General features: G+C 37.7%; 4 protein-coding genes across 7 annotated transcripts in view; 3 read left to right on the forward strand and 1 right to left on the reverse strand.

The window, feature by feature from the left end:
• dla (deltaA) overlaps positions 1–6,779 on the reverse strand; it is a 10,531-nt gene extending 3,752 nt beyond the window's left edge. The window contains exons 1-8 of the mRNA XM_032563379.1: positions 5,220–6,779; positions 4,824–5,126; positions 4,536–4,596; positions 4,199–4,456; positions 2,764–2,824; positions 2,548–2,678; positions 511–680; positions 129–345 (exon numbers count right to left, since the gene is read on the reverse strand). Of these exons, the coding sequence (XP_032419270.1) occupies positions 129–345; positions 511–680; positions 2,548–2,678; positions 2,764–2,824; positions 4,199–4,456; positions 4,536–4,596; positions 4,824–5,126; positions 5,220–5,288 (1,270 nt within the window). The 5' untranslated portion in view covers positions 5,289–6,779. The remainder of the gene's footprint in view (positions 1–128; positions 346–510; positions 681–2,547; positions 2,679–2,763; positions 2,825–4,198; positions 4,457–4,535; positions 4,597–4,823; positions 5,127–5,219) is intronic.
• Positions 6,780–29,046: 22,267 nt separating this feature from the next.
• Positions 29,047–33,064, forward strand: LOC116720261 (rho-related GTP-binding protein RhoU-like). 2 transcript variants are annotated; one of them, XM_032563411.1, is made up of 4 exons: positions 29,047–29,465; positions 29,634–29,692; positions 29,811–29,840; positions 32,489–33,064. In XM_032563411.1, exons 1-4 carry the CDS (start codon positions 29,195–29,197, stop codon positions 32,975–32,977), a joined length of 849 nt encoding a protein of 282 aa, XP_032419302.1. In that variant the 5' UTR covers positions 29,047–29,194; the 3' UTR covers positions 32,978–33,064. The 2 variants fall into 2 exon arrangements, with proteins under 2 accessions (XP_032419302.1, XP_032419303.1); XM_032563412.1 differs by lacking the exon at positions 29,811–29,840.
• Positions 33,065–35,695: 2,631 nt separating this feature from the next.
• On the forward strand, positions 35,696–51,718 carry arhgap19 (Rho GTPase activating protein 19). The gene is made up of 12 exons (XM_032563393.1): positions 35,696–35,766; positions 36,956–37,215; positions 38,202–38,282; positions 40,897–41,106; positions 41,761–41,987; positions 42,686–42,772; positions 43,551–43,616; positions 44,121–44,327; positions 46,301–46,405; positions 47,395–47,487; positions 47,613–47,714; positions 49,058–51,718. Exons 1-12 carry the CDS (start codon positions 35,723–35,725, stop codon positions 49,112–49,114), a joined length of 1,539 nt encoding a protein of 512 aa, XP_032419284.1. The 5' UTR covers positions 35,696–35,722; the 3' UTR covers positions 49,115–51,718.
• A 3,510-nt stretch (positions 51,719–55,228) lies between these two features.
• Positions 55,229–116,545, forward strand: LOC116720221 (slit homolog 1 protein-like). 3 transcript variants are annotated; one of them, XR_004339353.1, is made up of 38 exons: positions 55,229–55,866; positions 66,160–66,231; positions 68,372–68,443; positions 68,554–68,625; positions 81,751–81,822; positions 81,900–81,971; positions 83,111–83,182; positions 83,266–83,429; positions 84,480–84,627; positions 84,928–84,999; positions 86,203–86,274; positions 87,476–87,547; positions 88,742–88,885; positions 89,719–89,882; positions 91,176–91,425; positions 92,042–92,116; positions 93,061–93,204; positions 94,785–94,928; positions 95,010–95,176; positions 96,696–96,834; positions 97,674–97,742; positions 98,389–98,460; positions 99,691–99,762; positions 99,964–100,035; positions 100,962–101,125; positions 103,960–104,084; positions 105,212–105,306; positions 106,612–106,751; positions 106,867–106,960; positions 107,646–107,783; positions 108,778–109,006; positions 109,108–109,238; positions 112,732–112,886; positions 112,988–113,199; positions 114,017–114,141; positions 114,912–115,120; positions 116,048–116,380; positions 116,453–116,545. XR_004339353.1 is itself a non-coding variant. In XM_032563354.1 (38 exons), exons 1-38 carry the CDS (start codon positions 55,670–55,672, stop codon positions 116,308–116,310), a joined length of 4,668 nt encoding a protein of 1,555 aa, XP_032419245.1. In that variant the 5' UTR covers positions 55,230–55,669; the 3' UTR covers positions 116,311–116,519. The 3 variants fall into 3 exon arrangements, 2 of the variants coding, with proteins under 2 accessions (XP_032419243.1, XP_032419245.1); XM_032563354.1 differs by having other exon boundaries at positions 55,230–55,866; positions 91,176–91,199; positions 91,281–91,425; positions 116,048–116,519; XM_032563352.1 differs by having other exon boundaries at positions 116,048–116,519.
• The last annotated feature ends 27,634 nt before the right edge of the window (positions 116,546–144,179 follow it).

The following is a 144,179-nucleotide window of genomic DNA, read 5'->3' on the forward strand; positions in this document are numbered from 1 at the left end:
CCACAACAGTAAAATTTGTGTGCTTTTTCTTTTTTTACATTAGTGGAACCCCGATAAAGTCTTGCAGACATTTGCAAAGCAGAGCTTTGCAGCAGAACATAAACTCCTCGGGTCGCAGCGTCTCTTACCGTTGGAGCAGGGACTGGAGGTGCAGTGGTCAATCTTTTTCTCACAGTTGAATCCTGCGTATCCAGTGGGGCACTGGCAGAAATAGCCTCCATCAGGGTTGTCGGCGCAGCGGCCTCCGTTGGAGCAAGGCCCATCCGCACACGTCATGGCACTTAACTCGCAGTTGTTGCCATAGAAACCATGAGGGCAACTGCACTTATATGTGTTTTCTGAATCCTGAGTGGGGGGAATAATAATCACACCGGGTTGACGTCAAGATTTTTCTCGCTGCTGCATCTGCAGCTATACATCAGATATTTTTTTAGAGGCTTCTTTGGTTTCGTCTGAATAAGTGGAGCAGGTGCCAGGCTAGATTTAGACGTTCATTTTTTCCACACTTACAGTGCAGCTTCCCCCGTTGCGGCAGGGGTTTCCAGCACATTCGTTGACCTTGATCTCACAGCTGGCCCCAGTGAAGCCGGGCCTGCAGGAACAGGTGTAGCTGCCCTGGCCGGTGTTGCTGCATGTGGCTCCATTCATGCACGGCTTGTGATGAGTGCAGTAGTTCAGATCTGGAAGGACGCAGCAGAACATGTGGATTAGGCTCAGTGCAACACATGGCACAACCAAAGTGTCAGAATGCCTTTTGTCTTCCACTACATTTCACCAAATCTCTGGCTCCCCATCTCTGCCGCTTATCTTCACGCTTTGGTTGTTTTTTTTGTTTCAACCATAACAGTTATGGGTTTTATTCTGGTGTTTTGTGATACTATTGTGATAAAAGTGACAAAAATAACTATTTATTACTCTGTTTTTTAGGTAACCGTAAGGCTGTTTCTACATGTCGCAGCAATTATAACCCCACAAACACAAATGATGCTCTTGAAACACATTCCCATTTGTATGTGTTTCTTTAGGACACCAGTCATATAAAAAGTGTAATTTTTAGTCACTAAACTGCACATATGTGTTCAGATTTATTTATGTTTATCGATACTCCCAATTAAAAACAGAGGAGAAAATAGTAAAACTAACAATCTAAGCATTACAGTCAGGTCTGGGGAATTTTCAACATAATTAATACTTATCATGATAACCTATTTGAGATGCAACAATGTGATATTAATATCTGTATCGGTTCCAATATTTTTAAAAAATCTAGATCAGGTGTCATTGGCAATGTGCAGATCTACTCGGTATAATTCTATACTAGCTTGGCAACACGTTGTTTTTTAAACTTACCTTACATTATATTTAGCATTCCGAATTGCACTTTCTGAAAATGTTTACAGGTTTGTTGCGGTTTATTTTACATGTTTGACTGAGGTAGTCGACCTATTGCTGTCAGTTTCAGTTTCTTTATTATTTATTTTACACTGCATTCCAAAAAAACTAAAGCTTACTACACAGGTGTCAAACTCCAGTCCTCGAGGGCCGCTGTCCTGCAGTTTTTAGATGTGCCACTGGTACAAAACACTGGAATGAAATGGCTTAATTACCTCCTCCTTGTGTAGATCAGTTCTCCAGAGCCTTAATGACCTAATTATTCTATTCAGGTGTGGTGCAGCAGAGGCACATCTAAAAGTTGCAGGACAGCGGCCCTTGAGGACTGGAGTTCGACACCCCTGGCTTACTACATTCTGGTTTAGTTTTTAGTGCAAATATGTTAGCACACTTGAACTAAGATGAAAGTAACTTACAGCTAACCTTTCAAGAAGACATAAGAGCTTGTTTAGAGTCAATAATTTCTTCATATTGATGAAAACGTTCTAGATCCATTGGCAGATTATTTCACTTATAATAAGATATTTTTCCCATGTCATGAGGAAAATATTCTGTCAATAAAACAAGTACTTTTTCATCAATATAAAGTAATTATTGACTCTAAACAAGCTTATATCTTGCTGAAAAGTTACTTATAAGTTAGTTTTGTGTCATTTTAAGTGTACTAAGATATTTGCACTAGAAACTACACCAAATTACTTGGTAAGTCTTTGTGTTTTTGCAGTGCACTCCTTGTTCTTATAATCTTGTGATGCTATTGGTGCAATTAAATGTGCTGCACTGGTGCAGAGTTATCAAATAATTGTGTTAAAAAAAATTCAACGTTTAAAGTCAGTTGAACATTGTTTTTCTGTGTAAGATCGATACAAAACCTCAGATATCGGTATCAGTATCGGACATCAAAGTGGTGGATTGGTGCATCCCTAGTCACAATAAATGATTAAACTGATATCTGATCAGATTTTTAGGGAGGAACCAAATCATTTGTTGCAAACTCTGAATAAAGTTCAAACTTCTCCTGGTCTAAGAGTCCAAATCAATCCCAAAGTGCCAGAACCTCTAAAACCCAACAAGCAGTCCCATTTTCCCCCTGTCCTCTGTCTGCCGTCCCTCCTCTCTCGTCACCGTGGCGCTCTCAGGAGACCCGGTCCTCACCTTGGTTACAGAAAAGCCCGCCCCAGCCCTCCTGACAGTTGCACTGCCAGGGCTGCTGGCAGGTCCCGTGGAGGCAGCCCGGGTAGCGAATGCACTCGTCGCAGTAGCGCCCCTTGAATCCCACTCTGCACCTGTTGTCGTCCAATTAAGAGGGAGCGCACCGATCAGTCCACTCGTGTTACTCCGCTGCTGTTTCAGTAATAAAAGGAGACTTACTTGCACTCGCCAGGTTTCTCGCAGAAGCCGTGCTCCTCGTCGCATCCCGGCAGACAAATTGCTGCGCAGCAAGAGAAAATGAAAGTCGCACTTAGAGGAATGTGCGAACGGAAACGCAGGTTTATCACTGATTTTCATTTTTGGAGATTTAAAAGCTAAACTTGTATCTAAAACAAAGTGATGAGTTGCCCCTACACTGCAAAAACACAAAATCTTACCAAGTTTTTGGTCTAGATTATCGTACAAATATCTTAACAGACTTTAAATAAGTCAATACAAACTTACAAGTAACTTTACAGTGAAATATGGGAGCCTGTTTTAAGTAAATAATCCATTAATGTTGATTTTAAAAAGTATTTTTACTAATTTTTTATCAATATTAAGTAATTATTTATTTAAAACAAGAACATTTATATTGGCGAAAACTTATTTGTAAATTAGTTTAGTCTTATTTCAAGTGTACTACAAAATTGTGTTAGTAATTAGACCAAAAATACTTGGTAAGATTTTGTGTTTTTTGCAGTGTAAACTGTTTCTTCAAACTTAGTGTCCTTAATCTCGTCCCTAAAACTTTCTGTTCAACATACTGCAGAGACAAAGAGTCTGTGTGAGAGTGTGTGTACCCCAAAGTGCACACACTCTCACACAGACCCCCACAGCCACCCCACCACCCTCCCTTTTTTCTTCTCCTCCTTTGCTGCAGGTCAAAACTCTTTTATTCATTCTCCCTGCACACACACACACACACGCACACACACACACACACTCACCCACCCACACACCACACACACACCCTCACACACTCTCCTTAATGTCTCAGAGTCTCAGATTGGGGCAGATAAGAGTGGACAGCTGGCGAGTGTGTTGCCAGTGCTCGACAGCTGCCCCATTGTTTCCTCTCTGCCGGCAGCTGCCCACTTCAAACAATACCTCCCCCGCCTCAGCCAATCAGCGTCCGGCCCACTCCGGCAGCAGCCAATCGGAAGGCAGCATGTAAATTTATGGCACGCGTGAGATTATTCCAAAAAACTTTCCTTAGAATAAATCAAGTAGTCGTGTGTGTGGGTGTGTGTGTGTGTGTGTGTGTGTGTGTAGGGAGAAGCAGGGGGCCGGGGGACGCGTGGTGTTTACCCACAAGATCCCTTCTAACGGCACTTAGACCCTCTGACTACAAACCAGACATTTTTTAATATTTTGTAATACCATAATTTAGTTCTAAATCAAATATCGTCATTTTTAAATGTAATTTTTTTTTTTAAGTGAATTTTTGGCAATAAAGAAAACCATTTTTGGAAAATTAGGAAGGTGATGGTCGTTTTTAGGTATCGTGTCAAAAGCGTTACGATAACGTCCACATCTGTATTATACTCTTTTTAAAAGTCATATTTGATGCCTCCTCCACCTCATTCCAGTAATAAAAGTTTCTTAAACTCACGCTCCGTGCAGTATTGGCCCTTCCAGCCGGCGTCACACACGATCTCCCCCCGTTCTCCGCAGGTAAAGTGCCCAAACGCGTCGTCTCTGGGCCGGCAGAACACCGAGCAGCCGTCCCCGTAGTAGTGCTCGTCGCACACAAAGCGGTACGAGTACTTTAGCTCGGTCCGGCCTGCGGTGTGCAGGTCCTGGGACCAGTCATCTCCCACCGTCAGATGCCTCTGGGTGGTCATTGTGCTGATGACGCGCTCTGGATTCTCTAAAAAACAACATAATAAAAAGGATGTAACAAAAAGCAGGTGAGTGCCTGAGCTGGAGAGGGAGGATTTGGTTCCTACCTGTGGAGAGGTCGTCTTTGGAGTCGGTGTGTAACGCTTCGATGATCAGGGAGAAGGTCCCCTGGGAACACAAATGGCTTGGTGAGACAGGTGGCCAGCGGAAGCGTGGTGAAAACACCAAGCAGCTAAAAAACCCCAAGGCGACACTCTCTGCTCTGAAAGCTGCTGAAACTAAACACCCCTGCCCTCAACTTCATGCGCGCTCAGCCGTCGCGCTCACTTTTACGCACAGAGATTCAATTAAAATGGCGCGAATCGCATTGTTTTCGAGAGTGAATCGGAATTTACCGGCCACGTGAAGCCGAAGTTTATCCTGACCGGGTTGGTGAACGCGCTCTCCGGGATGACGTCGGGGACCTGGAAGGAGTTGGAGCCCAGGACGGGCGTCACGGCGCCGCCGTACGTGCACGGCGGCTCCGGCGTGGCGTTGGGCTGGTAGTGCTTGAGGCAGATCCTGAAGAAAGTCTTACATTCGCACTGCTGCTGGAAGGAGGAGGTCAGGCCTCCTTTGCAGCAGTTCTTGTTCCCCTGAGCCCCCTTCTTGTTTAGAAACTCCTGCAGCTTCAGCTCAAAAACTCCCGAACAGAACCCCTGGGAAGGAAATAAACTCGTTATCGTCACTCACTAGTGGATGGAGGGGATAAATCATGTGTTAATGTTGGAGGTAAAGATTTGAAGACCAACCTGGCACAACAACATGAACATGACGGTGAGAGTCAGCAGAATAACGCGTCCCATGTTTAATAAATACATAATAAATAAGGAATAAATAAAGTAAAACGTATGGGGACTTGTTGGCTCCCTGTTCAGTCCCCTTGAGGAAGATGCATTGAGCTCGTTTGTGTTGTCTCAGTCAACCGCTGTCGCTGCTCGCCCCGCTGCTGGGATTCATCTCCCGAGGAACCAAAGAGGATAAATCCCAAAACCGAACTTGAAGGAAAAACAAACTGAACTTGTGGGAGTTTATAGCGCAGATTTTAAAAAAAGAAAAGGAAACCAAAACTCCTCTGGTCCGATATAATGCGTAAATCCAGTGCGTAATGGTGATGATAGTTACTGGTCCATGCTTCCCTCAGCCTCCCTCCCAGTGTGTTTTGTCACGGTGAACTGCGCGTCTGTCTCCGGCCGAGGCCGCCTGCAGCCTGTTTTATACGGCACTGACACATGCTATGGTAATAACATGCAAATGGGCCCCTCCTCCTCCTGCTCTTCTTGCCCGACCCTTACCTCCCACTGAGCAGTCTGGACTGAAAAGAAGTCCAAACCAGCTTCAAGATGTTTACTATTGTAAAATCCTCCAAAGGTAAAAAAAAGAAATAAACAGATTTACTCGTTAAATAAATAGACATCTGCGTAAAAAATAGGCGTCAACGTGCAGTTTCTATCTAAAAATCACTCATTAAATCTCTACTTTCAGTGTATATTTATATTTTAAGTTAACTAGAAGACGCTGTTCAATATAAACAGATTAAAATTCCGTTACAGAATCAGTAAATATTATAAAAACACCACCCGTCTGCTTAATGACTCCCACTGTTTACATCTTCACTCTGCAGTATGAATTCCTGCTACATAGTTCAGAGGTTGAATGGGGATTTAAAATCAGGTTCAGTTCAACTTTCCGGGATATTTGGGATAAAATTCCCCCCCGTTCCCTCGGTCTGTACCCCCCGCCCACCATAAAAAGACGACAGGGGGGTAAAAGTGGCTGCACACGTGGTGGATGGCACGTGGTCGCATTGATCCGCCCAGCTGTTGCCTCGCTGCACAAGCGCCTTTGTTTGAAGAGCGCTGATTTCTAAAGTTTCCCATCACACAAAAAAGGAAGGAAAACCGTTTCTTGATCAAACCCTGACTCAGTTAGGGCAGGCTAATTGTTTTTATCCCCCCTCCCTCTTTCTCCATCTCAGCTTCTTCTTCTTCGGGATAAACAAGCTCTAAATTTTGCTAGTGGGAAGAATTTCACGCTTTGAAAATGACTAAAGAAAGCATTCCTCGGCAGAGAGCTAAACGACCTGAGGGACGTTTGTCCTCCACTTCTGTTTTCCTCAAAGTTTCTCACCAAAACTGACGTGCGGGCGCACTTGAGTCGCTCGCGCTGCCAACATGAGGGCAGAGGTGGGCAGAGTACCAAAATATTACGTAAGTGTAGTACTACTTCGATATATTTGTACTCAAGTAAAAGTAACAAGTTACCCAGAAATTACTCTAGTAAGAATAAAAAAGTATTTGGTAAAAAATCTACTCAAGTACTCAAATTATCAATCATTTAATTTTTCAAAACTACATCATCAGACGGAACAAAATATAAAGTTATGTGAATTGTTTTTGGTATTTTAAGGACCAAAATGACAATAATTCATATAAGTAACAAAATCTGGTGAAATAAAAAAAATTCCAATCAGTTTATTCACTAATAAACTTTAACAAAACTGCAGGTGTGTGTCATGAAGTGGTGCGGTGAGGGTTGGTGAGGCAGACGCAGCGGACCCAGGTATGATGAATAATGATGTTTTTAATGATGAAGCACAGTCCAAACAACGAGCAGCAGGCACATGGAAACACTGACGACGAATAAGCTAAACATTGACGAGGAACAAGGAACACAGGTGGAGTTAAATACACGGGAGGGTAATCACAGAAACGAGACACACCTGGGAAGAATCAAGGGGAGGACAGGACAACGAAGAGACTTAAGGACACAGAAAACTCTAAATAAACACAGAAAAACACAGATCCTGACAGTAACCCCCCCTCAAGGGCGGCTACCAGATGCCCACAAAACAAAAACACAACAAGGGTGGGCGGAGGGGCGCTGGACGGGGGGCCAGAGTCCAGAAAAAACAAAAAATAACCCACAGGGTAGTTTTTTGTTGTTTGCCTCCGCCCTTTGCCACTGGGCGGAAGCAAAGGAGGCGGGAACCACGGAGGTGGTCCGGCGGTGGTCCGGCGGTCGTCCGCGGCGCTGGAGGCGGGAACCCCGGAGGCGGGAACCACGCTGCGCTGGAGGCGGGAACCCAGGAGGCGGTCCAGCGGCCGTCCGCGGCGCTGGAGGCGGGAACCCCGGAGGCGGTCCGGTGGTCGCCCGCGGCGCTGGAGGCAGCGACGAGGAGTTCCCGGGCCGCCCACAGTCGGTGACGAGGAGCACCCAGAGGCAGGGTCACAGGTGGAGCGCACAGAGTCGGTGTCTCGGGTGGAGCGCAGAGGGTCTGGGTCGGAACGCAGGGGGTCTGGGTCTCTGGAGGAACGGATAGGGTCTGGGTCTCGGGAGGAACGCAGGGGGTCTGGGTCTCGGGAGGAACGCAGGGGGTCTGGGTCTCGGGAGGAACGCAGGGAGTCTCGGGAGGAACGCAGGGAGTCTCGGGAGGAACGCAGGGAGTCTCTGGAGGAAGTCCAAGGCGAAGCCTCGGAACCGGCTGCGGAGGAGAGCCGGGGCGGAGCCTCGGGGCCGGCTGCGGAGGAGAGCCGGGGCGGAGCCTCGGGGCCGGCTGCGGAGGAGAGCCGGGGCGAAGCCTCGGGGCCGGCTGCGGAGGAGAGCCGGGGCGAAGCCTGGGAACCGGCTGCGGAGGCGAGCCGGGGCGAAGCCTGGGAACCGGCTGCGGAGGCGAGCCGGGGCGAAGCCTGGGAACCGGCTGCGGCTCCGGAAAGCGATGAGGGGCCGGGTGCACCGGCGGCTCACGTCGCTGTCTCCGACCGGGCAGCGGAGGTGGCGCCTCCGGAAAGCGACAAGGGGCCGGGTCTGCCGGCGGCTCACGTCGCTGTCTCCGGGCAGACAGCGGAGGAGGTGTTTCCGGAAAACGACGAGGGGCCGGCTCCACCGGCGGCTCAGGTCGCTGGCTTCCCGGACGGAGGTATCGACGGGGGCCATATCCGGGCGGTGCCAACACCAGTCTTGTTCCCCGGAAAAGCTCCCGCTGCAGGTCGGCGAGAGCTTCAGCCAGCGCCCTGTCCTCCCTGCCGGACCTCCGCCTCGGGCCGCTCTGCCCTTTAGGAGGTAACCTCACTCCAGCTGGGTCCATCATAGCAGCCTCACCGATCGGTATGGTCGGGTCCTTCTGTCATGAAGTGGTGCGGTGAGGGTTGGTGAGGCAGACGCAGCGGACCCAGGTATGATGAATAATGATGTTTTTAATGATGAAGCACAGTCCAAACAACGAGCAGCAGGCACATGGAAACACTGACGACGAATAAGCTAAACATTGACGAGGAACAAGGAACACAGGTGGAGTTAAATACACGGGAGGGTAATCACAGAAACGAGACACACCTGGGAAGAATCAAGGGGAGGACAGGACAACGAAGAGACTTAAGGACACAGAAAACTCTAAATAAACACAGAAAAACACGGATCCTGACTGTGTGTCTCTGTCTCTGTTGAATCTTTGGCTAAAACATGTTTATTTTTTATTCAGTGGGGAGAAAATCCTGAAATTTTACTTAAGAGTATAAATACTTCATCGTAAAAGTAAAAAGTACAGCTAAAGTACCCCTAACCCGTTTTTCAAAAGTTACTCAAGTGAATGTAACTAGTTACTAGCTAACTCTGCATTTACTCAATGAATACTGAATGAAAAACAAACATGTTTTAACCAAAAATCCACCAGACACAGGCACACACCTGTGGGTTTTGTTAAAGTTTTATAGGTTTTTTATTGAAAGAAAGTGATTTGGAAATTTTTTTATTTTGCCTGTTTTTTAAAAAATGTATTTATTTATATGAATTATTGTCATTTTAGTCCTTAAAATACCACATTTTCCACTCAATTTTACTTTATGGTCCGTCTGATTGTGTAATTTTTAAATATTAAATGATTGATAATTTGATCAGTTTCTCAGTACTTGAGTAAACTTTTTACCAAATACTGTTTTACTCTTCCTTTACTAATTTCTTGGAGTGCTTACTTTTTACTTTTACTTGAATAAAAATGTGCGCTACTCTAAGTTGAGTGCAAACAAAAAGTACAGCGCAGTAAAAATACTCCTAAAAGTAATTTTTAAAAAAAATAATAAGTTACTCAAGTGAATGCAACTGAGTAAATGTAACTAGTTACTGCCCCGCCCTGCATGAGGGAGAAGTTTGGTCATTGTGTGGGGCAGCTCGCTGCTCCCTCTGTCCTCAGCTGTATGGTAATTCAGGAAACACCTGCTCTGCTCTCCCTCAGAAACAGCATCTCGGCTGCGCGCGCCGCCACCCCCCGCACCAGCGCGCGCTCACACGCTTTCATGTCACACCAAACAGAGCAACCTCCTTTATGCAGCTTTGTTCGTCTATCATCTTTAAATACTGACGGGAAACTGCGTGGACAGAAGATTAAGACCAAGCTTTTGTTAAGCCAAGTCGTGTTTGTGTCGTGAAAGTGACGTGGGCTCGCGCACATTCGCGCGTGGCACCGTGTTAACACGCAGGAAGGTGGGGGGCTGGGGATTAATTAGGTCGTTCATTAGGTGGTTTTTCTGCTGTACAATAATTTCTCTCCTCAGGTTGCTTAGGTTGAATATGTAGCAGCCAGTCTGCTGCAAATTCAAAACTGCAAAAACACAAAATCTTACCAAGTATTTTCAGTCTATTCTAGTGCAAATATCTTAGTAGAAATAAGACAAAAATAACTTATAATTAACCTTCCAGCAAGAAATGGGAAACACAGGAAAATGTCTTGTTTGAAGTGAACGAATCTGGCAGTGGAGCAAATATTTTTTCATCAGTTTGAAGGAATGTCTCACTTAAAGTCCTGCCGTACTTAAAAGTTACTCGTCTTCTCTTATTTCAAGTGTACTAATGTATTTGCACTAAAACGTAGATAGAAAATACTTGGCAAGATGTTGTGAAAAAAATACATAAAACCCAAAGCAGCAAAAGTACACTGCAAAAACACAAAATCTTATCAAGTATTTTTGGTTTAATTTGTTGAGCAAGTATATTACATTTAAAATAATACCAAATTAACTTACAAGAAGCTTTTTAGCAAAATATATGGGCTTGTTTGAAGTATATAATTCAGTAATATTGATGAAAAAGTTCCAGTTTTTCATTTAAAAAAAACACTAGTTATAATTTACCGTATTTTCCGCACTATAAGGCGCACCACATGATAAGGCGCACTCTTGGCTTTTGAGAAAATTGAAGGTTTTTAGGTGCGCCTTATAGTGTGGAAAATACGGTAACTTATAATATGGGGAAAATGTATTCTTATAAGTTAATAATCTGCCAATATACCTAGAACTTTTTCATCAAAATTAAGGAATTATTGGCTTAAAACAAGCTCCTAATGTCTTGCTGAAATGTTACTTGTAGGGCAGTTTTGTCTTATTTTAAGTGGACTAAGATATTTGCACTAGAGACTAAACCATAAATACAGATGTCACCAGAGATCAACCTGCCATTCCCACCAAACAAAATCAAACAAAATTGATGTAAATTAATTTTGCTACATTTGTGCAGCTACAATGTTTGAAGCACAGTTGACTTTTTGATTTTGTAAATGTTTGGGTAGGGATGCTTAACCTTCGGAAACATTTATTAATGTCTTTAAAGTGTTTGCAGCACAAACATATTAAGGCAGTAATAAAAATAAATTATGAGAATAAAGCCGAAATAATTTGAGAATAAAGTTGTAGTGTTACGAGAATTAAGTCATATTATGACTTTATTCTCATTTTATAGCACAATCAATTAATTATGTTACCTTCAGTTGTATATATACACACACACACACACACACACACACACACACACACAGAGGTTTGAGTGTGAGGAGCAGAGGGAGCATGCTGTGTAATGCTTTTTTTGATATGTATATCAAATATGACTTAAAAGGAAATGAACTTTGTAATTCAATGCCTTGAATTTGGGCCTCTATCATTTTAAAAACACCTGAAACTCCGTCTTCAGGAAGTCATCACAACATGGCTCCTCTATTAACCCTTTAACAACTTTTTGGTTTTTTTACCGTTTCACTGAGAAGCTCAGCAGATGTGCAGTTCTACCAGGTGTTTGCTAATCGCTCCTGGCTAGTCTGAAGGAGCGGAGTGGGGAAATCACAGAAGCTAAGAAACCTGGAAACTGCAGCTCTGAGGAGGAGCTGCATCTCAAAGGCGGGGCTAGGTCCACCCAGGCGTTTTTCACAGCTCAATGGTTGCCATGGAGATTAACGGTTTCTCAAACATGCATGAAATAATCAAAGTGAGGTATTGTATTTACACTTAGAAACATGAAAGTCTTTATTATTATTATGTTTTGTTGGTGAGATGTCTGTCTGAAATAAATTATCATCAACTTCAGATATGTTTTTATGAGGAAATAACTTTATAACGTGATGTAAAACTAAAAAAAGTGGATTTTACACAATACTGTCTCTGTGTGTGTAAATGAATGAAATAAACAAATTAATAAATCAAAATTCTACTGTATAGCCATACAGACAATAAGAACAGACATTATGACAAATGAATAAATAAAACAAAAAACTCTCCTGCTGCTTCCAAACAAAGAGGGAAAGTTGCAGCCAGGTGTTGATAATTAAATGCACTTTATTGATTGGCTGATCATCACCCGTTGGTAATTTGCTGTTCTGGAGCGTTCTGGTGAGTGTTAACACAAAGCCAAGATGGAAGGACATCAGCAGTGACCTCAGAGAGGCAGATCATTCTTACCCTCCATCTAGGGAAGCGGGTTCACCCCAACGTCAGACCGTGAAAATTTCAGAAAAACTCCTGAACACCAGAGATCGCTGTGTTAGACTCTGTAGGTCTCAGTTAGCTTACTGGGTGTCAAAGGTCAGCAGCTCAAATGCCTCACATGTCAGGCCAGGAGGTCGGACTATACTCTTCCTCAGGACCGGCTCCTGAAAAAGAGAAAAACTTCAAATTTTAAAAATAAACTTTAAAAATCTATAACAGAGAATGAATTAATGGAATGGCTAAATCTATATTCGAACTCTATTATCATTTATTTTTTAATTATTTGTGTTTTTAATTTAGTTTTGGTATTTGTTTGGTATTGCTGAAATTGTGCAGTAACAATTTATGTCCTTTCTTATTGTTTAACTGTTGAAGTGGTGGATTTTAATTTTGTGTTTGAACAGATAAGTTCCAGACTAAACCAAAAAGTTTCATGTTTTTAATTTTCTTCCATGTGTTAAATGTCCCCTGCATGAAACTGAAAGTGGAACATCTTCTGACTTTCCTTGAATAATGGCTTTGTTCATGTCACTCCACCATAATAATATAAATAATTATAGAATGAGCAACTAGAAATTGTCATGTTGAGCAACTTGGCAGTTCTCTGATGACGGCTCTTCTTGCTCACTGCAAAGACACAAAATCTTACCAGATATTTTTGGTCTGTAGACTAATTACTTTGCAATAAATTAGCAAATGCACCTGGGTCTATTTTCTACACAAATGTCAATATAAAATTGCACATATATACATCTTTAAAGAGCCTCGGTGAAAACGTGTTTATACATTTTTAACTCTGGTTCAAAAAAAACGAATTGAAAATCGATCAATTCCTGCATTGATCGTTGAGATGGGACTGTCAGACAGCTAACCCAAGACACAATCAGATGACTTAATTATCCCGTGAAAATTACTCAAAAATAGTCGAAATAGCTTGGATGTATTTTTTCTCTCTTTCTGTCTTACTGAAAGTTTCTGTTTATGTTTTAGAAGGGATGGAAAGAGATGGAAAGCCCATTTTTAACCTGTTTTGCCTTTGCGGTTTGTAATTTAAGGAAAAAGATATAAAACTTCAGATATGTCACTAACGCGATATTAACATACATGGAGAAACCTTACGAAAGCCTCATATTATAGCAGAAAGACTTTCAGTATTCAGTTATGCCGCATGAACCAACCCGTAAATATTGCGAGGAAACGCAAAAGAACAAAAATCCTCCATGTCCTCCAGGGGGCGCCATAAAAAATAGACCAATTAGTGTATTTGCTAATTTATTGCGAGGGAACACAAAACGTAATGCTAGGGAACGCAATATTTGCGGACGCAAAAGAGAAAATGTCCCCATGTCCACTAGGGGGCTCCGTACCGTAATCCAGGATTTAAAATAAAACCAAAATGGGGCTCGCTTTGTAGTCGTTGTCAAACCGGAAGCCTCGGTTTTGCAAAATGTTTTTTCTCCTCTTGAGCTCTGACTGTTTAATTAACCAGGATGCTACAGTAGGGTCCTCCGGTAGTTTAACTCCTGCCAGTAGCTGCGAGTAACAAAAAAATAAAATAAAAAAGGGTGACTCGGGGTCTGGCTATTCATCCATTCTCTCTGCGCTTTAATTTCCATTGATTGAGAATGCCTGGAGGGGGAGAGGCTGCAGAGGGGGAGTCTTCACTGAAGGACCACGACACGCCTTCAGACGCGGACAGACCCTTACAGGCCATCTGCCACTAAACCACTAACTCCCTCCGCTACCCATCCCATATGCGCGACGTTTATTTTCGTGTCTCCCTCCCTCCTTTCGGACCGAAGCGCACGTCTCTATGCGGCCCTGTCCACCGTCTACACTAAACTGGAAGCATGTTTAAGGACCTGTAACGGTATGGGCCCTCCGGGGCCATATGGTGAGGGGCAAGCAGGAAGATTTTTTTTCCTGGTCCCTTAGGAGAAGACACCACATGGTCACTCGTGGGAACGTAAACACAGCGCGCATCACACGATATTGATCATAAGAGGCGTTGATTGGGGAGGGGGAGGGTGAGAGTGCCAAACTGTGGTCATCAATTGACTTTTTTTTTTACCCAATATTGATGCTTTTTTCTTGCGTCCTCCCACAGAATAAAGCTCTCCCACCATGATGCCATCGGCAGAGGTGGGTAGAGAACCCACCAAGAATTGTGCTCAAGTAAAAGTAAAAAACAGCCAAGAAATTACTCAAGAGTAAAAGAATATTGGGTAAAAAACAACAAACAAACAGGTGTGTGTCTGTAGTGAGTTTTTGATTATTTTTCATTCAATGGGTAAAAAAATCCAGAAATTTTACTCAAGTAAAAGTAACAATACTTGATAATATAATTACTGAAGTAAAGGTAAAAAGTACAACATGGTAAAAAAAAATAATAAATTACCCTAAAAGTACATTCTTTTTCAAAAACGTAACCCAAGTGAATGTAATTGAGTAAAAAAAGAGTTAAGGAGTAACTTGAGTTTTGAAAAAATTTACTTTTAGGAGTATTTTTACTATGCTGTATTTTTTTTAACTTTTGCTTGAGTAATTTTATTATGAAGTATTTCTACTCTTGAGTAATATTTACCAATTTTTGTTAAAGTTTCATGAGTTTTTTATTGAAAGAAACTGATTTGGAAACATTCTTTTGCCTGATTTTGTTGTCTTTTGTTATTTATATAAATTATTGTCATTTTTGTCCTTAAAATATCAACATTTCCACTTAACTTTACATTTTTGGTCAATCTGATGATGTAATGTTTAAATATTAAATGATTGATAATTTGATCAGTTACTCAGTAAGTAGACTTCAACGAATACTTATTTGCTCTTACTTGAGTAATTTCTTGGACGGCTACTTTTTACTTTCACTTTAGTAGAAATATGTTGAAGCAGCGCTGCTCTTACTTGAGTACAATACTCTGCCCACCTTTGAGTAAATGTAACTACTCAACTCTGGCCTCCGGTGGAGGGAGCACCAAAGCTTCTGGGCTGAGAATTGGGATGGAGACGCGCCATTTTGCGTCCGTAAAAACAAAATGTTAAACTCATCACTTGCACAACATAACGGTTCCAAAGGACCAGAACAGAACTGCGTGTTGCTTGGCGTGTTTTATCAGCTGAAAACGAAATCAACTGCTTCTTTTGTGTCCAGATCAGATTACTGCGGCCAGCTGCTGCGGGAGCAGGGGCCACGGGCCAGACCCGCGTTTCCCCCTGGGCTCTTCGGGGTTCCGCTGGGGCTCCACGCGCCTTCCCACGACTCCTCACAGCCGCCCAGTGCGGTCCGCCGCCTCATTTGCATACGTTGCTGCTACTGGAGACATGACGTGCATTAAATTTCTGTAAAGAGTGCCCCTGTAATTACGTTGGTGGGCCAGAGACGCCCTTTGCAGTGATGTGTGTGTGTATGGGGGTGGGTTGTGTGTACACGGACACGCGTGCGCAGAGGCACACTGGGGTCCGCAGGGAGGGAGTGGCAAACAGTGAGCTGAGTCGCGTGCCAGTGTTTATGAAAACACATCTGCCGCGCGAGGGGGTGACGCACCGGAGCGCGCGGCCCCAGAGCACGTGGGTCCCTAGGAAGAAAAATCGATAATTCAACAACTGATAATGTGCACAACAAGTTTACCCACAGCAAATATTCCTGTTAGCCCAACGATACGCCAACTGTTATGGTAAAAAGACAGAGGGTCAAATAAACACAGCTCATATAGTCTGATTAAAATAATAATGCTAAATCATTTCCATTCATATAGTGAACTACGAGTTTCAAAGAAAACTGACAACACAGAAAACAAAGAGGCATTAAAAATGTTTCCTTCTATAGTTTATGTACAAAAAATAAAAACAGGATACCATAATTATTCAAGGAGTTATGTTTTCATATTCATGCTTTTATTAGAAGGAACCAGTAAAGCGTCATAAATTTACTAGTGTGCTTTCAGATTGTTAATTAGGCAAATAAATAAGTGAATAAACACAAGTGAAAGAAAACTACACGTAGATATCCCCTTTGTCATAAATACTGTTTTAACCTAACAGGAAGTAATCTGGCTAACGGCTCGATGCTAATGGTTCAAGGCTAACGGCTACGCGTCAAATAAACACAACTCAGTATGATTAAAATAACAATGCTAAACATATAGTCATTTACATTTATTAAGTATTAATCCCCTTTGTCATAAATTATATTTTAACCCGATCGATGTATTATCTGGAAAGCAATCTGGCTAACGGCTTAAGGTTAACGGCTAAGTTAGCTCTAAGGCTAAATCACGATCATCATGCTAGCAGAAAAAAACTAACATTTTAAAGGGTACAGGCATAAAACGGCAGTCAAACACCAGCATCAGAAGCTATAAGTAACACCAATACATTCACATGAGCATAAATACTACTCACATTGTCAAATAATTAACATTATTCGTTTAATTATTAGCATACCAAGTGATCAATTTCCTACCCTCATGATAGAAAGTATTTTCATGGATCAGGGAGTTATTTGTCATTTCAGCTCATGCTAAAATCATGATGTGGAGCAAAATTAGTTACTCTGGTCGCAGTGTAAGCCTTTTATTTTTACAGGAAGCTTATTTTAGCTAGTCCTAGTGGAAGACATAAGGACTCTGAGTAACCACTGTTGGACAGTTTTGTCCCCCCTCATGCATGAAGCTGTTACAAACTAAAGAGCTCCTTCTGTGACAGACTGCTACATCCTTGGTACACAAAGGACTTTATAACCATCAGTGCTCCCAAAGGAGTCAATAAATGTTTACATTCCTGCTGTTATTTGCAGTTTTTCTAATTTCAGATAACAGCCCTACTGTTATTTGCACATCTGAATTGTTTGCACAGTTTTCACTTCTTGTAAATAGTCTGTTGGTGTTTTTTTATGTACGTATTTATACATGCACATGTACATTTTTCTTTCTCTAATTACCGCGCTCAGCTGCATATTTCTAAGTATTCTATTTTTAATAACTGCACAGCGCTATTTTTTCTGTGCAGTCTTGTGTTTTATTTTTGTTTACATTTATATAAATATGCATGCTCCCACTGACCTTAACTTGAATCTTTCACAGCTGCATGTCACCTCCGTGATACAGTAAAGGGTATTTTTGTTTCTATATTACTATATTATTTTGACTTGCCAGAAATCCAATACAAACTTAGTTGGGCAATTTTTAAGAATTTCTTTTGCGTTTTGTCACATTACAGCCACAAGGCTTGCTGTTTTGTTTTTTTGCTGTTTTATTTTCTCTTTTTGGAAATTTATATAATAGACCAACACTAAGTATCTTACATTCAGCTTAGAAATCTCAGCTGAGTTTTCTGTGTTAATGCTGGCATCATTAAGGTCAAAATGACACAATGTCACACCATTAAAGAACTTTGCTTGTTGATGACTTCTTATTCCTGGTGCATCTTACGGTTGGCTCATATGAAACTCGTGTATAGATTCATTTAACACAATGTGATTTATTTCAAGAGTTTATTCCTGTGGAGATTCTGTGGTTTTCAACTTTCTGAAGATGCTGTGACTCTCCAAATCATTACTGACTAAATCCTAAGCTTCTCAACTCGTCCTCCGGACTCTGAGACTTTCCTTTCCAAATAACATGCAAGATGTGCTCAAAAAAGACCAGCTGCAGAAAGAACAACGCAGTCAGAGCAGCATCTAGCCAAAACTGTACAAAATGTAGAAACATTTGTCTGAAAATATGTTTCACCCAAAACATCTCAAATGGCATAGAAATAGCTTCACCTGCTACAAATTTACTACAGGAATGCTATGTTATTGCATTTCAGTTAATAAAATGTTTATTTTCTCATTCACAGAAGGAACTGAATTATTTGTTTACTTGCATCTTTTAATGTGTTTCTATTATAGCATAAAAAGGCTTAAGTGGTTAAATGAAAAATCTGTAGAATGTGCTAATTTAATCTTAAGGATAATTGATAGAATAATCAATTACTAAAATAATAGATTTCTAAAAATTATTTTAAAAACACTTATTCACTAATTAGTATATACAACAAAGATTACAGACTAACAAAAAGTAAAAAGGGGTGTTGATCTACAAAATAAATAACAATGAATAAATAAAATAACCAACCAACAAACAAGTAGGTACATTAAAATGGATACTGTCATGAAGTGGGGGGTGGTGAGAGTGGTGAGGCAGACGCAGCGGACCCAGGTAAGATGAATATGATGATTTTAATTATAAATAAACCCAGCAACAGGTAGTACACACACTGACAACGGATAGACTAGACATAGACGAGGACCCGACGAGGAACAAGGAACACAGGTGGACTTAAATACACGGGAGGGTAATCACAGAGACGAGACACACCTGGGAACAATTAAGGGGAGGACAGGACAACGAAGAGACTTAAGGACACAGAAAACTCTAAATAAACACAGAAAAACACAGATCCTGACAGTACCCCCCCCCCCCCCCCCTCAAGGGCGGCTACCAGACGCCCCCAAAAAAAAAAACCACAACAAGGGTGGGCGGAGGGGCGCTGGATGGGGGGCCAGAGTCCAGAAAAACAAAAAACAACCCACCATTGTGGGCGGAAACACAGGAAGGGCCAAGAGTCCAAAAACAAACAAAAAACTACCCACAGGGTGGGCGGAGGCAAAGGAGGCGGGAACCACGGAGGTGGTCTGGCGGTCGACCGCGGCGCTGGAGGCGGGAACCCCAGAGGCGGGAACCACAGAGGCGGTCCGGCGGCCGTCCGTGGCGCTGGAGGCGGGAACCCCAGAGGCGGGAACCACGGAGGCGGTCCGGCGGCCGTCCGCGGTGCTGGAGGCGGGAACCCCGGAGGCGGGAACCACGGAGGCGGTCGGCGGCCGTCCGCGGCGCTGGAGGCGGGAACCACGGAGGCGGTCGGCGGCCGTCCGCGGCGCTGGAGGTGGCAATGGGGAGTCCCGGGGGCCGCCCACAGACGGCGATGACGAGCCCCTCGAGGCAGGGTCTCTGGTGGAGAACAGGGGGTCTCAGTTGGAACGCGGGGGGTCTGGGTCTCGGGAGGAACGGATAGAACGCTGGGGGTCTCGGTCTCGGGTGGAACACTGGGGGTCTCGGTCTCAGGAGGAACGCAGGGGGTCAGGGTCTCAGGAGGAACGCAGAAGGTCAGAGTCTCGGTAGGAACGCAGGGGGTCTCGGTAAGGACACAGGGGGTCTCGGTCTCGGGTGGAACGCAGAGGGTCAGGGTCTGAACGCAAGGAGTCTGGGTCTCGGAAGGAACACTGGGAGTCTCGGAAGGTGCGCCGGCTGGAACGCCGGCTGATTCGGCCTCGGGTGCGCCGGCTGGAACGCCGGCTGATTCGGCCTCGGGTGCGCCGGCTGGAACGCCGGCTGATTCGGCCTCGGGTGCGCCGGCTGGAGGTGAGCCGGAGCGGAGCCTCGGGGCCGGCTGCGGGGGCGAGCCGCAGCGAAGCCTGGGAACCGGCTGCGGGGGCGAGCCGCAGCGAAGCCTGGGAACCGGCTGCGGGGGCGAGCCGCAGCGAAGCCTGGGAACCGGCTGCGGGGGCGAGCCGGAGCGGAACCTGGGAACCGGCTGCGGGGGCGAGCCGGAGCGGAGCCTGGGAACCGGCAGCGGAGGTGACAGCTCCGGAAGGCGACGAGGGGCCGGATCCACCGGCGGCTCACGTCGCTGTCTCCGGGCTGACCGTGGAGGTGGCGGCTCCGGAAAGCGACGAGGGGCCGGGTCTGCCGGCGGCTCACGTCGCTGTCTCCGGGCAGACAGCGGAGGTGGCGGCTCCGGAAAGCGACGAGGGGCCGGGTCTGCCGGCGGCTCACGTCGCCGTCTCCGGGCTGACAGCGGAGGTGAGGGATCCGGAAGGCGACGAGGGGCCGGGTTCACCGGCGGCTCACGTCGCTGTCTCCGGGCAGACAGCGGAGGTGACAGCTCCGGAAGGCGACGAGGGGCCGGCTCCACCGGCGGCTCACGTCGCTGGCTTCCCGGACGAAGGAATCGACGGGGGCCATATCCGGGGGGTGCTAACACCAGCCTTGTTCCCCGGAAAAGCTCCCGCTGCAGGTCGGCGAGAGCTTCAGCCAGCTCCCTGTCCTCCCTGCCGGACCTCCGCCTCGGGCCGCTCTGCCCTCTAGGAGGCAACCTCGCTCCAGCTGGGTCCATTTTAAAGCGAGCCTCACCGTTCGGTTTGGTCGGGTCCTACTGTCATGAAGTGGGGGGTGGTGAGAGTGGTGAGGCAGACGCAGCGGACCCAGGTAAGATGAATATGATGATTTTAATTATAAATAAACCCAGCAACAGGTAGTACACACACTGACAACGGATAGACTAGACATTGACGTAACATTGACGAGGACCCGACGAGGAACAAGGAACACAGGTGGAGTTAAATACACGGGAGGGTAATCACAGAGACGAGACACACCTGGGAACAATCAAGGGGAGGACAGGACAACGAAGAGACTTAAGGACACAGAAAACTCTAAATAAACACAGAAAAACACAGATCCTGACAGATACATTTAAACAAAGACAAAATACAGAACATAATTAGTAGGTGTCACAACAAAAACCAACAAAATATACTTTTTTCTTTTAAAGTTGGCGGTTATTTTCTAAATTGAATGATTATTTTCCTATTCTCTAATATTGCTAGATTAACCGAGAGTCACAGATATTATGTAGAGGTGGAAAGGAGAGGGAGAGAAAGACAGTAAATAAATGGATAAATAAATAAATAAAAGTATATGTCAGAACAAAGAATAAATAATTAAATAAATAAAGGATAACAAAAAAACATGTTATTATTAGATTGAATGAACAGAAATCAACATGTGAAAAACATCACCCTGTGACTTTTTGAAATTATATAGTCAAATAAATAAGCTCTTTGATTGGATTCTAATTTATTTAGATCCCTATGTATCTTAAACACTTTATTTACTTTTTTCATTGTTGCTTAATCATTAAAAGACAACAGTAAATGGAAGAAGTCCCTCTTCTCCTCTCGTCCCCTGTCCCTATCTCTCCCTCTGTATCTCTCCAGCCTTGAGCATCTGCCCAGAAATGAACAGATGCAGACACCTGCGTTGTGGGCCCACATATGCACACACATCACCCCCTCCCCAAACCTCCTTTTAACTTTCTATGGGACCCAGAGTGGATCACAATGGGGAGCGATCAGCGATCCAGTAACCAAATACTGCCTATCCCCTCAGGACGCTCGCTCTGTTAGAGGCTTTGTCACCAGTTATGTCAATGCGGCCACACCAAACAATCTGCTGTATGACTGCTCATTTGAGATATAACATAATTCAGAGGGCCAGAGGAGGAGGAGGCAGGGGGCCGAGGTGCAAAAAGGGCACTTCAGGACTCCAGTTTGAAGTGGTGGGATTTCTCCAGACCAGTGAGCTCAGGCTTTTTTTCCATTGGGTTGGATTTAGAGTGAGTCAGACCAGATGTCCAGATTATACAAGCAATTAATCAACTTACTATTAATTGTCGATTAATGGTTTATTATTCAAACAAAATTTCAAATCGATTACCAATTAACTACTACTTAGACCACATGTGCCAAACTCAAGGCCCGGGGGCCAAATCTGGCCCGCCGTAGCTTTTTATGTGGCCATCCAGACTCCAAATTACATCAATAAGTCCCTCAAGTTTTTCCACAAATACGCAAAATTCACACAAAATCAAAAAATCCCCAAATTTTTTCTGATTTTACTAACATTTCTTCTCAAAATTGGCCAAAAACATTTAGTTTAACCTTACTTGATGTCAAGTTATATCTGTGACTGATACAGCAATTAATAAAAAGTCAGATTTAACATCATATATTAGCGCAAATATCGTAAAAATTCCTGATAAATATTTCTATATTCATATTTCTGTATTCACCACAAAATCTATAAAAACATAAAAACAAAGTCCGGGTTGGACTGATCAGTGTGAATAGTTGTTCAATATAATTTCACTTTAAGAAACATTTATTGAATGCTGAAACATTTATAAATATTTTAACAATTTAATTTTATCAATATATTCTGGAACAACCGGCCCTTTAAGAACATTAAGATTTTCGATACGGCCCAAAATGAAAAAGAGTTCGACACCTCTGGCTTAGACCTTCTTTCAATGTTGTGGTTTGGCCGCCATCCAGCAGAGGGCGCCGCTGGTCATCCTGAAGGGGAGTCAGAAACAAACATGGCGGCAGTGCCAAAACAGGTACGAGTCCTAACAGTTGCAAACTGCACTATCCGGTTCTAGATAGAAATATGAACACTCGACAAGCTTCTTAACGTTTCGCCGTAGCGCTCATTCAGCCGTGTTGTATGACGGAGTTGCGTTAAGGGCGACGAAGACGAAGACAGAGAAAAATTGTAACATGATGGTTAAAGCGCATCATGGCGAAATTTTAAAACATTCATTGTGTATGAATGCGCCCCTGGGGAATTAAGTATTTCACATATTTTATTTTTTTCATCGTTTATTTTTCTATTTAGCAAACTAAGAGGTTTATAAAACAAAACACAATTTTCTGTTTATGCAGTCAGTATTAAATGCAGCTGACACAAAATAATGGTAACATATAATGTTTGTTTTTTTATTCAGCATGAGAAATTTACCCATGACAAGACCCTCTTGGTACTTAGAGTAAACTCAGGTTTTTAAGAAAAATAATTGTTAGATGATCGAAATGATCAATCAACTTCAGTCAGAGGTGGGTAGGGTACCCAAAAATTGTGCTCAAGTAAGAGTAAGACTACTTCAACATATGTTTACTAAAATAAAAGTAAAAAGTAGCCGTCCAAATTATTCAAGTAAGGGTAAAAAAGTATTTAGTAAAAAAATCTACTCAAGCATATTATAATATTTTAAAATCACCTAATCAGACAGACCAAAATATGAAGCTAAGTGAAAATGTTGCTATTTTAAGGACTAAAATGACAATAATTGATATAAGTAACAAAAAATAACAAAATCAGGCAAATCAGTTTCTTTCTAAATAAAACTTATGAAACTTTAGCATAAACTGCTGATGTGTCTGGCGAATTTTTGGTTAAAACACATTTGTTTTTCATTCAGTGGGTAGAAAATCCAGAAATTTTACTCAAGTAAAAGTAGAAATACTTCATAAAGTAAAAGTAAAAAGTACAGCGTAGTAAAAATACTCCTAAAAGTAGATATTTTTCAAAAAAGTTACTGTAATTGAGTAAATGTAAGTAGTTACTACCCGACTCTGACTTTAGCTTAACTCATTAGTCAGTAATTGGCATCTCTAGTTCTTGTTTTGAATGTTGCTGCGGCGGCAGGTGTTGGCCGAGCTAGCAGGACGAAAAACAGGCTTGTTGGAGCAAGACTAGGTTACACATAAAAAGCCTTTTTTGTTTAAAAAAAAAAAAAAAGCAGGTCCAGCAGCCCACCGGTGCAGCAGCGGCACATAATGGTGCTATAATACCCCCGTGTCCCTATCTCTCAGCTGCTGCTGGACGACAGCGGATCCGCATGCACCTGTTGTGTTCCCCCTCCTGTGTCTGGCATGAGTTAACCTGCTACACCTTAGGAATGCTCCCATCTACAGGCCTGCCTCCCCATCCCAGGAGAGAGCTTTGTCACAGTTGGATGAGGAGAGTGTAAGTGGAGGCGCTGGGGCGGGAGCATGGGAACCGGTGGAAAAGGAGGGGAGCCGAGGCTGCAAAGCCAGTGTCCCTCTCTTGTCCGGAGAGGCCTGTCCTAAATCACTGGCCCCAGGGGGAAGGCTGTCCATTGTGATGAGATGGCCCCTGCAAGCTGGGCTGCCAGCTGCCGCGGCTGCAGTGTCATGCCCCACCCCATCCTCCCGTAAACACACGCACACTTCACCCTTACATCCTCCCCATCTTCAGCGGCATGACAATGCTTTTTGTGGCCTGGCCGCAGGTCGGCGGACAGAATTAAAAAGAATTTGGAGGAGGCTCTCGAGAAAGGCCACGGCGCAGCAACATGTTTTCTGAGCCCACAATAATGATGACAAACTGAAGGCAGAGTTACAGTGCATGACATTTTAACCCAGAGACGAAACAGACCAGCAACAAACCGAATCAAGATCCTCATCCGAGCCTCGTTTCACTCAGATGCGTCAAAACGTCTCACATTCTCTACTTGGAAGTACAGATACTTATCAAAAGTACTCCAGTAAAAGCAAAAGTATAAGTTTACGGAAGAAGATCAGGGCCACTGAAAAAAAATAATTCAGACTTTAATCTCAGACCTCTGAGATTAAAGTCTGAATTATTATTTTTTTCAGTAGTCCTAATTGTATACAGGTTTTACTGTTTTACTCGAGTAAAAGTAAAAAAAATACAAGTTTTGAAATGTACTAAAGCACAAAAGCGTAAAAAGTAATCTTAATTTTCAAGAACATAAAATCAGTTTAGATAATTTAAAAATACTTAAAAAGTTCTAATCACATTATTTTTTATTTTTGTTCACAACATGCTCTGTGTTGGTTCAGATATAACAATACCTTCTAGTTTTTCTTAAAACCGAATCTCAATCAGGATTATGTTGGATAAAACATTGGCACATCCGTCACTACCTGTACTTTGAGAAACAACATGTAAGATTTTTAAAAATAAAGCTGCAGATGGGGAATGTCTGCATCTCCGAATGCATTTCTCTGTTGTTTGCGATGTTACTTAGATTAAAATATAAGGAGCAGGAAGTGAAGGTATTGCTCTTAAAATGCAGGAAATACAAGTAAAAAGTTGTCAGAAAGATAAATACTAAAGTAAAGTACAGATATCTGAAAAATCAACTTGAGTACAGTTACAAAGTACTTTGAATTTTTTACTTTTAAACTGTATTTCACTTTGTAGCCAAGATTTAAAAGGGAAACGCTCAACTGAAAGTTTTATGGTCTCTGAGAAAGCTCTGGAAAACATTTTAAATAACCAAAATAGAAGAAGAAAACAACAGAAACAACAAATAAAATGAACTATAATGTCTCTGTAAACAGAATTTAGTTAGTTGAGACCAATACACCATTTTGAATACTTTTATCATCCAGTTTTTGATAGACAGAGACAAACGATGAGTCGTGCAAATGGAAATTATTGAGAAATTAATTGATTAATGTCTTATGGCGACAGGCCTAGATGGAACGCCATCACCAGTGGGAAAAGGTCTCTTAGTTTGTTTGCAGAGTTTAGTACAAATTATTTCTGGGTTTATTTGTCCTGAACAAGCGTTTAATAAACTGACACAATTCCAGGCTTTAAAAAAACAAAACAAAAACCTTCTCCTCCCCACTACAAGGCCCGGCGTCCCGGCTCCGTAGGAGGATTTTCCCATCCATAGCTGAGGAAGGCGTGCTCCATTGTGCAGCTTCTAATGATGATTGTAATGATAGCTTGTCCATCTTTGATAAGAAACAGCACGCCCCTCATTAAAGGGCCCGGGGCACCGGTTCTCATGGCTTCTGGCCCATTCCAGGAGTTGGACAGCAGGCGAGGGGAGGCGAGACGACACCCGTGGCACACGCCTGTTGACCGAGCCACAAAGCAAAAGCGTGTGATACTCCCCCTCCCGGCGATCCCTATTGTCCTCCCAGCGACAAAACCTCACGCTCCTTTTCCATCCATCCTCCATCGGTTTCACCAATCAGCTGATTCCCCTCAAACCCACCCTGTCTTAAACACACTTATTTGGGTGTAGATTTGGGGGGTTGGGGCTCTAATTCACCGATTCACATGCAGACAGTATTTCTTGGAGGTGCTGGTGGAGGAGGGTGTGGCAGCTGGGTGGGGTTTTTAGGGATGCTGGATGGTGTTGATGGTTGCAGGATGGAGGAGGAGGAAGGGCTGCTGGGGTCAGGCCTGTGTGTCCTGGGAAAGTTGGGTTCTCCATTTAAACCGGCACATGTTGTGGCCTTCTGGTGGTTGTATGAATGTGCCCGGTGACAGATGGCCCCAGCCCATAACTATAGAGCCTGAGAGCCCCTCCCGAGAGGGTGGAGGGTGGGTGGGGGGGAGTGACAGAAAGACTGGGAGAGGGAAAAGACGGCGATAAAGAGAGGGTGAAGGGGAATGAAGCTGATCCCTGCAGAAACAGAGAGGAAAAGCAGAGGGATGCCGTTGTGTGTATTTAATCCCAAACTCTAAATTGAGTTAATGTATTTGCTCACTCCCAGACTCCCTAAAGGTCCTGATTAGGTGTCTAGTTTATCAGACGCTGGTAGCAGGTGGAGGCCAACAGTAGCAGCTTTGTATAAACCAGTGTTTGGGTTTATTTCTGTGCCAGCTCCTGGAGCCAAATGATGTCTCAATCCTTTCACAGGTCTGGCAGAAATGTACTGTTTTCCACTGACTTCTTCTTAATCCTGTTAAGCAGAGATGTCAGCAGCTGGTTAAAGATTATTTTATGCTTCACACAATTTGTTCCTCTGTGTTGTGGGCCATTATGCTGAAAGGGAGCTTTTGGCATACAAAAGTATTCACACCCATTGGACATGAGTTTGGTGGTAACTAGTTACATTTACTCAATTACATTTACTTGAATAACTTTTTGGAAAAAATGTACTTTCAGGAGAATTTTTACTGCGCTGTACTTTTAACTGTTACTCGAGTAATTCTATTATGACGTATCGCTACCCTTATTTGAGCAAAATAAAACAAACAAACATGTTTTAACCAAAAAATCACCAGACACACACTTGCAGTTTTTGTTATTTTTTTATTGAAAGAAACTTATAGGAATTATTGTCATTTTCTTCCTTAATTTCTGCATAATTTTATATTTTGGTCCATCTGTTGATGTAATTTTTTAAAGATTAAATTATTGATAATTTAATCAGTTACTCAGTACTTGAGTAGAGTTTTTACCAAATACTTTTTTACTTTTACTTGAGTAATTTCATGTGTGGTTACTTTTTCTTTTACTTAAGTAAAAATATGTTGAAGTATCACTACTTTTACTTTAATATAATTTTTGGATACTTTACCCACCTCTGCATTGAACCTGATATTTCTAAATTTATCCAGAGTCTTCTGTTCATTTATATATTTTATTTTTTGAAATGCTCACGACACGTCGCTGCTCTGATCTCCTGTAACGTCAGACCAGATTTCTTCCTCTTTTTGTTTTGTTGTGTATCACAGATTTCAAGATAAAAACTCCTCTGCCACATTTATTATCAACTTGGTCTTGTTTTTTTGTTGTTGTTTATTGTTTTTTGCAAAGTTCCACATTTCTAAAAGTAAAAAAAATATAGGGAACCAATTTGGACTTCTTTGTAATGCATCTTGTTTCAATCTCGGACCCAAACAACAAAATGGCTATAAAAATCAAAGATAAGGTATACAATTCAACTTTGTAACTTGCACTTACTCATGTATTTTCTTATTTTCTTTTATTTCTGATTTGTCATTTACACCATGTGTCACATTTGTCAAATTATGCAGATATTTTTCCTTTTATTTATGTTAGTATAAACACATAAAAAATATGCAAACAAACAAATAAGTACATTCCCTTTTTTAAATAAATCATTTATAACCTAAAATGCAGTAACAGCTTTTCTTTAGTGTATGCCTGATCACTTGTAGAAAAGGATGCATCTGCAGCTAAAATACAAATATTCTTCCAACAGCAACATGTGAAACGCTCAGGCCTTTCAATGCAGCTTAGGGCTGATTTGTTGATATTTTAAATCAGTAACTGGCTAGTAAGAGGTGCTTAATAGGAGATTTTTACAAAATTTGAACCAGGTGAAGCCAAATCTTTGCCACATGGGAAGCTCTGGGTAGAACGTATTTACACAAAAAGAAGTTTTTTATAATCTCAAACGCTAAATGAATATTTTTTGTACATTTTTGGTTTAACTTCCTTAACTTGTGAATCTTGTTTTTTCAGAAAATTGCTTTTTTTGAGTCTGTTTACTTTTGTTACTGATTTATCGATTACTAAACTAGTTGATGACTTTTTGATTAATCAATTCATAATCTGATTAATCGTTTCAGCCTTAATTGTTGGGATCTTATGTTATAGACTCTACAACATGCTAATGCTGTTAAGGACTGCTAAAGACATGAGACTATAGTCATATTACACTGTCCAAAAGGTAAATCCATGCCATATTTTTCAGATAATCTAAAAAAATTAGTAAAAAAAACCTAAGAAAGTATAATTTTATTCCCACTTCACAATAATGCACTATTTACTCACATACAATCAGGAGCTGCATATGATCCACAGCTCACCTTAGGAAATCTGATAAAATGACAATTATTTTGGTATTTTACTGCCAATTTTAATATCATATTTTTCTTAGTCAAACTTAATTTAATTTCTTATTTTCTAATTTATCTGTCTATGGTGTCGTAATTTTTGTGAAGGTTGTTGTGAATAAATAAACTTTAGCTTTACAGGACTGGAACTATCCATGACTGTTTAAGTTTGTTGTTGCAGTTCGCGTATTGACCATCAGAGGGCGACAAAACACTTTCTTACCTAAAGTTTTAAAAGGCAGATTGAAAATAAATGTTTTCAAAACTGTGAAAAGTATCTGTTTTTATATTATTTTTTATAACTCATAATCTAGGGAAAAATTTTCCTACGTTTACACACTTTCATATTAATGTAACATATAATAAAATAATAAATAAATGTGAGCAAAGTGAGTTTGAATGTATAAATAATATATTTTTTTAAAGATAGGCAGTGTGTTTGGATCAAAGGATTCCAGTAAGCGGGGTTGGTTTCACTGGGAAGCCCTGGAGTTTCAGATGGTGTTGTGCTCAGTAAGCCTCTTAAGACGCACGACCATGACAGATGTAGAGAATGCCAATCAGCTGCTCCCGCTGCGCAGAGAAACTTCAGTCTGCTTTGCACCACTGACACACTTCACAGTAAACCCGCTTACCGACCTGCTGCTGCCAACTCGAGCGTCATCAGAGATGGAGCGGCGCGTCTACACCGGGTAGTATTTGGGACCAAATCGAGAGAGAGGCATGTTACCCCGCGACGTGGGGAACCAGAAGCCCTGCCGCGTTTCAGAGCCGTTTGACAGTGGAGACCGACCCACGGTCCCGCCGCGGCGCTTCAAGAACCGGGACTTCCCTCAGAGAGCAAAGCGCCGCTGGTCCGGTTCCACTCCTGAGCGCAAAGTGAACTGCGTCCTGGTCGGAGACGGAGCCGTGGGCAAGACCAGCCTCATCGTGAGCTACACCACCAACGGGTATCCCACGGAGTATGTTCCCACGGCGTTTGACAACTTCACCGGTGAGCTCCACTGTCAGCGTGGCGCGGTGTGGGAATTACGCACAGTGTGGGTTGTCTGACCTGCAGAGGTTGATCATTTTTAGCGATGTTTTCTGACGAAGAATCAATTTAAATGTTAAAGTGTGAAACTGGAAAATATTGTTTGGTGTTTTTGGATTTTTATTGCAGTGATGGTTGTGGTTGATGGGAAACCAGTCAGACTGCAGCTGTGTGACACCGCTGGACAGGTGGGTTTGTTTTTGCTTGTTTATAAAATGAACACAGGGCATGTATGGGTTCTCTCTCCAGTGTTTCACAGCTGTAAGTTTAAACTCTGATCATTTCTTCCCTGCGTCGCCATGATAGAAATGGGGCCCAGTTGATGGATCAGTTAATGTAAGTCGTTCCTGATCTCTGTGTTTGGTTCCTCTGTTGGCAGATCGTTTTCTCTCTGCGTTGTTTTCATCTTGCTGTCCTGGTCTGAACCTGTGTGGTAGCTCCGCATCGCCCCCTACAGGATAAAAAGAAAACTCCAGTCTTTCAGTTTTACCCTGTTCATTTCCCTGTAAAACATCCCACAGATACATTAATTTAAGAATCTGCTAAGATGTTTTTAATTAGAAAGATAATAACTTCTTGTTGTGATCATGTTAATTGTACAATTTATTTAATGTTTTTTCTATATACAAAGAGATTTGAGGGGAAAACATGAAGACTTTACAATACAACCTCAAACAGACATTGACAGGATTCAGAAAATCCTCTTGATGTAACATGGTGGTGCCAATATATCCAATAACTATACACATATTGTTTTATTTTACATTTTAATCCATTTTTTTACAATAATGAAAATTTGTCTCAATTACAAGCTTTACTGGACAATAAATTGTCCCAGAAATTATTGCGATAAATGGTAATATTGTCGTTCTGAGACCATTTTCAACTGATATGATAATGGCATAATAATGCAAGAACACCTCACACTGGAACTGGAAGATATGTTAAATTTACTAAATAAAACACAACAAACAAAAATAACAAATGTAAAGGAATAAAAACCACACACAACCAAAACCATAAACAAAACTGATTATGAAGGTTTTAAAGAAAATTGCCCTTCAAAAATGATTTAATAAAAATAAAAATTATCGCACTCATTTTAATATACTATGCAATTAATTGAGTATTTGCCTATTGCTGCAGGCTAAATGTCAGATTTAGCATTGGGCTACTAACCAATATTGCAGTTATTTAGAGCAAAATGAGTACAAAAACCCCTATAAATACTTGGTAAGATTTCAGACAATTTTTTTTGCCAATTTGGTTAACAAATTCTTACCATTGTTGACTTCTGGTCAGGGGCCGAACATAATCATTTCAAGTGCCACAAATGGCCCCCTGGCCACACTTTGGACACCACTGAATTAGATGTAAAATACAGCAGGAAATCAATGCAGCAACCTCATTATCTCTCATTTTGATCAAACATTAATTAGATGATTTATTGAATAATGCACCTTTCCTATTCTCATTTTATTAATGGTCTTTTATCCCTGAGCAGAACTAAACATTAAATTCATTTTATATTTTTTAAGGTTGATCATGTTTTACATTTAGCATGAAAACGCTGACAAAACAAGTTGTTTTAATTGAACTCTAGTCGCCTATCAGCGGAGAAAGGATTTGTTATGTATTGTTTTTCTTTCTGAGAATATTAATTTTCAAGTTTACCCTAAATTTGATTAAGGTTTCTACTTTGACTGGGCCATTCAAACATCTGAACTGCCACTTTAGCTCTTGCTGTACGTTTAATGACCTCCGGCACGAAGGTGAAACTCACAGTTTCAAATCCTTTTCAGCTTCTTGCAGGTTTTCTTTTCTTTACTATAAGACTAAAGGCATCCAAACAAACATACATGGCACACTTTATATTGGTATATATGTTTATATCACATAACATTATATTATTACATTATGTTAGATAATAATCCACTCAAAAACTTTGACATTTTTAGTTGGAACATGACAAAATGTGGCAAAAGTTAAAAATGGGTAAATAATATTTATTTTGAAACACTGAAGTATTCATAACTTCACATAATTTAGTAATAATTGCTGAATTACTAAAGGATAAAAAATAAAGGAACTTCTGAATTTAATTGACTGCATTAGATTTTATTTAGGGGTGTCAGAGTTTTATATGTAAAAAAAACAAGAACAATCCAGTTTACTTCACATTATTATTGTGTCGGTTTGTCATGTTGCATGACTGAAATGTGTGGTTGTAATTTGACACAATCTGCAAGCACTTCAAATATAAGTCACTATTTGAATTTCTAAGTTGTGTAACTGGTGTTTAATAAATGACTGAACATCCAATTTCTGCTGAAAAACCTTAAATATGGAATATTTTCTTACAGAGTCTTTATGTTTAGGTTAATAAATGATTATAATGTGCTACATTTGTTTTATCCTGTCAACATTTACAGCTTATATAGATTACACCACGTGTGAAAATGGAGAAAATAATTGTTTTAGACCAACAGGTTCAAATGAAATCTTGTGCATAGATAAAAATATGCATTTTTAAAAAATAATTAAAGTGGTTCTAGCCAAGGTGGCGCAGTTGGTAGCACTGTTGCCTTGCAGCAAGAAGGTCCTGGGTTCAATTCCCGGCCCGGGGTCTTTCTGCATGTGCATGCTGTGCATGCGTGGGAACTGTCACTGTGTTGCCCTGCGACAGACTGGCGACCTGTCCAGGGTGAACCCCGCCTCTCGCCCAGAACGTTAGCTGGAGATGGGTACCAGCACCTCCCGACCCCTCTAAGGGACAAGTGTGTTAGAAAATGGATGGATGGTTTTAGCCAATAAATCTTACTTAAAAAAACTTCTAAAATGCAGAAGTTCAAATCTTCAGCTGTAGATCTTCCCTAACAAACACAGATTTAAGGTTTTATAGGGGAATTACAGCTTTTTTTAAAGAGGTCTTTAGTAAAAGTTTGATGTGAGACGTCAGTCTCCTCTGTTTTTTCTCCCTGCAGGATGAATTGGAGTGCCTCCGGCCGCTCTGCTACAGAAATGCCGATGTCTTCCTCCTCTGCTACAGCGTGGTGCGCCCCTGCTCCTTCCGAAACCTCACCAACAAATGGGCCCCTGAGATCCAGCAGCTCTGCCCCGGCGTTCCCCTGGTTCTGGTCGGCACCCAGCTGGACCTGAGAGAAGACGTGCAAGTTCTGATCCAGCTGGCACAGAACCAGCAGCGGCCAGTGAGCACCGAGGAAGGCCGCAGGCTGGCACTGGAGCTCGGGGCGGTGGGCTTCACAGAGTGCTCAGCGCTGACCCAGAAGAACCTGAAGGACACGTTTGACTGCGCTATCCTAGCTAGCTTCCAGCAGATAGACAGTAATGTGGTCCAGCAGCAGAAGATGACTCTGAGGAAGAAAACCCCCGATAAGATTAAGAGCTTGTCAGAGGCGTGGTGGAAGAAACTCAACTGTCTGATCGGAGAGGGGAGCTGTGAATTAAAATAAAGAGCTGCAGTTAGACGTTGTTAGCTTTTAATTTAGCCAACAGGGCAGTGAAGGCATCTCACTAAACACAAATCTTAAAAAGTTTTTTTTAAAATCTAGTTTATATTGCAAATATCTCAGTACACTTGAAATAATCCAAAACCAACTAATAAGTAACTTCTTCTATGAACTTGTTTTAAGTCAATAATTCCTTAAAGGGGCAGCATCATCTAAAATCGAAATTTTTTATGTTATAATATTATAATAATATAATAATATGATTCCCTCATCAAAAAAAGACCTGGAAAGTTGTCTTGATTCTTTCCGCATGTTTGAGAAATCCTTTAATCTCCATGGCAACCATTCAGCTGCAAAACGCCTGGGTGGACTTAGCCCCGCCTTCGAGACACAGCTCCTCCTCGGAGCTGCAGTTTCCAAGCTGAGTGATTCCCCCACTCAGCTCCTTCAGACTAGCCAGCAGCAATTAGCAAACACCTGGTGGAACTGCTCATTTACTGAGCTCATTATAGGAGCTACTTCTCAGTGCAATGCTGGTAAAAATATTGCTAAAGGGTTAGTAGAGGAGCCATGTTGTGATGACTTCCTGAAGGAGATTTTAAAGAGACAGAGACCCAATTTCAAAGTGTTAAATTACAAAGCAAAATTTATTTCTAGTCATTTTTGATATATTTGTCATTTTATTCAAGTTAACATAGTTACTTGATTGTGCTATAAAATGGCACTATGTGCCTGGAAAACACATAATTATTTAATATTGATGAAAAAGTACTAGTTGTAAGTGAAATAATCTGCTGAAAAGTTACTTGTAAGTTAGTTTTGTCTTTTTTCAAGTGTAGTCATATTTTGCATGAGAACCTAGATCAAAAATACTTAGAAAGATTGTGTTTTTACAGTGCACTCACACATACCATCCATCCATCCACTATAAAAAAAATATATAATTCATAATTTGTATGTTTTTACATTTGTATGAATTTTAGTCTGCATAAAAGTTAGACTTGAACAAATGCATAGGAAACCTTAACAATAAAATATTTATAATATTTATTAATTTATTTATTGGATATTATTTATTTTTATATCGCCAGCATTGACTGTGGCATTTCTCAGAATTCTTAATAAAAGTTGATTCACTCTGTTCAAAATACAATTTATTTTTCACTTTAATTGAACTTTGAAACAATAAAGGAAAATTCTGAATTTAATTCTTACCGGTTCATTCTGTGCATTTCTGTTGTGACTTCTGCACTTTGTTTCTCATTTGACAAACAAAAGGTTTTAGAGACGTCAATTTATGCTGTTGTTCTCTCCACACACAAAAAGTGTCTCTAACTCAGGGTACAGGTCTCAGAATGAGAGCCAGAGCTTTCCCTGCGCGGTGTTGCTGTGATCTGGAGGAAAGCTTAAGATTACACCATGGCTCGGCTTTGCTCTCCGAGTCAGATTTGGGCTGCAGGAACCTCGTCTAATAGAAGCGGACAGTACCACCTGGGCCAGATTAGACCAGCATATGGAGCCCAATTTCCTCACCACAGAGGCATCACGCCTCCAGGAGAAAGACAAGCTGTTTACTCTACTTTTAGAGATGATGCAGTGATATTCAGAGGTGAATTTTAATGAATTTTAAAAGTGGATTTTCTCTAATTTACATACAGGCTAAAATATTATAAACCAAAAAACATTTAGCAGAAATAGACTGAACTTAAGAGCTTTTTTTTGCGAAAAATAAACAAAGGTGGATAGTAACTATAGATTCAAAGGAGCTCCATTCATAAATATACTAATTGTGTGGTTTCTCTCCAATGTGTGAAGGGACATCTAATTGAATATTAGTGAGGGTGTATGTAGGCATAACAACATTATTTGCTGTGATAACAATAAAATTATGATCTTTAAAAATTCATCACTGTTTTTTAGTAGAACACATATCACTAAACAGTACCCAGTAATTGGATCCAATTTTATTTTCCAATTTACTGAAAAATGTAATTCAGTAAATTGTATATTACTGAATTGTATTCAGTAAAATAATACTGATGATGCTGTCTGAAAGAAAGAGAAAATGTTCAGTGTTAAAAGGAAATATTACAACCATCCTTACAGTCTTGGGAGTTTGAAAACTCCCCAGAGTCCCAAATAAAAACGCAGTTCTTATTTGAATATTTTTTCCACAGTTTGATTCGGTGTATATAATTTAGAACCTGTGTGAACTGTGTAAAATAACCCTCAATAAATTAAAATTTGTGCACCAAATTCTTCTTTTTAAGCTCCACTGAAGTTTTTGTTGTATAGCCATGACTTGCATGTCAACTTTATCGGCTTGCTTGGTCAGTAAGTACGTATTTAGCATTAACAAGTCGTCATACTTATTTGGCAAAATATTGATTTGCATTTTCGCGAATACGTTTGTAAAATGTTATCTGAACTGAAAACATTTCACAATTTGACAGCACTGAAAGCATATCCTGCAAAATAAAGGGAGTCAATGACAAAATGTGATTTGCATAGTTTATTTTGACAATATTTGAAAATAAGGAGCATTAATAATAGTAATAATGCCCGAAATTTTGTGTATATTAACCAGCTTTGTGCTTTTTTACTGACAAACAGTAAATTCAAACAGACCAATCACAGGAAGGTACATGCAAATCAGATTCCCCACGTGCAGCCTACGTTGAAGAACTGACCAATGGCTGTTGAGGTGGGCGGAGCTTTAGGGACAACAGCGCAGGATTCAAACTGAACATGGCTGCGGAGAAATATGTTGATGAAAGTACGCAAAATAGAAGGTAAATCAACAATATTACCGCCATTAGATGTTTGTCAGTTCCAACACTGGAGAAGAGACAACATTTCCGAGGTTTTACGTTGAACGGTAGCTGTTTCTTATGGCAGTTTATTATTTTTTTTGCGCAGTATGTCTTATGATTAGCAATAACAGGTTTCAAGAGAAGCTAACTGCATGACGTTGCTGTTAGCTTGCTAACGTTGACTTTGCCTGACTTTTATCATTAAAACGCGAGATACAGTTTTACGCGAGACCGGATACAGTTTTTGTTTTATTTTAATGTTTACTACTATCAAAATATCTAAATGAGAAAATGCAGGTCTTATCCGTTTTAGGTGACGATGCTGAAGTTAGCATTTGGTACTTCTGTGTGTAAAGGGCAGTATTTTATTTAAGGGGTCCGAAATACATTTTGATAGCGCTACAGTTTTCTATGTAAGATAAATGAAATGACTAAAACAAAATCAAATCATTCCAAACTGAACAAATTCTTCTGAAATACAGTTTCTGATCTGGAATTACAAAATGGTTAAGTAAACCAATAATAGTTTTACTTTCCAGCAGTGGGGAAATTTATGTGTAAATGGCAGCATGCATATTCAAACTAGGGTTATATATAAAAACATAAATAGAACAATCGGAGACTGTACATTCACAGGAAATTTACTGTAAAAAAATAATACAGTGCAGATATATTTTTTTAAAAGTGCAATTGAGTCGGATAATTTGAAAAAATGTACAAGATATTCATCTTTGTTTGTGCATGCAATAAGCAACAGACCATAGGTTAGGTCAGGGTGTCCAAAGTGTGGCCTGGGGGCCGTTTGCGGACCTTTGGATAATTTATGTGTCTCTTGCCTGCAGGTCCAGAATGTTAGAAATTTGCCCCTCCTTTGGGGACTTTTGTTATTTTTTAGCACAAGAATTTCAATGACAAGCTGGAAAACAGGATTCCTAAAGTTGTGTACTTTCAGCTTTAGGATTCTGGTCTATTTTGGGAAATGTTTGGACACCACTGGGTTAGGTAGAATCTTATCCCTGTTTTGTTTCTAGTATGTTTACACTTTCTTTTTGTGAAATTGAAAATGTAAAATACATTTTTTGATTAAGATGTCGCAATCACACACACATCTCATTTTCACCTTCAGTTTATCTTCCTGTCTGATTGTTGTGTGTCTCCTTCTCGGAAGCATGGTGACCCACTGTGATGAGTCGCCCGGCTCCTCTTGTTCTGTCAGACCGCCGGTCATCTTCAACCCAGATTTTTTTGTTGAGAAACTCCGCCACGAGAACCCCGAAGCGTTCCTGGAGCTTGTGCTCAGTAACATAACAAGGCTTATCGACCTTCCTGGGACCGAGTTCGCCCAGCTCCTTGGTGAGGATTGCCCCAAAACCCCAACAAGTGGAAATGGAGGCTTTTTCCGCTCTTTCAACTTCCTTAAGCGAAAAGGTAAAAATCACTCACGTCACATGGTCATGATGACTCTCTTTAATCAATCAACTAAATAGTTGATTGATTAAAGTGAAAAAAATAATGGATATGGAATGAGTTCTAAAAAACTGAATGTATTAGATTTTTAGATTTTTTTTAAGCTTTAGAAGTTGTGCACAAACTTGGATATAATTTAAATGGTTGGTTTGAAATCTTTATCTGAGTAAAACCGGAAATTTAAATGTTAGCTTTCAACTTTTTTGTTGAGAAATTCAACAAAAAAAAATCATTTTTTGCTAACATTAAACTTCACAGCACTTCATTGCCCCCCTTTAAAGAACAACACATTTTATATTTATTTATGTTTCACTTTGAGTCTGCTAAGCTGCATTTTTAACCTGTTCTGCATTTTATTTAAAGATGCAACTGAAGTGAATTTAAAACATCACACTTGCTGCATTTCTTTTGACTCTAAATGCGCAAATTACAGAAATAAATCAGCTTAATAGAAACGTACTAATTTAGAAAAAACTTAGGTAGGATGCGGTGATTTAAAAAAGAAATTTTTTTTCCAGCCGTATTGAAATTAGTGGATTTTGCAAAACTGCAATAGAAATGATTTTTTCACATCACATAAGTCATGTGATCATAACTGGATGTTACCACTGGCGGAAAAGGTGAAGAAAAAGACAACAGGAAGTGTTTGGAGGATTGTGGCACATCATGTTTTATTTTTAAGACTCATCACATGAACAAACTTATTCATTTGTGATGTTAATTTATTTTCTTTCTTGTTTTTTCAATATTAATGGAATAAAGACAAAGTTTTTCACACTGGATGTGTTGCAATTCAAAATACAGTACAACACAAAATGACATTCTTTATTTAACATGAAAGCATTATCAGACATAATCTGAAATGCTAATGTTATGTTTTCATAAAATAATTACTAAATTAGAACTTTGACTGTGTGATTAATTCATGGGTCTCCATGCTTTAACAGATAAAGCCGTCGTCTTTGGAACCACACTGACTGAGAGCTGCATCGCACAGATCTATCAGCTTATTGAGTTCCTCAGCAAAAGTAAGACATCATAAAACTCTGCTAGTTCTTTCATCCCAGCTTTGGACAACTTCATCTTTCTCTGGAGTGAAAAATGACTTCAAAACAGATAAATACAAAGGAGCTTTTTTATTGGTTTGATAATTTGTGTTCTTACGTACGTTCACCAATAAGCAGTTAGTGATGAGATTATGGATCTTGGTGGTGAAGTTGGGAATTGGCATGCGGTCTAAATGTTTCACTGCAAATGTTTTTTTTATCCCAAGGATCAATTAATCTGTTTCCCTTCCATATTTTGAATGTTTCAAATATAAAGCATGAGCGCTGTAGAAATCTGAGGTGAGCAGAGTACCCAAAAATTGTACGAGAGTAAGAGTAGCTCTACTGCAATATATGTTTACTCCAGTAAAAGTAAAAATGCCTCAAGTACAAATTAAACAGTATTTGGTAAAAAGTCTATTCAAGTACTGAGTAACTGATTAAATCATTTAATATTTAAAAAACACATTATCAGACAGGTCAAAATATAAAGTTAAGTGGAAATTTAGGTATTTTAAAGAGCAAAATGAAAATAACTACACCATGTTCCAAATTATTATGCAAGTGATATTTTCTCAGATTTTCTTAAATGGTCAATGATGATCAGTATAATTTTCAAGTCATGAACTATTAGAGTATAAATCAAATTTTACTGAACAAAGCTCCCCATGAGAACAGTATATTTTTCAAAAATAAAAAACTCAAAATGCACTGTTCCAAATTATTATGCACAGCAGATTTTCTAAACATTTTATGGATTATAAAAAAACGGTCATTCTTTGAATGTGCAGCATTAAGTGGTCACATGTACTAAAATCAAAAGCTATTTCAATCAAAAACATCTTAACAGATCGAGTTACATATTAACATAGAACCCCATCTTTGATGTCACCTGCACAATTCTTGCGAGTTTGTGGAGTTTCTGCTTGAACTTCTTTGCAGGATGTCAGAAAACCTTCCCAGAGCTGCTGGTTTGATATGAACCAGCAGATCTTCTGCTTGAGGAAACTCCAAAGGTTCTCAATAGGGTTGAGGTCAGAGGTCAGAGGAGGATGGTGACCACACCATGAGTTTCTCCCCTTTTATGCCCATAGCAGCCAATGACACAGTGGTATTCCTTGCAGCATGAGATGGTGCATTGTCATGCATGAGGATGATTTTGCTACAGAAGGTACGGCTCTTCTTTTTGAACCATGAAAGAAAGTGATCAGTCAGAAAGTCCATATTCTTTCTGAGATCATTTTCACACCTTCAGGGACTCTGAAGGGGCCGACCAATGATTCTCTCCCCATGATTTCGGCCCAAAGCATGACTCCACCACCTCCTTGCTGACGTCACAGCCGTGTTGGGACGTGGTGGCCATCCACCACCAATCCACTACCGCGTCCATCTGGACCATCCAGGGCTGCACAGCAGTCATCAGTGAACAAGTTTGTTTGAAAATTAATCTTAATGTACGGCTGTTTCCACTGGACAGTTTCTGCTTGTGAGCTCTGGTTAGAGGTGGCCCAGTAGTAGGTTCATGCACCGCAAGCCTCTGGAGGATCCTCCACCTTGAGCTTCCAGAGGCTCCAGCAGCTTCAAATAACTGTTTGCTGCTTTGTAAGGGCAAACAGTTAATCCGATGAATTTGTATAACAGAAACCTTCCTCATTATGCCTTTATCTGTACAAATCCATCTTTGCTCTGAATCAGCCACAAATCTCTTCACAGCACGATAACGCTTCAGTTTTTGTTAAATATCTAATGTTTTCATATCTTGTCATACGGCACTACACTATCTGATGATTTTCATCAGCAGAGAAATCCTTTCTCTTTCCCATGTTGCTTGAAACCTGTGGCCTGCTTAATAATGTGGAACATCCTTCTTAAGTAGATTTCCTTTAATTGAGCTCACCAGACAAACTAATCAACCAGCTCTCTGAAATTAATTATAGTGATTCAAAGAGCCCTTACAATCTATAAATTTAATAGCACAACAAAAAAATTATCTTTATGACACTTAAATCCAATTTGCATAATCATTTGGAACACAGTGTAATATAAATAACATAATTACAAAATAATGAAATCAGGCAAAAGAAAAATTTTCCAAGTCAGTTTCTTTCAATAAAAAACGTATGAAACTTTAACAGTTTGTTTTTCATTTGGTGGGTAGAAAATCCAGAAATTTTACTCAAGTAAGAGTAGAAATACTTCATAATAAAATTACTCAAGTAAAAGTAAAAAGTGCAGCTTAGTAAAAATACTCCTAAAACAATTTTTTCCCCTAAAATGTTACTCAAGTAAATTTAACCGAGTAAGTGTAGTTAGTTACTACCCAATTCAAATTTTTTTAGACTTTGCAAATCATCTAAAATAACTGGAAAGTTCTGGAAAACCTTTGAATTTTGACATGCAAAATGTGTAGGAATTTTGTAATGACAGACTTGCATTCAGTTCTTGTAATCTAATTGTGTAATCTAATTACATAGATCCAAACATTCAGATTCTGACCAACAACGTCTCAGACAATTAACAACATATTCATTTTATTATATTTATTTGCTCTGCTCAAATTTGAAATGGTGCAATATTTTTCTGACTTACTGCTCAGATCTACATGTGGAGGGTTTGTTCCGGGTGCCGGGGAACAGCGTTCGGCAGCACGCCTTGAAGGAGCTCCTTAACGGCGGGGCGGATGTCGACCTGGAGGCCGGAGATTTTCACCCCAACGATGTTGCCTCTCTACTTAAGACTTTTCTGGGAGAGCTGCCGGAGCCTCTGCTGACACACCGACACTTCCATGTGCACCTGAAGATAGCTGGTAGGAAAATCCATGCACATAAAGCTGTGAAAGAAATATTTAAAAATATGATTCCCGTGGTTTTAGCCACAGAAATACGACAGCGTATTAAGGCCATTTTATATGGAAGGGAAAATGGAAGAGTACATTTCCATTAAAAAAACTAAGAAGTTTGTAGATTAATCTCTGAAATTTTATAGAAAAAAACATGGCTATTTTCATATGTTTTCATTTTTAAGCACATTTTTGACTTTTCAAACTCTGAAATGTCCATTTTTGTTTTCTAAAAATTTCTGAGATTAATAAAAAAATTTCTGAAATTTTTCAGCAAAGTTTCTGAGGTTTTCTGCAGCATATTCTTGACTTTCCAAAGTGAGAAATTTCCAAGGTTTTTTCTAGAGATTTTCAGAGTTTTTAAAGCAAATATTCAACTGTTCAAAGTCAGAAATTTTTATGGTTTTTTTTCTAGAAAATTTATAAATTTTTGTAGCAAATGTTTGACTTTTCAAACTCAGAAAATTCCAAGTTTTTCTCTAAAGAAATTCTGAGATTAATCTCAATTTCTGGAGGGCTTTCTAGAAAATATCTGAGTCTTTTAATCCTTTTTTTATCTCCAATGATATGCTGTCATACAGAAAGGATGGACGTTTACATTTTAAACTAATTTTCTTCCAGACATGACTCTGTTTGATGAAAAAGGAAATAAAACAGCGGTTCCAAACAAGGAGCGTCAGATCGAGGCCCTGCAGCTCCTCTTCCTGTTGTTACCGCAGGCCAACCGCTCGCTGCTCAAACTGCTGCTGGACCTGCTCTACCACACCGCCAAGCAGCAGGACAAGAACAAGATGTCTGCCTACAACCTGGCGCTCATGTTTGCCCCGCATGTCCTCTGGCCCAGACATGTAAGATGGGATATATATCCAAATCATTTCCATCCTATATAACCCTTTAAGACCACCTTTGGACAGATATCTGGGAAAACAAATAAGTTTTTCTTTGTTTTGGCTTTCATCCACACAAAAACCCAGTTTGATGTCCCTAAAAATGATTATTTCTAAAAACTCTGTATTTGTGTTTGTGTGTTTATTTGTGGAAAATTGAGATTTAGTGCCAAATAATGCACCAATACATCCACATACTTGCTTTGACATGATTCCCCATCGACATTTTCTAGTGTTTTAGTAACTTTATATGTTGTTAAACTTTTAATCGTAGTTCAATATTTATACATCTCTCCACATAAATGAACTTCCTGGCGCCATGTTTAATTCCTAACAGGAAGTGGTGGCCGTTTTGAAGCAATCTGATGCGTTGACACATTTTACTTTTGTGCTACACTGCCCCCTATGGGTTTGGCATGTTTAAAACAACGCTCGGGGGGGCGAAAGTCTATATGAATGAAAACTTTTCTGAAATGGATCCTGTGTGTACTAACTTACTTTTTAAACTATTTGACAGAGATATTTGTTTTTATAAAGACCTGGTTACATGTGCATAAGGCCTAAATATCACATTTTCTGCACATTTTGGCATTAAAACATTGACAGGTTCTCTTTAGTGCTGCAGTTTGTTGTTTTTTGACTTTTTCTCCTGCCTTCAGATGACAGCCGGTGACCTTAAAGACAATCTGAAGAAACTGAACAGCAGCATGGCCTTCCTCATCAAGCATTCACAGAAGCTCTTCAGGGTGATTGGCTTCTACACACTCTGCAGAGTAATCTTTTCTTATTAGTGAACTGGAGGTTGAAACAATTAATCGTGATTAATCGATTATAGGAATAAATATCAAGTAGTTTAATAATTGATTAATCATTATCTGGAGTATGCAGACTTTAAAAATTTGGATTTGCTGAAAGAACAACACAATCAGAGCAGTAATTAGGTCAAAACTGTACAAAAACATATAAATTTAGCATTTAAGACAAAAACTTTCTTTGTACTGCAATATCTTTTACCCAGAACTCGTCAAGTTGTATTTGACGAGTGTAATAGTACTCCTCAAGTATTATGCACTTTTTCTATCATCTATTAATCCAACTAATAATCAGATTAAAGACAGTATTTTCTTTTAGTTGCAGATAAATCCATTGCTACAAATGATCAAGTGTTCACTAAATAACATAAGACATAACATTTAAATTTATGATTTTGAAAAAGCAACTGAGTTATTTGCATATTTTAATGCATTTCTGAAAGTATATAAGAAAAAACTTAAGTGGTTAAATGGAAAAACCTGGAGAACTTACCTCTTTTCTTTTTAATCTGATGAATCGTCAGAATAATCTATAAAATAATCGGTAGAATAATTGATTACCTACATAACTGATAGTTCCAGCCCTGAGTGAATCAGTGATCCAGCATGTTGACAAGTTGAAAACAAAACCAAACAGAATTTTCTAGAAACGTGGCAGGTTGTTTATCTGTTCCTCTCCTCACTAACTTTCTGATTATTGTCACTTTTTCAGGCTCCAGTCTATTTGAGGGAATATGCCAGGGTCCATTTTAACGGAACCAAGGTTCTGCAGACTAAGGTGAGCTAAACGTTTCTTAGTTTTACTGTTTTAAACGAGTTTCAGCAGCGATGTCAGCTTTTTGAAGAGGCAAATTTTTCTCTTATTCTTTTTGTTTTGTCTATTGAAGATTTTCAAACAAAAATAATTATCCATTCTGCTCAAATATAAATGTACATTTTACAAAATGTTGGCAAGACAAAAGATGTCCTCTTCAGACTTTGATTGTACTTTGCCAGTATTTTCAGGGTAAAAGTAGTAAAAAAGAAAAATTAAGTCAATTCATTATTTTTAATAACTATATGGCTACACATGGATTGTGGTGGTTTAAAAGCGTAGTAACACCAAGTCAGGATGTCATACAGCTGTTAGTGACGATCTAACTTGTCATATGGCTGTTTAAATAAAAGCGTATGTCTGCTGATCCGTCAGGACGCCGTTCCAAGAATTTTCTGATTTGTTTTTAAATGTAAAGCTTGAGCTTCCTGTTTGAAGTGTGATTTTTTTTTTTCCGTTTGGTCTCAGGATGACCTGGAGCTGCTGGGTGTCAGCAGCTCTCCTGCCCAGCGGACGTCGCCGCCTCTGAAGCGGACAGCTGGTCCGGGCCGCGCCGTGCAGGAGCAGAGTCAGTCACCGGCTCTGCAGTACACAGAGGAGGCCCTGAAGGAGCTGTTCAGACACGTTCACCAGAACATGCCCGACTCTGCCAAGAAGAAGAAACTTGTCCGACAGGTTGAGTTGGGAAAACTTTTTGTTGTGACTGTGTGTCCAAAAACACAAAATTCAAAAATCTAAAAACTTAAGACTTCAAAGTGATCAAAGCAAAAGTGAATTCAACTCAAATAGACACTTGATGCACCTTGGGTTTCAGGCTTACGGAGTTCCAAAAAGACCAAAAGTCAAGAATGCAGTTCTTGCTTTATTCCATAATTTAGGCAAATAAGTTACAGGATTCTGCTGCTTTTCCTGCTCTGGTTGCTTCACCTGTTAACTGACTGGCTGGACAGACAGAGGATCCTAACCCTAAACCATGTGACCACCCATGTGCATAATGAGCTTCCTAAATCCTATGTATTTATACTGTGAAACACCCAAGTCCCAAACTGAAATTAATTAACTAATTAAATGAATTACTAGCCAAAAACCTTATTCTAAATAACTAAAGTTAAACAAAAATTCTAAATCAACCAGAAAATAAGCAAATAAAAATAAACCAAATAATGTAAATTAAAAGATTTAACTGAAAATGGAGAAATATCTCATACACGTTTGTTTTTTAGACTCTTTCTGCTTAGAACAGGAGTCTGCAATATTTTCAACTGAAAGAGACATTTTCCTCTACTTCCATCCTGTAAATGTTACATAATCTTTTGAAGAAAGACTTTATAGTTTTTGAAAAATATCTACTAAAGAAAATTTGTTCTTGTGTTTGAAGAACTATCATTTTATTTGTGATATTATGATAGTTTGTGGTAGTATTGTGATAATGATTAAAGTGATGATAAGAACTATTTATTACATCTTTTTTAGGTAATTGTTTGTCTCAGTAATTGTAGCCCCAAAACACACATTTCTGCTCTTGAATGCTTCTTTAGGACACAACTTGCATAAAGAAGTGTGATTTGTGTCACTAAACTGCACACAAAATGAATAATTTCATTTTTATTTATAATTATTAATACTTACTGAACAAACAACGGAGAAAATAATAAAATAGAAACTAAGTCCAACAATATGAACAGTGTTAGGGTTTTTAAAATATCAATTTGAAAATGATAAATCAAAATTCTTTATTATGATAAACGTGATAAATGCCCACCCCTACATTTTATTTCTGTTTTTAGATTCTAAAATAAAAGACAAAATTTTTGCCATAAAGTTGATGGATACATTTTCTTCTACTGAATGATGATATTTTTGGGGAATGCTAGAAAACGATTCCTTATTTTATTTCCTCTAAAGTTTATTTATATATAATTAACGCAATGGAAATTTCGTTGAATTCTGTTCAATGACAATAAATGCTATCTATCTATTAAACGTCTGTGAGCTCTTGAAACTAAAGCCAAAATTTTGATCTGGGCGCAAAATGTTGCTATATGATGGAGGGTCGAAACGATTAATCGTGATTAATTGATTATTGTAAAAATTGTCAGCTAATTTACTAATCAATTAATCATTAACTAGAGTATAAACAAGGAATTAAATTATTAGTTTCTCTTAATGTATTTCTAATATTGTATTAAAAAAAGTGCTTATTGAAAAATGTAGGTTGTGCCAATTTTTAAATCTGATTAATCGTCAAAATAAGTGGTTGTATTGATTATAACAATAATCGTTAGTTGCAGTAACTGATGCCCTAATGTAAAGATGATTTTTGATTTGGAAAATGAGCAAAGTTTCCAACCAATGAGAAAAAACGTATATAAATACATTTTACTGGTTATTTTAGTGTCATTCTTTTGTGAATATTTACTGCAAATACCCAATCAAATTTTTTTTTAAAAAATGCTCAAACCTGCATTTGTTGTTATATCTTTACTATTTTCTTACTTTTTGCCGAAATTATTAATGTCCACTGTGAAAGGTCCAAAGAGCCGCAGGTTGCAGATCCCTGGCTTAGAATGGAAACGTAAAGCTGGCTGCTCATCATGCAGCCAAACTTTGTCTGTCTGGATATTTCTGATCTTTGTGTTTCTGTCCAGCTCGTCAAACAGACTCATTCAGGAACATCTAGCGAGGATCATCTGCTCCCTCCAGCCGTCGGTAAGAAGCATCCTCGTTCCCGCTCCTTTGGTGGCTTTATCAAGGTAAGAAATCTGCATCTTGTCTTTTCGCAACCATAAACGTCAGGATGTATTTTTATTGCTGGACAAACTCAAAATTTGATGTGTTCCTTATCCTTCATGATGCTGTTTGTTCTCTGATTTTTCTCTAGCAAAACCTATGAGAACAGCTGCCTTTATGCTGAGAATCTTTTTTTACTAATTAGATACGGCTGGACAATAACTCATTAACGATATATATGGCGATAGACACATAATAAATATCAATAGATAATACGTCTGATAGGTTCACTGAACTCTGATCCAGAACCACATGGCATTCTGGGAGATGTAGGCAGAGGAAAGACTTTAGCTGCTCACCTTCTCTCTGCTAGCTAAGCAAAGTGTGTGGAATTACTCTTTGGTTACCTAGCAACTCACTCATTCTTTGGTTACTTAGCAACACCTTGTTGAGTAACTGGCGCAGCAGCAGTTTCAGGTTTCTCCACCATGCCTCATAACTGCTTAAAGATGAAATACAACAGAGTTGAGTGAAAACTGTGGATAAAACTGGAAAGATCACACCACCAGTTTGGTAGTATTTCAGATATAAAAAAAAAAAAAAAGAATTATTGATATAATACGCTTAATACATTTTTCAGCCATGTTGTTCAGCCCTACATTTAGATTATTTCTGAAGGCAAAAAGTTGCATTTTGGTTCAAGGTTTAATATAAATGAATACCACACTTTTCAAATATTTATTTAATGTTTTTTTTCCCCTTCTTTGCAATTGTTCTGTATTTCGTGTTGGCCTTTGGTTTTAAACCCCAATAAAATACATTGTGTATGACATAGTTGTTTGTAATGTGACAAAATGTGGAAACATTGCATTGTACTAAAGAAGCAATACACATTCAGTTATATTGTAAAGAACATCATTTTACTAAATAGTTGACTTATTTTCCAAATATTTTTCCTGTTTAATCATAAATTCTGGTGTTATTTGCTTTTTACTCGTTTCTGTGTTACTAGCGAAAAGCTCGAGGCGAGCAGATGAGAGAGAGACACATCTCACCTGAAGCCGCTGGAAAAAAACTAGGAAAAGAAAATATCCTCCTCCAGTCGGTGAGCTTTGAGTTCCCAAATGTTTACCACTCTGTAATAATGTGAAGCATTGTAGTTCGTCATCCACCAGGGGGCACTGTGACAGCATCTCTACATGCCGTTATCTTTGTTTTCATGTTTTACAGGTGAACAGTCCCTCAGCTGGTTCTGTCATGGGGAAAGCAGGACTAGTAGTTAAAAATCCAGATTTCATCTTTCACAAAAACAAACCTCTCAAGGTTTCTAAGGTATGACAAACTCAAACCTGTTTGTTCTACGAAACACAGAAACTTTTGATGTTTTCATGGTTTCTATAGTTTGTCCCCAACACACTCAGAAAGGAAGAAATAGGTTTAGGATTTTTGAGACAATACAGATTGGATTTTCATTGCTTGAGTTTTTAAAATTGTATAGTTTTTATCTACAATGGATCAAAACATTTGATTGACTCTTTGTTGTAAAAGTTAAATCTATAGCCATAAAGTGTGACAAGATGTAAAGCTTTTGGCTTCAATCTCTTCTTCTTCAGTTCTGATGGATTTTCTTGGGAAAAATTGGACGCTCAATTTTTCTTCTCTTGGAAAAAAAAAAGACTCACTAGAAATCCCAAACAATCAGAAGGAAGACGCATCAGAGATGAACTTTTTCTCCACAAGTAACCCTGGAGTATGAAAATTTATCAGATAAGATGAACTGGATTAAAATTAGCTGCTCCTTTGTTCCCTACAACATGTTCAAGCCGATAGAATTGGTTTGATTTTTGGCTAAAATTGCAACATTTGTTACATTTTCAGCTGCTCTGTCTCACATGATCTATCAGGGGTCTCAAACTCCAGGCCTCGAGGGCCGCAGTCCTGCAGTTTTTAGATGTGCCACAGGTACAAAACACTGGAATGAAATGGCTTAATTACCTCCTCCTTGTGTAGATCAGTTCTCCAGAGCCTTAATGACCTAATTATTCTATTCAGGTGTGGTGCAGCAGAGGCACATCTAAAAGTTGCAAGACTGCGGCCCTCGAGGACTGGAGTTTGAGACCCCTGATCTAAACTAATTGAAAAACCTGTTCCCCTCCTCACCTGTGGGGGCGCTGCACTGAAGGAAACGACACAAAAACCTCTGAAGAAGACATGAGCGCAACTTCTTTCTTTGCAAAATGTCAACAAAAATGAAATAGCGTCAGATTTTTAGTGTTTGTAGGATTTCTCTTTTGTCTGATAAAAGACCGTGAGCCATTTCTCCTTCCAGCGTTAGACTCTTGTGGCTCGTTTTGATTGTATTTACCCAGAATGCTCTGCTCTATAGTCCACTTCCTGCTTTTGGAGCGGTCTCCAGTACAGTTCACGTCAACGGATCCGAGGCCCACGATTTCAGTCTTTATCAGAGTTCGATTGTGATTTTCTAAACAAATAAACTGGATTTAGTTTAAAGCAGAATGAACCCTAAATACAGTATATATTTGGAAAAACATTCCCAGACATTATATTGTTTGTTTGTTCAGGTTGTAACTATTGTTTTGTGACTGTGGATCATATGCTGTTTGAAAGTTTGACCTGATGTGTAATTTAAACTCCTGCTTCTCTTTTCTCGGCAGGATTCTCCCTCCGCCTCCAGGATGTGTTTCTCTCCGGCTCAGGAAGTGTCAATATGAACCAAGATTGGACTGGGACAGTATCAAACAGCCATTACACATGTGAACATTTAGGTTGTATCCAGCTGTGACTAATGTCAGATTGAGCCATTTAAAGTGGTACAAATAGCTATACAGGTTTGCATGTTTTATTTAGAATGACAACATTTTAGGAATGCCTACAGATTAGAGTCGTAACAATACATGACGAATATCAGCAGCTAGCGGATTAGCTTCAGGGTTCTGCTATATAAAGGAAAACCACTGACACTCTGAAAAACGCAGAATATATATAAATGTTGTAGAAATTGTTTTATATATACAGTGTGTCTTTTTTTAATGGGAATTGTGTAATTTTGGGAGCCGTTTGTGAAAGTGAGATGATTGATCCAATGTCAGTTAGCTTTACACTTTGTTTTTTTTGAGACATCCTACACTGAAAATTGAGACCGGAGCTCCAACTTTTAAAAAAATTTGTTAATTAGTCACCAATAATTGAATGAAGTTTATCAAGCTTACATTATTTACATTTGTTTAACTTGAAAATACATAATACACCTAATAAATTAACTTGGGTAGGCTTAATTTGATTATTGGTGACTAATTAGTTTAAATATATTTAAGTTGGATTTCCTGTTCTCTTTTTTCAGTGTAATTTTTAAACGTTTTAGTTGAGCTCTTACTGCTCTCCCTAAATGCTGTTCAATGAGAACATCAACTGTTGTATTTTAATGGAACATCAAATGTAACATTACCTTTATTTTGAGGTGTTTTATTTATTTTTGTTTGGGTTCATTGATGACAGGAAGTTATTTTTGTCTGATGGAGTTTGGAGGATTTGTTGTTGGCTTAAGTGGAAGTTGAAGGAAGGGATTTTTTCCCACCAGTTTGAGCAGAAATGAACAAAAAGCACAACAGGTGACGATTGGGTAAAGCAAACACAAAAGAAAGTAAATTGATGATCAGATCGTTGATTTTTACCGTTGCAGAATCATTAACACTTTTGTTTTTTGTTCTGAAATAAGGCGTATTTTTTGTGTGTTTTCAGACTTTATGACATGATGGCGTATTAGGACCACTAAATGTAGAACAAAAAAAAGGAGCAAAATTTCCACCAAAAAACTTAAACTTTATAGAAAACAAAAAACTTTAACATTTCTGAGCTTGAAAAGATGAATATTTTCTAATTTTTTTTTCAGATTAATCAAATAAATTTTCTAGAGAGAACTTTTGACACTAAGAAAATTTCCAAAAGTTACAATTTTTTTATTTGGAACTGAGAAATTTCCACTATTATCTTTCTAGACAATTTCTGAGATTAATCTCAAAGTTTAGGATTTTATGTTCCCTAGCAAAAATTTGACATTTCAAACTCAGAATTTTAAAATTTTTGTCTAGAAAATCTAAAACTTTCTGAGTTTTTTTTGTGTGCAAATTTTCAACTCTGAAATTTTCAAGTTTCTTCAAAAGAAATTTCTGAGATCAATCTCAAAGCTTTGGCGTCTTTTTCCTAGCAAATATTTGACTTTTCAAACTAAGAAATTTCCTTGTTTTTCCTATAAAACTTCTTAGTTTTCACTTTGAACTTTTCAAATTCTGAATTTTTACATTTTTTTCAAGAAAATTTCTGAAATCTCAAAATTTGAGTTTTTTTCTATGAAATTTTTAACTTGTCAAACTGAGAAATTTTATTAGTTTCAAAATAAATTTTTTTGGTGGAAATTTACTTTTTTCACTCTACATTTGCCCCAATATACCGTCGTAGATAGACACTGACACGGCCTCTCCTCTAAACCCCAGATCTCCACTAGTTCTCCCTAGCAGTATTTTCCTTAAAATACTAAAAGTGATTTCTGTTTGGAGGCCATGTTACAGTAACCTGTGATTTATCATGTGATGGAGCCACGTTTCTCCTTTAAGACTGATTCTCTTACCTGAGCTGGAAATGTGCTGCTGTTGTATCTTGTTTGAGTTTTTGGACGCTCTGAGGAAGCAGGAAAGATGGATTGATGAAAGTGATGAAGGGCTGAACCTGACAGAAGGACAATAATATACCTCATTTATCTGGGTTTGGATGCCTTGTTCTTTTTTCTAGACGTTCGTCGGTTTTATTTTGAGAATTAAACTGATATTTATCTGTTGTCTCAAGGTAAATTTTTGGTTGTGAAGAGGCTGGGTTTTGGAAGATTCACTTTGGGTTTAATTTCTGGAATCATTTCTTAGTAAGAGAAACATGTTCAGTCTTTAAAACTGTTACATTGTGCTGTGAAGTATTATTTTTAAGTTGCACATAAACACTCAGAGTAAACTTGTTACATTTCCTCTGGCCTGCAGAGGAAATTTAGAAGAAATGTGGAGATAAGTGACATTTTTATTTTATTTTTTCAATTACTACACTTTTTTTTATTGTTGGGATGCTAACAGGTCACTTTAATAATATTCTGTTTGGTTTGTCCAAGCACAACACTCCCAATATTGTGTTGAATTAACCTGTGACTTCTCTTACGTGGTTTTAACTGTGGTTACATGTTTTTGTAATTTTTCTATGTAAAATAAGCTAACCTTGTACAGAGTGTTCCTTAGTAAGGCATCTGTTTGGATTAAATTTTTTCATCTTCTAACAAACAGCGTTTTGTGAGTTTATGTAGATTTTCTGAATCGATTATATTTCTAAGTAGTGTGATTGTGATGTATTTCTTCATTTCTCCACTAGAGGACGTCGTCATATTGTTAGAAATAATAGAAACCCTCGAGTTCTTTTAACGATTGACGTAAATATGGAACCTTTTCAAATTCAGACATTTCCATGTTTTTTCAGTAAGACTGGAGATTAATTTCAAAATGTCGAAAACTTTAAAACTCAAAAATGTCTTCTTTTTTTTTAAAAGAAAATTTCTGATTTATTTTCTAGCTAATTTTTGACTCTTCAAATTCAGAATTTTCCATGTTTTTTTCTAGAAAATTTCTGAGATTAATGTGAAGATTTCTAATTTGTTTTCTAGCAAATCTTCAACATGTCAAACTCAAAAAGGTCCCTTTTTTATTAAGAAATTCTCTGAAATTAGTTTCCAAATTTCAGTTTTTTCTAGCATATTTTTGACTTTTCAAACTGAAAAATTTTCCTATTTTCTCTAGAAATTTCCGAGATTAACCAAAATTTTATTTTCTTTTTTTTAAGCAAATTTGAGATTTTTCAGATTGAGAAATTTCCATGATTTTTTCCTATAAAAGTTCTGAAATTAATTTCAAAATATTCGTTTTTTGAATTTCTATGGTTTGACTTTTCAAATAAATGTCCTTATTTTTATTTCTAGAAAATTTCTGAGATCAGTTAAAAATTTCTGAGTTAATTTTTCTTTTAAACAAAATCTTCAACTTTTCAAACTAAAGAAAATTTATTGACAATCTAAAAATGTCTTTTTTTTTTGTGGAAATTTTTCTTTTTTTCCTCTATCTACAATGGTCATTTAAAAGGATCTTTTCCAGAAATCATTTTGGATGTGTCTGCAGGAACCCGTCTCCCCAGTGGATCTGTTGATCCTTGACGAGCTATTTTTGCCCCAGAAACAACAGAGTCCCACAACTGGAGATGTTGGTGTCTTTGCCCTTTGCTTTGTGGCCGATTATGGCCAAATGAGTCATTCTGTTCACAAAGGAAGCAGATGGGCTCTGGCTGTAGCCAATTTGTTTTTCCATAACTTCTGAGGCCTGCCTGGTTAAACGAACCCAACATAGAAAGCCTTCAGGGTGGGAACAAGGAGAAACCATCACAAATAATCACGTGTATAAAAAAAAAACGTGCCACCCCGGTCGATAATGGTCAAGCTTTAAATCTGTGTGTTTTAGGTGCAACACTACTGCATTCACTCCACCACATCTCTGCCGTCAGATATTCGTCTTCAGTTTTTATTCTTTAGTATAAAAAAAAATCTTGGTTTCTGTGAAGGTTTGAATTTCAAAGCTTTGTCAGCGGATTCGTAATAGACTTCTGAGTAAAATCTGTGGCAGCTGACGGCATTTCAGCTCCGCTGGAATCAACGGAAATGCTTTAATTAACCAAAGCTCTTCCTCGGCTCTGAATTATGAAGAAAAACATGATCACAGTAAAACAATTTAAATGCAACGTTTCCCTCAGAAGACTTTCTAAGCCTGGTGGTTGTGGCAGTCAGTCATCCAGCAGCCCTCCATGTTTCTGAGTTACAAAATGTTTAAAGTTGACAGGAAATTTGAAAATATCACTTGATAATTATGTGTTATTGGAAGATTAATATCTGAATGCCAACAATAAAGACTTAAAAAATGCAAACATTAAACAAAAACTTAAATAAAACAGCAATGCTAAGCCTGGTGGGGACACAAGTAAAGCCTGGTGGCCCGCCAGGCTTAATACACTGGGTGAAACCCTGGAATGTAATGTTCAATAATAGTTCTAAAATTAGTTTGTTTTATTTCCTATTTTAGATTCAAATGTAATTATTCTGGTTAAATTAGCTGTTAGTCTATTTTAATAATGATTTAAATTGGTTAAAAGATGCCCAACAGAAGTGAGCAGGAACAGAGGAGGTGATTGTGCAAACATTAGAGTGGATGTGAATATTTAATGATTTTTTTGGTCGTGGTTATCAAGTCAACCTTTCAGACCTCTGAGGCCTTCTGGTTCTGCCCTGCTAAAACCAGAACCAGAACCAAACATGGGGAAGCAGCATTCAGTTTCTATGCACCGCAAATCTGGAACAAACTTTCAGAAAACTGAAAAACAGCCGAAACACTGAGTTCCTTTAAATCTAGACAAAACCGCCCTGTTTGGAGTTGCTTTTGAAACATAATCAATGACACATTGATCAACATTTTTGATTTATAATGACACCAAAATGTAATATTTAAATTGTTGAATTTCGTGTTTTTGTAATGTGAACCACTTTGAACTGCCTTGCTGGTGAAATGTGACACAAATAAATTTGGTTGGCTGATTGAAGCCTGACAGCTACGGTAACCCTCCTTTCACTACCAAAACACAAAATCTTACCAAGTAATTTTGGTCTAATTTCTACTGCAAATGTCTTATTTCACTTGAAATAAGTCAAACTGACTTACAAGTAACTTTTCAGCAGGATTCAGAGATGTGTTTTAAGTCAATAATTCATTAATTTGGATGAAAAAGTGCTAGTTCTATTGGCAGGTAAATTGACTTATGGGGGAAATGTGTTACTGTAAGTTAAATAATCTGCCAAGGGAAGTTGTATTTTTTTCATCAATATTAAGGAATTATTGACTTAAAATTAGCCTCTATATCTTGATAAAAGTTACTGTAAGTTAGTTTTGTCTCATTTCAAGTTTATGAAGATATTTGCAGTAGAAACTAGGCCAAAAATACTTGGTAAGATTTTGTGTTTTTGCAGTGTTGGGCTGCAGCAGACTGTCACTGAAGGAGAGAATTTTTAGAAGTGCACTGATTTATCGGCCAATCGATTTCTTCAACTTTGGGAGATCGATGATCAGCCGATACTTACACGTGAAGCCGATCTTATCCACCCCAGGAAAGGTCTAAAAATCAACAACTGTCGTCTTCTGCACGTTTGTAGTTAACAATCGTCACTCTACTGTTTCCAACTCAGCAACTTTCTTTTCAGACAAAAAAATCGGTATCGGCCAAAATCGGTATCAGCAAACAGGGATTTGCCAAAACACTGAAACCTGTGCAGACATTTCGTCTTATTTCAACTGTAATAAGATACTTGCATGAGAAATTGGTGAAAAATACCCGGTAAGACTTTGTGTTTTTGCAGTGTACTGGTCCAAACGTAAAGCAAAGTTTTACTGGTTAAATGCTGATAAGTTTATTTCATTGAGCGGAGCTTCCTCTGCTGTCTCATCTCTCCACCAAATCGCTGGTTCCTTTCCGTTTTCACGTCTTCCCCAGAGTTTCCCAGTCGGATACTTCAGAGCGATCACGACTTCTCATCGTGCCGTCGCAGCCCTGGGCTCTTTTCCTCCTCTGGGGAGGGGAGAAAAGAGGAAGAGGAGAGAGAGAGAGCTGGGGGAGTGGAGTGGACCGCTGCTGTCACTGCAGGCGGCTGCTGACACTGAATAGATGTGAGTTCATTCTGGGTGTGTGTGTGTGTAGGAGGAGTCTTGGTGCTGTTATTTGTAAAAGCTTTTGATAGATGATTACTCTGGGGTGTGTGAGATAGAGAGGGATTGAGGGAGTCCCCCCCACCCTTTTTCTTTTTTCTTTTCTAGTGGCTCACTGTTCGCTGCACAATGACTCAATGAAAAGTGGAGGGGAGAGGCAAGTGCACTGTACAGCTGCAACACAGAGAGAGAGAGAGAGACACAGGGGAGGAGAGGAAAAGAACCCAGTTGGAGGAGAAGAAGAAGATACACTTGTCCTTTTCCCCTCTCTTTATCTCTGTGAGATTCCTCTCTGGGTTCAAGTGGCGATTGTTCAGCTCCAGCTGAACTTCACCCACATCCTCCTGCTGCCCACTTTCACAAACAAGCAGAGAAGTGTTGGTGTGGCGACAGGAGGAGGGAATCGGGTCCAGATCAACCTGGAGAGCCGTGGAGGACAGCAGGATGCCAGCGAGGAGAAGAAAGGATGGAGCAGGGTCGGCGGCGGGTCTGTGGACGATGCTGGCGTGGGCGGTCCTGGTGGGTCCGGGAGGCGCTGAAGGGTGTCCGGCTCCCTGCAGCTGCCTGGGGAACACGGTGGACTGCCACGGCCGGGGAATCCACTCTGTCCCCAAAAACATTCCCAGAGCGACTGAGAGGCTGTGAGTTGTCACACAGAGACGTATTTTCTTCTTCTGCTGCTGGTTCTGACCACCAAATGATCTGATACAGACAGAAAGGCGAGGGGAATCCTTCAAAGTGACGGCATGTTGCTGCTTTCACTTGAAGGGAAACAACCAGTTTACCTGGTTATGTTGCTGTTTACTCAACACCTCAGAGGTTGATTTCTAAATCTGGGATTTAACAGCTGCATGAATATTTGTGCTGCAGCAAACAATTATTCTGATGATTAATCAATTAATTGGAAAATCAGATTTAAAAAATTGACACATTCTTCAGATTTTTATTTTAACCACTTAAAATGTTTTATTACACAATAATAACATTTATTTTATTTCAAGTTTATCTGGTAGGGACAGATACACATCGACATGGACGAACTGAAGAAAACAGCAGTCCCATGTTTGCGTCATAGTGCAACAGCAACAGCTACAGTAGTTCGCAGTACTTGTCCCTAGATGGGCTTTTAAAAAGTACCTCTAAAAATTAGTATATAAAACAGTCTAGTACATTAAACAATGCTACGGCTGCAATTAATTATTGCAGTAATTGATTATTCCATTGATTGTTCTGATGATTAATCTGCAGGTTTATTTATTATTCTGCAGGTTTTTCATTTAACCACTTAAACCTTTTTATACAATATTAGAAACATATTAAAATGCTCCGGCTGCAATTAACAGTTATTTTAGGAATTAATTATTCTGACGATTAATCAATTAATCAGCTATAAAAAAAATACTTAGCTGTTCAGGAAAGTACTTTAAAACTTTCAACAGTAGTGCATGTGTTGGAATTAGTGCAATAACTTGCTAACAAGCCTGTGTGACTTAACTTCCTGGTTTTGCACATTAAAACATAACATTTTATCACTTTTACTTTAGCAACCTGTTTTTTTGCAGCCCACCTACCTCAGAATAGATTAATTGTTTGCACACGATATTCTGTACTGTAAATGTTGAGACTGAAGTCATTTTGCACTTCTGATGACTAAATATTGGTGCGTATTTCCAACCTCTGCACTGTTTCAATCTGCTGAAGTGGAACTCCTAATGAACTTTAAATGTAAATCCCAACTACACATAAACTCAAATCAATACATTTCTAATGGAAATATGTGTCACCAACATGTTGACCTTCTATTTTTATGTTTTATATTTGTAATTTCTGCAGAAAACAGCTGTTGGCTGTGGTTCTCTCGTGAAGTGTTTTCTCCAGAAGCCATGTTGGACGTGTTTGTATTTATACCTGGTGAGGTTATGTGTTTATTTCAGGTTCCAGAGTGCTTGTGTATGAATTATTGATGACTGCCAGGGGTGCTGGAGGAGATACATTATCCCGCCTCTCCTTTGGTTTACTGTAGCATGAAGGAGGTCTCTACTTTACGCCCGATAGCTTTACGATGTTGGATGGCGGCTTGGCGACAAGTCAAAGGTCTGAACCTTCAGCTCTAGTTTTCTACTGGAGTAAATGACAAAGAAGTGATGTTGTGAGTTTTAGAAACTTTCCTTCACGTCTGCAGACCTGGTGATATGTGTAAATAATGACTTCTCCTTCGTATGGAGTAATTGTCTAAATACATCAGTAGTTGTTTTTTAGTGTAATTCTGAAACTGAATGTTAAAGCTTGTGTTGTGATTTTATGCAGGAGTTTTGTTTCTTAGCTTTATCGTAACATTTCTGGAAGCTTGCTACTCGGAACCCTTTCCACATGAATGGATGCAAACACTGTAAAAACACAAAACCTTACCAAGTATTTTTGGTTTAGTTTCTAGTGCAAATATCTTGGTGCACTTGAAAAAAGAAAAATCTAACATACAAGTAGGTTTTCATCAAGAAACAAGAGCTTGTTTTAAGTAAATAATTTCTTAATATTAATGAAAAAGTTCTAGTTTACTGTCAGACTATTTGCTGTGTTATAAGTGAATTAATCTGCCAGAGGAACTAGCATTTTTTCATCAATATTAATGAATTATTGACTCAAAGGAAACTCATCTGTCTTCCTGAAAAGTTTCTTGTCAGATATTTTTTTCTTATTTCAGGTGAACGAGGATATTTGTACTAGAAACTACAACAAAAATACTTGGTACGACTTTGTGGTTTTGCAGCGTTCACCAGTTGTGTACTAGGTAACCCTCAGCCAGAGAGAGGCTTTTAGATCACATTTGTGGTTACAAAAAATATATAAATTTTGCATTTATGATAAAAAAAAAAACATTCTTTGTAAATATGTTGTACCCAGAACTCCTCAAGTGACTTACTAGTTTTAACTTCACCCAGTTCAAATTCTGTAGAAATAACCCATTAAGCACCTTTTGCTACCTTTTTATTATCCTACATTGTATTGATGTTGAGTCAAACTGAGCTTTTCACATTATTGAAAGTATTTTTTTAGCTTTAAATGCATCATTTGCTACAGACAATCACGCGTAGACTAAAAGAATGCTGTTTTACTGCAATAAAATGTTGTTTTTTTAAAAAAAACGATAAAATTATTTATATCTTTTAATGTATTTTTAATATTGTATAAAATAAATGAAAGATCTGCTGAACGTGCACATTTTTTCATCCGATTAATCATCAGAATAATCAATGACTGAAACAATCGTTTGTTGCTCTCTCTCTCAATATCTTTGTGACCTTTTGAACTGTTTCCTACTCAGAGATTTAATTAGCTCGCCTTGCAGCAGAGAGAGACTCATTAAGCAGCTATTTGTTAAAAGTCTTGTCGCCCAGTGAGCATGTAAAGTGATCTGAGTGTGTGTGTCAGCTGGACTGGGGCAGAGAGTCGGCGGTGTGTGAGGTAGAGGGGGTGTGTGTGTGTGTTCAGTTACTCCAGCGCTGAATTCCCAGGGAACGCTGCTCGGTCAGAGCAATAACGGGGTCATTTATCAAGGTGACTGCGCCAGTCAAACTAAACACCCCTTCTTGTTGGATTGTCATAGCGATGCTGCAAAATGGGCTGAATGCCCTTTGGGCTCTGATGAGTCGGGTTAGTGTAGCAGAAAAAAGAGAGGAAAGAGGAAAGGGTGATGCAGACAGAAAGAGGAGAAATGTTTGAATGAGTGTATTAACGTGGCACTGAAGAGCCGATCTCTAAAACAATGTTTTACCTGACCAAAAGTAGTGCTTGATATAAACAAAAAATCAAAAGTGAATCTTTTTTTTACTGTTTTGTACTCCTTGAATTTTTCACATTTTATGTTACACTGCAAAAACACAAAGTCTTACCAAGTAATTTTGTCTAGATCCTGGTGCAAATAACTTGAAATAAGATATAATTAACTTGAAATGTGACAAAACAAAGTTATAAGTAACTTTAAGCAAGGTATAGGAGCTTGTTTTAAGTCAATAATTTCTTCATATTGATGAAAAAGTGCTAGTTCCATTGGTAGATTATTTCACTTATAAGACGAGAAAAATGTCTTCTTATAAGTGAATAATCTGCCAGTGGAACTATTTATTTAAAACAAGCTCCTATATCTTACTGTGAAGCTACTTGAAGTTTAGTTTATTGTATTTCTAGTGTATCTCAAGTGTACTAAGATGTTTACTATGAACTAGACAGAAATACTTGGCAAAATTTTGTGTTTTTGCTGAGTAGAAAGTCAAAAAAACTATCAAATCTGAATCAAATTATTCAATGTCTTACACTTAACATGACAAAAATGATTTTTTGTTCTACGTAATATTATCTGCCAGTCAATTTTCATCAATATTAAGGAGTTATTGACTTAAATAAACTCATTTCTTTCTAAAAAGTTACTTCTAAGTTAGTTTTGTCTTATTTCAATACATTTGTATTAAAACGTTGACAGAAAATACTTGGTAAGATTTGGTGTTTTTGCAGTGTGCAACCTTTAACGGGATTGACAAACACAAAAACGGGGAAAAATGTAGTTGTGAATTGACCGTGGTACAAGTTTTCTTTTACAAATAAGTCGGAGAAAATGTGGCGTGCCGTCTTCTCTTGCCCCCTTTACACTGATGCCCCTCAGGAAAATCCAAAACAACCAATATCCTTCATAAGTCCCATAAATAGCAAACAGAGACATAACTGTTTGTAATTTAATCTAAGTTTGCTGTTCTATGAATACCTCAGAGGTTTACTAGAGAACATTAGCGAAAAACAGCATCATAAAGACCAAGGAACACAACAGAGAAAGTAGTAGAGAAGTTTAAAGTAGCGTTAGGTTATAAAAACTTGTTTTATTTTATAACCTAGCTCTACTTTAAACAAAAAAAATCTGATTTTTTGTCAAACCAGTTTCTTTTTTCTGCTGTGGTCGTTCACACTTCCAAATATATGCGACTTATAAGTTCTCCCGTGTGAACTTCAAACGAACTGAAAGTGTCCCGCATGCGCAGTAGAGGGCGCAACACAGAGAGAGAGAACGCGGTGTTTTGCCAACCGCCATAACAAAGAAGAAGAACGTGACGAAGAAGAAGAAGTAGCTCAGGAAACATGTTTATATGCTATAAACGTAGCATATCTTACGTTTCTGAAGTTGTTGTCCATCGGAGCCAGAAGATTAACAACTTAATCCTCATTATCGTCCGCCATGTTTGTTGTTTTCTTACCGCGTGCGCGCATCAGGACGCAGAGTAGTGACGTTTGTCGAGTATCAATGACGTTCAGATTTGAAAAGATCACTTACGTATCGGCTATCCAAGCGGCCTGGGCCGCATTCAAAAACAATCCGATCTGTGTTGTTCAGACTGTCACGAAAAGATCAGATACAAGAGGGGGGAAAAATCGGAATTGGGTCACTTCAGGCTGCAGAGTGAAGGTACCCTGTCTGTGTTTCTCACCGTCCAAACACCCCCACACCCCTACACACACACACCTCGTTTCTCAGTTTTATTACCGATCGCCGCTTTGTTCTCTGCTCATCTCTTCCAATCATTTCTCCGAGTCCCCTGCGGTCCGCGAGCGGGAAAGATGCCGCTAATGAAGTGTCATTAGATATGAGTGCGTGTAATGCTGCTAATATTAGTTGCATCCCCTGCTTTGCCACAGGGGAGAAATATGACGGATGAGACGAATGAGTCTGAAACAAAAAGCAAACAGAAAAAAGGTTCTGAAAGTGGAGTGGGAATAAGGAAGAAGATGGTTTTCTCATGGGAAACAGGGGGAAAGATGGAGGAGGGTAATTGGTGTGGAGAGAGGTGAAAGAATGAAGGGATGATAATGGAAGGTGGGGGAAGTAAAAATAGGCAGTATAATAAAAATGAAGTTGCATTTTTATGTTTGCATTCAGCTGTTTACTGCAGTTATTAACTAATTTCCTGAACGGATTTTACTTCCAAACCAGATCTGCTCAGATTTTTACTGAACCTTTTAATTCTTAAAGTGGTTTAAACTTTGATCACAAATAGATATAAGCCCAGACTTTGCAGAGCTGAGTGAATTAAAAGCTAGCGAGATTTCCATCTCTGTGAAAGATTATTCTGTTCTTATGTCAAATAAGAAAAGAGACAAAACTGGGATATTTTTACCGACCTGACTGAACTTCAGCCATGTTTTAAGGAACTGGCCAAAATCTGAGTACAGGTGAATAAAACAGGTACTATAAAATATCTTTAATCTGCTTTTAAAAAATTGTGTTCGTATTATGTTAAAATATTTTTGTTCCGGTTCAATTATGCACTGTATTTGTTCGCTACGTAAAATCAAATTACAAAACATTGAAATTTGAGGTTGTAAAGTGAATCCTTCTGCAAGTAAAAACGCTGAAACAAACAGTATGATACTGGGTTATTAACTGGGTTTCCATTACAAATGTACGCTAAACTTTGTCAATATTCCGCTAATGTTGAAAAAATAAGGTAAAATCCCCAATTACAGTGTTTCTGTTAAATAGTAAATAAAGTTAAAATCACACATGATGAATAAGTTTGTTGACGTGGTAAGTTATTGAAAAACATGCCGCGCCATCATACTCCATCTACTTCCTGTTGTATTTTCCTCGTGGTTTGCGTTGTTAGCAACATCCGGTTGTTGATCATATGATTCATGTGATGGAAAAAAAACTGGGTTTTTTTTTTTGCAGTTTTACAAAATAAGTAAGTTTTGATATGGACAAAAGAAACTTTTTATCGAAAAACGATAAAACTGTTGTGCCCCCATTAAGCAAATTTATTTTCGAAATGTCAAATTTGAGCAATAATATAATCAATGGAAACAGAGCTATTGAGAGTCTGTGACAAGACTTGCACTGTAAAAACAGAATTTTAGCAAGTAATTTTGGTTTAGTTTCTAGTACAAATATCTTAGTTCCCTTAAAGTAAGCAACTTTTCAGCAAGATATAGGAGCTTGTTTTAAGTCAACAAATCCTTAATGATTAAACAAATATTCATTCCATTGGCAGATTTTTCCACTTTTTCCCATGTTGTAATAACTGAAATAATCTTTCAGCAGAACTAGAACTTTTTTATTAGTTCTAAGGAATTATTGACTCTAAATCAGCTCCTATATCTTGCTGAAAGTTACTTATGAGTTAGTTCTGCCTGTACTGAGATATTTTCCCTGCAAACTAGAACAAAAATACTTGGTAAGATTTTGTTTTTTGCAGTGCAAAAGTTGATTTTCATAGACGCTCTTCATCCAGTCTGACTGAAATTCAGCCAAGTTGCAAAGAAGAATTGGCCAAAATCTCAAACTACAGATGTATAAAGATAGGTAAGAGATACTGCATGCAGATCACAGCCTTTACATTTTATTTGTATTATATAAAATGTGTTTCTTCCAGTTTGGTTATGCACTACTTTGTTCGCTACATAAAATCTAATTACAAAACAGTAAAGTTTGAGGTTCTTAAAATAAAAAAAATATGAAAAACTTCTTCAAGGCTCGGCATAAATTAAAGTATAAACATTTTAAAATGATGATACTGGGTTATTGTTGCAGAGTCTGAAGAAGAAAGATGAGTTTAATATAAAAACCAAAACAGATTGAGATTCAGGAGTCGTTCTGCTGGATGTATTGTCCTCTCTGTTTGTTTTCTGTGGTTTTCTAGGAAACAGAACCTTCTTTACTCCGGGAGTCTGTATCCTGATACTGTATTGATCACTGCATTTTTCAGGGGCTCTGCTTGCAAGCAAGCAAATTAAAATTGCACACAGCAACTCGTTGGTATCCAGAAGCACTGGGGATGATTGCAAATTGCAAGTGAGGATAAGTAGCTCACTGCTAATCCAGTACTAATGTTTAGTGTTTTTTTGTTGCATCGTTTCTCTCCAGCAGTCCAAAGGAAGTTGTGTTGGTCTGGTTGTCGTTTTCGTAAGCTGACCTCCTGCTGCTCTCCTTCCCTGTCAGATGTTACCGAGGAGCAAAGAGCGGAGCGGGCTAACCGCCAACTGAGGCGGCCGATTGTGTTTGCATGTGCGAGACGCGTTCTGCTTTAATGAGCTATTGTTTGGCCGAGTCGCCAATCAAGTGGAGTCTGTCGCTGAGCTGACCCCGTGACCCAGCCTTGCTGCACAGAAATCAATTAACCTCGCGTTATTGTTCCTCTCCTTCCTCCTCCTCCTCACAGAAATTCAGCTACTGGGGACAATATGCAATTAGCAGAATGTGGTGTCTCTCTCTCTCTCTTTCTTTTGTTCCATCTTTCTTTCTTTCTCATAATGTAGACTACACTGACTGTATGCTGCGTTCCCTCTTGATTCTTGTTTTGCTTGTGCACTTTAATCGTCAGGGTAATTTCACACCCATCTAGGGAGTTATTCTGGACCCCCCACCATGCTGTTCACTCCCTCCTCTGCAGCCAATCCCCTGCTTTAGACATCTCTCCTCCAACTAAGCTCCCCATTTTTGGTATTTCAGACAAAAAAAATATTTTTCTTGCAACTAATAGCTTATTTAGACTTAATTGTAGCTGTGCTTCCATGTGTGCAAATCTTTGTTGGTATTCTGGTAGAGTTAAAGAAATCTATTTAAATTGTGTTTCCATTAAATAAGAAATGAAATCAAAATCACACGTGAATAAGCTAGTTCATGTAAAAATCATGGCGGCGACGGATGTAAACAGCTAGCATCATCATCTATCAGCCATCAGAGGAGACGTCGGCGTTTTATTCAGGCTTTGGAGAGACAAACTTGTTATACCTGGGATCCGTATGAGGCTCTGAGATTTTACAGAAGAGCTTTCGATTCAACATGTTCGAATGACACAAAACTTTTTATGAACTGTGCGATGCCGTGAGAGCCCTGGTGGAGCCAGAAAAGAACAAAAACAAACCATCATCCTATTACCACTTCCTGCCGTCTTCTTTGGTGTTTCTGTCAGTAGCAACATCCGGCTGTTCATCATATGACTTGTGTGATGCAGAAAAAAAGTGTTTGTACTGGAGTTTGAGAAATAAATCTGATAAAACCTGTCAAACAACGCGATTTATTGTTGTGTGACTGCCGCGTTTCCATTAAACAAATATATTTTTGTAATTTTAATTTGTGCAGTTCTGTGATTAAAGGAACCAGAGCTAGATTGGAAAGATAAATATCTAGACACAACTAGATATTTATAGTTGTGTCAAGATGCTAATGCTCTGGTCTGATTTGTTGGTTTGTTTACTTGCTGGAATATGTCTTTTTAATGAGCAATATGTGTATTTTGATTTTATTGTAGCACTAGTGTTGAACTAGTGTTTTTGTGTGTTTAATTGTAGTAGCAGCTTCGTTTAGCGCACCATTTCTTTCCTTCTTTCTTTCTCTCTTCTTTCTTTCACTCTCTCCTTTTTTCTTTCTTTCTTCAAACTACCCAACCTGAATTATTTCCCTTCTACTTTTCATTCAGAGGGACATTTTGTACATTTTCTTCTTAAATTATGGCGAGAGAAAAATGTAATGTAAAACACAAAACCTTACTAAGTATTTTTGGTCTAATTTCTAATGGAAATATCTTAACACAGTGGAAATAACACAAAACTAACTTACAAGTAACTTTTCAGCAAGACATAGGGACTTGTTTTATGAAAATAATTCCTTAATATTGACAAAAAAAACCCTACTTGTTCCATTGGCAGATTATTGTTATAAGTGAAATAATCTGCCAATGTAACCAATACTTTTTTATTCAATATTAAGAAATTATTGACTTAAAACAAGTTCATATTTCTTGTTGAAAAGTTAATTGTAAGTTAGTTTTGTCTTATTTCAAGTGAACTAAGATATTTCCATTAGAAACTTGACCGAAATTACTTGGTAAGATTTTATGTTTTTGCAGTGTGATTAAAATCTCAATCTGAGGCCAGTATAATGAAACCTTCAGATAATTAACTGAGGTCTCTGTATTTCCTCAGCAGGTGTTTTCTTTATATTTTTGTTCCTATTTCACTCAGTCTCATATAAATGGTGAACAGGACAAGGTCAGACTGCTCCAGTAGGACAGAAACACGACACTCCGCAGTATAAACACACTGCGCTCATTTTACTCACCTACCACAGGAGCTTGTGGGAAAAGTGACATCATCAGTCGGTCCAAACAATGAGGCCGCAAGCAGCATCTGTACTTATGCCAACAAGTAGCAAATGTTTAGGATTTATAAACCAACTACAAAACAAAATCAATGTAATTTAAATTGGAGGTACAGATTGCTGTAGAAAACTGGGCAAGACATAATCAGGCCAATTACTTAACCCTGGAAAATCCAGACATAGAAAAACATGAACAAAAATAAAAAGGTTAAACTTTTTACATGATTTTGTAGGAGTACTGGACATTAAAATATATTTTCAGATTTCTTTTGTAAGGTTTTATGAGAATGTCTTAATGTTTAATGTAATAGAAAATATATTATGTTTTGCATATTTGCACAAGTGTTTCACCGTGTATATATTTTAGACAGTGCAATGATTAGCCAGAACAATTTGAAAATATTTTACTTTCATTCTTCAATATTAATCTGGTTCAATGAATCACAGAAATCTTGCTAAGCCAAACCTTTTCCAAGTAGAGGTTGTTCGTGACCCTGCGGGAGGAACTTATATGCAGCTTTCTGAGATTGAACAATATTGTTCAATTTCTAGGTTTGTGTGAAAAAATCAGAACATTTGCACGTTTTTATTGTTTGAAATAGAAATATTGTAACATGACAATACTGGATCTTAGAGTGAAGGCTTCAAAAATATGATCTCCAAACCATTATATTACCAATTTTTCACACAATTTGTCCATTTTTAAAATGCACATTTGGATAATGCTTTTGTATTAATGTGGGTTTTTTTCTCGCAGTTGTTAAAAGATTCTGTTGTCTTTTGTTTTATTTTTCAGCGATCTGAACGAGAACAACCTGACGGTCATAACCAAGACAGATTTCTCTGGTCTTAAACACCTCAGAGTTCTGTAAGTACCACTGACTTTTCTCATATTGGATCAATATTGATAGATAATACATCTGATAGAATCTTCGATAATTTCTCCGAAATCCGATCCAGAATCGCAAAGCATTCTGGGAGATTTAGGCAGAGGAAGGGCCTTCAACCTCTCACAACTAGCTGAGCAAAGTTGGTGGAATCAACTACTGTAACTCACTCACTCACTTATTGGTTACCTAGCAACTCATTCTTTGGTTACCTAGCAATGACCTGTTGAGTAACTGGCGCAGCAGCAGTTTCAGTTTTTGCCACTGTGCCTCATAACTGCTTAAAAATAAGAAAAATATTTTGTGGAGTGAAAACTGTGGTTAAAACAATAAATGTCATGCAGTATTTCAGATATTTAAAACAAAAAATGAAACAATATCGATTGATATTAAACACTTACAGTATACCATGGTACGTTTTTCAGCCATATTGTCCAGCCCTATGCACTATGTAACACTCTCAGTAAATATGCCCTAACTTTAAGCAGTAATCTGGATTTAAGCTCAGTGTGGACAGAGTGTCTGAAAATATCTGAGAAATTCTTTCCCACATGTCTTCAGTAGCATTAGGTCAAGTAGGGATATGAGGGAACACACACATTTCTTTACCCTCGAAAGCCGGAGGGCATGGAAAAATGTTCAGGCTCTGTGGTGACACATGAGCCAACTAGAGGTGCTTGTTTAGTGTCACTGTCAGCCAGATTTAAAACACAGAGTACAAACTTATCCATTACCTTTCAGCTTGAAAACATTGTGGCCTGTGGGAAAACTGGTGTTTCCTGTGCTAACCTGGGGATCAGAGCTCTGTCAAATGTTAGTGATGGACGTGGAGTTAACAGCAGGACAAACGGCGTCTCCGGAGACCTGTTTGGAAAAGATTAACAAGCTTTTGGAATCCTGGGACTTGTAACTCTTAGAAGGGTGTAGCGTGTTTCACCAGTGGCGAGCAGAACAGAGACCATTAAAAACATTTCTCTATAACATACAACCTATCATTGATAGGTAGGGAAGGTATGAGCGTATTTTGCAGCCAGCTAGATTAAGAAAATGTTAAAAATGTTTAGTGTCCGTATTCACCCAAAAGAGTAATCAGAAAAAAGACAAATTTATCAAAACCCTTCTACAATAAACCAGAAATACTACTTATCTCTGAAATAACCATAAACTGGGGAAAGATTATTAACACACTTTATTATTTAAGCTATAAATAAAGTTTTACTTCTGATTATTGATGTATCTGAATCACTAGCGGAATAAGTGTCAGGTCTAAAATACCTATTAGAGACAATTTAACAAACACAAGAAAGACAAGAGAGTTAGATTCTTTTATACTCGCGAGGAGAGCAGACAGAGAGATGTTTCCAGTTACAAATCTCCGACTACTCTGGAAACACATCTGTCTGTTCCTCTCTTTTATTGATCTTTAGGAAACCCTGCCACACGGGGCGCTGCAACTCTAAAAGGGTGGAGTCAAAGCATTCATCACATGGTTGCAGCGCTAAATAATATTCACTTCTAGACACATGTTATCTATACTCTAAATCTTTCTTGCTCCAGGCCCGGTGTGAAACAAGACACATTGCATAGCTTCAAAGCAACGGCTTTGTATCACAAAGCAGCACAGAGCAATTAACACCTCTGTCTTGTAGGAAGTCCTGCAGGGCAACAGCTGCTGAGAGTAGCTGTCACCCCTATTTCCCAGGGCAGTCTCAGGATAGAATCAAAGTTATTTAACACACAGAAACATTATCTAAATGTAACTACAAGGCTACATGATACAACAAATATTTGATAATTACTAAAAATACAATTTACCTAACATTTAAGTCAGCGCCGGGCCGGGGATTAATTCTGTCAAATTAAAAATGGATCCTTTCATACATACGGTGTTTGCTTTTAACTGAATCCCTTATAATGACAAATGTTGGATTGAATGAACATCAACAAATTTGTTCATATTTGCACCTATGTTAGTTAATTTTTTTATTTGTTTTATTTTTGTACAAGACAAACACTAGTTGTAAAATGTATGATGGAGTGATATGGTGCAATGTATTCAGAAGATTTAAACCTTCCAGGATTAGTTAGTTTTATTTTCTTATTCATGTTTTCTTTTCTCAGTCACCTGATGGAGAACAAGATCAGTAGCATTGAAAGAGGAGCCTTTGATGAGCTGAAGGAGCTGGAAAGACTGTGAGAGCACCGAACATTTTAAAAACAATCTGACTCCTAAGTTCCTCTTGAAGACAGTAATTCCATTTATGTCTTACTTATTTCAGTTTTATGTCTCTTTGTTCCTTCAGGCGTCTTAACAGAAATCGTCTCAGCCAGCTTCCAGAGCTGCTCTTTCAGAAGAACGAAGCTCTGTCTCGACTGTGAGTACAGACTCCTGTCTTTATGCAACACTTATTGGAAACAAACACTGTAGCAATTTATACAAAACAAGAAATGACAAGACTAATTATTGATCAATTATATAGGAATGAATGACCAAACCAAATAAATACCTTAAGTTCTTTCTCGACCATTTCTGGAGCAAATGAAGAACGTGCAAATAATTTAAAATGTTTTAAAGCTCTGATCTGAAGCAACTGTTTGATAGCATAGAGTTACGATCAGAGGTGGGTTGAGTAGCCAGAAATTGTGCTCAAGTAAGAGTAGCACTACTTCAACATATTTTACTCAGGTAAAAGTAAAAAGTAGCCATCCAAGAAATTACTCAAGTAAGAGTAAAAAAGTATTTGATAAAAAGTTTACTCAAGTACTGAGTAACTGATCAAATTATCAATCATTTAATATTTAAAAATTACATAATCAGATGGACCAAAATATGAATTTACGTGGAAATGTTGATATTTTAAGGACCAAAATGAAGATAATTTATATAAATAACAAAATCAGGCAAAAGAAAAGTTTCAAAATCAGTTTCTTTCAATAAAAAACGTCTGACACTTTAACAAAAACTGCAGCTGTGTGTCTGTGTCTCATGAATTTTTGGTTAAAACATTTTTGTTTTTCATTCAGTGGGTAGAAAATCCAGAAATTTTACTTAAGTAAGAGTAGAGATACTTCATAATAAAATTATTCAAGTAAAAGTAAAAAGTACAGCGTAGTAAAAATACAACTGAAAGTAATTTTTTTCAGAAGCGTCACTCAAATAAATGTAACTGAGTAAATGTAACTAGTTACTACCAAACTGCTGAGGACACCTCTGGGTTAGACCTTCTTTTGATGTTGTAGTTTTCCCACCATCCAGCAAAGGGCGCCGTTGATCATCTTTAAGCGGTTGATGCAGAAACAAAGATGGTGCTAGTCTAGCGCCAGAGGAAGAAATGGCTCATGATCTGTTACCAACAACAAAAGAGAAATCCTACAAGCAATAAAATCTGACGCTACTCCATTTTCGTTTACATTTGATGAAGAAGAAAGTTGCGCTCAGCGTCTTCTTCAAAGGTTTTTCCGTCATTTCCTTCAGTGTTTCTTAATGCAGCGCCACCACAGGCGAGGAGGGGAACAGATTTTTCAAAGGGTTTGATTTGTTTGACACAGTTCAGTGTGAAAGCGAAACGCAGCACCTGAAAATGTAACAAATGTTGCAGTTTTGGTCCCAAATCGAATCGAGTCTATTGGACTATAAGGTGTGAAAACAGCCTAAAGCACTATCAGATATTATTTCACATCAGTGCGTGATGTGGAGGTCTGTTTGAGGTCAGTGAGGACGGCTTCTCCCCCAACACAATTAAGGATTCATGACCTGTTCTACCCAGTCCTGGACTGAGTTGTGTCTACAATCTACTCTTTATGTCAAATAAATTTAAAGTTTTAGATTTTGAACCTAAATGTGAGTTTGTGAAAGATAAACTTACAGCAGTTATGTTAACTTTTTATTAATTTTGTCAAACCTCCAAGAGTTGAATAAACTAGAGTTTTTAGGTTAGCACTTAAAAAACTGAAAGAGGAAAACGACAGGAGTAGGAACTATTTCCCAGAATGCTTAGCGGCATGTTTCTGTATCCTGAGATGGAAGAGCGTTACATTGATCTGACTCTTGTGTTTTATTAAGGCAAATGTTTATTTTAAAGCTTGAGGATAATGTCCTGTTCACACTAAATGTTTCTGAGCTGAATTCATTGTGATGTTTAATAAAATTCATTACAGATCAGAAATTTTGTTCATGCAATTTGAAACAAGAATTTAAATTATTCTAAAGTAAAATAAGTTGTTATTTTAACTTGATATTGTGAGTAAAATAATAGAGAAACAATTTGTCTCTTGTTGTTAAATCAGCTTCATGAACTTGAATTTCTGAGTTTTCTTGTCAACTTAAATTTCATCTACAAGGCAGCAGGTGGACTTTCATTTCAAATTAAACCACCTTCAAATGTTTTACAGTGTAGTGAGATCTGAAGTCACTTTCTGAATCGTCTTTAGATAATAACATCACTCAGGCATTCAGCTGCACATCCTTTAAACTTTATTAAGTGACTGGAAAGCTGCTGGAGCCACCGGAACGTGGCTTGTACTGGTAGCTATACAAGGGATTTGTAAAAATATTCAGCTCTTCGGTTTCTAATGTCATAATTAACTGAAATATCCAACATGTTGCTGCAAATATATTTCATTTTGTGAGTGAAACTCCTTCATGCTCTTCCCTGGGTTCAGCAGAGAAATAAATAGCACAGATCTCACAGCAGTTATAGAAATGATGGACATGACAGGTGAGAAGTAACAGAAAAAGTGTGACTGTCTCGCTCTGTGGAAGAGATTGCGTGTTCTTCCCGTTTTTCTTTTTTCTTCACCGTTTTTGTTTTGACAATTTCACTTTGTGGCTTCCAGCAGCGACAGCAGAAATGGAGCTGGCGCGTTCGATCAGTCAGCACACGCTCGCTCGCATAAAGCGACATGCTCACAGTTTAGAGCCATTAGCACTACCTCCAGCAGAAGTGATTTCTTTTCCTCCCGCTGTGTTGATGGACTCTATAAAAGCTGATGTCCCTGGGAAACACACAAACACACACAAACGTGTGTGCATGTGTGTGTGTGTGCTGCTTTATGTTTGAGCTCTTCAAAAAACCGCCTTCTGTCCTCTTTTTACAGATATTTTAGTTTCTGCTTCTTTCTTGTGCAACTTCCAGTTTTAACACTAGCGTAATTCAAATCTATACCTCTGGTCCACGAGTCAAACTCAAGGCCTGGGGGCCAAATCCGGCCCGCCTTAGCTTTTTATAAGGCCCTATACACTCTCAAGGTACATGTAATAAGAACCTTCAAAAAAACAGATATTTTTTTATTATTCAAATCAAAGTGTATTTTCTCCACACTGTCAAGTTTAATCAGCAGATCCAACACTTTTGAATGTATTCACCATCTCCACCCAACTGGCACGCACCTCGCAAAGAATCAAGCGCACCCATCCCTTTCACTGCTCAAACTCAGCAGCCAAATCTGTAAGGCAACCTGGCTCACCTGAGCTCACCTGATGACCTCTCTTCAGACAAAGAACCTCAACTTAAAGCTTCTTCCACTGGTAGAAAATAGACATTATTCACAGTTTACATAAGTCAGACTGAATTCAGGAGACCAAATTAGGTTTATTGTTTGATGCAATGTTTCTTGGAAACAGATTAGTTGCACTGTTTGGAATATAGTTTATTTATTCATTCACTGTTAACTTACAGGTACATTGTTAAATAATTACTTGAGAAATCAAAGTTAAAATGAACTCATTGTTAACTGTAATTAATATTTCTTTTGTTTGTAGGTTTTTAACCTACTCATGTGACCAAATGTTGCTTGTTCATAAGCTGCCGATGAAATTCATCTAAAGCAGGGGTGCCCACACCCCTGCTGGTGGGCCAGCAGGAGTGGCCGGCATCCTGCATGTTTTAGTTCTCTCCCTGGGTTAACGCACCTGGGTCCAATGATGGCTCATTAGAAGGCCTAAAAAGAACATTGACATGCTGAAAAGGTTGTTACCACCAGCAGGGAGAGGATGAAAACATGCAGGATGCCGGCCCTCGAGGACCGACTGGGCAAAGAAAAGGAAAGCTGAATAAAATATGTCACTGAGATGAGTTGTTCCTGTGTCTCTTTGGAGGAAGAAAGACTTTTTCAAGTTTGGGCAAAAGCTGAGGTGAACAAAAAACTTGACACATTGTTAAATTACATCACTTTGAAAAAATGTTCCATATTATTTATTTAAATTTTCATCTGGGTTTCTACTGCTTTTAAAAGCAGACCAAGCACTTAAAAAAACTATCCAGTATTATGTTTTTTAAAATGATTTTTTCAGGGTTTTTTTTGTTTTTTGTATTATTTCTGTTTGCAATATGGATTGGTCATAAGCTGATGTTTCACTCTAATGACTTGAATTGGGTAAATATCACTTGTATCAGTTAAACTACATGTCAAAATCTGTAAATAAAAACTAAACAAAGCAAAAAAAATATTTGGCAATAAGTAAATTTTGCTTTGGTGTCTGGAAAATGAGCCGTTTCAAAATAATTCCAAATGTCACAACAAATCAGACTGAACTGCCCTCATCTAGCAACCCCAGCCCGTTACCTAGCGACAAAGCCCAAGCTCTGCTTGGGTCGGTCAGCTGGTTTTACGCGCTCTACAATGGCTGCTGGAAAAGACAAGTGATTTGTTGTTAACTATTTAGAAACTGCTTGTCGCAGTCTTGTTGGTTGTGCAGGAGGATCTACTTGTGCTTTTCAAAGACATAAAGTTGGATAATTGCACATTTGTTTGCAGCCATTGAGTTCGGGGCGTTTCCTGCCGCAGATTATTTGGATTCAAAGAAGACGACGTCATAAAACAGCTCATTCTGAAAGAACTGAGAGGACTAAAATCTCATTATCTAAGAATGACTTTTGTGCAAAATATGTAATGAAAAGGTTTTGCATAGCGGGTAGGCCTAACCTGACCTGTTCAAGTAAGCATAACAGGTCACCTTTAAACATGGGAAAAATAAAACTTCACATTCTTTCATCCCAGTACTGATGCAACACTCAAAATGGGAGCACTGGCACTTCAATGACGACATGAAGGCCTTAATGATCCACCAGAATCACCTTATTTCTTCAACCTTAGCTCCACAATACAAATGGGTTTCAACTTGTTTTTATTAGGTGTTTCTTTCTTGAATTTAAAAGATTCAAGCTCTGGATCCTTAAATGTAGTTGGTCTGGTGGAAACCCAGCTAGACCCCGCCGTTCTTGAGAGCTGGTGGTCCCGAAGCACCTTGCCTGGTGTTAATTTTGAAAAACAGAAAATTGGCTCCAATTTAAGCCCTGGCTTTGAACGAGATCAGATACAACATTCTGGGAAAAGAGCTTCATTAAAAAACTGGAGCCATCTGTTAGCTCTAAACTTTATAAGGACTAAGTCTATTAACAATGTAATGAAAGGTGTCAAGAAGCAAAATTACTGTCTATGGCTTAGTGGGTCAGGTCTGTTTTAGCTGCAAAAAGGAGCCGTGTACTTTGAATTGTTGGCATTACATGTGCTACTAAGTTGTAGCATAGAAGTAATTATTTAATTATGAATAGTGCAGAAACATTCGGATGCAGGAATTAAAACGAAGTGAAGAAACACGAAGGCTATAAATGTTCAGGGAGCTTTGTGTAGTGGATTTCATTTAGAGGTTTTCATCTGTGTCCTTGTGCATTTAACTTTCCCTGAGGACTTTTATGAGCTTCCCTCATTAGACAGAAGAGCGGAGCTGTCCTCATTAAAACAGGTGATTGGCATGTAATGGCGGCTAATTAACGGTGACTGAATCTGGCAGAGGTGGTGAGGCAGCTGCCTGGCTGTGGCAGTTTGGAGACGATTCCAAGAGTTACTCTGCATCTTATCAATATGATGAGGAGAAAGAGGGAGAAAATATGTCTGAAAAAATCTCCACATTTCCATTAGTACAGAATAACTCTTCATTTTGCTCTGAGTGCCAGTAATTTCCATGCATTGATTTGTATTCCAGCTGCTATGATCTGCATCTCTAATGGAAAAATATATATATTATATGGGTGTAAAACATTGAATATTTTCAGATTTAATGTAGTTTTACTATTTTCTACACTGTAAAAACAAAATGTTACCAAGTATTTTTCGTCTAGTTCCTAGTAAATATCTTACTAGGAAATAGGAAGATATTTACTATTTCTACTTGAAATAAGACAAAACTAACTTACAAGTAACTTTTCCAAGATATAAGAGAATTGTTGCGCAACAATTCCTCAATGTTGATAAAAAAGTACAAGTTTCATTGGCAAATTATTTCACTTATAATATGGGAAAAATGTTTTGTTATAAGTGAAATAACCTGCCAATTTGACTAGTAATTTTTTCATCAATATTAAGGAATTATTTACTTAAAACAAGCTCCAATATCTCGCTGAAAAGCTACTTGTAAGTTAGTTTTTGTCTTATTTCAGATGTACTAAGATATTGTACTAAGAAAATTTAGGCCGATATCAATATCCAATAATAAAATTCTTCATATTTACCAATATTATATATATTTCACTATTCTTTTGACAACCATAAAACTGCATTAACTTCATCACTGCTTCTCTGCTTCAGTTAAACTACCCACAATCCTTTGCTGCATCACTATCAGTGTCACATGACCAAACTCCTTCTCTCCCCTCCAGAAACAAACAGCAACGAGACGGAAATCAATATTGATTGTTATATTTTTATTGTTATATTACCAATTCAGAAAAGAGATGTACCGATATGGGCCGATATCCATATTCAGTTTTAGTACTGGTCAATCAATCAATCAATCAATCAATCAATCAATCAATCAATCAATCAATCAATCAATCAATCAATCAATCAATCAATCAATCAATCAATCAATCAAACTTTATTCGTATAGCACATTTCAGCAACAAGACATTTCAAAGTGTTTTACATCATAAAAACACAAAAAAACACAAAAGTCATGCAACATAGAATCGACAATCAAAACATGACATTAAGTTTAGTGCCAATTCGTAATTCATAAATTCGGAATTGATTACGTTGTTATGGCCGATAACCGATATTTACCGATATTGTATATATTTCTCCACTGTTTTGATACTTTTGGAAAGAAAATGACCGGAAACAAATGGCAACAAGATGAAAACAAATATTGGTTGTTTGTATCGGCCTGGTTTTATTTACCACATATGTTAAAAAGTGACTATTAACAGATGATACTAATGTCAGTACTGATTTATTGTGCATATTTAGAAGAAACTACAAAAAAAATACTTAAAATTTTGTGCTTTTAGTTCGTTAGATTTACTTAGATCCTGTGTATCTCATTCATACACAGGATGAATGAGGTACATCTCATACAACGTGAATAAAATTCACAGGATGTAAAATTCTTTTCATATTTAGTAACTAGTTACATTTACTCAATTACTTTTACTTATAAAAGTAGCTTTTATAAGTAAAAGTTAGTAACTTTTTATGTACTTTTAGGAGTATTTTCACTATGCTGTACTGTTTTACTTTCACTTGAATAATTTTATTATGAAGTATTGCTACTCTTACTGGAGTAAAATTTCTGGATTTTCTAACCAATGAATGAAGAACAAAAATGTTTTAACCAAAATTTCACCAGAGACAGACACACACCTGCAGGTTTTATTAAAGTGTCATGAGTTTTTTTATTGAAAGAAACTGATTTGATTTGCCTGATTTTGTTAGTTTTTGTTGCTTATATGCATTATTATCATTTTGGTCCTTAAAACACCAAAGTTTCCTCTTAACTTTATATTTTGGTCCGTCTGATTATGTAACTTTTAAATATTAAATGATTGATAATTTGATTAGTACTTGAGTAGACGTCTTACCAAATACTTTTTTACTCTTGAGTAATATGTTTGTGTACTTTACCCACCTTCATGTCTGCAAACACTAAGTATTTCAGATTTATAAGACTGTGTAATAAAACAAATCAATTGTACAGAGACAGGCTCTGTAGTTTCTGAGTTTCTTGCTGGGAAAGAGTGAGGAAAATAGAAAATGTTTGCCTCTGGACTTCACAGTAAGCACTTATTCTCAGCAGTTCGCATTTGCCTGCAGTGACCAATTTGTTTCACCTCTCCACAGAAACATTTAGCTGAGCATCAACCCTGAATCTTTTCCCCCCACTACTTGTTCTCTGTACCGTTTATTTATTTCTGTCGCTCTGCTGTTGATGTCTGATGTTTATGGTAGATTAGGGAAATTAACTGACTTTCTCTGCAGTGCCACCTGCAGGAGTGCTGCTGCTTCTAATGGAAGGGTGAAAGCTAAAAAAATAGGAAGTCTGCAGACATCATCTTGTAAATCTGCGATGTTATCTGAAATATTTATAGTTTACAGACACAGAGGTGGGTAGAGAGTACACACCTCTGAAGTATCATTTGGTAAATAATGACACTTTTCATGCAAAGTAGACATTTTTAATGAACTTGTAATCCAACTTTGCAATAAAAGTGTCATTATTTACTGAATGATACTTCATGACAACAGTTAAACATTTATGAGGACTAATTCATGTTCATGACAGGTGTTATATCGTGTTTGTTTATTTTATATGTCTTTGGTTATTGTCTTTTTTGAAGTACTTTTTATTTTTATTGTTTTGCTGCAGCCTTGCCCCTACTTCCTAGAGAAATTTCTCCTATGAGGGACTAATAAATAATCAATTGTCTTTCCTTTTCTTTTCTTTATGAGACATTCCTCAAGTGGAATGTCTCATAAAATCCCAGTAAAATATATTTAAGTATCTAGTTGGATTGTGACTAAATGTGAAAACGTTTAAAAGCTGTCTGTAGCTGGAGACCAAATGTTTACTCGGTTATAAACTCATCCTGAAACTTCAGCATTGCTTCCTGCTTTTAGATGAGAAGTGTAATACTGACAGGAGATTTATGTTTATGTGTTCAGGTCATTTGCAAATGCGTGCATTTCTGTATTTACCTTATCTGCAGGACTGACATGTGTCATCACTGACCACACACAGCTGAGGTATTTTCCCAGACGTTGCTGTTTTCTTAATGCTGAGGCTGGTTTCCCCCCTCTGTGTGTGCAGAACCAGATCTGGGTTATGGACAAACGGCGTCTCTCCCTCTACAAACACGAATTCAGCTGTTTTATTTTTGCTCAGCGTTTGTCTAAATGTGTGTGTTTCTGGAAGGTCACTGTATAATCTTTGACCTTTTCCCATTACTTGGATCCAAAGTAAAACTCACACACCGAGGAGATCAGGAAACGCATGATGAGAGCCAATAAGTAACCCAACTTCTTCTTTGGTTAGCTGCTCTAGTCCCAGTGGAGCAGAGGAGGTTTGGTTATGAAGTGAGACATGAAGGAACGAAGGAATGTGAGAAATTTTATAAATTCTACTAGCTAGACATGCAACTACAGATATAGAGTATTAGGGCCATAATAAGAAAAACAATATGAGAATAAAGTCATAAAGTCATTGCAAGAATACTATTATAGATTTATAAGAATAAAGTTATAAATTTAATATAGCAAAAATAAATGCATAATATTAATATAACAAGAATAGTCATAATTTTGCAAGGATAAAGTCATAATATTACGATAATAGAATTATAGTTTAATAAGAATAACGTTATAATATTATGAGAATAAAGTCATAATTTTAATATTTTAAGAATAAAGTTATAATAGAACAATAATAGACTTGTGCAAGAATAAAAGTCTATATAATACAAGACTAAAGTTGTACTGTTTCAACAATAAAGAGATAACATCATGACAATCGTTGTATTATTATGACTTTAATCTCAAACGACTTTCTTTATTTTAATACACAGTCATACTGATATCACATAATGGCTTCCTCAACTTTTGAATAATATTTTTGCTTAAGCAAAATGTTAATCTAGTTTAACATTTTAAATAATACTACATATTGATTTGTAAATAAAGCATTTAATCTGTTTTAAGCCTTTCTATGCATTTTCAAGAGAATTTTTTTAACTGAGGCATTTGTGTGAACAAAGGCAACATTACAGAACTATTACAGAATTTATTTTTGGTTAAAAAAATATTCAGGGCTTTTGTAAGTTATTGGCCTCATTTGGTCCAAAAAGTAATTATTGCCAAGCCTTACAAAAAGAGAATAGAGATTAATTTCCTTTATTTATATATCGCTTTACACGACCAGAAGACCAAAGTGCTTTACAGCATCAAAAAGAATATAAAAGAACATAGCAACATGTAAATACAAGAAAAGAAACAGAGCAAACAAAACCAGAACCAAACCAGAAGAGCACCAGCAGGAGTAATTTAATGCTATTTGGATTAAAGCTGCAACATAAAATGTGGAAAAAGTGAACCGTTGTGAATACCTTCCAGATGCACGCTATCTGGGATTTTTGGGGTGTTATTAGTTTTCTAACATTTCCATAAAGGCATCATCTTTGTTTCATAAATCATAAGGTGAAATCTAGACCAATCGGTTATTCAATAAAATCTAGAATTCCCCATGGGTGTATTTCATTTCATTTTTTTTACCACCTCAGTTATGTGTTTTGGGAAATCCTGCCATATTTCTGTTGTTTTTATGGCTGTTTTACAACCTACTCATAAACAGTCTTTCATCATGTTCAGATGTGGCTGGAACTAGCACATTTTGCTGGATGCTGGAGGTGGCTAGTGGCTAAAGATGATGAAAAGATTAAATAAGTGGGAAAGTTTGCCTTTCTCACCCTCCGCTGTGAGGAGGAGGTTATTGAAACAGGAGAGGCCACAGGCTGAGGAAGAAGAGCAGCGATGAACACCGGCAGAATGGATCAGAAGATGAATAGAGGCGATGGCAGAAAAGAGAGTAAATATTATGAGATCACCTACTGTCCAGAACCATTCAAACACGCCCAGCTGTGACTTCTCCGAGTCTCTGTCCAGTAAATATCCTCTGTGTCCCGGCAACAGATATCCTGACAACCAGAAGGAAAAGCATCTTCATTACTCTGTCAGAGAGACGAGGCAAAGCGGTCCAATAATGCAGCGTGGTGCTAAAATGTCAAATCCCAAACTCTTCTGCATCCATTAAAAACATGAGGGGGCAAAAAAAAAAGCTTTTAATCTTTTATTAAATTGTAAATATGTTTTGTTCTATTTTCATAAATGCTACTCTTTGTACATGGGCTCTTCTTTTGGAATCATTTCTAAACAAACTTTTTGTTTGAATAAAAATAACCTTAAATCTATAAAGAATTACATTTATGTATTTCTAGTTTTTTTTTTTTCCCCTCCAGGGGGTCTTTTGTGGGCTCTAGTGTCCCTTATATGGGACACTAGAGCGGGCTGACAGTCAGCCCAGATTAAACGGGGAAGGAGAGGGGGGAACACATGCGGCAAATATCGTCGGGTCCGGGAGTCGAACCCGCGACGGCCGCGTCGAGGACTCAAGGCCTCCAAATACGGGTCGCGCAAACCGCTACGCCACCACGGCACGCCCTGTTTATGTATTTCTAAGAGTGCTGTGTGGGAGATGGAGATGACAATTTTCTCAAGGGAAAATCCCCAAAGTCTAAAAGCTAGCTAGTAACTGGCTAACTAGCTAGGTAGCTAGCGCCTAGCTAGTTAGCTAGCTAGGTAGCTAGCGCCTAGCTAGTTAGCTCCTATCTATCTCTCTAGAGACGGTTTTACACTTTTTATTTTGTTATTACATGCTGAAGTGTTTATATCTAATTTCTAATAGATGGTCTTGTCTTCTAGAAGCTTCCTGTATCATTTTAAACAGAAATACTTGTTTCTTCTTGTTTGAATAAAAATAACTTTAAATTTTAAATTTCTAAAAGTATATAATTACATTCAATTAAATTTGTCTAAGAGTGCTGTGTGGGAGATGGAGATGACAATGTCCCTGAAGGAAACTCCCAAAGGACTTAATAAAGTTAGCTAGCAACTACCTACCTAGCTAGTAACTGGCCAACTAGTTACTAGCACCTAGCTAGCAACCATCTATCTATCTATCTATCTATCTATCTATCTATCTATCTATCTATCTATCTATCTATCTATCTATCTATCTATCTATCTATCTATCTATCTATCTATCTATCTATCTATCTATCTATCTATCTATCTATCTATCTATCTATCTATCTATCTATCTATCTATCTATCACCTCTTTTTACACTTTTCATATTTTATTCTTATATATTAAAGTGCTTATTATGTCCAGTTCCACCAAACTGGATTAGTGCTAATAAAGTACCACAAAAATTAAGACAGGAGTTTTAAAAACACAGATTTTCTCTGTTTATTTTCTCGTTTCTTCTTAAACCAGACTCGTATTTAATTCCATCCAACTACAGGTTATGTGAAATATGACGCTGAACCATCTGCCCATGTGAAATTTATATTTCCACAACCTGCAACACTCACCACCACGCCCTATAAGTCGCTCTCTCCTGGTCGCAGACATCTTGCCACGCTGTATATCTGTCATCACCTCCTCTGGTTGCTTTATGTTCCTGACCCTACTGAACTTTAAGTGCCAGGAGAGGGAGTCCTGTTCATTTATGACTTAGGTTAAGCTTTATCTCTCATCTGTTTTTAAATAAATTCCTATTAATAAACTGTTTCTAGAAGGTTTAATATTAAATAACTATTAAAAAACTCAAACTGGTTTAGTGTGACAGCTAAACACTGTTGTCATAAAAATAAAATTACATTATTGTTCAAACAAGAAAATAAAAGTCCAATAATCATCAAGAAAAACAGCAATACAAAAGTATTTTGCATCAACACAGTCTGGGTTTCAATTTGATACAAAAATAAAGAGAATACTATTTATATATAAATATTTAGAATAGCAACAATTGTAAGTTAGTGTTAGTTCACCTATAATATTAGAAAATTATTACTACAAGTGAAATAATCTGCGAGTTATTTCACTTGGCAAATGATTTTCAGATTTATGTGCCTTAAAAATAAAATTACATTATTGTAATTCAATTTGTTCATTCATTGTAACAACTAAAATTAACCTTCATAACAATTTGTTGTATGAATATATATGCAATTTTAAAGAGCTATGCTAGTTTTTATTGCAGACTCAAAGTCCAAATCACATAAAACAACAACCAATAACATAATACTAAAAAGATTTAATTAAATAAAAACTACATAAAAAATACCATTCAGACAACTTTATTTTATTCATAACTTTATTTATCATATGGAATTATTTACTAAAACAAGCTCCTACATGTTAAAAGTTACTTAGAAGTTAGTTTTCTTATTTTAAGTGTACTAAAATATTTCCACTAGACAGAAACCAGATCAAAAACACTTGCTAAGATTTTGTGTTTTTGCAGTGTTCCTCACATTTATACCTATGTAACGCATAATTTTAATAGGCAGTTGTTTGGATAGATTGTCACTGGTGTACATTGATGAGTTCAAACAAGTCCAGAGATTAAAATCAGAAACAATTATTGACTCTGCTGGTTCTGTGTTTCAGGGATTTGAGTGAAAATGCCATCCAGGCCATCCCAAGGCGAGCGTTCAGAGGAGCCACAGACATCAAAAACCTGTAAGCTAAAATTCTGTCTTGTGCTATTTCACAAAAAAAAAAAGGATGAGCAATACTGATGCTGCTTTTATTTCCAGTCAGCTGGATAAAAACCACATCACCTGTATTGAGGAGGGAGCGTTCAGAGCTCTGAGATCCTTGGAAGTGCTGTACGTATCTAAAAGCTGACGTAGTCCTGGGAGTTTTTAATGTTACCGTTTTAAAACACTAAATCTTACCAAGTATTTTTGTCTGGTTTCTAGTGCAAATCTATTAGCACACTTGAAATAAGACAAAACTAACTTTTCAGCAAGATATAGGAGTGTGTTTTAAGTTAATTCCTTAAAATTGGTGGCAAATTATTTTACTTATAACATGAGAAAAATGTCTTGTTTTAAGTGAAATAATCTGTAAGTGGAACTAGAACTTTATCAATATTAAGGAATTATGGTTACTTTTTTTAAGACAATAATTCCTTAATATTGATGAAAAAGTTTTAGTTCCGTTGACAAATGAAGCCTAGGCGCAAATTCAAACTGGAAGACTCTTTTATCCCCACCGGGACCCGTTAATTGAAGCGACCTGCCCACAATCGTCGACCTATCAACGCCGGACCAAGCCACGTCACGTCCAATCACCGACCAAGTCCCAGCTGATAAGGACCTTCATCCATGGTGTCCTTCGCTCTCCAGCCGAGCTCAACCCACCACCACCCCTTCTCCTCAATTCGCCCGGTCCTGAGGCCCGCACCCTTCTTCAACCTCCACCACCAGTGCCGGGCCCCGGGGGATGACGTTCCTAACAGCATCGGGGATGCTCATCTGAAGCCTATCGCTAACGCTGCGATAACCGTTATCCCCAGCCGGGGCCCGAGCGCCAAAGACTTTAAATTCTGTTTGTCAATAAACTCTTCTAATTGTCTTCTCATCTCCGTCTGAGTCTCTCCAGATTGAAATTATTTTAAGACAGTTTTCCATGTTACAAGTGATATAATCTGCCAGTGGAATCAATTTTAAGGATTTATTGACTTTAAACAAGCTCCTTTGTTTTTCTGAAATGTTTTAAGTTAGATTTGTCTCATTACACTTGTACTGAGATATTTACAACTAAAAACTATATAGAAAATATTTGGTAGATTTGCTGTTTTTGCCGTGTTGTAGTATTAAATCAGATCACAACGGTATATCTTCTATTATTAATTGTTTTCTCAAACTTCCAGTATTGTTTCCTCGTGTTTCTCTTCCTCCTCCTTTGTTTTCGCACGTCCTCAGACCTTGTCTTTGTTTCTAACTTTATTTGTCCCCTCCAGCACACTGAACAACAACAACATCAGCAGCATCCCAGTCTCCAGTTTCAACCACATGCCGAAACTGCGAACCTTGTAAGTACAACGCTCGCCTCCTGCATGTTGTTACCTGGGAATCATTTGGCCATTTTCTCCCTTTCTCTGCTTCCCCCCACCAGCCGACTCCACTCTAATGCTCTGCGCTGTGATTGTCACCTGGCCTGGCTGTCGCCATGGCTACGGCAGCGGTCTGCGCTGGGCCTCTACACGCAGTGCAGTTCCCCTCCGGCTCTGCGGGGGCTCAACCTCGCAGAGCTGCGCAAGAGTGACTTCGCCTGCTCAGGTGCAGAGTTGGTTACATTTACTCAGTTACATTTACACTGCAAAAACAGAAAAACTTGCCAAGTATTTTTGGTACAGTTTCTAGTGCAAATATCTTAAAATAACTAACAAGAAAGTTCTCAAAAAGATATATGAGCTTGATTTTAGTAATAAAAAAAAAAAGAGCCTTAATATTGATGAAAAAGTTCTAGTTTCACTGGCAGATTATTTCACTAAAAACATGGGAGTAATGTCTTGTTATAAGTGAAATAATCTACCAGTGGACTAGAACGTTTTCATCAATATTAAGAAATTATTGACCTAAAACACAAGCTCATATGTCTTGCTGAGAATTTATTTGTAAGTTAATTTTGTCTTATTTCAAGTCTATTACAATATTTTCACTATAAACTAGACCAAACTACTTGGTAAGATTTTGTGTTTTTGCAGTGATATTTTAGTGACTTCTGGGAAAAAATTTACTTTTAGGAGTATTTTTACTATGTTGTACTTTTTACTTTTACTTGAGTAATTTTATTATGAAGTATTTCTACTCTTGAGTAAAATTTCTGGATTTTCTACCCACTGAATGAAAAACAAAACACGTTTTAACCAGAGATTCACCAGACACAGACACACACCTGCGGTTTTTGTTAGTTTTTTATTGAAAGAAACTGATTTGGGAAAAAAAAACATTCTTTTGTCTTATTTGGTTATTTTTTGTTACTTATATGAATTATTGTCATTTTGGTTGTTAAACTCCAAAATTTCCACTTAATTTTAAATTTTGGTCTGCCTGATTATATAATTTTTAAATATTAAATGATTGATAATTTGATCAGTTACTCAGAACTTCAGTAGACATTTTACCAAACACTCTTTTACTCTTACTTCTTGGTATTTTTTTTACTTTTCCTTGAATTAAAATATGTTGAAATAGTGCTACTCTTAATTTAGTACAATTTTTGGGAACTCTACTCACCTCTGTTCAGGTGGCATGTCAGGTGTTGTTGCATAGAAATGCAGATAATAGATCTGATTTTAGCACCGTTCCCTCTGATCCTCCTGTTAGGCCACAGCGGCAGCGCCTTCGTTCAGCCGTGCAGTTTGGCGTCCGGTTCTTGTCCTCCGATGTGTTCCTGTAGCAACAACATTGTGAACTGCAGAGGAAGGGGCCTCACCGCCATACCTGCCCACCTGCCGGAGGCCATGACAGAGATGTAAGTAGTTTAATCTACTGTGCCATACATCTTTGATCAATTGGAAATAGAAAGAAAGCAAAATGTCTTATTTTAACTGTACTAAAATAGTAGCACTAAAAACTAGATAAAAAATATTCGAGATGATTTTGTTTCTGCATACTTTAGATATCTTGAAAAAGATATAAAAGTATGCTAATCACCTTATTCTAATATAAAATGTTTTGGATTTTGATACTAAAAGTGAATCAAGTAATGTGTAAATGAAAATAAAAAGCAACTAATCTTTGTGTCTCATTCTGTCTTTTATTTTTCCTGTAGTCGTCTGGAGCAGAATGGCATCAAGTCAGTTCCTCCTGGTGCGTTCACTTCCTACAAGAAGCTCCACCGCATGTGAGTTACAACCTTACATTTTTATCACCAAGTCAGTCCTTTGGTTTGCCTTCATACAGGTTACTGCAGCTAAACTAATCTGTTCTCTTTAGTTCAAAATTTAAAGAAGACATCACTTGATGTCAGACATTTATTTTACTGACACAAACATTATGTTGCACTGACCCTGGGCTGACCTTTGCAAATCTTTTGTGTATTTTTCTGCTCCATTTTGTTTCAGTGTTTATTCAAATAGCAACATATAGTGTGATATTCATAAACTCAACACTGCAAAAATACAAAACCTTACCAAGTATTCTATGTCTAGTTTCTAATGCAAATATCTTATTACACTTGAAATAAGACAAAACTAACTTACAAGCAACTTTTCAGCAAGATATAGGAGCTTTTTAAAAAAATTGTTCCTTAATGTTGATGAAAAAGTGTTAGTTCCATTGTAAGATTAATTCACATTTTCCCATATTATAAGCAAAATAATCACCCAATGGAGCTAGCACTTTTTCATCAACATTAAGGAATGATTGATTTTAAAAAAGCTCCTATATGTTGCTGAAAAGTTGCTTGTAAGTTAGCTTTGTCTTACTCCGAATATACTAAGATATTTGCACTAGAAAATAAACCAAAAATGCTTTGTAATATTTTGTGTTGGTCACCACTAACAAAAACATCACTGCGCTAACTTTAAAGCGCTAATAATTGTTATTGCGCAATAGCCAGCCCTGGCCTAAAACTAATTCACATTAAGTCTGCACTACACCATCGTGGTATTTAGTGGAAGCTAATGCTAACGTGGTGAATCAGCCATGTTGATACTCAATGGCACAACATGGTGACATAGTGTGGAGAATTTTATTTTAGATGTGCAGGAAGGATTTACAGTACTCTACATGTTTTATGTTACAATTCAGTTCCAAAATATTCTGCAGTGTTGCTTTCAGCTTAGAGGAGTATAAAGACAACTAGATTATTGGCTGCATATGTTTATATTGTAGGAGAGTTTCTGAGTTTGTAGGTTTCCACACAGGCGGGAAGAGAAATATGAGTTGAGCTGAATGTTTAAAATATCAGAATGTTGTGGTGAAGATCAAGCTGGAGATTCAAGTAAATAAATGAGTGAAGCTTTGAGTTGAAGGAAGGAGAATGAATGTATTTTCCATTTACATCTGTGATGAATATTTAGTTTCTGATCTGTTTCCTTCACAGAGACCTGAGCAACAATCAGATATCTGAGATTGCTCCTGATGCATTTCACGGCCTCCGAGCGCTCAATTCGCTGTGAGTTTTCTTTCCTTCCTCTCACAATTTATTTATTTTTTGACATTTCTTATTTTTCCTTCCACTGAAAGTATATAACAAACATATATATATATGTATAGCCTGTTACAGTGACAGATTATAGAGGAGTAAATATGAGAATGTAACGTCACAAATCAGCAGGCTCTGCAACCCAGTGAAGCCCAGCCTGATACCTAGCAACCGTTACCTAGCAACCCAGGCAGAGCTCCAGCAGGGTTTGGTCAGCAGGTTTTACCTCTGTATGCGATTAACAATGGCTACTGAAAAAGACAAGTTAACTTACCATCCAGAAACCACTTGCAACCACAGCTACTGTAAATTACCATAAATCTAATTTATGGTAAAATACCAGCAGCTCTGGTTGCCAGAATTTTAGTGTATTTATATGGTAAAATCTGGATAAATACAGATTTTGCCATATAAAATCTGTGATTATCTGAATTTTATATGGTAAAATATAAAATACCATTTAAAATCTGTATTATTTTATATGGTATGAAATAATTTTACGGATATATTTTACTGTATATGGTCAAATATATCAGTGTATTTTGCCATATACAGATCTTACAATACAGATTATACGATAAAGTTTTACCGTAAATTACCATAAATCTAATTTATGGTAAAATACCGGCAGCTGTGTTTGCCAGAATTTTTCCGTATTTTTGCCACATTTATACGGTAAACGTCAGTAATAGCTACCAGTACTTTACCATAAATTTGAGACGTTTTTAAATTTTTTTTATAGTGCAGGTATTTGTGGAACCAGCCAGGTTATTCATATTGTTATTTGTACAAGCAATAGCTTAGCAAATCAGAATCAAGAAGGTTAAAACAAATAATGTTGACTGTTTGCATTTGCGGATGTGTGTGTATAAGATAAATTAATGTAGGACCTACACTAAGATCCCCCACTCCACTGTAATTTAGCACCACAGAAGTCTGGTAACAAATCATTCGTTAGATTCAGGCGTGTTTGTGAAGGAATACATCTAAAAGTTGCAGGATAACTGAACTCAGACGCCCAGTTGTTTCATAGCCCTGTGTTCTGGCTTCTTTCATGGCTTTTTTTTGTAAACATGTATCTGTGCAATAAAGTGTGTGGTTTTATCAAAATAATGCCTCAGTAACAGACAGTAAAAGCATTCGGGGTGATCCTGCTGTTTCTTGTCTGCAGCGTTTTGTATGGGAATAAAATCACTGAGCTGCCCAGCGGAGTATTTGATGGCTTGGTTTCTCTGGAGCTGCTGTAAGTCTGAAAAACTCACATTTATTTTTGTTAAAACTGGGATGACGTCTAAGTTTTGCATCATAAGTTAATTTTATGTTAATTAGATTTTCTGGCTTAGTAGAAGCAACTTTTATTCAAAATGTTGAGCATAAAACATGTCTTTGTATGTTTTTATTTCAAGCTATTAAGCGTAAATCAGTTTCAAATGATGAAGTATTAGGGCCACACACAAAAAAGAGAATAGAGTCACAATATTACAAGAATAAAGTTGAAATAATACAACAACTTTGTAGTATTATGAAAAGAAAGTTGTAAAATTACAATTTTATTTTTGTAATTTTATGACTTTATTCTTATGCAACTCTATTTTTGTAATATGACTTTTATTGTACAACTTTACTCTCTAAATATTATGACTTTAGAGTTATAATTTTATGACTTTGTTCTTGTAATTTATTTTCTTTGTTTTTTTATTTCTCTTTAGTGTGGCCTGAATACTTTGTCATAGTTTCCATAGCTTAACATTACTTCTAAAAACTACTGCCATAAAGTAGTGGTGACTTGTAATGTTTTATGTATTTTTAATGCATTTAAAATGTTTATTTTCTTTATGGCTTCATCTTTGTTTGAGGAATAAGAAAATGGAAGAATTGGTCCAAGAAAACATGCCAGTAATGCCCCCCTCTGGACAGTTGTGGTGATTTTGTGGGGTACAAAATACCTTAGGGATTCCCAAAAGGTGCCACAAGAAGTTGACAATTTAGGCTTACAAACATCCAGTCTTTGTGAAAAAAGAAGAAAAAAATATTTCTGTTTGAAACCAACACTTGTCAGGTACAACAGCATATTAAGGTCATTATATGTAGAAAAAAGGGGTACATTTCGGCCAAAATACTCAGAAATTTTTAGGGTAATCTCAGAATTGTTTCCAGAAAAGACGCAAAAGTTTGTGAGTTTGAAAAATTTTAAATTTGATAGAAAAAAAATCAGAAATTTGGAGACTATTTTATGAAATTTTCTTAAAAAGAAAAAAAAACATGGACATTTCTGAGTTTCAAAAGTTGAAAATATTTGACCTTTGAAAATTTTCTGAGTTTTGGTGGAAATGTACTCCTCCTTTTTTCCTATCTACAGTGCCATGGGAGTCAGGTGATGATGTCAGTGAACCTGTGATTTATTCTTTTCTGATCCTGGTTTCTTAACATCCTACAGATTGCTGAATGCAAATAAAATCCACTGTATACGGCACGCAGCGTTCAAAGACCTGGAAAACCTGGCTCTTCTTTCTCTGTACGACAATAAGATCCAAAGTCTGGCTATGGGAACCTTTAGTTCACTGCACAGCATCCAGACACTGTGAGTAAAGAAATAAGCATCTTTCTGTTTGGGCTTTAGATTATTTAGTTGTAAACGCAGCGGATGGGCGCAGGAAGAGCTGGAACACCGGGCGGCCTTTCAACTCTCACTGGTTACCATGGTCACCCGCTTTCGTCTAGCTGTTTTAGCATTAGCTAGCATATTGTTCGCATACTACAAATGTTTATCGCAGTGTTATTTTTAGGTATTTTACCCAAAAATATTTTTTTTGGTTAAATAACCAAAAAAATTGGTTGGTTATTTATTGGTATTTTGGCATGAATTATAGGTGAATCGATAAATGACGAGAGAAAATGGCCAAAACTAAATGATATTAGCTGTTCACGGTAAGATAATCTCTCCATGATATACTTGGAGTCCTTCTAAATAAGACGAACACATATGGTGAGCAATAAGGGCGTCAGAATAGGACAAATAAAATGCAATAATTAGAGGGAATATGAGGATGTAGCTGCTTCCATTAGTGACAAACTAAGCCTTAGGAAATTAAAAATGCAGCGGGTTGAACGGGAGGCAGTGCAAGATGTGCTAAAAATAAAATCTCTGACAAGAAGAAGAGAGGTGATCTGCGCTGGCTGCGAGTTGTGAATTATTTTATTAGCCTAACTGTAAATAGTTAAAAAGTTATAATAACGTATTCTTGCCTGCGTTCTGAAGGCGACATGCGCAGTAGATTGGCTGCTGACGCAACGTGACGTCGAGTTTGATCTGGTGGGGAGACGGCCGAGTCGCCATGGCGACCACCGAATGGGGAAAATCCGGAAGAGAAGCTAGTGTTCTGATCGGGTTGCCGTTTTGTGATGTCTTCTCAGCCACCTGGCCCAGAACCCGTTCGTTTGTGACTGTCATGTGAAGTGGCTGGCGGACTTCCTGGGTTCAAACCCCATCGAGACCAGCGGGGCTCGCTGCGCCAGCCCTCGTCGGCTCGCCAACAAGCGCATCGCTCAGATCAAGAGCCACAAGTTCAGATGCTCCGGTAAGTCTCTACCGGCCATTTAGTCGATAATGATCTTTTGAAAGTAGAAACAGAAGTGGGCAGAGTGCCTAAAAATTATACTCAAGTAAGAGTAGCACTACTTCAACATATTTTTACTCAAGTAAAAGTAAAAAAAGTAGTTGTCTAAGAAAATACTCAAGAGTAAAAAAAGTATTTGGTAATAAGTCTACTCAAGGACTGAGTAACTGATTAAATTAATAATTTAATATTAAAAAAATTACACAATCAGACGGAACAAAATATAAAGTTAAATGGACGTTTGGGCGTTTTTTGGACGAAAATGACAATAATTGATATAAATAGCAAAACATAACAAAATCAGGCTAAATAATTTTTTTTTGTCCAAATCAGTTTTGTTAAATTAAAAACTTATGAAACTTTAACAAAATCTGCAGGTGTGTGCCTTTTTGTTTTTGGTTAAAACATGTTTGTTTGTCATTCAGAAATTATACTAGAGTAAGAGAAGCGATACGTCAATGCATTTTTACTCAAGTAAAAGCAAAGAGTAGATATCCAAGAAATAATTCAAATAAGAGTCAAAATGTATTTGGTAAAAGTAATCTACTTAAGTGCTGAGTAAATTATCAATCCTTTAATATTTAAAAACTACATAATCAGACTGACCAAAATATTAAGTTAGTAAAAACTTTATTTTGGAGACCAAAATTACAATAATTCATATAGGGAACAATAAATAACAAAACCAGGCAAAATAATTTTCTTCAAAATCAGTTTCTTTCAATAAAAACTTATGAAACTTTAACAAAACTGCAGGTGTGTCTCTGAATCTGGTGAATTTTTGGTTAAAACATGTTTGTTCTTCATCAGGGGGTAGAAAATCCATAAATTTTACTCAAGTAAGAGTAGAAATAACCCACTTCATAATAAAATTACTCAAGTAAAAGGAAAGAGTAGCATAGTAAAAATACTCCTAAAAGCAAATTTCTCAAAAGATTTACTAAAGTAAATGTAACTAGTTACTACTCTGAGTATAAAAAATTTAGTCTTCACTGTGGAAACAAACGAGCTCAGTTTGTAGCTGGTAAACGATCCCTGGACTGTTTCCATTTCCCACACTGGGCCTGCAGTCGGCATGCAGCCAGAGAGGGAAGCTAGTAGCGCTATAGATGCTAAGATCAAACCATGTAGGCCAGTCACACCTTTACTTTAAAAATAGATTTTCTGCTGCTGGCTCACTCTTGATGACTCTGTTGCTTTTTCAAAGCATATTTATTGATCGACATATTTCTTTTTGATTGTTTTTCTTTACAGCCAAGGAGCAGTACCACATCCCAGGTGAATATGTTTTTTATTTAGCTTTAATTTTGCAGTCACAGAAACAACAGGAGACATTTGCATCCTGTTGTTTGCATCCAGGCACTGAAGACCGACGTCTGAGCTACGAGTGTAACAGTAAGCCTGTATGTCCTGCTAAATGTCGCTGTGAGGCCAATGTGGTGGACTGCTCCAATCTGCGCCTCACCAAGTTCCCAGAGCACCTGCCGCCCTCCACCGAAGAGCTGTGAGAAACACTCGTGTGCAAAATTACTCAGATACTATGTCCTGTCGCAATAACTTTTAGGTTCAACCTCCACACTGAAAGGCGACCTATCATGCAAATGAACCTTTTTGCACATTTTTGTACTTCTGTTTGGGTCTCAGCCCAGCTTATTTTTGGCAATAAAAATCTTAAATTGTGGAGACATGTCAGATAAAGATAAAAATAAATTTTAAGTGTTTGGTAAAAATGACCACATTTGCATAGGAATGTGAAATAACGTAAAACCATCTTAAGCACAAATGGATCTTCTAAATGGACAATGAGCCTCAGTACACCACCAAATTAGTCATAAAATTATTTAACTTATGAATTTGAAGAAAGTTTTAAACTTTCTGTAAGACATCTAATTCACTATTCATCGTTAATAAAGAAAACTGATAAAAACAGGAAAAGTTTAGCCTGATTTCATGAGACAGTGAGAAAAAATCCTTGATTTTCACACATTACAGCTGCATTAAGACACATTTGTGGATTGATGCAGGTCCAAACATCTGAATCGGCCTTTATGTTGGAATTGATATTAATGAATTCTTCTGTTCATGACGTTGTTGGTTTATATCTCCTATAATTTCTCCAGGCGTCTTAACAACAATGACCTGTCCATGCTAGAGGCCACCGGCGCCTTCAAGGGTCTTTCTCATCTAAAGAAAATGTAAGTTTCCTTAAAAAATTACCCAAAATAAAGTGAAAAACCTACTGATTCATCACATCAGTGAACTCAGTTTCATGTTTGATTACACTTTGCTACAAATCTAAGAAAAAGTGACCCAGAACAAATTCGTTTTATGCAAGAGTGTCCTGCACAATTTAAAAATGATACAAATTGTCTCATAAGTGGATATGGAGACTTTTAACTTGTAAGCAGGGTAAAAATTGTTACTGACATAAAAACATTTTATACAGGAAAATGTAAAGTACAACACAAAGTATTCATGTTTTTATAACCAAGTTTTAACAAAAGACTTTTACTGAAAAGCCAACTTTGCTGCACTCAAATCAGCTTTTGTTCTTTCTGAAACTTGACTAAATATAGCAAACATTTTGAAACAAAGTGACCCCAATCCTGTTTCTAAAGCTGAAAATACATTTATTCATGAGTCCAAAGGAAACTGAAAACTAGATGCCTTTCTTTAGATATAGCAAAAAAAATATGCAAAGTCTGCTATAGTTTATAGTTCTTTGTAGAAGGAAATAAAAAGTTGTACATTTCTGTCAAAACATTTTAGAAATTTTGAGACTAATCTCAGAAATTTCCTAGAAAAACAAGGAAATTTACTAGAAAAAAAATCTAATTTTTAGATTAATATCAGAAATTTTCTACAAAAAACATGAACATTTCTGATTTTCAAATGCCAAAAATGTTCTTTTTAATTTTCTTTTTGAAATTTTTTGAAAATTTTCTTTTGAAAAATTTTTCTAGAAAATTTATGAGATCACAGAATTTTCTATTTTGCAGAAATGTACTCATTTGTTTTCTACCTTCAATGCCCCTAACGCACTGCCGTAAAAATTTCTTTTTCAAGTTTTGAATCAACAATAAATATTGAGCTACTTAATTTGGTTGATTTATTTATTTTTTTTGCTTTTTTGTTTTAGTAACCTGAGCAACAACAAGATTTTAGAGATTGAGGACGGTGCGTTTGAGGGCGCCTCGTCAGTGGGGGAACTTCACCTCACAGCCAACCACCTGGAGTCTGTGCGAGGGAGCATGTTTAAAGGCATGGAGGGTCTGCGCATGCTGTGAGTTCAAATATCTGCACCTACAATACTCTTGCAGAAAAATCCAGTATTTTTATTAGCATTTTAAATGTTGATGCTCAGATAACGTGCTTGTTCATGTAAACCAGCTTAACATCCTGTGTGTTGCTAAGTCGTGCTATTAAGTCCTGTATTTTGTACATCAAATAACTAGAGAAGTTAAGATAATCTGATTGTGATATAGACACTTTTCTTTAAGTTTTGTCATGAAAATTAGGAAAACTTGTTTTTTCTTGTTTGTTTTATTCTGTACCAACAGACCAAGTGATGTTTTCATTGGTTTTTATTCATTATTCAAGTCATTACACAACAGAAAGGGATTCAACATGTTTCAAACAATTTGGACTCAAAGACAAAAAGTTACTTTTAAGTCTGATATAAATTTGTTTACATGTAACAATCGATTTCCATAGTATTTTTTAAAATAAATGTAAAGAAATATAACAACACCTTAGACTCTTGGTTAAAGAGAAAACTCACTGCATGAAGAACAAATCGACGACTCAAACAGTATCTGCAAAAATGAATGGAAACAGCAGCTTCCATTAATCAGGTAGCAATTATATGTGTTTAAAATTGATTTCATCATTTTTTGCCAATTAATGTGGAAAAATTGTTGTTAATGCAACATTTTGATTTACAGACTAAATCCGTCATATGAACAGTAAATAGTATCTCATTTACTGTCTTGTTTATATCAAAATTTATTAAGTTGCAAGGAGGTTTTTTAATTTAATCTTTTAAAACTCTGTTCTTACGTGTGTGGATGAAGATTTTGACAATTTTTTAGGCTGGGACATTTGCAAAATGCAGCTGCAGCATTTTCCAAAACATGAAAAGTTATGTTGTTGAAAGAACAAGAGTTATAACCTCTGCATGTCCTGCTATTAAACCTGAAATGTTCAAACAGCGCCACCTGGCAGCAGGTTTAATACGACAGTCAGCAGCATTTTCTCTCAGTAAGTTTTGTTGAGAAAGTTTATGCGTTAAAAGTGAAAAAGAATCTCTTGTACAATTTTATTCTCGTAATTTATTACATTATTTTTATTTTATTACAACTTTATTCTCTTACAATTTTATTCTTATAAAACGACTCTTATCATTTATTAAGACTTTATTCTCGTACGACTTTATTTTTGTACAAGTTTATTCTCATATTTTGATGTTATTCTCATATGACTGTATTCTCGTAATACTACAACTTTATTCTCATATTTTGATTTAATTACAACTTTATTTTCATATCATTATGACTTTATTCTCATAATTTCATTTATTTATTTTCTTAGTATGATTCATGTGGACCTACTTTATTTATTTCATTCCCACAGTTTTCCTTCCTGAGATTTTCTTTTACTCTCTTTACAAATATATTATGGATTTTTAGTCTCTTCAGCCACATAAAAAGAAAGAACCCAGACAAGTGTAAGACATTGTAAAACCGAAAAGCGTAAAGTAAACTGATACTCATAATTCATCTTTTAGAAAATGATTGTACCAGATATTGGAGTTTAATAGGGAATGTTTGTATTTTTTGGATGGGTGTGTGTGTGTGTGTGTAGGATGCTGAGGAACAACAGGATCAGCTGCATCCATAACAGCAGCTTCACAGGGCTGACCAACGTCAGGCTGCTCTCCCTCTACGACAACCAGCTCACCACCATCCTGCCTGGAGCCTTCGACACTCTGCCCAACCTCTCCACTCTGTCAGTGACTTTTGTGCATCAAAGTGTGTGTCTCGCCTTGCACATGATTCCCTCCCTCATGATTTGTCTGCTGTGTGTCAGAAACCTGCTGGCCAACCCTTTCAACTGCGACTGCCACCTGTCCTGGTTCGGAGCGTGGCTCCGGAGCCGCCGGATCGTGACGGGGAACCCTCGGTGCCAGAGCCCGGCTTTTCTGCGAGGCATTCCTCTGCAGGACGTAGCGGCCCCTGATTTCCGCTGCGAGGATGGTAGTTTTTCTTAATACTCGCTGAAATATGGAGAGAAATGTCGGAGAACACTAGCAAGGAAAACAATTAATTTTCGATTAATTGTTTACTAGATTGAAATGAATTAACTAAGATCAGTGGTGTTCAAACTTTTTGCAAAATGGGCCAGAATACTAAAGTTGAAACAACTCAGGGCTCATCTTGTTTTCCAGCGTACAACACAAATTATTGTGTTTTGTTTTTATTTGCTCAGCAAGAAATTGAACATATTTTTTAATGAAGCAAAGTGGCAAATTTCACTAACCTTTTGGATAATTTTTTTGTCTGCAAAATCTTACAATTTATTGCCAGCAACAAAAGAAAAACTTTCTTTAAAAAAAGTTCTTCTACAAATCCAGTTTGATGAATGGATGTGCTCCTGCCTTTTTACTTTTAAATTAAAGTCGCTAGATATTTATATCACTGTTTACTGTAATATTAAAAGTAAAAAGAAAAATATTTAGTGTCTAAAACTCAGAAAGAATTAAATTGGTCATTGACATTATAAAGGTGAACAAACCTCTTACAACCAGAGGTGGAATACCCCAAAATTTTACTCAAGTAAGAGTAAAGAAGTATTTGGTAAAAAGTCTACTCAAGTACTGATTTACTGATCAAATTATCAGTCATTTAATATTTAAATATTACATCATCAGACAGACCAAAATATAATGTTAACTGGAAATTTTGTTATTTTAAGGACAAAAATTACAATAATTCATATAAAAGAAAGAAAAGGAAAGAACATTTTTCCAAATTAGTTTCTTTCAATAAAAACTTATAAAACTTTAACAAAAACTGCAGGTGTGCATCTGTCACTGGTTAATTTTTGGTTAAAACATGTTTGTTTTTCATTCAGTGGGTAGAAAATCCTGAAATTTTACTCAAGTAAGAGTGGAAATACTTCATAATAAAAATACTCAAGTAAAAGTAAAAAGTGCAGCGTAGTAAAAATACTCCTAGAAGTATATTTAAAAAAAAATGTTTCTCAAGTAAATGTAACTAGTTACAACCCAACCCTGCTTAGGACACATCTTGCTCAGACCTTTTTTTAATTCTGTAGCTTGTCCACTATCCAGCAGAGGGCGCTGCTGATCAACTTCAAGCTGAGCTGTTGATACAGAAACAAAGATGGCGGCGATCTGTTCTAGATCGAGAAACAGAAACGATCAAAATAGAGTCCAATGTGGGATGCTAACTGCAGTTTAAGCGTTTCTGTTTTGTAAAATAAACACTCGACAATCTCTTTATGTTTCACCTCAGTAGCGCTCAGTCAGCTGAGACGCTGCATGATGGATCAGCGTATTACGAAATATTTTGCCCTTCATGATAAGGTCGGGGCTCTTGATAGGGAAAACTCAGGTTTTTAATCATTAGTCGATCGATAAGATCATTCAACATTAGATTAACTCATTAATCGATAGCTTACACCCCTAGCAAATGCAATGTGAATCATTTAAATTGAGTGACACCAAAGTGAAATCGTACTTTGTGTGTCCAGGTTCTGTGCTGGAGGACAGGAGCTGCGTAGCGGGGCCCCAGTGTCCCAGTCAGTGTTCCTGTATGGACACAGTGGTTCGCTGCAGCAACAAACACCTGCAGGCTCTGCCCAGGGGATTACCACGTAACATCACCGAACTGTGAGTAAACACGTTTTAAGACCTCTGGGAAAACAAAGCAAGTGGGAAAATAAGAAATGTCTCAATTGTCTGGTCATTGTTACATCCATGGCTGCTCTTAAAGTTTGATTGGGTGCATTTTAGACCTATAACTTGGTCAATAGTAATAATAATAAAGGTAATAGTGATTTACCAAGCAGAATTTAGTGGAAAGGCTTTGACCTTACAGATTTTATATCTTTATGGGTCAATGTTTAGGAAGGGTTACCGCTATGAGCGATTGATACTGAACATAACCTGCACTCAGTATGATTGTAGTGGCATTACTTATGTGTGATATGTTCACTGACCAGAAAAACAGCTTATTTTTTAAAACTTTCTGCTAGACCAATCATCAGTAAGGGTTGATGAAGAAAATAGTCTGATTTAAGTCCAAACACTATTTTCTGGTGTATTTTCCAGTAATAATAACCCTAAAACCAGCTTCCATAAGTTTGTTAAATTAAATCAATCACTTCACATATTATTGTTCATCTATTGTACAGATAATTGGCAGGTTTGAGAACAAAATATATTGAAAAGTTAAAGCGAGAAAAATACGTGCAGTACAGTGTTTCATTAGGAGGCTGCAGATGAAAAAGGTTGAGGTGTTTAATTGATTTCAGTAGAAGTTGTAATAGTTATTAACTTGTTAATTTTTACAGTTCCTGATTGAATAATGTTAGTCATTTCTGACATCATTTCTCTCATTGAATCTATGTTAATAGGGTTTTAGCAATATGCAAATGTTTTGAACGGAGTCGGCTGTGCATGAAATTAGAGAATCTGCGTTTTTCAGAATAAATATTTTCTCTCGTTAGGTACCTGGATGGAAACCAGTTCACCAGCGTTCCTAAAGAGTTAGCCACCTTCAAGTACCTGCAGCTTGTGTAAGAGAAACCTCACTAAACACGGTCTGAATTCACTTTGCCAAAAATAATACTGATTTTTATCCTGCTCTACTGTTTGAACAGTAAAGTGATCTATGTGTACAGCATTTATGGAGGCACAAACTGAGTAAACAGCAGCTCTTTTTGGAAATATTATATTTTCAATGTAATATGACTTTTATTATTATTATTTTAGCATTTTGATGTTTATTGTTTTCTCTCAAACCATTTTTTCAAGAAGTGTACCTTCAAACTAAAGCAGATCAGTACTCTGAAAGTCAAAAGTTTATTCTTAGGATCATTTCCATTCAACATAACAGTAACTTGTGTTGGAAGATGTGAACGTCCTTCCACAAACGTCCACTAGATGGAGCTGTTGGCTGTAGACTCGATTAAATGCAGAGACGTTTCATATTTAGATTATATGACAAACATCCGGAAGAATCCTTCATGTGATCTGTACAGAGCAAAAATTGGGATAATTTAGATTTTGTTTTGTTTCAGGAGATGCAAGGATTTTCATTAAAAAAGTAAACATTCTGTATCTCTTTATGCTTTTCTTTGTGTGTGTTGTTCCAACAAGTTTGTTTTAGACTTGCATGTTGCAGTAATGTGTATTGATCCCTCCTGACCTTTGTCTCCTCAGAGATCTGAGCAACAATAAAATCAACTCGCTGTCCAACGACTCCTTCTCAAATATGAGCCAACTCACAACTCTGTGAGTACACACGCAGTTAAACACAAAGAATTTAGTTCGTTTTATCATTTTTCAAACAGTAAGTTATAAATATCCCCAAAGAGATTAAAGTCGTAATGTATCCACAATGTTTCTATTAAATTGACTCAATGTCATTATTTTCTGATGGCCATTCTAAAATACAGAGCTTGTGGTTCCTAAGTCAATTTTAATTACTTATGCTTAGATCTGGGGTGGCCAAAACTACTTGTGGGCCAAGAAAAAAATAAATAAATAAAATAAAATGAAGCAAATAAAGTATTCTAATTTTCTTTGTTGAAAATAAAAGGTGTTCATGATAGACCCAAAACTTGCAAAGATTTTACGCACTAATCAAATTCTTTTGGGCTTGATTGAACAACATTTATTCTCAGTTGTGAGAGCAGGGTTTGAGTCTTCTACTTAGCCAAATTTAATAAATCAAGTAAAAGCTGGATTTGATGAATCAAAGTCAGCTTTTCAGTAAAAGTATCTGCATAAATGTGGTTCTACTCATAAAAGCTTTTCTATAAAAAGATTAATACTTTATGTTGCACTTAACAGTTTCCATTGTAGGAAAATTATGTTGTTAATAGTTTTGGTCTGATTAAAAACAACCAGTAATCTGCATCAACCACTTCTGCTGGACGGGACAAAGTTGAATCATGTCAGTTGGGGACCACAAACAATCAGCCACAAATGGCCCGCGGGCCGCACTTTGACCCCCGGGTTAGGTTCATTGTCCATTTGAGAGACCTGTCTATACCTATGCTTTGCAACTTTTATGAAAAATACTTTTTTTACATGATTGTTGAAACTGTCACCATGTTGTGACAATCAGAGCCAGGAGGGGGGGCTTAGCGCTGCCAATCGTCCTCATGAATGCGCTGCTAAATGTGCTAATGGCTGAGAAACAACTCACCGTTCCAGGAAAATCGTTTATCTGCTGTCATAGGTGGCCAGGCTAACGAAGTGGGGAAGGGAGTGGGCAGTGCACACTCTGCCATGATTGACAGCGCTAAGACCCGCCTCCTGGCTCTGATTGGTCTTTTCTATTGAGCACTGGCTGAAGACAGAGGAGCTCGATATATATTTTTTGTTTTCCCCTGAGACTGTCTGTCTGATACTGTAAAATAAAATATATTTTTTAATAAAAGTTACATTTTGCAGCATTGACTTGTGTGTGTATGTGTGAGTCTTTAGTTTTTTTAATTCTGAATGTAATTTTCTCAGGATCCTCAGCTACAACTCGTTACGATGTATCCCTCCTCTAGCTCTGGCTGGCCTGCGCTCCCTAAGACTGCTGTGAGCACACACACACACACACACACCCACACACACACCCACATGCAGCATCAGTATGCAGCGCCTTTCCTTTATTTCAAGCTATCATTTGTTTTTTTATGCTGCGTGAGACTTTCTGCCCGTGAGAGTCATTGTGCTCAGCGAGAGTTCACTTTGAATGCTCAGACCCTTTTCTGGCCTATAACTGTTTCTGTCTCCCAGCTCTCTCCATGGCAACGACATCTCTGAGCTGCAGCAGGGAATCTTCAGTGACCTGGCCTCCCTGTCTCACCTGTAAGTGCTGCACATGCATTCAGTTGCTGCTGCCGCCTGTAAAGATGCAGAATGTCTAGCAGAATTTTCACCATTGGTCCTTTCTCAGTCTCTGTAGATCAGGAATGGGAAACTTTTTTGTTATTACAGTCTTTGAAAGCCGGCTGAGACTGAGCTAATAAACCCAAAGGCTCCAATAATTACAACTTGGTAAAAAAGCAAAATATTTATTTTTGCAAGTTTGTTTGCAATGGAATGGAATACCAACATCTCTGCAAAGATAACAGAGGATCTACGTTTTATCTCGTATACCTTTTCCTAAAGGTTGAAATAACCTTGAAAGGTGCAAAACTGACTTAAAAGTAACTTTTAAACAAGATGTAGAGACTTGTTTTAAGTAAATTCCTTCACACTGATTGAAAAGTATTTGTTCCATTGGCAGCTTATTTCACTCTAGACATTTTCCCCACATTATAAGTGAAATAATCTGCCAATGGAACAAGTACATTTTCATCAATATTAAGGAATTATTTACTTAAAACAAGCGACTATATTTCGCTGAAAAGTTGCTTTTAAGTTAGTCTGTCTTTAAAATATTGAGAAATTTTCTCTAGAACCTAGTCCAAGATTGCGTGGTAAGATTTTGTGTTTTTGCAGTGAAATCAGTGTTAGAAATTGAACTCCAACAATAAATTCTATGGGAGAATTAAAATGCCAAAAATTAGGAGCTTAAATTTTTGATTTAAGAGGCCGTTTTATACACTGTTCTTCTTGAGCATGCTTAGCTCCTTCAGTGTTTGCAACAGATCTGTTTTGTGTCTCTGTCTGTGCAGATGGAGCTTAAATTAACCTTAATATCAGTGCAGACAAAGACATCCCCGTTTCCCTTTTGACCTCCTCCTCATATTAGTGTCTTATCTTGCCTCCTTGTCTTACTATTTGTTCAGAGCAATTGGAGCCAACCCTCTGTACTGTGACTGCCGGCTGCTCTGGCTGTCAGACTGGGTGAAGAGCGGCTATAAGGAGCCGGGCATCGCGCGCTGCGCCGGACCCCAGGGCCTGGAGGGCAAACTGCTGCTCACCACACCTGCTGACAAGTTCCAGTGTCTGGGTGAGTGAACAGGAAGCGCCTCTGCATGCATGTAAAGGCTGCAATTAAATCAGGAGCTATTAAATACATGTTTTCAGAGTTCGGTAGGAACTCGTTACAATTTGATGGAAAAATTGTACTTTGAGGAGTATTTTTACTACGCTGTACTTTAACTTTTACTTGAGTAATTTTATTATGAAGTATCTCTACTCTTACTTGAGTAAAATGTTTGGATTCTCTACCCACTTAATGAAAAACAAAAATTCACCAGACACACACCTGCAGTTTTTGTTAAAGTTTCATAAATATTATATTGAATGAAATATATTTTGAAAAATTTTCTTTTGCGTGATTTTGTTAGTTTTTGTTACTTATATGAATTATTGTCATTTCGGTTCTTAAAAAGTTTCAACATAACTTTACATTTTGGTCTGTCTGATTATGTAATTTTTAAATATGAAATGATTGATCATTTGATCAGTTACACGGTACTTGAGTTTTTACCAAACACTTTTTACTTTAACTTGAGTGTTATTTTTGGGTACTCTTCCCACCTTTGTGTTTTATACCACACATTTGTTTTTATCTACCTCTGTGCATTTGCTTCCAGCTTGATTTGGACTGTTTGACCTAACGTATTGTTTTAAACACATTCACATCACCTAAAAGTCTCATTCTTGTTCAACAGAATCAAATCAAAGGTTAACTTCCTATACCATTTCCATTTGGTGTTTTTTTTAATGTTCTAAGCTAGTAATCATGCATGTGGAAACACCTCCTAATGAACGATCTTTAATGAAATGTTTTAAGTTGGTGTAGCTCAGTAGAGGAGTTGGTGGCTGCTACTCCCACACACTCGCAGCTCCAGGCGGTGCAGACGGATCTAATCTACAGAAATCTGCAGAAAATCGCCTATGTACACACATTAAACCAGAATTTGCTGCAGGTGGATGTTATGCGGCACTGCTCTGCAAGCTATTTTTATAAAACATTTAAAACGACAATGAGGTTTTACTAACAAAACCAGTTCTTTTGAGAAGCTCTTTGTTCCTTCTATACATATGCTTTATGCATTCTCCTAAAACATTGAAACACTGCTATGCTATTTAATTTATCCGATATGTACATCCATTCAATCTTTTTTTAAGTGACTTGAAACTAAATGATGTATAATCTGCTCAATAATTTCCTATAATAATCAATAATTTGATTATTATTCAATAATTTGAATAGTTCATCTGTGCCTCTGTGTTATTCTCAAAAAAAGCTTTTTGTGTTTGTTCTGTACCAAGTTTTAATATTCAACACAGCATCCAGGCTATTTGGCCAAAAAAATGGCAGTGAATGAAAAAAATGGGGCTTTTACAGCAGCTCAAGTACAAGAAAAATCATAGTGCCTTGTTATTTTTGGTAATTTTTAAATTCAGGATTACTCATCATGATTGCTTTCTGAGTTTTAAACACTTTGGTTTTTGGTAGTAGTTTATATTTGTGTACAGTTAAAGTACAGGCTTTAAAAATCTCCCTTAGTCATTTTTAGATATTTTTGTGTTTTTGTTGAGAATACTAAATGTATTTTTTATTCATTACATTATAGTTGTGATCATTTGGAGCAGAAATAATTGGAATTAAATTGTTTTTTTCTCTAGTCAGAGATAATACGTGACAGAAAGGTGACTGATTTGGAGGAACATTCAGATATTAAGATTTTTATTGGGATTGACCGAACACACGGGATTATAAATTAGATTATCAGATGGTCAACTTAAAGTCTGAGATAGAGAACATTTTGGACAGGGTTCTTGAAACAGAGCGAGAGGGAAGTAGTTGTGCTGTGGCGCCCCCTAATGGTAGCAGCTGGAAAAAAAGAGTTAGTCATTTATTCTCAGTTTTCCTTTATAATGCTGTCTTTTCTAGCCATAATCACCTTTCTTGTCATATGTGCCCACTTTTATGCCAGTGGCTTTCCACTGTTCATCAGTCACAGCCCCCTCTAGTGGTCTCAACGTCTTCAGAGTTTCAAACACAGCTGGAAACGTTGCTGCCTTTGGTAATTTGCAGTCAAGCAGCAATTTAATTTGTCAAATAATTGTAAACGACAACAAAGCGAATCATAACATTATTAATTGACTAATTATCACTCTAATAAATTTTATCCTTAGCATTATAATCAGGAGATCCAGGTTTTCCTGCCTGAACTATTTTCTATCTACGCCATTGTTTGTGTTTTATGATTTTTCTACGTTTCAAAGGATCAGCCTGTCATCTGTCCACCTGAACCACACATCGCCTTGCTTCCTGTAAGGCGATGTGTGGTTCAGGTGGACAGATGTATTCTGTTTTTCCTCCATTAGCCTATATTGCATACCTGCCAGTCACTTCTTCCTGTGACTGACGTGTTCCTCAGGTCCCCAAATAGCAGAGCTATGAGGTGATTGCACCGTCTGCCAGTTTCAGGCACTCGTCAGATGAGGGTTGCCTCTGAGCCAAAACCTGAAAAACAAAAATAAGGAGGAGGAGAGCAATCACATGTGGAAAGTGGGGGAGGGGGGGACCACTTTATAAATTTAAATAATATACCAGAAAAACAAGAATCCAAATTATAGGGTTCTTGTTACGCTAAAATAATAATTTCAGCATGATTTGCATGTCAAAAAATAAAACGTCTGATTAACTGAACAATGTTAGGTCTGCTTATTTTGATGCACAATTTTCTTTGGAGAGGTTGTTATGTTTCTCTCATACTGTAATGCCACTTGAGTGCCTTTAAAGGTGCTACACTAGCAAACCAAATTCTGCCTATGTGTGTGTGTGTGTGTGTGGGCGTGTGTGTGTGTGTGTGCGTGTGTAATCAGGTCCAGTGGACACTTCTGTTCAGGCCAAATGCACTCCATGCGTTTCCTCCCCTTGCCAGAACCAGGGAACCTGCCAAATCCACCAAACCCAGCAGTACACCTGCGCCTGCAAGTCGGGTTTTACGGTATGAATCTAAACGTAAAGGTGGGATTTAGAGGAAATGATGAGATATAATCAACCCAACGTCCACCATCTTGCATGTGCATGTTTCATGACTGTCGGAATCAGCTTTTTTGGTGACGATTGTTCACAAGCAAGGAATTTTATTTTATTTTCAGGACATTAAGTGTAAACTTTAGAGTATATGTCAAACTTGAGGTCCAGGGGCCAAATCCGGCCCGCCGTAGCTGTTTATGTGGCCCTGTTGCCTCTGAGGGAGGTTTAAAAATAGCCTTTAAAAAACCCTTGTTTTTTTTTTTAACTTATTTATAAATCAGTGAAATTAAAGCTGCTTTTTATGACAACGCAGAATTCTAGATAGACAGAAGAGAAGGAGTAAATATCTGTCCAAAAACTCAGAAATGTAAAAATTTGAAAACTAGAAAAATAAACATGGAAATTTCTGAGCTTCAAAAGTCAAATTTATGTTGAAAAAAATGAAGACATTTTGAGATTAATCTCAAAATTAATAAAATAAATGTTCCACTTTTGAAACTTTTTTAAGTTTCAAAAGTGGAACATTTAAAACTTTTGAAACTGAAATTTTCATATTCTTTCTAGAAAATTTCTGAGATTAGTCTAAAAATGTCTGAGTTTTTTTCTAGAAAATGTTTGACTTTTCAAACTCAGAAATTTCCAAGTTTTTGCTAAAAAAAACTCTGAGTTTAATCGCAAAATGACTTTTTTTCCTAAAACATTTGTGACTTTTTAAACTCAGAAATTTCTGAAATTTTCTGAGTTTCTAGAATATTTCTGAGTTTAGTCTCAAAATATTTTGGCGAAAATGTTTTTTTTTTTGCTATCTACAGATTCCCTAATATGCTGTTGTATTAGGGCATCTTTGCACATTTTTTCAATTTGAAAAGATGTTCCATATTACTTATTTCATAATAAGTACTAATTGAATGTAGAGACAGCTATTTATTAATATTTTAACAACTTTATCATTACATTCATGATGTTAATACTGCTCAAAATGAAAACAAGTTTGACAGCCCTGGACCTGTACAAGTCTTTGATATTGTCTTTCTTACTAACCCGTTCTTCAGATGAGCTGATCTTTCATACTTACTGTGTTTTCTGGGCATACAGGGTAAACACTGCGAGACTCCAATCGATGCTTGTGTCAGCAACCCCTGCACCAATGGAGGAAGCTGCCTGAGAGACGAGCAGACAGGAGGCTTCAGGTAGCATCGTTGTGGTTGGCAGTAAACAAAATCAACAACGCCACTATCACTATACACAAATATATAATATTAATAGTGCTTCCTGTATAGATGTTATGGCAAATTTCCTTATTTAAAAATGTCCAGCTGCTTAATTTTCTTGCAAAAATCTTCCTTTCTAGTCAGCAATCTGTTTTTTACTCAACCACCTGTATTCACTATGTATTTTTTGTGGTTTTGCATTTTAAGCAGCTCTTGAGAGCCATAAAACTTTATAGTAACTGTGCCCAGTTACTGTAGATATCATGAAGCATTTGTTCGGTAAAATAAGTAAAATTTAAAACTGTTGCATGTGTGCTAATTTAATTACATTTATGATAATGGTTAGAAATATTTTCATCAAATTACTAGTAGTTGACAGGCGATATGGCCACTGCCATGCTAACAGGCTAACACGAGAAATATCTACATTCACAGTTACGCATGTTGATTTTTTGTTGTGTATGATGTGTCACAAACATTTCTTCTATTTGGTTTTCCTTTTTTTTGGATATGTCATTAAGAATATGAAGAATTGCCGCAGCTTTTTAAACCTACTGAACGTCTTTCTAGAAAAAAATCCTGGCCAATAGGGGGCGAGATTTTTAAAAGTTCTTTTGAAAATGCAACCACTCCGTTTGGGAGATGTTTTCAACCAACAAATCGATAAATGCACATTAATACAGACTGAGTTCTACACAATATACATATATTATTTTATTCTTTTCTCTCTTTCTACCAAAACTGCATGATAAAAGTTTTCAGTCTGGTGCTTTGGTCTCAACTAGCCCTTTTTTTGAAGGATAATTTTGTTTACAGATACTTCATAATTAATTTTATTTGTTGTTTCTGTTGTTTTGTTTATTTATTTTGGATATTTAAAATGTTTTCCAGTTCCAGCTTTTAAATGTTCATTAGAATTTAAAGTTTACTGACCTTTGAGAATGTGTTCTTGCATTATTATACCATTACCATGATATCACTTGAAAATGGCCTCAAATAACACTGAGGCCATTTTCAGTGTTATTTGCAATAACTTGTGGGACAATTTATCGTCAAGTAAAATTTGTTACTGTGACAGGGCTAGTAATAAAAAAAAGGAAAACACATTAATAATTCAATAAAACAAAACAGATACTAACAGCCAGAAAACAAATCAAACACAACAATTAGTGGCTCACCGGAGGGTCAGAGGAGGCATGCACTGCCCAACCTGATCAGTACTTTTTTAAATAAATTTTTTACAAGTAAAAAATAACTTGTATTTGTTTGTTTTTACCCTATTAGCTGCGCATGTGCATTCGGTTTCCATGGCACATTTTGCGAGGTCAACATGGATGACTGCGAGGATCACGGATGTGACAATGGCGCCACCTGTGTCGATGGAGTTGGCAACTACACCTGCTTGTGTCCTCCTAACTACAGAGGTACGCCGTATTACCTTTAGAATCAAATAGTCAGAGAAAAATAATCTGGCTGTTTGAAAAAAAGATCTGCACTCTGTTTTTTAGTTAATCCTTGTTTCTCGCTTCTTGTTTCAAGGTCTGCTTTGTGAAGAGGAGGATGATGTTTGTTCTCCAGGTAGAAATCCTTGTCAGCATCAGTCCACCTGCATCAGCAGTCCTACAGGCCCCAGGTAAAAAACACATATGCACACACACACAGTCTTGACTTGTGGAAACTTTACATTGACTGCCATTCTTTTTCTACAGCTTAATGTTAACCATCACATACCTAATCCCTAACCCTAACCAAAACTCAATTCACACCTTAGTCCTAAATCTAACCCCTGACCCAACAGTGTTTCCCCTTATGGGGACCAGGCTTTGGTCCCCATAAGGAGCAGTGGGTCCCCACAAGGTAGTATGTGTCAGGAAAATAGTCCCCACAAGGTATTACACACACACACACACACACACCCACATGCACATCTCTTTTTATCATTGCCAAACTTAGCGTAGTTTGAGATTCCACCGTAACCTTTGATGAATTTTGTGTTGACTTTCTTCAATGATGAACCAGGTGTCAAATATGTGATTATGGTGCATCTGTGTGGAGGTGTGCGTGGGGGTGTGTGAACCAGGTTTTTATATCCTCGTGGGGACCTATTTATGTCTACAATGTGGGGCAGTGGGGACCACTGCTCCTTGTGGGGACATTTTCTTGGTTCCCATGATTGGAAATGCTATTTTCGAGTTGGGGGTTAAGTATGTAATTGGTAGGGCTAGGGCTAGGCTGCAGAAAATGAATGAAGTCAATGTAAAGTCCCTACAAGACATAAAAACACGACGGTGTGTGTTTTTGTTTTTTTTTTTCTCCAGGTGTGTGTGTATCCCTGGCTGGGTGGGACCAGACTGCGGCATCGACTACAACGAGTGCGCAGATCACCTCTGTCAGAACTCAGCTCAGTGCGTCGACCATCTGGACGGTTACAGCTGCGACTGCCTGCGGGGATTCAGGTACTGGGAAACTGGGAACTCATGAAGGCTCAGCCAGTTATGTTCCAAGGAAACGTTAATGTTTGTTTTGTTTTTAAATTATATATGGACATAAATATGGTATTCATGATTACAATTAATTTTAGGATTTATGTTTTGTATGACATTTTATCTTTCTGTTTTATAATAGCATAATATGCTATTATGCTTTAATAGCATAAATTGATTTATGCTATTAAAGTCCCATCTGGAGACGTTCATTGCAAACTAGCTAACAGTAACAATAACAAATTTTGATGGACAATAAATTATCCCTGAAGTTATTGCAATAAATGATAATTGTTGTTTTCAGACTATTTTGAAATAATATAATGGTAATGGAAAAATAATGCAGGAACAAATTCTCAAAGATCAATAAACTTCACATTCTAATTAACATTTAATTTGTCAGTGTGAAGTGAAACAAAATATAATTATTTTACCAGTAGATACATAACCTATTTATTATTTAGAATCAATGTTTTTGATGAACCCAAAGCATAAAAACAGTAACACTTTGAGTTGGAACATTGTGTAATAAAAGCATAAACGAAGTTATATACAAAGAAAATAAAGTTTAAACAACAGCAAGCAAAAGAAGAACAGTAAACTATATTTACATGTTCAAAGGAGTGGACAGAAGTATAAATTTATTATTACACCCACCTCTCACACATTAGTACCATCATCTAATAAATTATGAGTAAAAGTCATATTGGTATTGTTACATTTTTCAATATTACAGGATACTATAGGACAACTATCCCAGATTTCCCTTCAGTCAAATTCAGGTTTTTTTTCTACATTGGATAACAAAATACATATCTCTTGATATGAGTACAATCTTATAAACAACAGTTATGAGCAAAAGTAACACAACCCCCTATGCTTTCTTTATTAATAAGTACATTTCTAATTTTTCAACTATGTTTTCCTGTTGCAACAAATGTCTTTCTGATGTATTTTGGCTCCTCAGTGGCGAGTTTTGTGAGGTGACAGATCTTCAGCAGACACCCTGCCAGATGGCCAAGTGTCAGAATGGCGCTCCCTGTAACGACAAGTTGGGGACCGCAATCTGTCAGTGTCCGCCCGGCTTTGAGGGCCAGAGTTGCGAGAAGCTGGTCAGCGTCAACTTCGTGGACAGAGATTCTTACGTCGAACTTCAGGATGTGAAAAACTGGCCTCAGTCCAACATCACATTGCAGGTCGTACCTGCAATGTCAGGAAACACAGTGCTGCAAATATTTAGCATCTTACGTTCTTTCACACTGACATATTGGTCCGTCTCTCTTCTTTTCTGCTTTAGGTGTCAACTGCGGAAGATAATGGCATCTTGCTGTATAATGGTGATCATGAGCCGATTGCTGTAGAGCTCCATCAGGGTCACGTAAGGGTCACCTATGACCCTGGGAACCAACCTGCCACCGCTATTTACAGGTAGATACAAGTAACACACAGACAGATAAATTCAATAATCCAACCCCGAGTGACCATCCATATGAGGTAGGGGTGTCCAAAGTGTGCCTCGGGGGCCATTTGTGGCCCTGGGAATGATTTTGGGAGGCCCTTTCTCAGAACTCAAGAATAGCCTAAATTTGGTTTGCCAGTTCAGGAAGTGGATACAGAATTAAAAACAATGTTAAGGTGCAGCCTTTCAAAAAAAGACAGACAATTTGAGGTACTAAAATGAAATATGTAAGGTGCAACACAAGTTTTCTTGCTTTTAATTTGATTTTACTTATTTGCAAAAACAACCGTTTTGACTAAAATGCAGACTTGGGCATCCCATGTTAATGAACTATTCAAAATAAAGCAAGAGTGAGCTATATACTGTACCTGTTGCCAGAAAGACAAAATAAACAAAAGAAAAATACGATCAACCTGAAAAAATTAGGATACGGTTATTTTTTTTAAACTGGCAAACCTGCGAAGTATTTTTGTCAAATACTTTGCAGGAAGGGACAATGATAACACTTGTAAAGGACAGGATTACTGTAAATCAGTGTTTGTGTGACTATATCATAAGTGAGAAGAAATTCTCCAACAGTCTCTTATAGATATCACCTTAGCTAAACACATCTAAGTAAGACCTGCTTTATGAGTAAAGAAGTCACCAAATACATGTGGGTGGCCTGCCAAATGCTGCACTGGGAGGACTGGACAGTCTTGGAGTTTAACCTTAAAGGGGACCTATTATCCAAAATTCACATTTTGGTTGTTTTCATACTTCCATTTGGGTCACAACTGCTTTTAAAAACAACACAGACACTTTTTGGCAATAAATTGATGTTTTTGGTGTCTGGAAAATGAGCCCTTTTAAGAACTTCCCGTTACCAAGCAACCCCAGCTGAGTCCCAGCATGTTTGATCAACTGGTTTTACCACTGTATGCGCTGTACAATCGCTGCTAGAAAAGACAAGTGCTTTGTTGTTGACTTACCATCCAGAAACCACTTCTGCACTCTTGTATATTGTGCAGGAGGCTTCACTTCTGCTTTTCAAAGACATACAGTTGTATAATTACGGATCTTTTTACAGCCATTTTCATGTGTGAGTGTAAATGCAGAGTTAGGTGGCGTGGCCAGCAGCGGATTGTTTGTATTTAAAGTGACAAGACACCCTAAAACACCTCAAAATTGGCAGATCGAGCAGACTAAAATCTCATTATCTAAGAATGATTTTGTGTAAAAGATTTAATGAGCATGTTTTGTGTAACCCATAGACCTATGACCTGTTCAAGGTCACCTTTAGCAGCAGATTAGATTGTCTTTAAGCATATTTACCTTCAATCACAAAATTGGTGATAATCTTCTCATTGTAAGAAAACTAAATGTTATATTTTGGGTCCATTTAGAGGATTGATATAGAGTTTTAAGCATCATCTCAGTTTGGAGCAGTTCAGTTTGTGTCGATTCATGATCTATATATTGTAGCTTAGAGAAAGAATCTTGTGTTGTTTGGGGAGGAGCTGATGAACTCACAGCCTTTGTCATCTGAATAAAATGGCAGATGCTGCCAAAGACACTTGAGATAAAGAGACCACTCAATCAGATGCAGAGAGCCTAAATGTTCAGATGAGGAGGAAGAGACGTGTCCACCTGGCACATTCTCACACTCATAATCATACTAAGGATTCAGAATAAATTCTATTAAAGCAGCGTCAAGGATAAAATCTGCTTTACTAATTGCGCTTTGAGATCATTTGAGGACATTCACAATCGTGTTTTCTTGTCCTTTTAGAAAGCTTCTTCATTTAGGATCATCCAGTTATAGAGAAACATCTCCACTGAATGATGCTAATATCACCGCGTTTGTTTCTGCTCTTCGCCCTTTAGCCAGGAATGTATTTGTCTGATCCTCCTTCTGTATAGGTGTGAGAAATTGAATTTTGCTTAATCTGAACTTGGTTGTGAACTTCTTGTTCCAATAACAAAGGCTTTTTCCTATGACTTTGTAGCTCATTTCCTCCTTCATCAAACTCATAAAAATATTATCTTTTCCCAATATTGCATAATTGTGAGGATTTTCACTCTGCTTAAGGTCAGCTTAATTTCTGACTGTGCTAGATTTTTGTTGTGAAGAGCAAACACTGGCACTCATTTATTTTTCAGTGAAGTAAAAGCAGAATATCTATGGTCACACTGACAAGGCCAAAAGCGGTAGGGAAGTTTAACAATGTACCTGTCTCTATGGAAACTTTTTTACAATGAGTTATTGAGCAGGAACTTACCAAAAATAAATGTAAAAAATATGTATATATGAGGATTAGTTGAAATAGTCAAGTGGTGTGGTGGCAAACCCAATTGCTTAAAGGGGCAGTATTATGTAAAATCAACATTTTCAGTTTTAAATCATATATTAATGTTATTTCCTCACCAAAACAAAACTGGAGTGTTGCTTTCATTCTTTCATTCATTTAAAAGGTTAATAGAGGAGCGATGTTGTGATGACTTCCTGATGTGTTGGAAAGAGCAGTAGCTTCTTAAAGAGACAGAGACCCACTTTCAATATCATAGTCAAATTTCTTTTAAGTCATGTTTGATATATACAGCATTTTCTTAACAATACAGAACATTGTTGTGCTATAAAATGGCACTAGATGCCTGGAAAATACATAATGCAGCCCCTTTAACATCCCTTAGTCTTTAAGCTTGTTCCAGATCCTTATTGACATTATTCTGTCTTTTAAGTCTAAAACAGTTTTACCCACATATAGAAGTTTTTACAGATATACAAACAGAGGTACTGAAGAAATAATTCAAATCTAATAATACTAACAACTGAAGTACTCTCACTACACCTGCCGCAATAAGCAGTAAATCAATTAATTGCATAATAAATTAAAATGAAGTCAATAATTTTATTGATTGAGTGATCGTTTTTTCGTTTTTCTCTTTCTGCCAAAAACTGAATGATAAAAGTATTCAGTCTGGTGTTTTGGTCTCAACTAGCCCTTTTTATGAAGGACAATTTTGTTTAAAGACCTCGTAATATTATTTGTTGTTTCTGTTGTTGTGCTTATTTATTTTGGATATTTAAAATGTTGCCCAGTTCCAGTGTTAAATGTTTACTAAAATTAAACGTTTATTGGGCTTTCAGAATGTGCTTTTGCAATGTTATGCCATTATTCCAATTATATTACTTGAAAATGGTCTAAAAAAGCAACAATATTATCATTTATCGCAATAACTGCTGGGACAATTTATGCTCTAGCAAAATCTGTTATCCTGACAGGCCTAGTCTGTTCCCACTTTTTTACAACTGTTTTCATGTTGAATCTATATATTTATAGAAAAGTGACATTAACCACAACAATCATAACGATAGGTCTGAAATTTCCCTGTTAGCTACATGTCTTTACTATTTGCATGATTATCATTTCTATGTTGTACATTGGGGAAAATAAGAGAAATGCTTGGTTTTCTTTGCAGCTCTGAGACGGTAAACGATGGTAATTTCCACACGGTTGAGCTGGTGACCTTTAATCAGATGGTGAACCTGTCTGTGGATGGAGGAGAGCCAACAACTCTGGACAGCCAAGGCCGCGGCCAGCCGCTGACTAGAGAGACGCCTCTTTACGTGGGAGGTAGGAGCGGTGGGCGGCTTAATGCCTCAGCTCAGACATAAATATCTCTGCTGAAACCAGTGCAGGTCCACATATAGAGCTGCTTTGGTTTGTCTCGCCAGGTATGCCCGAGGAGGTTATACCGACTTCTCGAGGCCTCTCCTCTCAGAGCCTCAACACGTCCAGTTTCCACGGCTGCATCAGGAACCTCTACATAAACCACGAGCTGCAGGACTTTACCCGCAGCCAAATGAAGCCAGGGGTTGTACCGGGCTGCCAACCCTGCCGCAGACTTTACTGCCTGCATGGCATATGCCAACCCAACAGTGCACAGGTAGCAACACACAGTGCTGCGACAGTATTCCTCATAAATCTGCTAAACCGGATGTCACGGCCTTCGAAGTTCCAAAACCAAAAAGTTCCTAAAAAGGCTGTAGGTGGCAGCGGGTCGTTTGGTTCTCGCACACATTTCTGACTTGATGGTTTGAAAAAAATATAGATAAAATGATAACTAAAAATCTCTTACAACTTATCTGAAAATGAAAGTTAACTTAATCTGATGTTTCAAGTTCAAAAAACTTGAAACATCAAGAGTTTTTTGATGTTTCAAGTTTCAAAATATAATATTAAAAATTATATTTTTAATTATAATTAAAAATATAATTTTACACAAACCTCCCATCATCACACCGGACATTTGCTAAGCAAAAGGACCTCCAAAGACCGTAATCACGTAAATCATTGGGAGGGTCTAAAAGTTGCCAAAGTAATCTGAACAATTCCAAATATAAAACTTAATTACAGATTTTTGTTCTACAATAACATTGCCCAACCTGGTAAAACTTAAGATTGACAAAAATTCAACATAAAATGTCTGCAACACAAAAACTTTGCTTAGCTCAAATAACTATGAGAGGCTGAGCAGCTAAAGTCTCTCCTCTGCCTACATCTCCCAGGATGCTTTGTGGTTCTGGATCAGAGTTTAGAGAAATTATTGAATATTCTGTCAGATGTATTTTCCGTCGATATTGATCACGTGTACATTGTTATATACAGCATATTGTTGATTATTGATTTATTGCGCAGCCCGATTTTAAACGGAAGCTTTGTTTTCCAGATGATTGATGAAGTGAATTTGTCTTTTTTCACAGGGCCCCCAGTGCCACTGCCAGCCAGGTTGGACAGGTCAACACTGTGACCAGCCAATCACTGTAGGCCTTAGTGGAGGGGACGTCGTCACCATGGCGAATGCTCTCAACCCATGTGAGGGAAACAAGTAAGGCACTAAAATGTATTTCAGATAGGACCGAATCAGATATTAAAATAATCGTCAACTAATTTAGTAATTGATTAAGTGGTGTACGCAGACACAAAAAAAGGCCATTTGCTGAAAAAAACAACACAAGCAGAGCAGTAATTAAGGCAAAACTGAACAAAATATGCATACATTTTGGATTTGATATAAAAAACAAAACTTCAACTGTAAATTTGTTCTACCCAAAGTTCCTCAAGTGTCATAGTTTTAGACTTATGGGGCTCAAATGCTGTAAAAAAACAAGCAAAGAAAAAGTCTCCTACGATTCACTTTTGCTGCACAGTTTTTGATAAGTTTATCCAAATAATAATCTGATCATCCACACAATGTATTGATGCGAAGGGCTGAGCTTTTCTCATTTTCATGTTTCAAGTATTTGCTACAAATTGTTCACTAGAGGGATACTAAGTTTATTACATTTTAGACAATAAAATGTTTATTTTCTTATTTAAAAAGGGAATTGAATTATTTTTGTTTGCATTTTTACTCTATAATATTGTATAACAGAAGCTTAAGTGTTTTGATAAAAACTCTGAAGAATGTGCCATTCTTTATCTGATTAATCGATTGTCAGAATAATTGATTACAAAATAATCGATTAGTTGCAGCCCTAATTTCAGATCTTCATGTTTTTTTTCAGATGTCCATATACTCATGTCACATCAATGTATTATTGATGTTTATCAGTTTTAAAAGGGAATCTTCCACTAATCCCCTTCACACTCTTCCAGGTGTGTGAAGGGCGTCTGCATGGTGCTGGATGCTCAAACCTACCGCTGTGAATGTGAGAAGGGATTCAGAGGAGCGCTGTGCAACCTCCAGGAGGAGCCCGCCGGCTCGTGCCAGAGGCTGCAGTGTCTTCACGGCCGGTGTCAAAAGACGGAGGATGGAGAGAGCTGTGTGTGCGAGCAGGGATACACTGGAGAGAGCTGCGATACAGGTGAAAATAACAGATGGATCAGAACCAATGTTGGTATATATTAGAGGATTTTTCTTCAACTCCTCATCCAAACTGATCTATAATTTTCCTCCATGCACTGAAATGCACATTTGTTTTAAAGTAGTACGCACAGACAAAACAAGACGAAAATACAACTTCCACTGGCAGATTTATTCACTTACGATGTGGGAAAATGTCTTATTTTAAGTGAAAAAATCTGCCAGGGAATTGGTACTTTTTAATCAATGCAATATTAAAAATAGCAAAGAAGCTGGTCATCAACCTGATTGCTTTGGCCCTAAACCCAATGCCTTCATTTTATCTCTGAATCTGTGATAATCCCAGATTATCTGCCCACAATCCAAGACTGTGCAGTTTCTGCCTCAAGCTGAATGCCTCCATATTAGCATCCCATCACCTTTACTTTTCCGTCACTGGAAAAGTAAAGGTGGGAGCTGTCCAAGAAAATACTGAAGTAAGAGTAAAAAAGTATTTGGTAAAAAGTCTACTCAAGTACTGTATAATTCTTTTAATTATCCAATATTTAATATTTAAAGATTACATAATCAGACGGGCCAAAATATAAAGCTAAGTCGACATTCTGGTATTTTAAGGATGAAAATGACAATAACTCATATGAGTAACATTCAATAACCAGGCAAAAGAAAATTGTTTTTAAATCAGTTTCTTTCAATAAAAACCTGCAGGTGTGTCTCTGTGTCTGGTGAATTTTTGGTTAAAACATGTTTGTTTTTCAGTCAGTGGGTAGAAAATCCAGACATTTTACTCAAGTAAAAGTAAAAAGTACAGCATAGTAAAAACACTCTGAAAAGGTCTGTTTTTTTCTTTCAAAAACGTTGCTCTGCTCTATCTGACTTTGGTTTTAGAAAGCATTTCCTAACCGTGACGCTGTGCTGCCGCTTGCAGAGACCCCATGTCGAGGTGAGCCGGTCAGAGACTACCACCGGCTGCAGCGCGGCTCCGTTCTCTGCCAGACATCAAAACCGTTCTCCTGGGTCGACTGTCGGGGTCACTGCCGGGCTGAAGCCGAGCGGGGAGCCGCCGCCGTTTCCTGCTGCGCCCCTCTGAGGGTCCGTCGGCGGCGGATCACCTTCGAATGCGATGATGGGACGTCGTTTACGCAGGATGTGGAGAAGCCTGTGGAATGTGGCTGCAAGAAATGTGTGTAACTCTGAGGAAGGGAAGATGAACGATATCCCACAGGCAGACCGCTTGAAACCCAGAACCCAACGCCAGCAGGTAGACCGCTTGAAACCCAGAACCCAACGCCAGCAGGTAGACCATATCAAACCCACAACCCAACGCCAGCAGGTAGACCGTATCAAACCCACAACCCAACGCCAGCAGGTAGACCGTGTCAAACCCAGAACCCAACGCCAGCAGGTAGACCATGTCAAACCCAGAACCCAACGCCAGTATGCAGACCGTATCAAACCCAGAACCCAACGCCAGCAGGCAGACCGATCGAAACCCAGAACCCAATGCCAGCAGGCAGACCGTGTCAAACCCAGAACCCAATGCCAGCAGGTAGACCATGTCAAACCCAGAACCCAACGCCAGCAGGCAGACCGATCGAAACCCAGAACCCAACGCCAGCAGGTAGACCGTGTCAAACCCAGAACCCAACGCCAGCAGGTAGACCATGTCAAGCCCAGAACCCAACGCCAGTATGCAGACCGTATCAAACCCAGAACCCAACGCCAGCAGGCAGACCGATCGAAACCCAGAACCCAACGCCAGCAGGCAGACCATGTCAATCCCAGAACCCAATGCCAGCAGGCAGACCGTGTCAAACCCAGAACCCAATGCCAGCAGGCAGACCGTGTCAAACCCAGAACCCAATGCCAGCAGGCAGACCGATTGAAACCCAGAACCCAATGCCAGCAGGCAGACCGATCGAAACCCAGAACCCAATGCCAGCAGGCAGACCGTATCAAACCCAGAACCCAATCTGGCTCCAGCTCTGATCGCCACAGGAGGAAACTTGCTTTTTGTTGTTCGGTACTTGCACACTCCAGCTGTTTTGAGATGTTTCTTCATCAACAAGTCGACCTCGTCCTCCTCACCTGCAGAGGTGTTCAAAGTGTGGCCCGCGGGCCATTTGCAGTCCATGTAGTGATTTTTTTGGCCCACGACTCCAAGATGATGCAATTGATCCCTGAAGTACAGTGGAGTATTATGGCCATGCTAAGAAAATGTAAAGAATATAAATACTAGAATAAAATCATAATATAAAAATAAAGTCATAATATTATGAGAATAAAATTGTAGTGTTACAAGAATAAAGTCATAACATTGCAAGTTTATTCTCATGATTTTACTCTTGTAATATTTCATATTTATTCTTGTGATATTATATTATGATTTTATTCTTGTAATTTTATTTTATTTTTTTCTTAGTATGATTCTAATACTAATTTGTACCTTAGTACAGGTGGTTGAGATTTTTTATTTTTATTTGAAACCAGGACAAAATTATTCTAGACAAATTAAAATCTTACAATAGAAAATGTTTGCTGCAACAAAAAGTATTCAGTACTTTTAGCTTTTTGTATTTTCTTATGAAAACCAAATTTATTCCGCAGGTTTTCATGCTTCCGACTGCTTTTAGTTAATTTATTGGTCAAATATTACATTTTTCAATAAAAGTAACCTAAAAACTGCTTTTATTGCTCAAAGTTGACAAAAAATGTTTTATTATTTTCAGTCGAGACTTTTTAAAATTCTTTTGATGAGGCAAACATTTTGGATGCACAATAGTTTACAACATCAACAAGAAGAATCCATTTTAATCATCTGGTTGCAACTTAGTTTAGTTTTTTTAAAATGTCAAAATTAATTTTGATTGATGTTTTTGGCCCATGTGACAAAAGTTTGGACACCCCTGCCTTAGCGTCGCACACCAACAAATACAGCTCTGGAAAAAATTAATAGACCACTTAAAATGATCAGTTTTTTGATTTTACTCTTTATAGGTTTATGTTTTAGTAAAATTAACTTTGTTCTTTTATTCTATGAACTACTGACAACATGTCTCTGAAATTCCAAGCAAAAATCTAGTATTTATTTGCAGAAAATGAGAAACGGTCAAAATAACAAAAACGATGCAGTGATTTCAGACCTCAAACAATGCAAAGAAAACAAGTTTATGTTCATTTCTAAACAATACTAATTTTTTTAACTCAGGAAGAGTTCAGAAATCAATATTTGGTGGAAAAACCAGGAGGTTTCCAACCCGGTTCAGTGCAGTGGGCTCTTAGTTTTTCCAGATCTGTATTTATATGTGAGAGTTTAAGTTCTGGTCCATTCAGTAAACACAGACTTTACTAGATTTATTTATATCACTGGATAAGAGGATCTGTAAACTGTTTCCCAGTATCGCACAGGCATCAAGTGTCCAGCTTGTTACCCTTCAAGATGTTAGCGAATATGCTAATCAGCAGCAGGTTTCCTTTGGTAACTACATATCTGAAAAAAGAGGAGTTTATGCAACACTGAAATCTGATTCCTGGCATCTGCCTCACATTATCTAGTGAAACTATCAGACAGAACGCGCTGTGGGAAAAACGCAACGTGTTACCTAGAGATGCTTCCAACATCTGTCTTCTGCTCAAAACATGCGCTCTCTCTCTCGCTTTCTCTCCGTTCAGTCAATTATGTGGAGATATAGTGGCGTAAAAATGTCTCACCCTGTAAATCTGTCTTTTATCCCGAGCCCATGTGTTCTGCACTGAGCCATTTGGTCTGGCTGAATAAGAAATGAACCAGATTCCCATTTTCTGCACAGACCTCCCAGGGGAGAGAAACATAAAACTGGGATGAACTAAACACACAGGTATCTTTTTTCATAGCCCACCTTTACAGTAGAAATAAACCTGCTTACAGTCTGGTATGTAAGCAGGTTTATTTCTACCTGCTGGTCATTATTCTGTCCTTGTGTGGCAGCAGAACAGGAGATGCCAGGTTCTTAAATAACACCTGAATGAAGGATCATGCTGGCAGCCGTAATGCATTCAGCATCGTCTCGGCCAGAAGCTGACCTTGAGGTTTCCAAGATGGTGACTGCGTCCATCTTCATTATACAGTCGCTAGTTTACAATTGAGATTCTGCTGCTTAAGTGCACCCCTGGTGATTTTCCAAGGTCACATGTTGGACTTTTTACACGGAGAACAGTTATACAAATACGCTTTTCCTGCCTAAGAGTAAGTAACGCCATCATGTGTATGACTGAATACCTGATTGTTGGCTTATTAGCATAAGTAAGTGTTCACTCAACCGCTTGCTGATCTCTATTGTTTATCTAAAAGTCGTGCAGATTGAAGTCAGTTTCCCTTTTTTATTCAATGTTTTTTTTTTTCAGTTTTACGGCTGTGAACATCGGTTATTTATTTAAGCAGAAGAGGCCTCCTCCATGAGAGCAGTTCCTATAAAACAGGGTTTTACTTTTCAAACCAACATAGAATAACTACATTGAAAAAATGCCTATAATTTTAGTCTTCAGAGCAGCTAGAGAGGTTATTAAACAACAACTTATGTTTACTTTATTTTGAAAAGCCTGCCAGCATTTTCCAAATCCAGCATAAAAAACAAAAAGGTTGAAAAGTCCAACAGGTAAAATAGAGCAACCTTGGCATAAACCCTTCAGCCTTCCTGTTATCAGCTGACAGGTTTGCTCTTACTCTCACAGACATAACACAGAAAACACTTCCATTTAAATTGTTTATTACATCTCTACATAATAATAATAACTAACTTTTAATCTTCCTCACTCTGTAACAACGTCCACACTGAAGAATGGTGTTGACACCAAAATCTGTTAGCGATTATATATGAGACGCTTGGAAAAGGTTGGATTGGATGGTAGAGTTTCCTACAGAAGCCAAGAGTTTCCGCATATACTTTTCCCCAGTGGTTTTCTCGAGATCACAATGATTGGTGTGTGTTAAACCTGATTCGAGATTATGGATGCCGTTATCTCAAGAAAACCATCAGGAAAAAGTATACGCGAGAAACGTCCGCTCTGGGTTTCCGTAGTTTCCTGTGAATCTCTATTTGTCCCTCATTAACATGAAGCTAAAATATAGACTCAGTCATTTAAATATTCAAAAGCAGTTAGGTGCTTTAAGTGAAGATCCGTTAGTGAAACAAAAATTTAAGTTTCAACATGAAACTTTCATTTTCAGTTTTTATCTCCATAGAACCTCCTGGCTTTTTTACTGGTGCACTGTAAAAAAGTGTCTTCCTTCAAGCTGACAACGGATGAGATCATCAAATGAGTTTCCATGTTCTTAGCAACACACAGCCATAAATAAAACAAATATTTCCAGAGTTTTCAGGGGATAAACCTGACTTCCTTGTGCTGACAGAGTTTGCTGGATGTCAGCAAAGTGAGTAACCATCTGCAGCTGTCAACCTATCAGCAGGTCATCATATATTAATGAATCAACAGCAGCTCTGAGGGACGGCGGCCATCTTGTTTCACCTCGTCCCCATTGACACAAGGCCAAGCTGAAAGCTGACAGAGTTCACAAAAAGGAACTCACAGCTGGAAAACATACAACCTGTAAAAAAATATATATATCTGCACTCACCAAAACTGATATTTTGTTACCATATGCACTGCAAAAACACAAAATGTTACCAAGTATTTTTGGTCTAATTTCTAGTGAAAATATCTCAGAAATAACAAAACTAACTAGCATGTTTTAAGTCAATAATTCATTAATAATTAGCCAATAACTCACTTATGACCAGATATTTTTACCATTTTATAAGTGAAATAAAATGGCAAATGAAACTAGTACTTTTTATCTTGTGTGGGAAAAATGTCCTGTTCCACTGGTGGATTATTTTTTTCATAACTAGCATCTTTACAAATATTGAGGAATATTGACTTAAAATAAGCTTCTATATCTTGCTGAAATATTACTTCTAAGTTAGTTTCTCTTATTTCAAGTATACTAAGATTCTAGACCAAAATACTTGGTGAGATTTTGTGTTTTTGCAGTGCATTTCTATGTTACAAAGGCCCTATATGCAGTCGTAGGTTGTCATCAGATGCTGAAAACAGCATTTATTGGGAGTTAATGTCGGACTCTTTGCTTATCTTCTCACCAGTCTTACAGAAATATATTTTCTTAACTTTTTTTTGTACCTTCTCCTTACTGATACCTTTCTATAGCATTTGGAGCTTGATTGCTGTCTGCAAACTGTCTCAGCTTCATTTCTGGTTTATCAGATTTTCTTTAACTGATGGCGGGTGTGAACTCTTAAAATCTTGATTCATGAAATAAATCGACTCCATCACGTCTGTCTGATCCGTCTGAGAACAACATGCAGCTCCACTGTAAAACACTGTTGATTTTTCTCTCTAACGTGTGAGTGAAGCCTGTGGATAATCATGCCAAATGCCACATTAAACTGTAGCTTTCATATACATAATGTTATGGTATTTATATGGATGTCAAACTAAAAAAAACAGAAAGTAAAATGAAAGTTTAACTTGTTTTTTAGCCACTTATCATGAGCTGAAATCAAACTAATGTTAGTGTTTGTAAATTAACTGTAGTATCTGTAACATCCTAACTGATTGTGTTGTTTTAAGCTTAGGGTGATTTTTATTTTATTTGTTTTTGTCATTAAGGGTTTTTACATGTTGAAGGAAATGTCAACATATAAAAAATGTCAGCGATTTGACAACATTTGTGTGTGTAGTCTCTGATTGGGAGGCAACAGTTGCTGTTTCTGTTTCATATTTATTGAAATAAATTGTTTATCCTTCGTTGCTCATCTTTCAGTTTTTACCTCGACTCCTTGGGTTTCTTATCTGCCCGACCTTTGAACTCTTTGCATCCTGGGAGGCAATTTCCAGAGTTCTCAATCCTTTTGAACACATTTTTAAAGTATAAATGGAAAACGGGGAATGTCTGCTTACATTTCAAAATAAAAGCACCAACATAAATCACAGTAACGGTAGTGATATTTCTGAGATGTTGGGCTAAATATTGATCCTTTGCTATTACATTAAAGATAACATCTGTTTTAATTTCTGAAATAATGTGGAGTAGCTAAAAACTTAATAAAGATATTTTAAAAAATATAAATCAAAATGTATTTTTATGTAAACCGGCCCACAGGAACTGAACTGTTAACTTTTTGTTCTGAGTTTCAAAAGACAAAAATGTTAAACTTTTGAAACTCAAAAATTTCCAAGTTTTTTCTAGAATATTTCTGAGATGAAACTCAAAATTAAAATTTTTTCTAGCACTTTTTTCACTTTTGGATCTCAGAAATTTCCTTGTTTTTTCTTGGAATTTTCTTAGACTAAGCCAAACATTTTTAAAAGTAATTTCTAGAAGATTTTCAGCCTTTCAAACTTAGAAATTTCCATGTACTTATTTCTAGAAATTCACAGAGTAATCTACAAATTTTAATTTTTTAACAAAATTTTTTTTAAATTTTTTTGCAGTTTCACAAATTCAGAAATTTCCAATTTTTCCTGATATTGGTCTCAATTTGTCAGGTTTTTCTAGGAAATATAAAAATTTTCAAGCTTTTGTTCCAAGAAAACATATTTCTAGAATATTTCTGCGTTTTTTCAAGCAATTTTTTGACTTTTGCAGCACAAAAAAAATCCTGTTTTTTGTAGAAACTTTCTGTGATTTATCTCAAATCTGACTTTTTTTCTTGGAATGTTTTTCACTTTTGGAGCTTAAACATCTGAGTTTTTTCTAGAAACGTTCTGAGATCTCAAAATTTCTGACTTTTTTGGCTGAAATTTTCTCCTTTTTTTCTATCAACTATCGTCCAAAAACTCCCTCGTATAACTAAACTGTCACAACATAATGACAGTTTTAACAAATTAAAAAAAACATTTTATAGCATTTCTCTTTATTTTTCAACAAAATAACTGGACTTAAGTTAAAAGAATATTATTAAGGTTTTTTCAGAAAACTGCTTCATGTTTTATAAAAGTTGTATATCTTTAAATTATATTCCATATTTTCCAGTCTTAGCAGGAACCCTGGAGTTGCAGTGAGAGAGTGATGGAAAGAACGAGTAGAAAAGGGGGGATGGGAAAGAAGAGGAAACTAACAGACATGTGAGATCAAAGACAGAAAGAGAGGATGTGTGAAGAAGAGGAGGAGAAGAAGAGGGAGGGGGATGTCCTGCGGTGGGGGCGGCTCTCCGAGGCTGAAGCCGTTTAATGAAACAGTGATTTATGCATCGCTCCATAACCATAAAACATAAAATATTCCCTCATCGGCTGCGACGTTCCTCCCCCACCACACACACACACACACCGTCCAGCTGGCTCTTCAGCGAAAGCTGCAGCATCTTTCCATCACCCCACCTCCACCTTTGCAAACCTTCCTCCTCCACCATGTTTCCCCTTCCCCCTCGTATCTCTGAGCTTTAGGAGGATAAATTCATGACAGCAGCACCGACCCAACCCCCCGACTCTAATAACGCCTCACCCCGACGATCTGCTGCACACAAAGAACCAAAAGAAAATATTCAAACATAAATACATCATCTGCTCTCCTCTCCGTCAGATGTCATTCTGCAGGAGGGTTTTGAAAAGCAAATGAAATCATTTTTGTCCACTGTTGACGTAGAGAAGCAGTTTGGAGACAAACGTGAAAACATTCCTGCTTCAAAGAACAAATGAGTCCAAGGAGCTTTAAGTGAAAATAATAAATAAATCAAGCTGGCTTCATCACCTCTTAATGTATGCTCACACATACTGTGTTAATATAAACCGCACACCTCCCAAATTTAGCCTTCAGCAGGTTCTGCTGGAGATTCTGCTGCGTCGGCTCAAATAAAACCTAAAGTCTGAAACTCTAAAAGTCACCAGAGACAAAAGACGTGATTTCACCGAAAAACTTTAGTTTTTCTGTTTGATAAAACACCTGGCCTCTGCAGGGTTTATGACGTTTTTCAGATTAAAAAAGTTTAAAAATCAAGTTAAAACCACGATGATACATCAGGTCACAAGACGAGGCGGAACTGGACAAGTTTTATTGTTTTTAAATAGTTTTATATTGTTAAAGGTCGTAAATTACCCCAGGCTGTTAGGGTTCTGTTTTAGGTTATATTTAACACTTTTCCTTATGCAAGTAAATAAAAAAAGGAGAGAAAAAGAGAGAAAGAGGAGTAAAGGCAGAAAGGTTTAAGATTTGTTGTAAATTTTAAAGATCAAAATAACAATAAATGTCATATTTTAGCGGCTGTAGGAACTGTCTAATGTAATGATTATACTGTAGAAAAGAAAAATCTCCACCAAACATCTAGAAAAAAACAAGGACATTTCTGAGTTTGAAAAGTTTAAAATTTGCTTGAAAAAATTTTTTTTTTTACATTAATCTCAGAAATTTCTAAAAAAAATTCTAAATTTTAAAATTGTTTACTTTTAAAACTCTTATTTATTTTCTAGAAAATTTTGGAGGTTAATCTTAAAATTACAAAAAAAAAAATTCTAGCAAATTTTCAACTTTTCAAAAAGAAAATTTATTTTCTTTTTTTTTTTTAGAAATATTTTGAATTAATCTAAAAATTTCTGAGGTTTTTCCAGCATATTTTTAGTTCTGAAATTTCCTTGTTTTTTTCTAGAACATTTCTGAGTTTTGTTGGCAGAAATTTACCTTTTTCCCTACTTACACTGCCCCTGATACGTCGCTGTAGATAAGGTCCTATTAAAAATATTTTATAAATATTTAACATTTATTTTATATATTAAAACAGATATTATATTTTTACTCAAGATAATTGTTAAATTATAATTTTATATTGCCTTTTTTTTATTTGTGATCCAGAAAAGACCATGAATACAGAGAGATTTTAATTTTCGAATTAACCATAGTTTGGTATTTATTAATCTTAATAAATTGACATTAATGTATTTTAAGTTTTATAAATATATTAAAAAAAAACAAGGCTTGCATGTTTTTCCGCCTCAGGCCAGCAGGTGGCAGTATGCTGATCCTGCTCTGATGTTTCGGCCTCTTTGCTCTTTTCTCCTTCATTACTGGATCCTCATGGCTCTTCCCATTTCTATTTCATGTTGCCCTCCGTCTTCTTTTATCTCTGTTTTGTTTCCTGACCTCTTTTGTCCAAATCTTTTCCTCCTAAATTCCCCTGATGATTCATCCTGTTTTTCTTTTCATCAGTTTTCTCCCCACATGTTTTATTTCCTTGATGTTTCCCTCCTTTTCTTTCTGCCTCTTCACTTCTTTTCTGCTTCTTTAAAGTTTCTTGGCTTTTTTGAGTTATTTTTATTATATATCTGGAGTAACCTCACAACATTGGAACCTCAAAACATTGTCCTGAGCCGTATGCAACGAAATTTCGTTCTGTATACACCCTGTGCATGCAAAAAGACAATAAAGTCAGTCTAAGTCTTATTATCTTGCCTACTTTTCCTCCTGCTTTTCATTTTCTTTGGTATCGTCTCTGTTGCTCCTGTTTTTTCTCTCTCTGATCCTCTGGACGCAGCGTGAATTGTTTCTCACACATGGATCAAATGTTGAACATAAAGAATAACACCACGGTGTTAACATAAAAAAGAGAAAGCTCTTAGGATTTTTATCTTAAATACTTCTCAGGTGAAATCTGACCTGCCTTCACATTTAACAGCACCAAAACTTTTGTAATCTTTCATGTCGTCACCAAATTTTTGGCGTCAGTGGGTCAGCTTTCATCTGTATTTCTCATTGTTGGTTTGAGATACAGCAGTTTGAGACAAATCAATAAAAAAAATCACCAAATAGATATTTAGTTTGTCTTCTCTGCAAATTTGCCAATTTTCCTGCATAGAAAATTAAAGGGGATGTGGGAAATCTTAAGGCATTAGCAAAATGACTACGACTCCATAGGAGTGATTATTTATAGTAAATAACACACAGACACACACTCCCATTCATTTTTCATTAATGTGTAAACCCTAATCTTGACCTTTACCCTTCATGCCTAACCCTAAATCCAACCTAAACTCAATTCAAACATTAGTGCTAAACCTAATCTCCATCGTAAAATCAACGTTTCTTCTTATGGGGTCCCAAAACAAAGCAGAACCCAGCATTTGTTGAGAAAATTGTCCTGAAACCGGATCAAAAGCAAGATTTTTTTCCCGATGCAGTTGAAAATCTTGAAAGGGACACAAGATTTACCTCAATGTTTTCTCATCTCTCCGTTATTTCCATGTCAAGTTGCAGGTAGAAAATCTAATTAGGATTTTTCCACAAGCGACATGATTGTCGAGCTCCCATCCCCATCCCAAAATCTCAATATTTAAATATTGGTAAGTCGCATCGGTAAGTTTTAGTTCTCTCCCTGGTTTAACGCACCTGGATCCAATGATGGCTCATCAGAGGCCTAAGAAGAACTAAAACATGCAGGATGCCGTTCCTCCAGTACCGACCCCTGATCTAAACCCTTTGAAAAACCTGTTCCCCTCCTCGCCTGTGGTGGCGCTGCTGCTCCAAGAACCACTGAAGGAAATGTTACAAAAACCTCAGAAGAAGACATGAGCGCAATTTCCTTCTTCATGAAATGTAAACAAAATCGTCAGATGTTAGTGGATTTCTCTCTCGCTGTTTTAAGACCACCAGCTGTTTTGGTTATATTTACCCAGAATGCCCTGCGCTATAGTCCACTTCCTGCTTTTGGAGCGCTCTCTACTTGAAACCACATATACATTCAAATTGCACCAGATTTCACTTCCACTGAACTGATCTTAAGGTTTCTAGGCGGACCAGACTTGGATTGTTTGATTCACATTAAGAGTTTGATTTTACATTCACATGTCACCAAACAAACTGAACTAGAGTTTGATTAAAACAAACCGGTGTGAATCGACCCTAAATATCAGCTACTGTTTCTAGTTTTTATTTTATGCTCTTCTATCTTCTCGTTTTGATTCCAGTCTAGAATCCATTTCCTTTCTGTCACCTGTTGTTTCCTCTTTACTCACACTATAATCTCTCTCACATGCAGAGCTTCTCTTTATTTTCTTATTTCGCTTTACTTCAGTCTGTCTTTAATTTTTTGTATCCATCTTCCATGTCCTTCTGGTCCCACATGATTCCAGTTGAGTTCTGGTTTCCACTCGTCTTTCTTTGCCTTTTCAGCTGTTATTACCTCCTACGCTCCTCTCATCTCACGTTATCTCTCTTTTCTGCCCCTCCCCCTCTCCTGTGGTTTACTTTGTGCCTCTTGTTTACTTCTCTTTCATTTTGTTTCCTCTCTTTTGATTCCTGCCATCGTATTTCCCATTTTGTTTCTTCATCTTTGATTTCATCTTCCTGCCCTTCCTCTCGTCTGCAGCTTCCTGTCCTCTTCTTGATTTTGTCTCCACTTTTCATCCACTTCTCTGCAGTTTTGATTTCCTGCTCTTCACTTAATTTTCCTTTGCATTTATCACATCTCTGCATCCTCTCTCCCTCTCCATCACCAAACCTGTTAAAAACGCTTCTTCTTCTTCTCCACAGTTTTTCATGTCTTAACTGACTCTTTCCTGGGATATTTTTTTATTATTTATTTTAATAAATAAATAATAAATACGCTTTTAAAAAATTGTTTGCAGGTTTCCTTTCGTCAAGTATTTGGATGCAGAACATTTCGGCTGTTAAAAACGTGTGGTAATTCAGAGTTTTGTTCTCATTCTATGGCTTGCCAGTAAGTCAATAAAGAACAGATATGTGATCAATATCGAAAGATGAGACGTCTGATCAATAATTTCACTGAACTCCGGTCCAGAACCGCACAGCATTCTGGGGGATGTAGGCAGAGGAAAAGCTTTAGCCGCTCAACCTCTAGTTTGGTGGAATCAACTGACCCGCTCTCTCTTTGGTTGCCTAGCAACTCAGACATCCTTTGGTTGCCTAGCAACGACCTGTCGAGTAACTGGCACAGAAGGAGTTTAAAGTTTTGCCACTGTGCCTTATTATAACTGCTTAAAAATAAAAAAAACAACGTGGAGTAAAAACTGCAGTATTTCAGATATTTAACAAAAACGAATCAATAATTATTATTGATATCGACTGCTTATAAACGCTTTTATTGTGATACGGTTTTCAGCCATTTTGTCTCATTCTTTAATCGTTATTTGTTTCTTTTTTCTTACGTAGATCTGCCTAGTGTTATTTTTGCTCTTATATTTCCATGTGTTCATTTGTTCTTTTGTAAGTAATATTCTCTTTATTTTTTTACTTTGACAATCCCATTATTTAAATTAAAACATTATTTACAGTAGTGTTTTCTTTTTCATTCATGTGCTGTGTGCTGTACTGTGACGTATAATAAAAACATGTTATATATTTGTATATCCTCCTGAGTTAAAACATTAGTATTGTTGTTTCTAAATGAATATGAAATTGGGGTTTTTTTGTATTATTTGAGGTCTGAAATAATTTTATTATTTTGATCATTTCTCCTTTTCTGCTAATAAATATTAAATTTTTGTTTGTAACTTCAGAGACATGTTGTCAGTAGTTCATAAAATAAAAGAACAACATTCATTTTACTCAAGCATAGACCTATAAAGAGTAAAATCAGAGAAACTGACATTTTAAGTTGTCTCTTCATTTTTTCCACAGCTGTTTATCGCTCTTATTGTTCTCTTTATTGTCGTCTATACTGGTTTTAAAAATATTTTTGTCCGTTCTCGTCATGCCCTGCTTGTGTTTTCCTCCTTTTTTTCCCGATTTGCTGTACGACAAATTCTTCTTCTACTATCTGTTATTTTATTATTACTCTGTTTGGATCTTTTATCTGTTTCTTTTCTTTGTCTTTTCTCATCACCTTTCCGTTCGCTGTGCGTCTCCCTGTTCTCTCCAGCAGATGCCATTTTATTAGTATGATTAGACTTAGTGGTCTCTCGGTGCTCATTGGATCTACTGTCGAAAGTCCAGAGGCCAGTGGTTTAAACACACACACACCCCCGCACACACACACACTCCAGGCTGCTGCACCGCTACAATACCTATAAGATACAGTTAATGCTACACAAAAGAAGAAGAAGAAAAGAGAGGACAAAAAGGACAAGGGGTGGAGGGAAAATTAAGAAAATTAGGTGAAGATGGGAGGAGAGGAGCAGATTAGGAAAGAGGTTGGCCGTTAAGAGACAAAAAGAGACCGGAGAAGAGGAAGCGCCAGAGGCAAACTGAATTTTTCATACGTTTCTTTAAAAAAAAAACCACAATAAAAAAGGTAAAACTTCCAAGGTGACCTGAGAGAGGAAGGAGGATGGAGTGAAGCTCGTTTCCATCAGGAGGAAAGTGGCTCAAATTCACGTTGTTTTTGGTCATTTCGAGTTTTAATCTTTAATTAAATTTCACTGCCGCAACACAAACAAGCTTCCTGGAAATATTCTGAAAAGTTTACAGTACAGATGAGGGATTTAACTAGAGGGGGAAATAAAATCCAAAGCATCTCTTTGTTTGTATAAATTTTAAAAAGTGCAGCTTTTCTACATGTGGAGTGAAATTATGGAAATTAAAAAATAACCCAGTTAAAAATAAACATGGTTCAAGGCACAAGGTACAGGAACAATGGGGGCTTTAAACATCACAGAGTGTTTTCACATGTCGCTTGTTTTTATTTACGATTATGATTTCCTTTTGTCTGAAAATATGAACATACGGTATAAAAAACATTTGTCTGAGATCTAAGGGCCATTATTGCAGACAGAAAAATAAAAAGAAGGGTCGATTTTTGCCACAAAACACTTTGACTTTTTGAGATTAAACTCAGAAATTTTACAATAAAAAGAACATTTCTGAACTTGGAAAGTCAAAAATTTGCTAGAAAAAAACTCAGAAAGTTTTAGACTGAGCTCAGAAATTTTCTTTAAAAAAAGGAAGAAAACTTCTGAGAGATTTGGAGAGAAAATGGCCGCGTCTCTTTTAGTTTTTAAAAAAAGGATTAAATAAGCATTTGCTTCTTTCTACTCCCTTTTCGAACATGTTGACATTACTGTGTTTATTAGTGTTGGACTGTTATTCATTTAATTATTTTTGTTTGTTTCGGTTGGTTTTCTCATATCTGAAATAAATAATTCAAATATGAATATAAATGTGGTTTCATTCTGGCTGCATTTAGATTCTAAATGCACTAACTAAAGTGCATTAGTTAGTGCACTCTACATAGATCTATGTATCTACATACATAGATGTAGATACATACAGATCTACATAGATCTACATACATAGATCTATGTAGATCTGTCTAACACAGTTTCATTGTCAAACTCAGTTTCATTTAGGGAAAAATCAAAAATCTGAATGTTCCTAAAGGATCGGTTGAGCCAGAATGTATTAATAAAACCCATGAAACTGTTAAAATATCAAGAAATATCTATTTTTTCAGCATACAATAAATGTTTCTTAAGATTAAATATTGAACATCTTTTCACACAGATTAGTCTGCCCAGGTTTTTCCAATGAAAATCAGATTTTGTGGTGCTAGCTTAGAAATATTTAAAATATTTGTACAATATTTGCGCTAATGTATGAGGCTAAATGTGACTTTTTATTACTCGCCGTATCGATCATGGACATCAAGCAGTCACTAAACCCAAAGTTTCTGACCAATTTTGAGAAGAAATTGCAGTAAAATCAGAAAGAATGTGGGGATTTGTTGAAGAACTGGAAGGACTTATTGATCTAATTTGGAGTCTAGAGGACCAGATGAAAACTTACGGCGGGCCATATTTGGCCCCAGGGCCTCAAGTTTGACCTGTGATCAGATTAAATTGCAGTTTTAGACACGCCCCTGTGCAGGGCAGTAATAAACTCAGCAGCTTTGTGTCTCTGCTGTCCCGGTTTGGTCCTCTGTGCAAATTCTAACATAACTTCTAAACTCTTTTCCAACTAAATGCTAGAAGAAACATTTCTGAACCTGCTGCTGGAGCATTATATGTAATAACAACTATTCTTCAAATATAAAAGAACCCATTTCTTTAGCTACTTTCAAGCACAAAGACAAATCAAAGAGAAAGCTTTTTAAAAGAAGGGAGTTTTTGTAAAGTAGGTTAAGAAATGTGACTTATGGTGGGCCACCCTCCAGTGCACCTTGGCTCCTGTACTGGTGCTTCTTTTAAACCACTAAACGCAGCTCAGACAGGCCTGGGGAGAAAACCGTATGGGGCTGCCGCTGAGTCTTAATTGAATAAGCTGATGTGGTTCCATTAATCAGTAATGGGGAGCCTTGCTGAGCCCAGCCACCACACGCCGCAGCGGGAGACGCTTCTGATGGAGCCCTTGACATTTTCACAGGAGTCGGTGTGTATATGAAAAGCAGACGGAGAGCAGAGAAACGTGCGCTCATGTCTCAGGAGTAAAGGTCGGAATGAGGAGAATATTTTATAGCAGATGTTTCCACTGTTAAGTTTAGTGAGGGCAAATTTCTGTCATGCTTGGATTTTACAGCACAATGGGAGACATTGAAGCTTTTAGTGCAAGGTTGCGGTGGTGAATCCGTCCGTCCGTCCGTCCGTCCAACCAACCAACCAACCAACCAACCAACCAACCAACCAACCAACCAACCAACCAACCAACCAACCAACCAACCAACCAACCAAAAAATGACCAAACAAAACAAAAGTATTTTAATTTTAATAACAAAGGATTAAAGATATTTAGATTTTTAGTTTCTCAAAGCAGCAGAGACTGATCAGGGTTGTCAGATTTATGCCTAATTTTTGTGTTTGCTGCCCTAAATCTCAATAAAATCCATCAAAGTTTGTGGTTGTAAAATGTGAGAGAGTTCGTGGGGTTTGAATCCTTTTGAAAAACACCAACTTTGTGAAAGTGTCTCTATTCTGTGCATACAGAAAAATAATCTTTGTATTTTTTGTAGAGTTTGAAAAGTCGCATTAAGCCTCCGATCGAGTTTCTTTTCTATACATTTTTTACAATTCAAAGTGTCAGAAAACAGAAAGTCTTGACTGTAAAACTTCAACCCTACTTTCAGGTTTTCTATGTGGAGACCAAATCTGTGTAGTGAAGTAACTTTTCTATTTCATTTCTCCAATTTGAGACAGACATTACCAGCTGCACCGCAAAATTGGATAAAACTGATTCATGAAGCTGGGGTGAAAAGCTATATCAATATACATTTAATGGAAAAAAAAGAAGAAAAACAGGGAAAAATGGCTTCAACAACCATCCAGTAGTCACATTGGTTTATTTATTCTGTCTGACATTGACCATGGTCATCCATATATGTGCAAATAAGCAAAGTAAGAAAACAAGAGGACAAACGCTGTATATGGTTACTAAAGAAGGAGTCTTTTCGCAGCCCCAGGCGTAGTGTGAGAAATAAATATTTGATAAGAGGATGACCTACTTCCTGTGCCCTGAAAAGTTATTTGTCTTTTTTTGCCTCCCTGCACTGCAGAGGCCGCTTTCCACAAGCCCTCCAGCGGAAAGAACCAAAGTAAAAGAGAGGAGAGCCAGGAGAGAGGGAGGAGGAAGAAGAGACGGAGAAAGACAAAAGGATGGGAGGCCAGAAAGAGGTGAACTGGAGAAAGAATAAATGTTCGGCTGGAGTCGATCGCAGAGCAACGTTAGTACTGTGGGCTGAATTAATTCATGAAATATACAATGTATATACAGGTTTATTTTTGTTTAAGGTGTTTATTTATACCTAAATGAAGCTGATGTTTTCTGTTAGTGTTCAGTAAAGTAGTAGTAGGTGTTTTCTTTTATTGACGCTTTGCAACTACGTCACTGAATCATTCGTACGGTGGCCCTGAGGTGCAAACCACTTCAACATTAACGGAGCACAATTACAAATTACAAAAACACAACATTAACGAAGCACTACAACTTTAACAAAACGGAAAGGGCATGTCCCAGTTGGAGACCTGAGAGATCGCTGATTGGACGACGGTGCTTTTGAACCGGAAGTTATCGCTTGGTCGGGTCGGCCCGTTGTTGCGATACGTTACAGCGTCCGCCATATTGAACGTGGCTTATCTACCAGCAAGCTAATACAAGTAAATGGACCGAACTTCGTAAAGTGCCGTTCTGCAAAGTATTTTAAGTTAATGAATGTCACTGACACAATCGCTCACACATTATTATATTTAGGAATGAAAATAAAAACTAAACAAAGGACGTTTCGAACTTTTTGATGTGATTATTTAATTGTTTTGGGGCACAATAATTACATTTGATACAGCTGATTCTGATTAATTGATTTTATTGATGAACACACACACACACACACACACACCCCCACACACACACACACACACACCTTTGCAGTGATGTATTTATGAACGTATTACCACAATACCATAATTCAATGTGCATTTGTTATTTCAAGATATGAATAAAAAAATACATAACTTCATTTAAATTTTTAGGCATTTTATTGTAAAGACAAACTTTGATAATAGTTGTCAAACTTTAGCTACATATTTGTACTTTAAAAATATTTTTTACAGTGTAATATGTCAACTGTGCTATAGACAGCAGTGTGAACAAAATCTAAGAGACTAAATTATTTTTAATTTCTTTACATAAACGGTCATAATACCCTAATACTTAAAATTGAGATATTTCACTTAAAATACACAAAAAGTGAAAGGAAAAAAGTGCGCAGTACATTACAAATGTATTCATTTTATACTGGCAACACAGAGCACAGGCAGGGGTTCAGTCTGCTGGTCAAACTGGGAGCAGTTCGGTGCCTGGAGCACAATATTTCCTTTGTAACTAACTTGCCAATTAACTAACAGTGTAATAGAAAATACATCCCTGATGGACGTGTCCTGACCAAACCCTCCGCCTCCGCGCTGCTCTCTGGATTAATGTACTTTCAGTCAACTTCAGGTTCGCTGTTATATCAAACAAATTATTTTAATCTACATAAATTATAAGAAACATCTTACAGACAACGGACGTACCTTAAAGTAACCATGTTTGACCACAAACAGCGACTTGTCTTGCGAACTTCTAGGTAACCATGGCAACAATAAACAAACGGCAAAAGCGCCCGTTACAGGTTTCTCATAGCCTCTCCCTCTTCAGAAAAACAACACAGTGTAAAAAAAAAAAAAAGTTAGCTAAGCTAAGGAAATAATCAGAGTAGTTAAGTAGGGCAAGTTAGTTACAAAGGAACTATTTCTCTGTTTAGAAGTTTGTTTCACCACGGAAATGCACAGTACCGGCCACAAAGTCAAGAAATCCTGCTCGTAAATTTACGTCATTATTATCTTTAATTCTTACCTGTGAAAGGTAAAGGCAGTGGGTCCACTTTGTACTGTAAAACTGTTGAAACTAGTCCACGCAGCACGTTTTCTCCACTGCCACTTTCAAGATGGCGGTGACGTAAGTAGGACTCAGCGTATACGTATTCATGCCTATTGTCCAATCAGCGAATTCTCAGGTCTCCAACTGGGACATACCTGTTGTAGTGCTCCATTACTGTTGTTGTGTTTTTGAATTTGTTGAAGTGGTTTGCACCTCAGGGCCACCGTACATTCGAGGCGCCATGATGGATGTCTGAAGTGAGGGATGAGAGTATTGAACAGAGCGACTGAAATTGTTTTCCAAAGTCGTTTTTATCAGTTTATTCGCGGCTTCCACTTGTCGGAGTCGAGCTAATTTGTCTGTGACGTAGCACACCTGGCTGGGGCTCAAAAGACGAGGTGCTAACCAATTTTTTTCTTTTATATATTCTAGGCTACATGACGGTGGTTACCGTCACGCTCTCCAGAACTCCGCCCACTTCGCCGCCATGATGGGCGTCAAAACAACCAATGCGCTCCTTTAAAGCTATATAACAGAAATCTGTAATCTATATCGCTTCTATTTAGCTGATCTCATTTTAAAAATGGTCTTAGGGCGCTGCGCGGTCGGCTGGACAAACACACAAGGATCCAAATCATACTTGTAATTTTATCGTATAACTTTTAATGAGAAAATATACGGCGGCGATGGATAGCAGCAGTCGATCATAATGACGGGCAGCCGTTAATAACAATAACGACCGTCAGCCCTCGGTGTAACCGCGGATTTGCAGCGAACACTTTTTACAAGGTAAGAAGATTAACGTTCACATATTTTATAAGTAAGTATGATTAGAAAGGTATCAAATAACGCATTGAAGCGTCTAACGGTTACTGTAACCATGGAAACAGTGCCGCACCGTCATGTAGCCCATGGGGAAAAAACTGGTTAGCATCTCGTCTTTTGTAAGTTTTTAAGGCTTCGCTGGTGTAAAGAAACACACTATTCATGACATAGTGATATAAATCATGTGGTGTGAATTCAGACAAAGTCGGTAATTTGATCAACACGTCATAAGGGTCAGTTTCTAAGCTAGCTGTTTCTAAATACCGACGTCTGTGAGCCCCAACCAGGAGTGCTACATCACAGACAAATTAGCTCGACTGAACAAGTAGAAGCCATGAATAAACTGGTAAAAACAACTTTGAAAAACAATTTCAGTCACTCTATTGTACTCTGTCCCTCACTTCACATCATGAAGTGATGAAACTTCATTATTATCATCTATCTAATAATACCTACTTATAAGCAACGTTAATTTTCTTTTCTTATAAAAAGTGTTCGCTGTAAATCCGTAATTACTTTAAACAATTACTTGCTGAAGTCGTAAGTTAGTTTTGTCTTATTTCAAGTGTATTAAAATATTTGCACTAGAAACTGGACCAAAAATCCTTGGTAATACTGTTTTTAAAGTGTACAGGTTACTGAGCTGCAAGAGGGACAGCTCTATTTTACACTTAAAAAAGGTTCATGTTAGTTTCATCTAATTCAGAACAAAAAGATTTGCAAACAGATTTTAGTTTCACAACAAAATTTATTAGAAGAATAGTGGTTTTGAAAAGAAAGTTCTAGCATCCAGTGAATACTACCTTACACAACAATACAGCTGAAATGTGTGGCAAAAATGGCAATTTTCTTTTTTTTTCCTTTTCTTTTTTTTCACCAAACTGAATATAACATAACCAGTAAAGTATTTTACACATGCACAAAGACAGAGTTAATCAATGTTGCCTGATGTCCAATGCAAAACCGTTGTCAAATAAAAGAAAACAATCATTTTTCATCTTTTGGTCAAACCCCGAAAATCAGACATGAATTATTCATTAGCCCAAACAGAATAAAAAATATTGAATTTGCATTAAAACAGAGAGGGAAAACAAAACAAACAAAAATAAATGCGAGTCAATCAAACAAAACCTGATTTTTGTAATCCTTGTTAAGTGCTCATTTACATGGACAGTAATAGTAAAGTCTAGAAGAATAAAAGTCCAACTCACAAGGTACAAAATAAGAACAAAAACAATATTATATCATAAATAAAACTACAACATGAGAAAAATATTTTTTTAAATTATACATTTTTTTTGTCAAACTGTAAACAGTAGATATTGAAAAATGAGGTCCTTGGGATATTTGGAGAAACTGTGTATATGTGTGTAAATACGTGTGTGTGTTGGCGTGTGTGTGTGTGAGGTAAAGTCCAGGTGGGACCAAACTGTAAAAGGGGGCTTGAGCATCCTGAGCATCGGCACAGCGCCCATTCGGGCCGGCTGGACTGAAGGAATGAGGTATATATCGCCAAACTCAGAAAGAAAATCTCAGCGAAGAAAGAGTGACGTAAAAAGCCCAGCGAGCCCCGATGTGGGGCGTCCAGAAACCGCTCAGCGACTGAGGCGAGGTTCTGACACGTCAGAACGCTCAGGGGGACGATAACTGAGACCGAACACAAGATGAGGTTTGTCGTTGTAGCCAAATGAGTCCAAAGCCCTGGACCGCACTTCCTGCGTCTGACCACCAGTGTTTCGTGGTTCCAGAGCATTCAGGGCTTTCCATCTAATCTCAAAAACTAACATTAGCGATGTTAAAAATAATCTTGATAACTCTGATCGCACGATTTACAATTTTAAAGACACGTTTTTAAAGAAACATTACCGTTTGACTCGTTTAAGGAGGCTTAAGGTTAAATTCATGACACAATTCTGACACTCAGAGCTGCTTGTTTACGTCGTTTGGTGGGAAAATAGATGTGAACGTTTTTGCAGGAGGTTCCCCAAAACCGCGGCATGAGCCAAGCGTTGTGCAGCGACACAAAGCGAAATGAGAAGCAGAGGCATCGGCCACTCAGCAGACACAAGTGGCTCTCCAAATATCAGACAATAAATACAGAAGAAAGCCGCCGAAAAAGCAAGACAGATAATTTCATCTTGTTTATTAGTCATTAATCTGTGTGGAGTTAAAGGAGCAGCATTATGAGTTTTCCAGGCACATAGTTCCATTTTATAGCACAATCAGGTAGCTATGTTACCTTCAATTGTTATGAAAATGCTAAATATGTCAAACATAACTTAAAGAAAATGTTACTTCCTGGTTTAACGCCTTGAAATTGGGACTTTGTCTCTTCAAAAGCTCCTGCTCTTTCTGAAACTCCGCCTTCAAGAAGTCATCATAACATGGCTTCTATACTAAACATTGTGTCCACGTTTGGTAACACAAAGGACCAACATAACACCTCTTATGAACAGGAAGGAGTCTTCTTGAACGTTTATAACTCTTGTCATGAAGTATGATTCGGTAAATAATGAAACTTTTAATGCAAAGTTACATTAAAAATGTCAACTTTGCATTATTTGGTAAAAAGAATGACACTTCATGCAGAGTTGCATTAAAAGTCCATTAATGTCATTATTTACCGAATCACACTTCATGACATCAATCATGAAGTCTTAATACATTCATTAAGACTTCATGTTCATGACAGGTGTTATGCCAGTGAAATGGCTCCTATAATGACCTCCACCAGGTGTTTGCTAATTGCTGCTGGCTAGTCTTAAGGAGCTAAATGCTGGAGTTGCAGAGAGAGCTACTGGGAAGCTGCATCTTGAAGGCGGGGTTATGTCCGTCCAGGCGTTTTTCAGAGCGGAATGGTTGCCATGGAGATTAACGGGTTTCTGAAACGTGCATGAAAGAATCAAGGCAACACTCCAGGTTTGTTTTTGACGAGGGAATAACTTTATAACATGACGTAAAGATAAAAAAATGGTTATTTTTACATAACGCTGCCCCTTTAAACGTTTAAAACACGGGACTTCCCCCACACAACCCCAGATGCCTGCATGGACCGTTTCTTAAACGAGAACTCGTGAAGATCCACCGGTTCTGAAATGTGACATTCATAGCTGCTCCTGACAGGATCTGGGTTAAAGAAAGATGATTGAAACCAGACTCTGGTTCTGGCTGCACTTCATTTAAATGGTACCGGTCGGTTAGAGGCCTATGTGTCGATTACCAACCTGAATGTGACCGAGAACGGCGCTGTGTGGGATCCCTGAGGGCGTTTTGGGGGGAGTTATCGGGGTCTCCTTCTGCAGACAACAGGGGCATGTCGAGATATGCGGTTACTTAAACCTACATACATGGCAACATATGTTCATGTTCCTAAAAGCTGCTCTGAGGTTAAAATATTGATGAGAAAACAAATCAAAAGTGGCAAAAATTTTCCACGATTTCTTACAAAGCCACACACTTTCACTCACACACGCAGTTATTATACACAAGGAAAGAAATGACCGCAAAAGAGCCGAAAACCACTAGGAAAGCTGCTGCAGTGACAAACAAAACACCTCTGGTGCTCCTGTTTTTTACTTTCTCAGGGAATATATCTTAAAACATTAGAATCCGTCCCGCTGACAACATCCAATAAAAAAAGCACTTCTGCAATAACGAGCCTTCTCAAACAAAAGGCCTGATACGGCGAGGGGGGGTATGTACACCAGCATGCAAAATAACTGAGAGGGGCAACGTCTCCGCTTCCTTCATCAAGACTTTTCAACAGAGGCGCCTCCAGGCCTTCATACGCACGTCCGCCTCACCTGTAGAAAAAGGCAGGTAAGGTGGATGATGAGTGAACCGGTTCTATATACAACCTGTCTAAAGGAACCCCCCCCCGTACATACACACATGACGGCGTGTCGACTGGATAAATACAGAGTCTGCTTTACAAAATAAACCCACCCACCCGTCCCCACTCCTGCTTCACAGAATCAGACTGGACTACAACTACACGAGAGTCTACCTTTACTACATCTTCTGTAAAAAAAAACAAAAAAAACAACCATGAAAAACTCAAATGGCTGTGGCCATTTTCCCTATGCTACATCATGGGGTAATTACCAAGCACAAACTGAGTAAGAAAACACCAAAAGCGACAGAGCGGGAGATTTTTAACCCAACATTCTGCACTGGACTTCTGTATTGTTTCCCTGAATCGTCGATGGAAAAGGCCCATCCTTTTCCTTCTCAAGATAAAAGTATCTGACATAAGAGATTTTATATATACATATGCATTTGTGTTTGTGTCTATGAGGGGCTTGTATAGGTATATCTATGTGCACATATAGAGTATTTTTATTCTTAAATATGTATAGGTAAATTAGAGGTTTGTAGTGTTTATGTATTTTTTTTACATTCAGTTTTTAATAAAGATGAAGGATAGATGAAGAAAGGAGGAAGGTGGGAGATGTGCGACTTCAAGTGTTCTCCATGTCGGCCTTCATGCTTCCAGCAAACCCACTCTGCATGAGCGATGGCAACGGTTCAAAGCAGCCAAGCAGCGGGCTGCAGAAGGTTGCACACCGAGAGTATTTCCGGGTCAGAACGCACAGGTTAGGATGTGAAACCAAAGTGAAGAAAGAAGCGACCGCTTTCCTTCTGGTATGGCTTTTTTTTTCTTCTCTTTTTTGGTATGGTGAAAAAGAAAATCGGATGCGGTTGGGAGGATGGCCAGGATCGGACGATATATATATATATATAAGGGTCGTCAAGGTTACATGGATTTCTTTTCTGAGGTATTCTGTGTTGTAAGTTTTTTTTCTTTACATTTTTGCACACCCAAAAGAGAGAGAGAGAGAGAAAAAAAAACAAAAACAGCAGGATGGAAAATATCATCAGACAGTGAAAGTAAGAACAAACAAACACAAAGTGTTACTCTCCCGTTTGCGGACTCATTTGGAGCGACCGTCTACCGAGCGGCTCCGCTTGATTTCAACGTTTGGGAAGGCAACAGTCCAAGTGGTGAACGTTAAATCTCTTTAAAAAAAAAGAAAACAAAATAAAAACGACAAGGTGGGCCGTCAAGTAAGCTCTGCATGGGCCTCCCCTGGAAAGAGTTATTCAGATTTACAATCCTTGCTGTTTATAAAGCACTGAAAAAAGTATTTGGCTGAAAATAACGTACACAACAAGAAAAATAAGAGTCTAAACTTTGTGAGCAGTTGTTGTTCCTGCAGGAGCGATCACCTGCGCGACATTTAATCCTGCGTACTTGTCTGAGAGTATTCTTCTCACCTGCCAAACTTCCTGTCAGTACAGCGTACTTCCATTTCTGCCCAGTGAGCGCTGCTCCGTCTGACCTGCCTATCGATCCCACTCAGCAGCCAGCGCCGCTGCTCAGCTCCACTATAAATACACCGGCCGATCTGAGCATCTGCATGTAGTGTAGACTTCACAAGTTAAAGGTAACAGAGACGGTGCATGGCCACAAATTAAGATTAAATCTATAAATAAAACAGGTGGACTGAACATTGGGGTTCAATAGAATAAAAACCCTACATACTGGCTGATTCTTTTTGTTTTTTGATCACATAAATTAAACGTGAATGAGGAGATAATTACCCTGGATCTTCATAACAAGAAGATTTTAAAATATTGAGTAGTAGAAAGGCTGAGCAGCCGTTTCTTTTTGCAGAAAAACTCAACATTAAACAGGATAATGGTCTCCCCCCCGTTCTCCCACGGCTGCAAGAGCCGTGGGGTGCAACATAAAAAAAATAAAAAAATCTACAAGACCAAACCTCTGTGAAAACACGAGAGAAGAAGAAGAAGGAAGGAAAGAGGAGAACATCAACATCCAGAGATTTAAACCGGTGAGAACCAAGGTTATCATAATTAACAAAATAATAAAAGGTTAAATTGAAAAAACATTTTCAGTAACTGAAATAAATAAAAACGGTAATTAATTTTATTACTGGAACTACATTGTACATTTATAAAACTAGAAACCACTAAGAATAAGAGCAATTCAATCATTTGTGTCCCGCAGTTTATCCACATCTAATATTTATTGAATAATTTATGTTCTGCTTTTCAATAAAAGCAGTCCAATGATGGTCTTCACTATGCTAACAGTAAGATTTTATTTTTGTTATAAAAGCGTTTGTGTATCAATAAAATCTGTTCAACTGTTCAAATATTAACAAATGGCTGCACATGCATTCAATAAGTTCTTCTGAAGGTTTAATATTTAATAATTGCACATTTATCCGTTCCACCAGGATTTTCTAATATTTTTTGTAATCAAAATTGCTGATTTTGTGGCGCTAATTTAGAAATATTTGCCAGGAATTTTTGCAATATTCGTTCATATGTATGATGGTAAAAATTAGTTTTTGTTACTCGCAGTAATCGATCACAGACTTGACATCATGAAGGCTGAAAAAGAAATACTGCCACCTGCTGGTGGGAGGTAGCAGTGTTTTTTTTAATCCTTTTTGTGAAAATCTTGCAATAAAGTCACAGTTATGCATTAGTGTAATAAAAATAATTCAGGTATTCATTGATTGTTTGTGGAATGGAGGGACAGTTTGATTTAATTAGGCCAGTAGTGTCCAAATTTCAACTAATGGCGTCATAAAATGTAATAAAAAATTGCTCTTTTGATTTTATTTTGTTTTTTCTTGCTCACAATAAATTTTTTAAATGAAATCTCTACATTATTAAATATCCAAAACATAAAAAGGCCTTTAAAACATTTTCATTTTTGGGGTCATCAACTGTTTTTACCATTGTTGACTTGTGGTCAGAGGCCAAAAAATTCATTTGAAGGGCTACAAATGGACCCTGGGCCACACTTTGGACACCCCTGAGTTAGGCAGTATGGAGAAAAAAAAACTGCTTTGACTTGATTGATACATTTTTAAGGTTGTACTGATGAGTCTGGATTTTGATAAACGTGTTCTATAGATAAACACGAGAGCGAGTCGAGGTAAACGGTTGAAATGTGAGATTGTGAGACAGAAAACGGAGCGAATCTCCATATTCTGATAATTATTTTCTGCCTCTGTATCACACCTGGTCGTGAGGAGTCACAGGTAAGTGTGATTATTAGTGAGAGCGGAGCCGGGTCTGAGCTCAGAGCCACAGGAGAGCAGCTGGTCTCCGTAGGTGGCTCTGAAGGTCCAGACGCACCTCCACATGGGGACAATGCTGCAAGATCGTCATGGCAACTCACAAGGACAACATGGAGTTCATTCACGAAGCCCTAGGAGTCTTTTTCAATATTTTCCCTTCAAAACCATTTCCAGGTTTGGTATTTTCTGCCCCCCAGGTCTGTAACAGCAGCGTTTTATCAGTCTGTGTCCCGGTTCTGATGGACTCAGGGTGGCAGTGAGGTGGAAGCCTTTATGCATCTCTGAATCGCTCAGATCTCATCCTCCTCCTCAGACCGGAGTCTGAATCTGCAGCTCTGTGTGGCGGCCATCTGTGAGACGCCATCAGAGGGCGAGACGTACGCCAGCGCCGCAGGTTTGCTGGGGCGACAGGAGCGACTGTAAAAAACGCCGCTCTGTGGAACCTTTCACACCGACTCACATCGACAGGAGGATTACCGAGTTCAACGAAAGCAAATCTGGAAAGACATCTGTATGGAAGAACAGTAGGGCCAATGGAAAAGATCATGTTTTTCCTCAGAATCCTGACTAGAACTCAGAATTTTGACTTTAATTTCTGACTTTAGAATCAGAATTAAAACTAATCTCAAAATTCTAACTATCTTCAGAATTTTGAGATTCATTTCTGATGTTCATCTCAAAATTCTAAATTTAAAGTAAAAATTCTGAGATCAAAATCAAAATCTACAGATTCAAGTCAGAATCCTGAAACTAAAATCAGACATGCACACCAAATTTTTTTCTCAAGATTTTGACTTGAATCTCAAGATTTTGACATTAATTTCTGACTTTAAATTCTGAGATAAAGTCAGAATTTTGAGATTAAAGTTTAATTTCTGACATTAATTTCAGATTAATTTCTTTTTTTTTATTGACCCTAATCCTTTTCTGTACATTTGTCTTTGGGAGAAAAAGTGTCCCAATTTTGTTTCTTACTTCTGACAGATTAATTTCAGAACTCTAATTATGCGTCAATCTATATCAAAATCCCAATACTAATCAGAAATTTTTAGGTTAATGTCAATTATGTTGCTAGCAAAAATAATCACAACTGTCTCTTTTATGTTACTGGGTTTGTAAACCTGCATTTATCCACACTGAAAGCACGTCACAAATTTATTTGGTAGAGTTGAGTCTGAAGACTACATTTGTCAGAACAATTCTGTTTTTGAGAAAAGAAAGTCAGACATTTTTGGCCCTAATTCTCTTCCGTACATTTGGCTTTTAAAGTTGCAGTTTGTAGAAATGAAATCAGAGGTGAGCGATTGCAGAGTTTTGTAATCTAAGTGCTTTAATTTTCCAAATCAAACAATTTTGAACGTTGTTCAAGAAGATCTTGTGCTGCGAATTCAGGAATTTATTTCCAGCAGCTTTTCCATTTCAGACATAAGAAGGTAAAGGTGCGCCATCACTGATTGCTGCAAATCAGCATCACTTTAGAGGCGTGCCTGGCCTTTAAGATCTGCGCCCGGTTCTGCTCTCGGAGCCACGCGGTTAGAGAGCGACTGCTTTTCACGTCTGTTCCTAATGCTTTGACATTTACAGAACTTAGCATCGCTCCAGAGTACAGCCGACGCACAGCTGGACAGAACCGCGACAAACGGGAGGAAAAGACTGCCGCTTTAAAAGCAGGGGAGAAACTCTGGGCTGGTGTGTTTATTATTATTCTACATGGTTAAAGTAAAAATATCTGTTGCTAAATTGCTAAATCTCAATAAACCTCTTAATTATTCTTGCAAATGCATTTGAAGATGAAGCAATAAAATTTAAAATTTTCTGTAAAACAAATTCTG

Source organism: Xiphophorus hellerii, chromosome 5 (genome assembly GCF_003331165.1).
Source record: "Xiphophorus hellerii strain 12219 chromosome 5, Xiphophorus_hellerii-4.1, whole genome shotgun sequence".
NCBI classification, from domain to species: Eukaryota; Metazoa; Chordata; class Actinopteri; order Cyprinodontiformes; family Poeciliidae; genus Xiphophorus; species Xiphophorus hellerii.

Coding starts and splice junctions, on each gene's coding strand:
- LOC116720261 (XM_032563411.1), top strand. CDS start 29,195: ATGTTACCCCGCGACGTGGGGAACCAGAAGCCCTGCCGCGTTTCAGAG. Junction 29,466..29,633: donor GGCGTTTGACAACTTCACCG/GTGAGCTCCACT, acceptor TTTTTATTGCAG/TGATGGTTGTGGTTGATGGG. Junction 29,693..29,810: donor TGTGTGACACCGCTGGACAG/GTGGGTTTGTTT, acceptor TCGCCATGATAG/AAATGGGGCCCAGTTGATGG.
- arhgap19 (XM_032563393.1), top strand. CDS start 35,723: ATGGCTGCGGAGAAATATGTTGATGAAAGTACGCAAAATAGAAG. Junction 38,283..40,896: donor TATTGAGTTCCTCAGCAAAA/GTAAGACATCAT, acceptor CTTACTGCTCAG/ATCTACATGTGGAGGGTTTG. Junction 43,617..44,120: donor CCAAGGTTCTGCAGACTAAG/GTGAGCTAAACG, acceptor GTTTGGTCTCAG/GATGACCTGGAGCTGCTGGG.
- LOC116720221 (XM_032563352.1), top strand. CDS start 55,670: ATGCCAGCGAGGAGAAGAAAGGATGGAGCAGGGTCGGCGGCGGGTCTG. Junction 104,085..105,211: donor CCTGCAAGTCGGGTTTTACG/GTATGAATCTAA, acceptor CTGGGCATACAG/GGTAAACACTGCGAGACTCC. Junction 109,007..109,107: donor AGTCCAACATCACATTGCAG/GTCGTACCTGCA, acceptor TTTCTGCTTTAG/GTGTCAACTGCGGAAGATAA.